The 140,141-nt window shown below is 47.9% G+C and overlaps 10 protein-coding genes across 12 annotated transcripts; 6 read left to right on the top strand and 4 right to left on the bottom strand.

Annotated features, from left to right (window-relative positions):
* The first annotated feature begins 13,951 nt into the window (after positions 1-13,951).
* On the top strand, positions 13,952-25,761 carry LOC131268904 (uncharacterized). The gene is made up of 15 exons (XM_058271201.1): positions 13,952-14,528; positions 15,700-15,772; positions 15,865-15,905; positions 16,000-16,188; positions 16,433-17,576; positions 17,677-17,888; positions 18,498-18,705; positions 18,820-19,011; positions 19,102-19,164; positions 19,386-19,540; positions 19,622-19,708; positions 19,781-20,181; positions 24,751-24,859; positions 25,046-25,384; positions 25,547-25,761. The coding sequence occupies exons 1-15, from the start codon at positions 13,952-13,954 to the stop codon at positions 25,759-25,761; spliced, it is 4,005 nt and encodes a 1,334-aa protein (XP_058127184.1).
* Positions 25,762-31,001: 5,240 nt separating this feature from the next.
* On the top strand, positions 31,002-34,563 carry LOC131268919 (SH3 domain-binding protein 5). The gene is made up of 6 exons (XM_058271216.1): positions 31,002-31,311; positions 31,596-31,658; positions 31,765-31,893; positions 31,987-32,276; positions 32,702-32,767; positions 32,904-34,563. The coding sequence occupies exons 1-6, from the start codon at positions 31,261-31,263 to the stop codon at positions 34,051-34,053; spliced, it is 1,749 nt and encodes a 582-aa protein (XP_058127199.1). The 5' UTR covers positions 31,002-31,260; the 3' UTR covers positions 34,054-34,563.
* Positions 34,564-35,099: 536 nt separating this feature from the next.
* On the top strand, positions 35,100-37,975 carry LOC131268711 (AH receptor-interacting protein). The gene is made up of 3 exons (XM_058270970.1): positions 35,100-35,457; positions 36,309-36,841; positions 36,932-37,975. Exons 1-3 carry the CDS (start codon positions 35,371-35,373, stop codon positions 37,272-37,274), a joined length of 963 nt encoding a protein of 320 aa, XP_058126953.1. The 5' UTR covers positions 35,100-35,370; the 3' UTR covers positions 37,275-37,975.
* Positions 37,976-41,952: 3,977 nt separating this feature from the next.
* On the top strand, positions 41,953-44,338 carry LOC131269134 (uncharacterized). The gene is made up of 3 exons (XM_058271460.1): positions 41,953-42,054; positions 42,400-42,667; positions 42,752-44,338. Exons 1-3 carry the CDS (start codon positions 41,953-41,955, stop codon positions 44,254-44,256), a joined length of 1,875 nt encoding a protein of 624 aa, XP_058127443.1. The 3' UTR covers positions 44,257-44,338.
* A 2,484-nt stretch (positions 44,339-46,822) lies between these two features.
* LOC131268983 (cytoplasmic dynein 1 light intermediate chain 2) lies at positions 46,823-55,059 on the bottom strand. The gene is made up of 8 exons (XM_058271292.1): positions 53,466-55,059; positions 51,144-51,334; positions 50,868-51,071; positions 50,595-50,794; positions 50,284-50,513; positions 50,100-50,211; positions 49,827-50,018; positions 46,823-48,694 (listed from the first exon to the last, which is right to left on the bottom strand). The coding sequence occupies exons 1-8, from the start codon at positions 53,555-53,557 to the stop codon at positions 48,389-48,391; spliced, it is 1,527 nt and encodes a 508-aa protein (XP_058127275.1). The 5' UTR covers positions 53,558-55,059; the 3' UTR covers positions 46,823-48,388.
* Positions 55,060-55,788: 729 nt separating this feature from the next.
* On the bottom strand, positions 55,789-58,510 carry LOC131269680 (V-type proton ATPase subunit d). The gene is made up of 3 exons (XM_058272166.1): positions 58,167-58,510; positions 57,139-57,647; positions 55,789-57,004 (listed from the first exon to the last, which is right to left on the bottom strand). The coding sequence occupies exons 1-3, from the start codon at positions 58,285-58,287 to the stop codon at positions 56,588-56,590; spliced, it is 1,047 nt and encodes a 348-aa protein (XP_058128149.1). The 5' UTR covers positions 58,288-58,510; the 3' UTR covers positions 55,789-56,587.
* A 6,607-nt stretch (positions 58,511-65,117) lies between these two features.
* On the bottom strand, positions 65,118-104,547 carry LOC131269629 (neuroglian). 3 transcript variants are annotated; one of them, XM_058272088.1, is made up of 9 exons: positions 104,176-104,547; positions 90,292-90,547; positions 90,068-90,194; positions 72,265-75,075; positions 71,855-72,186; positions 71,570-71,780; positions 68,326-68,426; positions 65,515-66,914; positions 65,118-65,256 (listed from the first exon to the last, which is right to left on the bottom strand). In XM_058272088.1, exons 2-8 carry the CDS (start codon positions 90,422-90,424, stop codon positions 66,820-66,822), a joined length of 3,810 nt encoding a protein of 1,269 aa, XP_058128071.1. In that variant the 5' UTR covers positions 90,425-90,547; positions 104,176-104,547; the 3' UTR covers positions 65,118-65,256; positions 65,515-66,819. The 3 variants fall into 3 exon arrangements, with proteins under 3 accessions (XP_058128071.1, XP_058128072.1, XP_058128073.1); XM_058272089.1 differs by having other exon boundaries at positions 65,515-66,911; XM_058272090.1 differs by lacking the exons at positions 65,118-65,256; positions 68,326-68,426 and having other exon boundaries at positions 66,777-66,914.
* Positions 104,548-109,580: 5,033 nt separating this feature from the next.
* Positions 109,581-111,853, top strand: LOC131268730 (adenosylhomocysteinase). The gene is made up of 3 exons (XM_058271001.1): positions 109,581-109,737; positions 110,097-110,287; positions 110,745-111,853. Exons 1-3 carry the CDS (start codon positions 109,713-109,715, stop codon positions 111,825-111,827), a joined length of 1,299 nt encoding a protein of 432 aa, XP_058126984.1. The 5' UTR covers positions 109,581-109,712; the 3' UTR covers positions 111,828-111,853.
* A 345-nt stretch (positions 111,854-112,198) lies between these two features.
* Positions 112,199-119,122, bottom strand: LOC131268903 (uncharacterized). Its single transcript, XM_058271200.1, has 4 exons — positions 118,865-119,122; positions 116,661-118,188; positions 116,402-116,593; positions 112,199-112,436 (listed from the first exon to the last, which is right to left on the bottom strand). The coding sequence occupies exons 1-4, from the start codon at positions 119,120-119,122 to the stop codon at positions 112,288-112,290; spliced, it is 2,127 nt and encodes a 708-aa protein (XP_058127183.1). The 3' UTR covers positions 112,199-112,287.
* Positions 112,763-133,262, top strand: LOC131269674 (uncharacterized). Its single transcript, XM_058272160.1, has 7 exons — positions 112,763-113,149; positions 125,354-125,684; positions 128,602-128,865; positions 130,103-130,373; positions 130,482-131,218; positions 131,591-132,059; positions 132,132-133,262. The coding sequence occupies exons 3-7, from the start codon at positions 128,782-128,784 to the stop codon at positions 132,470-132,472; spliced, it is 1,902 nt and encodes a 633-aa protein (XP_058128143.1). The 5' UTR covers positions 112,763-113,149; positions 125,354-125,684; positions 128,602-128,781; the 3' UTR covers positions 132,473-133,262.
* The last annotated feature ends 6,879 nt before the right edge of the window (positions 133,263-140,141 follow it).

Here is a 140,141-nt window from a genome sequence, read left to right as displayed (position 1 = left end):
GTTTTAAATTTGCTTCAAAAATAAGTCGCAGTCAAAATATATTCAGTCATTTCCAAGTACTACCACCACTATAGGAACACGATACCACAACTATACGAACCATACCACCATTAGAGGAGCAACCAACTCGGAAGAAATATACGCTTTTTTCGTGTATTTTTAATGGTTTACGGTGAAAATAGATGTTTTCCAAAAGAAAAGTCATGTTTCGACCATAATTGTAACAAATATGTAAAATATTGTGTTCTTAACACTCATTAATTATATTACTAAGTGCACCACTGTTGGTACCGTTATCCTAAATATGCAAAGGTGATCAATTTTTTTTTCAAATTTTCGGTCGGTTTCTTTTTCGCAACATTGGACTTTGACCCCATGAATCTAAGAACTGGCTTGACGCGGGGGTTCAATAGTTTGGCTAGTTCTTAGTTTAATCTTGTAGTTTCAAGCAAAAAATGGTTGGTAAACGGTATAAATACGTTAGATAGATTTCTGACCTCCATCCCGATAAATGACCATTGTGCAGTGAGGCAGCAAATGAGAAAGTCGCCTCGGGCAAGGGTTGTGTTGGTTGGTTGGTGAGTGGGGTAAATAGTTTTCCACTCTACACCACCCTCCCTCCCACCCCCTCCCCCATCAGCACCGACATGCTAACCAACAATTCGTCTTAGAATTGTTACGAGCAACCCATCCTTACGTTATTGCGCCCCCGCCACCGTCGTCGATCGCCCTCCCCCGTGCCATCCTTAACCACTCTCCGGTGGACCAATTGTCACCCGCCTAATCCTTAACCTTCCCCCCATTTTCTTCTGGTACTGCGAGCAGAAAAGATCTTGAAATAATTTGAATTGAGGATAATTTAATTATCTATTTTCAAGCTCGGGCGCATTTTGTATCATCCGGAAACCGCCCCCCACCCCCGCCACGATGATGGACTCTTGAGCTCGAGTAAGTCGGCACGTTCGCAAACAAACTCGCTCGCAGGGCACAGAAAAACACGCGGAGAGAGAGGCAAAAGAGGCAACACAAAGCCAGCGTAATAACCAAAGCGAAAGCTCACCCGTTGAAGAAAACGCTGAGCCACTTCTTCGCACAAAACCTTCGGGCAAGAAAATCCCAAGGATCGTGGGCGTGTGTGTGTGTATGGTTGTATCGGTGGGTTTGTTCCTTTCGCCTGGCTGCCTGCGTGATCCATTTCGGAGCTCCTCTTTCCTCACCGATCAAGCCCTGAACATACATTGAACCGACTTTTAAACCGAACCGAAATCGTACCGAAGGGCAACCGGAGGGCCGGGTGGGGGGATAGTTTTCCAAAGGATGTGTAAAACGTAAGTCGGGCGTCGATCTCCTCCGAGGAGGAGGGTAAAAGTAAGACAGCGAGCGAGTAAGAAGCGAGTTAGGTACAAATTACACAAAACTTATCCACGGCGGTTTGGTACGAGCGGGCCGGAGCAGTGAAACATAAATCTTTTGGGGCGTTATCTCTTGCGCTGCGCCAGCAACCCTGCCAACTACCACTAGCGAGGTTGCGAGTTTCCCCCCCGCCCCCGAAGCCGGAGGATTTTTGGCCGAGGGAAAAAGGCGCCCGGTACGGATCACGGGTTTTCCGACCCCGGCCAACCACCGATTCCCGAGTGCCGCGTAATCCGACGCCGTAGGCAAATCGTGTGCCTACCCTCCGATGTCCCTTCTCCCTCCCTTACCCCCTTGCTTGGCTGGACGGCTGGAAGGCGGTTCAGGCGGTTTTGTGCGAAGTGGTATTCGCACGACGAGAGGCGCCGGGAGGTGGCGGCGCGGGAGTGGCGTCTTTAAGATAGCGCAGCCGGCAAGCACCCGGCGGCGGCCGTGTCCATTTTAGTGCTCCGTGCGCGTCTCCGTATCTTTCGGCCGAATTTGAAATGAAAACGGGGAAAAATGGAATCCACCCTCGGGCGGCCATTTGTACGTTCCGCATTTGCCGTGGCCGAGCCGGAAACGAACCAGGATTCCCTCGCCCGCGCTGCTGCCAAACATCGGACATCGTGATTTTCCGCTTGGAGCTGGAAAGAGAAAGAGAGTTAGAGAGAGAAAACATTAGAGAGAAGGAAAAGAGTGGACAGTTGATCGATAAATGATGTACATTTTAAGGTCTGTTTCTCGAAGGACGAACTCCTTTCCCTTGCGCGTGTACGCCTTGCCTTCCGGCCCTTTTGTGTAGGAAAAATGAAAATGGTGCTTTGTCCCAGGATCGCCAAGCAATGATGCTGATGCCTTTCGATCCCTCGTCCAAGACCGGTCGGTCCGGCGTACCGTCTCCCGCTTCAAACCCGGAACACCACACGGCAAAGGGGTTGGAGGAGTGTGTGTGGGGGTGCCGCGAATTTTCCACCATCCTGAACGTTGAACTTCCGGTCGAGGAACAAACCGGTACCGGGCGCCACGCTCGAACGCCGGCGAGGATCGCGCACCGCCGTGTTTTCCACTCCGCCGGGGCTGGCAGGAATGGGAAAACTCTTTAATTAGGTGAAATTTTCCTACCCATTTTCCCCGCCATCGGGAGGGGCGGGAGCTGGGGGTGCGTTTTTTGCCAAAGGGTTGATAATCGAGTCTCATCCCGCCCAAGAGAACTATCTTCGTAACCGTCGTCGTCGTCGTCGTCGTCATCGTCGAAATCGTCCGGAAATGTTGCGTATCCTGAAGCGAAGCGTGTCTGGCGTTGGAAGCAAGAACCCTCCTACCACCACCGCGCCCCCCCCCCCCCCCCCCCCCCCCCTTCAGCCACTTCCGGTCCATGGCGGACGATTTTCCAACGCATTTGCTACCATCGATTCATTCAACACATGAATGGGTTGTAAACTATTAAGAAAACTGAAAAATAACAGTCAAAACACGCATCATCGCCGCCGAAAAACTCCCCGCACGCCTGTACTCCCATTTTCCCTTCCCTTCTTTTCCGACCCCGCGCCACTCCTACACCCCCCCTTGCGGAGATATGACGCTGGTACTTCGGTTGTCATGTGCAGCCTTGCGGCAGGGGGAGGTTTTCCGTGGTAGAGTTTTCCCGCGCCAGCAGAAGTAGGGAAAATGAACACACACACACACACGTACGGGGAAAATGCTTCCCTTTCCCTTCCTCTACACACACTTGCCGGAAGAAGAGCATACACCGGGCCGGGGTGAACCTTAATCTTAAGAGTTAGGAATATCTCCCACCGGCGCCAGAACGCGATGAAGCAGTGATGTCAAACTCAGTTGAACGCATTTCCTCCCAAAATAGGTTTGCGGGCCAAAACATAACGTGGGTTGGATCTATGAAAATAGGTTCTTATCACCGTGCTTTTCACTTAACAGTCAAACATGATTTACACTCTAAAATGTTTGGTGAATTTTTATCTCAAGTTTTAATTATCACACCGACTTTTACTTATCTTAAATCTCCACCAAGCTGGTTGAAGTGCATTCGAGGGAAAACTTTTTAGTTTTTCCTTTTGGTCATTATTTACAAACAGTGGTAAAAAGGAAACACTTTCCTCAGCGCACTAAAACACATTTATTAACGCGCACCGTACCGCGTCACCCAAAGCTTCCCAAAGAATTAGTTTTTAATATTACTATAATTCTTATGTTGAATTTTCATTTACTTATGAGACAAAAACTTTTTAGAACTAATGATAGCTGGCCATAAAAAATTATAGCTCTGATAGCCATATCATTCTTGATAGTCAGCTGTCATTAGTTCTAAAAAATTTTGCTTAGCCTTAGAAAACCTCGGGTTGTTATATAAATTTATATCAAGCAATTTAACACGTTGACTGCCATGTCACCCAAAAGTGAGTGACAGCAAAACTCAGTTCTAAAAAGTTTCTGACCCATAAACAAATGTAAGTGCAACATAAAAATTATAGTAATATTTTATATCAATTCTTTGGGAAGCTAAGTTTTTGTTTAGCCTTCAAATCGTTGGTTTTGTGAATGTTATAAACACATTTTATTAAAAAAGATTGTTGTGTAACATGTGCTAAAAACGCTTGGCATTCAACGTGTTGGAATGTGGATGGAAAATGGAATATGACGAATATAGTAATATTAAAAATAAATTCTTTAGGAAGCTAAGTTTTGGTTTCGGCTTCGAAAATCGTCGGTTTAATAAATGTTATATACAAATTTTATCATAAAAGATTGTACTAAGAAAGTGTGCTAAAAACGCTTGGCAGTCAACGTGTTAATAAAAAAAAGAGTGTACTAAAAAAGTGTACTAAAAACGCTTGGCAATCAACGTGTTTACTTGACGGTGGCTCAGTCCTCCTGCTCGTACGAAATTCACAGTTTGTTCACATCCAACATTCTTGCGGGCCGCACGTTTGACATCTCTGCGATAAAGGGATGGGGGAGAGGGGGGGGGGGGGATACATTTCCTTTTGCCGCTCCGTGTGGAGCATGCCGGTCGGCAAAAGAACATTCCCAGCAGCGCTCCGTTTCCGGGTCCGAGACGCAACCGGCGCAAGACAATTCGGTTCGGGCTCAACAATTGCGAGGCTTATTTCGGGGCCAGACTGTGCCACACATAATTAGGCCGCCGGTGCACGTACGTGCGTTGTCGTACGAGATTTTTACAACCAAACCCACCCCCCCGGGGGGGGTGGAAAAACTACCCCTTCGCTCGTTCGGCAGCGATGGCTGACTGTTGTGTTCTACCGCCGAATTATCAACATCCAACCACCACCGACACCTCAGCGGCGCAGCGCCTTTCGAGCTGGAAGCTGGCTGTACCGTGACGATCCTAACAACCCTACGCCTGCTACCCTTCCCTTTCCCCCATCCTCTACAGCACCAAGAGATTTTCAAGGATAAAGAACCGGCAAGACGAAGAATACGAAGGCTAGAAACTAGCGACGGAAGGGGGGCTGGCGGACGATTTTGTAATATATGTGTCTATATCCTGGCGGGCGTAAGTGTATGCTAAACTCTTCACACCACCAGCCCCCTCCCCACCACATCCCGCACACGTCCTTGGCCTCGGTCACTGGGGCGTCTTTCCACCGTCGAGCTCCTTCGAGCCACTTTGCACGCGAGCAATCGTTCGAATGGCATACCCTGCATTCCGTCCCCTCCCCACACCCATCGGGCCTCTTAATCCTCCACCCGAGACACACGTCCTCCACCTACGCCGGGGACTACCTGCACCCGTTTACATTTATAATTAGGTTTCTTGACATTAAAGACAAGATGCTTTCGCCGACTTTCGCACGTAATGGGCGTCGTTTTCCGCCCCTCACCCCCCCCTCCTTCCCCTCCTGGACGCCTGTGTGTGTACGATTGGGCGACGCGTCACACACGCGTGTCGGTGTTATTCACACGCGAGGGAAAAACTATCGGGATTTCCACAAGGCCACCAACGACCTGGGCGGCGGTTGGAAAATCTCGCCGTACTTTTCGTACACCAGACAGTTGCAGTGCGAACCGCGGTTGGGCAGGGAGGCACGGGGGTGTTTCGTCACTTTCCTTTGGCGTGGAGAGCGCGAATTAATGAATTGAATTATCGCACACAAATGTAATTGTGAGCGGCTTGGAACGGAGGAATTAAATCGAATTTCAAGCACCGTTTTTGTTGCGCTCAATACAACTTCTGCTCTGTTTTTCTGCTGATGGCTGACGGTGGGTTTCATCCCTGACTCCTGGTTCTTGCATTACATTGAAGGTTGTATGCAATTATAGTTACGCCGAACGATGCAACAGTAGTGTGTCTGAAAGAGTGCAGATTATTTTAGAGATTAATAAAGCCAATATTTATCAAAATAATCTAAGCCTTTTCGATCGAACTTCCCTAAAGTCACGTACGGGAATGCAAAAGGGAATATGAACTAATGTCCGCCCAAATAGAGCTCAACTTGCAGCCTCTCAACCTCAATTACTCAATCAAAGAATATATCCGGACGGACACGGAACCGTTGGCTCGGCCTCCTCCTAGCTCCCCGTAGCTTGATCCCTGGTGACCGAATGAGCGATTAGGGGGTTCGATCACTTGAAGCCAATCAAACACTCCATCAATCATATCTCCCGCACGGTGTTCCGCCTGCTCGAAGGTGCATGCAGCGATGTTATTCGTCATCGGCAGCGTAATTGTAATTAGTTTTTGATTATTCCACTCGGTGGTGTGCGTGTGTGTGTGTGTGTCTGTGTGCTTTGACTAAGCACTACCAACACCGTGGTGGAAATGGCAGGCTAATTGATTAGTACAGCGCAGGAAGGAAGGACTCTCTTCCGGGGGGTTTTTCCATCATTCTTTTCACACGGAATCAATTCTTTCTCACTCTCTCTCTTTGCCTCTTTATTTTCCGTGCATCGGCCAGCGTTTTCCCCGCACCGAAAACCGATCAGCTGTAATTGAGGTGCGGGTTTAATAATTAATTATGTTGCACCCACACCACCCGCTTTCCTTCCCTTTTTTTTTTTATTCCAACCGTCCTTCCGGCGTCCATCGACGGCGCCGAGAAGTATCGAGATTGAAGCCATCCGGACCGGAGACGGTTTGGAAATTTTACATCAAGCCTCCATCAATCCTCGCCGCATGCCCGTCGCCTGTCACGCGCCCCCTCTCCCCTCCCGGCCGCACTGCATAGGAATTAATGGCAACACCCGAAAATTCATGGTGAATAATTAAAGTAATCACTCCATTAATGGGACCGACAGAAGCTGTGGTTCGACAGTGGAAGGTGGGGAGGGGGGGGGGGGGGGGGGGAGAAACGGAAAACGGGGGCTGGCCAGGAATTTTGCAGACATATTTTCCCGGCAAACAAAACGACCAAAAGGAGAGAGATGAGGAGAGAGAGAGCTGGGGCTACTGATGAAGTCAGCCAGGAAGTTGCATTTTTGCACGCTGTTTATGACTTTTCATCCAGCGATTCGGGGGGGGGGGGGGGGGGTTATAAGCAGAAAAAAAAACAAAATCCGGTCCGAAACATGGCCGGTTAAAAATCGCCAAGACATCCCATTCAATCGCAATCACGACCGGAAGTTGGCCCCGGCTCGGGGTGGGGATCGAACGAATGGAAAAATAAAATCCGAAACATGTTTGTACCCCCCAGTGGAATCCTAAACCGAAAATCAAGAAAAAGGAGAAGATGAAGCAAACACGTAAAAAAGGGCAGCTGGAGGAAAATGAAAACTACAGCTCAGGAGGAATTTAACACACACAAACACACAACGGGGAAAAAACGTCTGCTACAGTCGAGATAGCGGGCAGAAATGATAATTAATTACAACCGTTCGACCCCTTTTTTGCCAGCCCCACACCCCGTCCGAGCCACCCGTTCCGAAGGGCAGGAAAAGTGGACTACGGAGTGTATTATTTTTGATTTTTTTCGCTGACTTCGCCTCGGATTTTTCTTTAGTGCAGCATCGGATGGTGTCTGTGATCGAAGGATAATTTTTCCCCGTACCTTAACTGAAGCGGCAAAAAAATATGCATTCCCGAGGCGTGAAGTGAGCTGCAGGATATACACGCGACGCGGGACGACACAATTCGTTCCTGGGTGTCTTTCGCAGGTCTGTTCGATCGAAACTTTTTCCACGGGAACAATGGGATGGGGAGGAAAAAGGGATGAACCTTTGCGTCCGTCCGAGTAATCAATAATATTTCGAGAACCCGGCCTTGAGGTTCCAACACCGCCTTGATTGTTGCAAAAAAAAAAAAAACGGCACCATTTGTTTCCAATTCACACGGCGAGGCATTTCGTTTTTCCACCCGATCACCCGAGCCCCTGTTCGTGGGGGGGGGGGGGGGGGGGCATCTGGCTCTGGTCTAGTGATTAAAGCAGGCAAGAGAGCGGAAAGGAAACAAATCACGACACAGCATATTAATGGCGGCAAAAACATCGGGTGCCGCTGTTCACTTGCACAGATTTGCATCGACGACAGGGAAACAGGGTATCCAATAGTTTCCACCAGTTCGCAGTCACTGGCGCCTGGCGACATGAAAACACGGGACGCTTTCTTTTCGAATACTTTTCCCGGCTTTTTGTTTTTGATTTTAAATTCATTTCAGTCTCATTGCCATTTTTCTTTTCGTTTTGCTCCCACACTCCCAGCGCTCCCCGGCAGCGTTTTTAATTACAGTAAAGGCACACAGCACGCGGATACGCGGCTTTTGTTTCGCCGGCGAATAAAAGAAAGGAGCCGCGAAAAATTAAGTACCCCTTCCACGCGAGCGTTCCGATGAGCGCGGGAAGAAATAATCAATGATTGCGCCGATGGGAGGCAAAGAAAGTGTGTGTGTGTGTGTGTGTGTGTATGGGGGTTGGAGGGGGGTAGCAGAAAGGAAAGGAGTTTTTGGCGAAGTTGTAGAAACCGACGGAACGGGTGCCGCCGGGTGTATGTTTGATTTATTTTTCATTTTGTGATTTGAGAAATAATGAAAATTGCTCCGTTTTTCGCGGCCCAACACCCACCTCCCCCCCTCCGGAGGACGTATACCATTTCTTCACACACACACACACACACATAAAACCCCCCAGTGCTCCGTGGACTCCCCATTTTGCGTCCGGAGGGAAAACTCACTTCGCACTAAATTAACTTGGCCTAGAAAGTGTGGAAAAGAAAGGGGTTGAGAGTGAGACGGAAACGAAAAATGGGTAGCACGAGCAAGCGAGGTGGAAAAAAGGCACCACCAGCCTTAGGGGGAACACTGGCGAGGGAATATATATATAAAAAAAAAAAACAAAAAACGCAAACGCGTTATGCACTGGTGAAGGGGCGAGTTTAAAAAATAATCTTTCAAACAAGCTTCAAAACTGGCTAGACGGTGAAGGGGTTAACCAAGGGTTGTGGGCAGAGACAACAAGGGCAGGAGCGTGGGGAAGGAGAGAAAGTGTTCTGCCGGCACACCAGGAGGTATGGGGCAGTGTTTTATTACTGGAGTAAGTAAACTTTTGGAGGGTAACTGTGACAAACCGAAAGTAAATGCTTTCGTTTCTGAACCGATTTCAACGCTAAAAGTAGATTATAAACGATTTAACTCGCAAAGGAAATCGAAGGATTTATTCGAATCCCATAACATGCTATCCTGTCCTATTATTTAAACATCTACCTGAAATTTCACAGTTGTCAGTGACAATGTATCAATAACAAGAGGAAATAATAATGTTCCTTCAGACCGTTCAAGGTTTTGATGAAGTTAAAATCAGTTTGAATCTTGCCCATTCAATGCTCCAAATTGTTTACAAACAAATGATTTCACTCACATCTAAGTGGTAAAACCAATGCAGGGCCTGAAGCTCGACATTTTACGGACGCCAAACCAAGCAAACCTTCTGGGGTACTGATAAGGTCTAATAAGATCTTGCATCTCAAAGCAATAGGTTTAATTTGGACATGATGTTATGTTTACTTGTCACTTTGTAGTTGTAAAGCAGCTGGAGAGAGTGGTTAGGTTAGGTTGTCAAATAACTCAAATTAAAAGGACTGAAAAGTGACGAACTACGATGGAATACCCAAGTCTCCCGGACGAGGTATCAAGAGCAGAGTTGCAATCTTTGGTGTAGAGCGCAGGACATGCATATTCTTAAACGAGCACTTGGCAAAGGAGGACTTCGGAATCTATGTAAACAGGTTTTATTCCGTTGTTATGGTAGGAGGTTCATGCAACTCTTGAGATATGAGGCAAAAAGCAACCCAACGAACCAATATTATCGTTTGCTCAAGCCTATCCCTAGCGTGAGATACTCACACGAAAAATGTTACAAAACGAAAGAGAAAACTTTAGTAGCGCATGGTGTCCCACCAAACCCACCGAAAAACAGCACATGTAACGAAGTAGGCACCACTTTCGCCATTGATTAGGACCTCTTCAGTTCCCGAACCATAAGTCAAGCACACTTCTGGAAGTACTGCAGCCGACCGAGGAATATGAACGTACCCCTATCGCCGCAATCGCACCGCAATTCCGTCGCCCAGCTCTTCCGGCGTTGGCCAAAAAACAAAACCCACTCGAACGGCGCCTTCCTCCGCCATCGAAATGCCGTCGCACACTGACCGAGCGTGGTTTTTTGCCGCGTGGCACAACCCGGGCTCCGGTTTCGGCGGCGATTCGGATGAGGCGGATCCCTCCGTGGCACGGTGTTCGACGTGCATTCCAGCACACGCAAGGTGGCAGATTCGAGCACCTTCCCCTACGTAAAGAAGAGGCGTAAATACGCCTGCGCATCGCGCGTGCCGGAGGACTTCATCGGGAGAACACGAGTACAAGGCTGCAGTAGCCTGCGGTGCTGAGGGCTACAAAACCGCCCCCTGCTGATACCGAAGCACTTGGAGCCAAGTATGGAGGTGCCCCTGGTAAGGTTTCAGCGGTGCATCAATGATCCATCGATTCCTGCCTGGAGTGGAGTTTCACCCTACTTTGTCGATGACCTGTTGTTGGCCTGTGCTGGGACTGGGAGTTTCTGGCAAGGTCCTCGTGTAATTCTGGACCAAACTTGTGCCAAGGTAGGGTCATCAGAGGCCCTAACCACCCACAAACCTACCACCCGCGGTACAGGATGCACACGACAGGTTAGAAGCCATCAGCTCACAGGGACGAACTCCATCCCTTCCCCAGCCCACGGAGCCCGGACCTGCTCCATCGTCCTGCAGCTGCTGCTGGGTGCACCGAGCCCTTGGCCCGATAAGACCTGATAGACCAATCGCCCAGCTCGGCCCGGCCGATGCAGCCAGTCAGGACCTCCCCAAAATACTTGCAACCGGGGGCCCAGCCCCTAGTATCCGCCCTTTCGCGGGGCGCGCGAACTCGGAGGGGAAGATCCGGCTCCGACGCCAGAGCGGGACGACAGGCTGTATCCTGGCTCGCATCTCGCCCGTGTCGATAGTACGGGCCCCCGGGACGGGAAGGGACGTGCGCAGCCGTGGGTGTTCGTGGATCGCTCGGCAACCCATCGACATCGTCCTCGTCATCCTTGTCGCAATCGTCGACATTGCTCTCCCAGCAGGCGCTCCAAGCACCAAGTTCGAAGTTGCAGTTGTTTTGTAGAGTCCAGTGCAAGTAGAGACTAGAGCGCTTGTCTCATTCGTTGCGTTACATCGCTCAGCCGTGGATGTGTGCACGCTACCCAGAGTTTCGCTTACCTTGGGGATCAGTGGATCTGCAGGCAGGTTATCCCAACCAACCTCACCGTGCTTCATCAGCTCCTCGAGAGATATTGCAAACCATTGCCCAAGGTTACGGATTACACACGTTTGTGAAAGTTCTGGAGTGGTTCCACTCTTGCTAACCTCTAGGTGAGTTTCCGGATGGTGAACCGTACACCGAGCACATACGTGGAACAAGTGTGCATAGTCCTTGCCGTTCCGTTCGCCGGGAAGTCCTAGAGCCACGCCGTGCAACAGTGCGTCTAGGGTGATACTAGTGCACCAATAAAGCTAGCGACCTGGCCACACCTATCAACCTAACCTAACCCAGTCCCAGTAGCCAGTACTCATCATCAAACAAACACGCAAGGTTGCCGCAAGAAAAAGGGCATGGACCTCAACTCAAACGCCACGCCGTCCACACCCCATGGTGATTCTGTGTACTAGTCTCGCGTGTGCCTCTGTTTTTGTGTATGTGTGTGCATGCGCGGATGTGTGTGTACGTGTGTCAGGTATGTGTGCGTATGTGTGTTTCCAAATCTATGCGTAGTGAATTGCGAAAGGCATGAAAATATCGTTTCCCCAAAGCGATATTGTCCAAAGTCTCCACTTGATGTTGATTAACGCCGAGTTCCGGATGTTTTCCTTCCTTTGAAAGCGCGTGACGCAAGACACCTGCCTCTCCTAGGCAGCAACTATCGACGTGAGGGGTGGGGAAACACTTGATAAGCCACGGGACCGAACTTTCCCGGCAAGTTTAATTTGCGAAATCTGCGACGCGCTGAAGCCTGCTCCGAACACGCGTTGACGTTGGATCACGTGAGTGACATGTTTTAGGGAGTCAGAAAAATTGGATCCAACTATAGGACTTGTTTTGGGACTAGGACCGGTCGGAGCCGCTTACGCACCAGGGTTGCATACGCACAACCGTAACACCTCGGCAGGTTATCTATTTCCCCAGCTGTCAGGCACGTCGGGAAGGTGCAATTTAACTTTTTAAGCCATGCTTAGGCTTGGCATAGTACTGCATTTGGATGTCTATTAGCGAGAAAGCATGGTATAATTGGAAAGCATACACATTTTTTGAAAATGTGCCCAAATGCGAAAAGATTATCGATTTAACAGCCAACATCCCTTCGCTTCTGTTCACGAAATCCGTGCCATGTATTCCTCAAACAGTTGTGCACTCTAGTCAATTTCTTATAATTAAAAGCCTGCCTCTCCTACCGCGTTCCATTCGAATGTGTATGTCAAGACGGAAACGATGGAACTATTTCCCAACATTTCATTACCCTGCACACGTTCCGCCCAAAGACGTCAAACGCACACGCGGGTTCCGCGTGTTCTAGCCGTTCGACCAACGGCAATCAGCGCAATCGGAAGTTGGTAATCGCCCAGCTCATACGCACGTGTATGCACAGGTGAGGTAGGTTTGTTGCGCAAGGACTGTTTGATTCTCCTCAGCTTCGCCCACCGGCGCCAACTCGAACGCCAACCCGCAAAGAAGTTGGGCGGCACGTGAACTACAGTATACGCTGGAAGGTTTCGCTGAGGCGAAAAGGGTTTACAATGCGGCAAATTCAACCCTGCACCCGTACCCATCACCCCAAACTGCACGCGTACGCCACGCGTACGTCAGTTGACTTGCGTGTTCCTGCAGTCTGCAGTCCGCCACGAGTGTCTACCGTTATAATTCAGAAAACCTGCCTATAAAGTTGGTCTAGCCTTTGGCGAGCGATGGCCATTAAAGGGTTCCCATTCGTCCGAGTGGATGTTGCCAACCCTCCCCGGAGGGAGAGGTTTACTTCCGGCGGTGTACGCTTGATTACGCAACGGAAAAACACCGTCTCATCGGAACCAACTTACAATGGAGGAGCCGCTTTTCTTTCGTCAAGCACAGGTTTTTCGGTTTCCAGGTCCATTTCGTCCACTTCGCCGAAAAGGGTTAGGAAAACCAGGCAAAACTACCGAGATTTTCTTCGACTTCAAAGCTGATGTGTCGATGATAAAGTGACTGCTAGAAACACCCCTGCTTACTACGAGGGTCGGATCACAACGCACACATGCTCGATTTGTGCTCTTCTCGTAATAATGCGTATAATTAATGCGTAAGGAGAATACCAGCCCGGACGTCCAAAATTTCATAACGAATCCCTATATCTCGCATTCAAAATAGGGACGTCTGCGAACCAAGGAAGGAGCGATTTTATAAAAGGGTAACGGCAGGAATTCTCCTAGGGGATGGGGCGGTGTTGAAAAGGATCGAGAGGGATGCAGTAATGGAGGATACCGGAGGACATCGCTAGAAGATGCCGTGGGCGACACGCGACGTAAAAGTTGAAAAATCCTGAACATGCATAGGGTTGCCGAGGTAGCGGCGATTCGGGTCAGATTTTGACATCCTATTCGCCAACCCTTGACCGAATGACCATCAGCTCCGGACATTGTACGTTCGGTTGTAACAACGTTAATCCACCCTCTTGAACGGCGGAATAAGTACGAATACGCAAAGGAAGCGTACAAACACCTGCTCCTTTTGGAATAGCCGTAGGGTTTTGATTTCGATTCGTAGTACATCTACCTGAAGATACTGTTTTTCTTTTTTTGTAGAACATCCCTCACCTATTTGCATCCCATCCAAAACGTTTGTGTGCCTGTGTTAAGAGCTAGGGGCTTCTTGTACCATTGCAGGTGCTCCAGGTTTAAGGCGAGCTGGTCAGGGTCCGGTGTAGTGTCCGAGGATCCCGGTACGGTGTACACAAGCACCCGGTACGGAAGGATGTAGGCCACCCATTCCACACGCATCGCACCGGGAAAAACCGGTTCCGGCACCGGTTCACGGCAGCCTACTGCTATGCGCCAGCGATCGTCGGTGTCCATCCGCGACTACTCCGGCTTCCGCTCGCGCGTCCATGACTCTATGGAGTCAGTGCTGCCACGCAATCAACTAACTAGCGCGTCCACGTCCAGCATCAGAAAGCCCAGCAGCACTCAGCAGCAGCACCCGCAGCAGCAGGAGCAGCAGCAACACGTATCACCACACACCCGGCCATCGACCGGTGTTATGAGAGATCCTTCCCGCCGCGACTGTGTATCCTCACAAAGCCGCACAGGAGCGCAGCAGTCGGTCAGCAGCAGCATCGTTAGCAGTAGCAGCAGCCACGGCAGCATCACCAACGGCACTGCTGGCAACAGACATTCTATTCCAAGTGCAGCGAAGAGTGGTGAGCGCCTGAGAAGCCGGATCAGCCCGGGACACGAGAACATCGTCAGCTCGACATCGAACCCGGGAACACCGGTGCGGTCCGTCATCGGCAGTGACATCGCACCAAGCACCAGCAGCCAGCGGGTCGCCTCGACCGACCGGTCGCACGGTTCGGATAGACTGTCCACCTACCATCGCTACAGCTCCTATACCGCCAATCTAAAAGGTAGGCCCAGTCTCTTTTTGAGCCTTTTGCAAAACCCAAATTAGAACCCCGAGAATAGCATTTGTCGCGTCATTATTGTAGCTGTTTTCGTGCAATCCTCTAATTCCCCCGACTCCCGTGCGGGAACAACAACCCGCTCACCGAGCATCAAATGGACTAATCCCCAAAAATCCTCCCGGGGATTTAGCAGCCGCTCCTGCACAAAAACCGAAGGGGACATAGCCACACATTCCACCAGTAACGGTAGCTACATTCCTGTTCAGTACGCCACATTCCCCCGTCTCCCGCTCCGGAGAAGGATTTTTTTCTCACACATTTCAAGCCAACCCCTTGACGGGCTCGTCCCACACCCGGCCTGCCCAAACTTCTTTAATAAGCTCTGACAACTTCGACAATCAGATTCCCAGAAAAACCCCACCGGGGAATCTTCCTCAACCCCAAGGTCGGGTCCGACGACGCCGTCGACCAGAGGAAAGGGAGGAAGAATGTGCATATTCCCCTTTCTTTTTCCTTTAAACTACGTGCCTAGCATTTTTGGAGAGGATTTCGCAGCGACCGTTCGAAAAGCTGGCGGCTACTTCCCTTTTGCGGTGTTCGTTCTGGTGCGGGGTCTAGTCCGTGTTCGGTGTACGTACGCTTACGCCCATATGTGCAAACCAAAGTGTGTGTAAACGAGTGTCTGTGTGTGTGTGTGAGTGTGTGTGGCCACAACAAGGGATCAAGGAGGGTGATTTTTGTTAAAAGAATGCTTACCACTTCGGATGATGTCCTTTCGTCGGTTATTTCGGAAACCGGAGCGCAAATGGCGATGATGGGATGCTAATCTACACGGCATGAGACGGATTCCGGGTAGTTCAGGCACGAAGGTAACTCCATCCATCTTCTCCACCCTCGCTGCGTCACTTGGCTGCTGCTGCCGCCCCTCATGAAGCCGTTGTATGCAGGGATGTGGGTACGGTGCGAAAAGTTCCTCGTGAACAGTTCCGGACCAAATCTTGACCGACCCGGATCGGGTCTCGGGCGCAGAATAAACTTCCAACCTACCAGATGAGACAATATTTACTTTTAGGTGTTTTTTTTTTTGAAAAAAGATTCTACAACCTTTAACCAAATCGTCGACCACGATATCTTAGCACACAACTTCTTCCTCTTCTCCGACCATTTTCCACAGAATCAAGCAAGTGTCCGACACCGGGGTGCGTTGGTCTAGGGCACGTTACCGGACTCTACTCACATCACAGAAGGTGGGTCCTCTCCACCTCTACGCACCACTGTCCAAGCCTGGTTATGCTAATCGTTTGACTCCTCTCTCTCTCTCTCTCCTCCCCGTCTCCAGCTTATCTGGATGCCCTCGGCGCGATAAGGTATCCTCAGAGTGTGAGTATTCGCCCGAGAGCAACACCTTCCGGCCTTGGGCTGCTAATGAAAAACTCTTCCTTTTGCTTTACTTACCTGAACGGTCCCGATATAGTACTAGCCCTCCACGAAACGATCCTTAAGTGCCCGACACCGGGATGCAACGGACGTGGCCACGTCAGCGCTGGTAGGAACTCGCACCGAAGTCTCTCCGGTTGCCCGAAGGCGGCCGCCAGCAAAGCAGCAGCCCGTGAGCTAAAGTACCAGAATGGTCTATTGTTTCGTCAGAAGCTGCATTCAGCAGGTCAGTATTTTGGGTTCTACAATTACAATGCCTACACATTCCTCGCCGCAGGCGTCTGCTCACCAAATGGTGTGTAGTCTCAGCTGCAGTCTGGCTGCAAATTGAATGATGTAATGCTCAATGTTGAGAAACTGATAGCGATTGGCACACTTATGGCAGATTGGGTAACTCATAGCCGTTAGCGTTTCATCGCTACTGCTTGGGGATTTCAAGCTAACTTCGACTCTCCGACTGTTTCCTCCAGTGATAAACTATCAACAGTTAAGTGAATACCGTTCGGCGCTCTCGTCGGTTTCGGCGGAGGACGGTTCGCGAAGTGTCAGCGCTACAGCCCGCTCGCATCCACTCCCACCAACTACCCCCGACGACCGACTGGTGAAGGATCTAAGCAACAAACGCAGGGAGTTAGACGAAGCACCGGACGAGGAAGACGACAGCCGGACTCCAGAGCCGGTGCCGCCAGTGATCAAAACCGAACAGCAGGAGGAACCGACCACCGGTAGAGCCGGTACTGATCCATCGCTTTCTTCCCCCGCCTCACCACCCGCCGCGTCTCCGGGTAGCCAGGTGATACGGGAGCCGGGTTCCAGGATGCTGGAAAGCACATACGGGCGCGACCAGGACCTGGTCCGCTTCGGCCAGATGGGTGACGTGCGGCAACATCAGTATACGAGCGTGCACTACGACACGAGTCAAACCATGCCGGGTGGCACGTACGATCTCGGCTCTTACGGAGCTCGCGGCTACGATTCCGGCGCCTTCGAGCGCTACGACTCGAGCAGCTACGGCATGCAGAAGGGTTCGGCCATGTACGGCACCGTGTATCCGCCGGTGCAGCCCACCCTCGACGACTACAACGTGGGTCCCGGTCCGCAGGCTACCGGCGTTGCGTCCGGTCCGCTTCAGAGCTCCACCATGCAGCATACGGGCGCGATGCTCCCGCCATCCGGAGCTCCCTTGCTGAAGATGGAGATGCCGGACGAGGGCAACACGGCAGTGGCGGCCGGTCCCATATATCCCCGGCCGGTATACCACTATGACCCGGCGTGCGGCACAACCGGTGGTTCGGCCGTCCCCCCGCCTGGCTTCTCCGCGATCAACCTCAGCGTCAAGGTAACGTCCAGCGGTGGCTCATTGCGCAGCCTCGGATCTCCCGGCCCGAATGGGGCTCCGGAGCGTCCACCGGTGATCGATCTGTCCTCGGCGAACGGAGTATCCTCCACGAACGGACCGTTGACCGGCTCGGAGATGACATCCAATGGCGACGCCGGTTCACAAAAGAGCCCCAAGCCTGGCACCAGCCCGAACCACATTACGGCCAACAGCCCGCATATGCCGAGCCCGCAGGGCCATACGCTCGATCTAAGCGTCAGCCGTTTGCCGAACAGGTAAAGCTACATCCTTCTTCTACATCTCTCACCAAATATACTATACTATAACCATAACTCGTCTTTCTCGCTCTCTCTTTCTTTATCTCTATTCCGGCAGCTCGACCAGCCCGCAGTACCATCAGGATCCGAGCTCGGGCCCACCGGCGGCCCCGAACGGTCGTTCACCACCGACCGAACCGGTAGACTTCAGTGGGCCACCAAGACAGCTCGGCTTTGGATTTATGGGCCCACCGGCGCCCGGTTATAGCCGCGAGTCCACGCCGGACAGTGCCGCCTCGCACTACCTCGATGGGTATCGAGATCACAGCGGTAAGTCCACACACACACACAAACACAGCCATCGTATGCGACATCGCTATAATTGTTTGCCTTTGATGTCGGTGTGGGATATGAAACTCGGCAACAATCGCCAAGCGGTCGAGTGCGCATCAAACAGTAGTCCACAATAATACTTTGAAAGCACTCATCGGAATACCTAGCGGTGGTGTGCATCAGCGAAATTACGCCTAATGACAAATGAACAACGAGAAACTGCTTCTAAGGATTCTTTTCACTAGAGCTGGGGAAACCTCCCTCCTGTAATCTTTCACAGGATCCACGACCGATTCGGGCTACTGTCACCCGAGTGGATGACACGACTACAGAAGTGCTCTGATAAAGGAATAGGCTCTAGTAATTACAGACGTGTAGCCTTTGGAAAGCTTAGTATATTTGTTTTTTGTTTATAGACAAGTCGTGGCCCAATAAGATTAGTTCTGTCACCCAATATCTGGGGTGACACATAACACCTAAAGTTAGTGTTACGCTATGTTGGTTTGGTTTTTAAAGTTTTTAAAGCCTCTATATAAAAGAGAAATGTGTACACTGGTCGGAATAAAAGGCTAACACAAACGTCTGCAATCCTTATCCCTCCGATAGGCTACAGTCCGCATCCCGGCTACGGCATGGTGGAGTACGCGAACGGTTACCCGGGCTATGGGTCCAACTACCAGGCCTGTCCGCCGTACGGAGCATCGCTCGGTCCGTATTCATCTGTGCCGGGCGCAGGCTACGCATCCAGCGGCTCCTGCTATGGAATGCCGCCACCGACGCACATCCCCTCGCACGACAAGCTGCTGAAGGATGGGTAGGTAACGCACGGCTGGTGCACGGGGAGCCATTATCCAAGCAAGTCGCTAACTCGCGAACGCGTGCCCACGCGCACACACACACACACACACGGTTTCTGGTTTCGTTCCAGCCTGACCGGGCTTTCCCGCACCGACAGGCAGTACCACACGAACACGCAGGAACTGAAGTGCCCGACACCCGGCTGCGACGGCTCGGGACACGCGACCGGCAACTACTCGTCCCATCGCAGCCTGTCCGGATGTCCGCGGGCCACCAAGCCGAAGAGCAAGCCGCGCGACGGCCAGGAATCGGAACCGCTGCGGTAAGGAGGCATCCAACGCCGACGTCAGCTGTCAGAACTGGACGTTTCGCTACCTATTTGTTTTCGTTTTTTTCTTTTGCAACGCTGCAGCTGCCCCATCCCGGGATGTGATGGATCCGGTCACTCGACTGGCAAATTTCTGTCCCATCGTAGGTAAGAAATAAGCCGTACCTCTCAACGCACACTTGTGTTACCTTTATGCGCCCGAAAGTATGCAGCGGTAGCGTAACGTTCGCAGAGCGTCTGGGCGATAGGTTGTTATCCGTTGGGAAATAGTAGTTTGCTTACCATATTCTGAGTATTTCGATTGTTGCACCGAGCTTACGATGCGGTTCTTGTGTCTCCCAACGCCATCTTGTGTGTTCGCCCTACAGCGCTTCCGGGTGCCCGATCGCAAACCGGAACAGGATGCGCGTGATGGACACGGGAGGACAGGAGCTGCACGGGCAGCATCCGTCGGGCAAGCTTGGCGGTCTCAAGTACGATGCCGGCCCGGCTGGACCGGGTCCGGCCTCCAACGGTGGTGACGGTGAGCAGTGGCCAAACGGCACCCCCTTGACGCACCATGCTAACGAAACGATGTACTATCACCCTTCATCGCCGGGCGCAGGGGCCTCGAACCCGTCGAGCCAGAGCATCAAGAAGTCCAAGTACGCGGACGAGCATCTCGCCAATGGTTACAGCAAACCGTACACCGGTAGGTACCTAGCTGGTGGCAGCTGAAGACCGACGACTCGCAGCGTCTACTCACACTCGTACTCGCATTCAGGCATGCCGGACATGGTGATGACACACTCGCCGGAGCACCAGGACAACCGGAACGTCAACGGTAACGGTGGTAGCTCTCCGGTTGAGGCCGCCCTCCAGATTGGGGGGCTCGGTGCGCCGTTGCAGGAGCAACCACGGAGCCAGGAGCCGGGCCCCGGACCGGACGGTGGCCGAGGTAGCGGCGCAAACGAGGTAGGAGGCGTCGGCGTTGGCATCGGCGAGGTGGTTGGTGGCGGGTCCGGTGGCGGTGGTGGTACGTCCGGTGGCGGCGGCGAGGACCTGCTGTCGCTCGAGGCAGAGATCTCCGAGCTGCAGCGGGAAAACGCCCGCGTCGAGTCGCAGATGCTGCGGCTCAAGACCGACATCACCGCGATGGAGACGCAGCTCAGCCACGCCGAACGGGTACGTAAGCGAAGGTTGGTTGAGACGGGCTTAATTCGTTAAACACGGCTGCCAATGTGAACTTGCATCGTTTGTGTTTGTACTGGTTTCTTTCCATTCTTTTGTTTACACTTCTCACCACCTGGACCGGTGGAGTCGAACCTTTTCTCTAGCTCGTCCTTCGTACTTAATGCACAGTGGGCAGTTTGAAAGAAACGTTGGCATACAATTTTGCTGATAGTTTATATATAGAGTAGTACATAGCGGCAACACATGTAGATCCCCACTCACTACATTTCTACCAAAGTTCATGCACATAAAAATGCAAATGAAATGCCTGATCTATTTTAAATAAGAGAAAGTGCACGTCCTCTTCTCATTTAAGTGATTACTAATTTTGCCATCATTGCGTCATTTTCACAAAACTATGATTTTAAAAAATACTATCACACGTATACCTAATTATACTGCGTGAGCACACTTGTTGTTCCTTGCTTTTAAACAGAATCTTCATAGGAAAACAAACATTTATCTTAGCTATCAAGGATTAACACGTTCCGTACCGCGTTACCCATACATGGGTAACGCCATTGTTCGTATTAAATGTAGATTTTTTAATGCTCCATTACTTTCTTTTTCCGTGTAAGACATGGTACTGCTACAGCTGAATTATTGGTTGCTTTTGTTACCTCGTCATTAATTCCCTTCTTCGTTTGTAAAAAAGATGCAAAATTCGTATTATTATTTTTGGTGCAGAACGTGTTAAGCATAGTTTCGAAAAAAATGACGCACATGTGTGTAATTAGCTGTGCAGTTTTGTTGGTATGATTAGTGTTAACCGCTCGATTATTTGACCGATATAGTAAGGACGGGGCCAAAGTGCGCAGTTTCGGTGAAGTGTCATTGTGAACTGTTTGCAGTTTCAGCAACACGTATATGCTTCAAACACAGTTGAAAAAATTACACAAATTTTCACTAATGTGTATAAATAAGCATATTTTGGCGGTCCAATTGCTCCTAAAGTTGGTATTGGCTACATTGTCTAACTTTGTCAGAAATTTAAATCAAGCGTATTTTTGTGCTATCAAATGCGCACTTTGGCCCTACCTTCCTATATTCATCGTTTAAACTAGATCAAAGTTGAATGTTGTACTTTCATCCCGCCAGCTGCCCAATGTGCAATGGCCCACGTTCCGCGGAAACCGTTACCGGACAGAGATACGAGTGACAATTTCGAACCGAACGAGGGCCAGCGTGGTTTTTGTTTTTCCTCCTTAGACATCCTAGCACCGAAAGTAGTCAACCCGTTTTCCTCCCCAACCCGAAACCCCTTCACCCGGTGCACCTTGCGGAATGTCGGGGCCTGTTGAGCTGTTTCCAACCACCCGCCCGGTGCACAACGCACTTCTTGCGCGGCCAAAGAGTAAAGGGGGAATGGGCGGGGCAGAGGAGAAGAGGGATAATAAAACAGCACACCCTACACCGACACAAACGGTCCCCGGACGAGCGTTAGCTCGTTTCGTAACGGCAAATCAAATTCAATAAAGTCATAAAGCAGCATAAATAACGGCACATTGATACGATCGGGTCCGTAAATTGTCTGCCAAGCGGAAGACACGCAACGACAAGCGGAGGGAAACAACAACACATCCACACATTTCCTCACCCCGGCCCCCGGCATCCTTGGAGAAAAACCTCAAGTCGCTCAAACGCCACCGCCACCAATTTCAATTGAAACCGTCTCGCCCCGAAGGACTTCCTTTTTTTTCTTGTTTTTCCACCACACGTATTCTTCATTCTTTTTCCTTCTTTTCTTGAAGAAGAAAAGTGTGGTGCGGATGGTTGGAAAAAAAAACCCACACAACCCCTCGCAAGCGTAACGTGCAGCTTGTACCATGGACCATGTGCCACCAATGATCGCACCGTGGGGAAAATGCACGGAAATGGGTGCTTCCGTTCCGTTCCAGGGGTAGCAAACTGGGCGAAGGGTAGGGCTGAAGATCCCAAGGCGCATAAAAAAACACAGACACCCGGTATAGTGTTGGGAAAGGAGCGTAAGAGCTGGCAACCTCGCTCCGCTCCTCAAGAGGAGCGAAACCATCGCTCCTCATTTGTGAGTGAACCATTTGCATCAGATTGTGTCTCGTTTGTTTGACGCTGTACGTTCACTGTAGGGTGTTTGTTTTTTATGTGTCGCTTCAAGTTAAATGATGAACTTTTATTCCCAGATATTACAGCTCGGCAAATTACACAGTGAAACTTATTTGGCGTTGCAGCTTGTTCAAAATAGCTCCAAATATCGCTAGTTTTCTCCTCCGTAGACAATTCGTTATAGCTTGAAGAAAATGTGACTTGCTATCCTGATGATCACTTGCTGTCTGTCCCCGAATATACGTCGGGTCGCATATGCAACAAGCGGTTTCAACCGATATCGGTTTTAACCGATAACAGTTGAAACGGGTAGCATTCCCGGTGGCAGAATCATCATGTTTTCTCGTTCTGTCTAATTGACAATTGTTACCAACAAAACGAGAAAGCATGATGATTTTGCACCGGGGGTGACATAAAAAACTCCGCGCATTTGCCGATTCTAACCGTGAAATGCGCGGGATCAATCAACTCATTACAGAGCGAAGGTGCGAAAAGGAGCAAAAAGGAGCGCAAAGGAGCGGAAAGGATCGAAAAAGAGCGAGAGGAGCGAATTGAGCGAAAATGTTGTGCAACATTTTTTGGAGCTAGCTAACTCGCTCCGCTCCTCTTGGTGAGCGAAATATTCCGCTCCGCTCCTCAAAAAGAGCCGATTTTTACAACACTAAGCCGGAACCTGAACCAGGGAGACCAGTGCTTCTTTGGAGTGGGCGAACGCTTGGTGCGTTGGGTGCATCATTGCACAGTGTTTCCAAACCCAAGTCCATCTTTGCGAAATGATTTTAGCGCGAGGAAACACTACACCACAGGTGTGGGATCGAATCTCGAGTCTGGCACCCTCCGGTATTACGAACGGCTGACCACCGATCTACAATATACCGTCTTTCGGTCACACAAACTCTCTTCGGTGAGAGGCCTTGTCCCACTAGGGGATGTCGTGCCATATAAAAAAAACACTTTACCTTAACTTTATTCGTAGCTATTTAGAGTCGTAAAGCTTCTTAAAATCTCAATTTGTCTGCAACTAAACCATCCACAGCAGAGTTGTGTAAATCAGATTCAGATTCATGAATCTGAATGAATCTCTGCGTTTTAGAGATTCAAAAATCTTTCTTCTAGAGATTCATGAATCCCAAAGACATACAAACTGATGCAAAGTGATCAGCCAAAAATGGTGAGAGGGACCCCCCACAGATCCTTGAAAGATTCATAAAGATTCAATAAGGTTTGAAGATTCGAATTCGCAAAGATTCATGAATCCATCTGAATTAATCTTAGGTGAAAGATTCATATGATAGAATCTCGTCAAAAGATGCATAAACCACAACACTAATCCAAAGCAATTTTGAACTCGTTTACCAACATCAGCGATTGGCGTGCGAAACACTGTACCTACGGGGTGAGCTGGTTTTCCCATCCTCTCGACGCAAACACAACAAAAGGCTTTCCCTGTCGTAGCAGGTTGGGGTTGTGTTTTCTTAGGTCCTTTCCCAGCCATCGGTGGATGGGTTTGTTGTGGCGCGTCTCGTGGCATTTGTAAAGGGGAAAAAAAGTGTAAGATACCCCGGCCTGCAGTGTAGGGTGGAAAAACGCATGAAATTATGATATTTCAACCGTCGGCGCACCATTCACCCCTTTTTCCCGGCACCGCACCGTCGGCTTTCTCCGTTTGCTATCTTGATCGTTTGACTTGCTGATTTTTTAGGGTTTATTTTTTTCCACATACACACACACACAGTAATATGAGTTGTTGTGGAAGCGAAGTGTCCACTGGAATGGCAAACCGGGTGGAGAGCGAGGTGGCGATAAATGACCATTGGGTTGTGTGAGCATGCAGGGCCCACTCCCTTTCGATGTTATCAGCGACCGGAAAGAAATTTGTTTTGCGACTTCCTTCCTCGTGGAGCCCCTTAGGTTTTTTTGACGTCTACGTTCGTGTTTTCTTTTCGCCGACCAAGGGGGGAAAACTATGGGCCCGTTCTGGTAGTGCAGACCAATAAAACGATTATGATAACTGGTTCTGGTCAGTGAAAGAGGCAAGCATGGGAACCAGAAGATCCATTTGGCTTTTCTTTTTGCTTCCCCCTTCATGTATCGCATTTTCCTCACGCTCTCCAAGGACGTCAGTCACCCGTGGAAATTGTCACGACCGTGTCACGTTTGGGATTACTTTCCATTAGGCGCGACTTTTGACGTGGGTTTTGCAAAATGGATTGTTTGCAGTTCCTTCCCTCCCTTCCGTACTCGTTTGCTTCCTTCTTCCAAGAGCTTGTGCCAGCTCAACCATTTCCACGTAACCAGATTTTCCCCGTACCACATTGCTCTTATGATTGTTGATTGTTTGAACAAATATGATTTTTACTTCACCCATGCCGAACGCACCATGATTCGGTCCAATGATTAACCGGCGGTCGTTTCTTGCTGACATTTCCGAACAAGCAGGAAAACGATACAACCGAAGACAGGAACGGCAACGTAACCGGCTACTACGAGCACCTGCGCAACAACGTCATCACGATGCTCGAGCACGTCAAAATGCCGTCCCCCGCCGGCTCGCCACAGCACAACAACATCAACAACAACAACAGCAGCAACAGCAGCAACAGCAACAACAACCACAGCAACAACAACAACAACAACAACAGCATCAACAGCAAGATCAACATCAGCAGCAACAACAACAACAACAACAACAACAACCAGATTAACAACAACAACAACAACCATCATGGCGAAGCTGATTCCCCGGCATCCGGTCGCGGATGCTGCGGACCGCTGGACAATAACAACAACAAGCGTGGATCCTCTGATAGCGACATCGATGGGCAACAGCTAGCGAAGCGATTCGCTGGCGTGGACTCGCAGCTGGGCCAAGGCAGGGACGATGTTGCTGGTGGAGGGCAAACCGACCACTTCGACAACTACCTATCGAAGCTGCAGTCGCTCTGCTCTTCTCAGCATTCGTCCGCTTCCCACACGTCGCCGACTTCATCTTCCTCATCCTCTTCCTCGTCCTCGTCTGGATCGTCTTACGTCCCTTCGTCGATGCTGTCACCGCAACAACAGCAACAGGCGCAGCACCAGCAACAACAACATAGCCAACAACAACAGCAGCAGCACCACCATCACCATCATCAACATCATCATCTTCACCACCATATCCCGCACCACATCCCAGGCTCACACGCTCACTCCGCCTCGGCGCCCCCTCCACCGCCGCCGCCTCCCCCTCCGCCAGCTCCAGTGCCAACGACGGCGGCTCCGATGGCACTACACCACTACCAGCACCAGCCGGCCCACCATCTGCACCTGTACGACGTGAATGGGCCGATCTACGCCAACCTCGGACCGTCGGCGGATCAACACCACACCCGTCCGCTCTACGACACGATGAAGCTGCCGAGTATCACCGGCGCCGACGGCTTTGGAGTGGCCCTCTCCACGCCGATCTAGGCGAGGGTCAGCAGCTCCCCGTACACTCGCGCGGAAGTTCCCTTCCGGTCTAGGAACCGAGAACTTCCCGAAGCGTAAACACCGATGCCGACTGAGAACGTACGTTACTTTCAACCCTTTTCTAGACCTCCGAATGAAACCCTTCCTACTGGAATGAATCTACACAGCCTATTACCTGGATGTGCTGGAAGAGGCAGGGCTTAGCTGGACCCACTCACCTTTGGTGATCCCTGAGAACAATTCTGGTATGGTAGCAAACGGTGCGAAACCGTAAAGCTACTTGATCGTTCGTAGTCCTTCTCCTATACACTGCTGAAACTTACGTCGATGTCTCTCTAGCAACATCACTAGGCATGAGTTCAGAATTCTGTATCCTCCAAAATATGTCTGCCAAAGATTTTTGGAGAAGATGATCAAATCTTGGCATGTGACGTAGAAAGTCCTAGTTGCCAGATTTCCTTACTTCGGTATTGACATGGGAGCTACGATTGTCGCCATATAATGAGCTTACCACCGGATCTCATCAATCGTGCCAGCTCTAGAGTTCGCCTGTAGTTCCACTCCCCGCTAGCCTATCTGTGCAACCATACAGCGAATGTGGGGTTAAACTTTCGCGTTAAACACAAAGTCCCCTCTCCCTTCCCATCGTGAATTGTTATATGATCGAACGTATTACTGTAGCCCTGAAGGCGCCAGACATGAAAACTCCCATCAAACCACACTATACTCGCACACACACACACACACACACTGACACGCACACATATCATTTGGAAGGAGCGGTCGTTGGGAAGGCAAGATCTGCAGACTGCGGAAAATCTGTACAGTTTTACATCGACACAGAAATCATTTTAAAGGAAATCGTTTCAACATGACTCAGCTGCAGCACAATATAGCGCGACGGGCATTGGCATATGTGCCACTCGCCCGCCAACACATTTACAACTCCGAAAACATTCACACACGAACAACATTGACTCTAAATTTGATGCGGAGCAGTTAACTATTAACGACAATTGATATATGATGCATGAATTACGGCAAAATTGACGTATATTTATAGAGTTAAGTAAATAAAGATAAACACTGAACGCTGAAGGAAACAACAACCAAAAGACATACCGATCTTACCGTACCGAGACACCCAACTTATACAACCTAACGCCATCAACCCCACTTCCGAGACACACCATCCGGTTTAGCGATGTAAGGAACACATTGATACGATTTTACGAGTGCCACCCTTCGTCCGGCGCTGCCCGCCGCTCGCCGGCGAAGGGGAAACGCTTCACTTTTGTAGCCGTAAGATGATTGAACTGACAGCACTTGTCACAACCGTTAGAGGATACGATTTGAAACAAACTGAATTGATAAATAAAACTGATTGTAATCGTCCTGTAGCTCCATTGCGTTTGCGAGAGCCCATTCGACAACTTTCCGTCGCGTTTGTTTTTCCGAAACCGTTCTAGGGGGGAAATTATCCCTTTTCATACTTTTCTTTTGTTTTTGGGGTTCCACTTGGCTGGAAAAGCTCAGCACTGAAAGCACTTGAAAAATTTAAAAAACGCACCAATATGCTCAAAACAGGACAATTTTCCGTTGGCCGACGTCCTGTTTCTCTCAATTCAATTTACAATTTTCCGATCAACGGTGTCTGCGCTTTTTCAAGTGAAATATTTCTTTACGCTGAAAAGACGCTACACACAAGCTGTATACAAGAATATATACAATCGATCCCATTATAAAAGCTTACATCACGAGAAAAGTTGTTGAATGCGGAACGATAGGAAATTGACCACTAAATGCTGATTGAAACAAAAACAACAGAGCCACAAATATATCATATACACAATATACAATTTGTCAACATAAACCCACTTCCCAAGAAACTCGTGTGGTTTAGAGATATATTAAAAAAAAAAACAAAAACTTATACGATTTTACCAGTGCCACCTCCGTCTGGCGTGGCTGACCGCTCGCCAGCGTAGAGGAACGCTTCACTGTTGTAGACCTAAGATGATTACTGAACTGATCATGCCCTGCTAGGGGAAAAGATTTTAAACGAAATGCATTGATAAATAAAACTGTTTGTAATTGTTGTGTAGCTGAATTGTGTGTACGAAATTCCTTAAAGAAACTTTCCATAGCTTTTCCGAAACCATCATGAACATGAAAGCATCGATGTTCGTACTCGTTCGTTCGATTGGGTTCAGTTTGGTTGGTATGCGCCGAAAGCACCACTTGAAACATTTCATGCGCAACAAACCAGTTGGAAAGGGAAAATGCTGCATTGCCTGCATAAAATCGAATTTTCTTCTCCCGTCGACTTTCCCGATCAGAAAAGTTTGCATTGTCCTGTGTTTCGTGTGAAATAGTTCGTCGACTGGTAAAGGAGCTGTCAGTTTGAATGTGCCCGGTCAGCCTCCCAGTCATTCAACTGCTTTTAGCGGACCTTAACAAATACGACTGTTTTATTCCCGTAATGTAATCTAGTATTGTGACGACATTTTGTTTTAACACAATTAAAAGGCGTTGCATTTAATATTCGACACTCACTTACTAATTTAGATAGCAACTTTGTTCATCAACAGTCTTAAAAAGACTTACAAAGCTGTTTCATCTGCTCGCAAAAGTTTCCCAAGCGTCTCATTCGAAAGGATAACATTAAAAACGAATTAATTTGCTTCCAAACACGAACGCATTGATTGTTCATTGCCTTCACTCATCAACAGGAATCAATTTGTTTGAGTTTGTGGTAGCCTTCACTTTGCCTTTCGCAATGTGCATGGGTGCATTCAGATATCACATTTGAATGCGCACACCGTCATGAACGTGTGCGTTGCAACCGGTGACCGCATGTGCGATAAGCTGGCGGACCGTCGGATCTGCTTCACTTCGAGATTCCGCTCGGCTGATTATATTGTGCCACTAGACGAGGTTTGATAACCCGCGACGGTAGGGAAGAAAGCAAATATTCAACACGTCGAGGAACGCCCGAGGAGGGAAGGTGGCGATGGGTGGCAGCACACCGTTTGACCACCACTGACGCACGCGAAAACGCACGCGTTCTCAACCCCACCGAACAAGCGACCAGTGCCAGGCGTGATGTAATTGTGCCCGTGTGAAGCCACGACGAAGGCAGATAATCTCGCGCGCATGCGATCTCGCGGGCACGCACGCACGCAAACACTCACTCGCCTTCGCGGCCCCGCTCGGATTCTGCTGGAGCCTCTCCCAATTGGGGCAGGGATTCTCAACCGCTTACTCAACCGTCGCGCAGTTTCGGCATTATTTCAAACCAGATGAAGCTGCAGATTAATTGACGAAAACGTTTTATTGAAAATAGTAGTTTGATTGTGTTGCACAATTTATACTAATTGCTAGAGCAATTCAACCTGCTACTTCAACCGATCGTTACATATTTTTTCGAAAGCGAGTGAACACTACATTAACCGTAAGTAGACATTAAGGGAAAGAAGACTTTACATTAAGTCGCCGTACGCGATTTTCTATCTCGTTATCGAAACAATGGAGTACTTAACATTACATTAATATTCATACCTCTTACATGCCTGCCAGGGTGGCCATATATTTTGTAGAGGATTTTTACATTTCTGTGTACTACAGCTGAAATTAATTTTACTCATTACTTAATACTTAGTTAATTACTCAAAATCGGATCAATATTTTGAACTCAAAGTTTCGTCGAATGGCATCAAGGGTTCCTGTGTGTTGGACGGATAAAACATGGTTAGAATGGGGATACCTTGCCTGTGGTGTAAATGAAGCCAGTTGTCTAAAAGAATGTCTAGCTGTCACGTGCTGGTTAGGTACAATTTGTCACCGATGCCGCTGTTAAGTCAACCAAACATGTGGTATCCGAGATTCGAAAGAATGACTCGGATCAGATGTATACACTGATGGAATGTTTTTCGATTGTTATTGGGAGTATCACAATTGGCCCAATCTCGCGGCAAAACCACCAACACTTGGGAAGCGCTGTCCATTTCGTGAGTTCGCCATTTCGCTCTCGCACACAGGTGACGCTATCAAGCGCCGGCCCTGTATCCAACGCGAGCCGGCACTGCGCTCTGCTGCCACTGCCCGCCCCTACCCCGAGCGCGTGTGCAAACAATAGAGGCAAACCTCGAGGTGCGTGGCCCCATCATCGCTGACCAGAGGGGGAGCGATATTGGTCGGCAATACAGCGCGGACTCGGACGCGGGTCGGATCTGTGCGCCGTTTGACGTGAACGTTTCGGGGTTTGGGAAAGTTTTCAATCTCGTCCCGGGTGTTTCGGCGAGATGCGGCCGTCCGCCTGGCACGCAAAACAAGCAGTAAAGTACGCCAATTAATCGTGCTCGCGGAAGGCCCGAAGCGCGCGTGTGTGTCAGTTTGTGAGTGGTGGTGGTGTTGTTGTTCCGTCGCGGATGTCGCGGATGTTTGCCAACCTGCCAACCTATTTGGGAGCACACACTCGCGTTCTAGTTCCCCATCACGCCCGCGTTACCTCATTCGTTTTGCCCCCCCGGGTGGGACCCTTTCCCCAGCAGCTCGTCTCTTTAAATGTGTGTTTCTTTTTTACCTTTCTTCTTCCATCGCTCCGTTGCCTTGACTCTTCGCCACTAGAGACGCGCATATCTGTTACGGCGCTTGCTGCCAATTGGCCTCCTTTCTGGGCAGGAGAGTTTGCCCAGTGCCAAAACCCGAAAAGGACGTGCCCAGTAAAGTGTCTACAGGCATGGAGCTATCGATACGCAACACGCAGCACTGCCCGAAGACGTGCTTACCCCAAAGCTTAAGGTTGCACCAATTAAAGTTGAATTAAATTGGTACAGAAAAAAAAAGATTGAAGAAAACCAGCGGTCCATTCTAGAGCAGTTAAAAAGGACGAAAAAAGACTAGCCATCCACAAGCACAAACATACACACAAAGTGAGAGGGAGAGATACACGCAGAGTTCCTAGCAACTGCATACAGCGCCACACAGGTTCACGGTGCGTGTTGGTGTGTTACAACAGGGAGTGCAGTTTGCAAGGAGGGACAAAACTATGCAACGATTCCAGCGCACCTAGCAGTTCGTCAAGGACAACCGACAGTGGGTTTGAAGGAAATCGGTTGTGAAAAGGATGCCCTAATCGTGCCCAGCCAAGCACCTGGACTCCCGAAGAACAGTAGGACGGAAAATCGATCGAGGTGGAAAATACAACAAACAAAAAAAAACACACACACACACACAAAGTGACGTTCCCCTTGACTGGTGTTTCACACTTGCTCTGGCGCGCGCAAGGCGAGGACACTTGCCGCGGTGGAACCGGAACCGGAAAGCGGGGGAACACAGCGAGCCACAATCAACCGAACGAACGTCGCCCGAAAATACGCCAAACGGAACCACCAATCAAACGATTGCTCGGGTTTGGAAGCGGATCAGTGCGGAAAAGTGCCCCCCCTTTGTTGTCCACCAGCCTCTCCCCCTTATCTCGCTACCTGCAACCACGCCATGACTTCCGTGGACAACGACAGCAACGTTCCGGTGGATCCGCGTGTACAGGTAATGGCTGTGGCGCGGGGAAAACGGTCGCAAATTGGTAGCTTCAATGGGCTGAAATCGATTGGACTTACATGTGCATACACACGCGCACACACACACACACACACATAGGCAAATGTGCGAGGAGTGCATTAATAAACAAACGTTTCAACACCGTTTTCCACAAGAGTTTTCTACGGCCGAACGTTGTGCGAAATTTCCCTCCAACAATGTCCAATGGCTAACATCCTTTCCTTCTCTCTCCATTTTACCTATTTGGACATCCTCCTCTGCGGGCCTTAAAGATTGAGCTGGAAAAGTTGAACGAGGCAACGGACAACATCAACAAGCACGAGGTAGACTTAGATGTAAGTAGTCAAACCATCTGCGAGGGAATTTGGTCACCGTCAACAAAGGCTGTAAAAATGACCACGCGTGTGTGTCGGTGTTTTCGTTTTCTTTTTCCTTGGATAGGAAGCGAAAAATGAGTTCCGCGAGCTGCTGAAGGAAAGCGCGGAGAAAATCAAAGCCGTCGCCAAGAAGGTCGGCAACTCGATCGACGCGGCCAAACCGTACTACGAGGCGCGGCTGTACGCGTCGCAGGTAAAGGAGGTCCCCCTCTGCCCCCCAACATGTTACTCCTGTTTGATTCGTTTTCCACTCACCGATTGTCCCTGTTTCGCCATCCCGGTGCAGCTCGCAAAGGAAACGCAGCAATGCGCGCTCAACTTCGACAAGGCAAAGTCGGTGCATGCGGCCGCCAAGGAGATGGTCTACCTGGCCGAGCAGGGGCTGGGCGAGAAGTCAACGCTGGACACGGCCTGCCAGGAGATGCTGACGCACGCGACGACACGCGTCAACGAGAGCCAGAACGAGTGCACCGAGATGCGTAACATCCTGAAGATCAGCGAGCTGAAGCTGGAGGTGGCCAACAATCGCGTGTGCAAGCTGCACTCGCAGCTGAAGGGCGCCATACGCGCCTCGAGGTACGTCCTTCTCTACCAGTTTCACCACTTTCCCTCACACGTCATCCTCTTACGGAGCAGCCAACATTCTTCATGAGCGAAATAATGGAGATCTATATTGCAAAATTTTCCTCCGTTATCGCTTCTCAACAACTTTTCACTTAAAGCGTCGTATTTCCGAACCGCTATCAAGCATGCGTTATGCAACTAGGCATAGTTTATCCTATCGTAGCTTATTGTTTGCTACCCAAACTCACCACTGAAAGGTACTTCTTTAAATTGAGTATTCCGACACTCGATCATATTTTCCAGCCCGGAATGGGGTTGAGTTGATAAGATCTTATTTAATGTAATATTATGCTTTCACCATTTGCTACCCTGCACCGATGTTTGTTGCCTTTTTTTCTTCCCTCTTTTCATTTCTTTTTTTCGTTTCGGTTAGCTAGTTTCGATATCCGACGCAATCTTATGATGATCAATATTATTGCTTATCAGCATCAGTTGCTTTTTCTGTAAGTATTTTTGTTTTATCGATTGTTTTATTTAACTCCTACCGTTCCGGCTGTTGCGGAGTTACGGTATCGGTGGTAGGTACTAATCGGAGAACAAATCGCTTGGTTTGTTCGTTTCGTTACCCCCCCCTTGCAGGCCATACTACGAGCTGCGAGCGAACTATAATGCGCTGCTGCTCGAGCAGAAGCAGAAGGTGGTGGAGCTGGAGGCGAAGGTGGCGGAATCGAAGCTGCGATACAACGAGGCCCTGTCGAGCCTGGAGCGCATCTCGGAGGAGATACACCGGCAGCGGAAGGCGCGGGCGAACAGCGTCGAGGACGAGGACGGCGGGTCGGCCGGCTCGTCCTGTTCTTCCACGACGGCGACGGCTCCGCGCAACCGGGGCAAGATCCTCGCGATGCACCTGCCGTTCAGCCAGTCGCCGTCGGCGGCCCGGATCGACTGCAACGACGAGTACCTGGAGTTCCCGGCCAAGCTGACCATCAAGGCGAGCCCGATCAAGCAGAAGTACCTCGACAAGCTGGACTGTCCGCACCTGCTGAAGGACTTTGCGTGTCGCAAGGCGAGCCCGAGCGCCGAAAGCGACTCGGACAACTACCAGTTCTCGCCCAATCCGACCATCGACGACATCACCAACATGTCGTCAGAGGACATCGAGCAGTGGACGGAGATCCGGCTGTCCAACTCGAACAGCAGCAGCTCGGGCTACTCGCAGCACAACTCGCTGGTGCTCGAGGACAGCGCGCCGACGCCGCAGGACGAAACGAGCGACTCGTCATCGGAGGAGACGCCGAAGGCGAAGACGCGCATAATCAAGATGGAAATGTATCATCAGGAGGGCGGCGGTGGCGGTGGTGGTGGTGGTGTCGGCGGGTTTGGTTTAACACGCCGCGCCGAGGGCGGCATCACGGGCTGGATAAGCAGCCGGACCGGGTCGGCAAGCGCCGCCACCACCACCGCCGCCACTGCCGGATCCGCCGGCGCCTCCGGCACGTCATCGACGTCGATGGCCGGCCGACGGCAGAGTTTGGACATCATCATCGACACCGGCGACCGGGTGAAGGACGTCTTCACCCAGGGCATTCAGCGCATTGGCAAGACGCTCGAGCGGCGCAACAGCGAGTCGGAGGTCGCGCGGGACGACGCCGTCGGCGGGACGGATTTTTTTCTCTTCCAGCGCTCGGATCCTGCAAAGGATGGCCTGTCGGATGAGCAGGTGGAGAACCTTCTTCTAGATCAAGACTGCTCAGACATCTTTCAGAACGTAGTGAACATATCAAAATGAACGCGCGCTTCGCCGCACTCCGACGGCGGCAAGGCGTGTGCCACAATCAGCCTAGAGTGAGAGGATGACGGCGGGCGATAGGATGATATCAATTTACCGGCCGTTACGGAGGTGGAGACCCATATTTGCCGGCGGAACCCAGTGATCTGCAAAGGTAGTTGGCCGCGTCGATCGCACTGACTGCACTGATGCGGGTTCGCGCACACCGTATGAACGGCAAGCTTTTTCTCCCGGCGAACCGGCCACATTATCTCAAACCATGCGCGATCAGCCCCTTCTCCATGGTTTGCATGCATCAGCGAAGGATGCCACACTTTTTTTTTGCCGTAGGATCATCTGTAGAAACAATACCTAGGAACGGGAGCCCGTAAAGCAATTATCTTATTACAAACCAATACAGTAAGCAAACTAAACTACCGGCCGCGAGGAAGGCACACTGTTTTAAACGTGAAAGTTGTTGATTTGTCATAGATTCTAATGCCAGCAATAAATATACGACACAAAACGTGTTTGAACACAACGTAGTAGTGACATTGAGATCACAGGACGTGTTGACTTTCCTTTCCCACTAAATTGCCACCATATAGTAATATAATACACAATCGCCATGCCATGAACATTCGATAAAATATTCGCAACAACACTGCAATTACCAGTAACGCTTATTTCATGCTTAAACCGCGCAGTATAATATTTACATGGCACTTGGTAGGTGTAGCAGTATAGCACCATTGGCCGTCACGGTGACAGTGACAGCTGTCAACAAACACCTCGCGCCATAGGTGACTAGATGCAAGGTGTGTTCTTTTTTGAGAGCTACATAAAAAGTTTCTAAAATATACACAACATAATTATTCACATTCACTGGAAATAAGTATATTTTTCGACCGATTTTCCACATGGTTAACTCATGAAAAGATGAATGAGTAAATAATCTTTTTACTGTCACTGTTCCATGAAGCTACACTACATACACCTTGATTTGACAGAGAGAATCGTCTTCACGTCTCTGCATATGGAAATTCTTCCATTTGCCTCTTGCTCGGTCTGCGGTACGGTTGGTTTTCCGAAGTGCGCCGTACGCATGTGACGTGCTTTTTAACATCTGATGGGAAATTATCCCATCAATCATTGTAAGCGCGATAGCGTGTGTTTTGTGCGTGATGCTAACTCCCGGCCCAACAATGCAGCACTAAAAACGCCAGTGTGAAAGTGTGAGGTTGTGTGCTGAGGACGCTGCGGAGCCAAAGAGCGAAGTTGGGTTTCCCACGATACCACCAGTCTTTCGAACACCGCTGGCTATCTACGAAGCGTCCGATGGATTGCAGCCTGGAGGATGCGAAAATCGTCAAAACAGTAGTGCACGCCGGAACGAAGGTTGTGCCGTTTCGCGACGGTACCAAGGTACGTTAACCCCGAACTAGGTTAGATGCGAGCAGATGAATTCATATGAAAATAAGAACCTAAACATGAATATCTATTCTACCAAGTACCACCGTGATATAGCTTTCGATATGTTAAGCGCTACGTCGGTTCCGTGAGAAGGGAATCGTCCCATCCCGTCGTCGGACAGAACCATTTTGTTTGGGGAGGACATGTTTGAACGTGCAAGTACAGCTCGCTCACCGTTCATTTTTTGCCACGGAACGCCGGCAGTTGAGAGGAGATAAATTCATATTTATTGAATCTAACCATGAAGATGGTTAAGCACTACGTCGGTTTCGTGAGGTCAATAGCGTTCTCTCCCGTTGGTCATCGTTGGGCCGACAGAGCCATTTTGTTAGCGGAAGACATGTTTTATCGTGCATGCACAGCTCCCGTAGGCCATCGTTTGGCCGACACAGCCATTTTGTTAGCGGAAGACATGTTTGATCGTGCATGCACAGGCTCGTTCAACGACAGAAAAGAAAGCAGTGCAAAATTAGCAAAACATTTAACACGTTAAGCGCTACGCGCAAATTGTACTACTTCCCGTTCTGCCAGCGATTCGTAGAAACGCCGGCCTACCCAACGGGCTCTGTCGGCCCGAGCAGACCGACGCCGGCTTACGGGGAAGAACACTGTCGGCCCCACGGGGCCGACGTAGCGCTTAACGTGTTAATGTGAAGTTCAATGTGGAGTCGAATGATTTTTAAATCAATAACGTACGCAACGATTTACAATATCCCATTAAGCATGCAAGTTAGCTAGCCTTTTTCAAATGGCACTATTTACTGGCACGCTCATCTTCTACACGTCTATTTCTCTTCCCGCAGGTGAGGTTCCACTACGAGACACGAAAATGTGACGAATCGCGCACGCTGATCGACGACAGTCGGGCCAAGGGGCAGAAGCCGATGGAGCTGGTGCTGGGCAAGAAGTTTAAGCTCGAGGTGTGGGAGACGGTCGTCCAGCAGATGGCACTGCACGAGGTAGCCCGGTTCCGTTGCGATCGGTCGGTAGTGATGCAATATCCGTTCGTGTCAAAGACGATACGGGACGCACAGAAACCGCGTGAGGAGCGCAAGCACTGCTGCGGCATGACGGTACAGAACGAGGGCATTGGCTACCGGGACCTGGACGAACTGTTCAACAACCCGCAGGACCTGGAGTTCACCATCGAGATCCTGTCGATCGAGAGCCCGGAGGAGTACGAGCGGGAGTCGTGGCAGCTTAATGACGGCGAGAAGCTGGAGCTGGTGCGGAAGATGCGCGAGCAGGGCAACGCGGCGTACGGAAAGAAAGACTATCCGGTAGCCCAGGAGGCGTACTCGCACGCGATCGGAATCGTCGAGCAGCTGATGTTAAAGTAAGCATTAGAGAGAGGACCGCAAATGCCCATCCTTGAAGTTAACTAATTTTTCGTCCTCGTTGTGTTTTAACGTTTGATCTGGTATAGGGAAAAACCGGACGAACCGGAGTGGATCGAGCTGGCCCAGGCCAAGATTCCGTTGCTGCTGAACTATTCCCAGTGTAAACTGCTGGAGCGGGACTACTATGCCGCCATCGAGCACTGTACCGAGGTGCTGAAGTACGACCGGGACTGCGTGAAGGCTCTGTTCCGGCGGGGTAAAGCCCACGCCGGCGCTTGGAACTTTGATCGGGCGCGGGCGGACTTTCAGCGATGCGAGCAGCTGGACGGCAGTCTGCACGATACCATCGCCCGGGAGCTTGCGCGCCTGCAGGAGCTGATCCGCCTAAAGGACGTCGAGGACAAGCTGAAGTTTCAAAAGCTATTCTAGACAATCACGCAACAGCCGGGCCAGAGGCGGACAACTTGTGTAACTATTACTTTTTACCCCAGATTTCAATCGATTGCCCGGATTCGATCCGTCCTAATTGAAGGTAGTCTGGTCATATTAACTAACAATATGTTACTAACCTGGATGTTGGTTGCTCACTAAATTGAGATGGCGATGCTTATCTTGAACCTTCGGCCGGTACAGCTTTCCAATTTAAAGCTTCTCTCTGGAACTGTGAGCTTACTACACTACATATAATCCCTTCGTTGAACCTACTCCCTTTTTAAAATGCTTCATAAATCTAACAACTCTGCGGAGATTTTGGAGCTGATCAATACGAATGTGACTCGCACATTCCCGCAATGATAGTTACTGACTATTTCAGATACGGCCTTTGCTGGCGCTTGCATAGAAGTTACGGGGATGGCAGATCTTTTTCCTCCTGTTGCCTTTTTAGCTTTTGCTGCGTTCCACATTTCCCTGCTGTCCTTGTTTTTACAAATGTATTTTTTTTATTTCGTTTTTTTTCGGTACGTTCCGCAATGTATACCGTCTGTAGAAGTTCTTAGGTCTACTTAATATTAAGGACGTAAGACTAGGCCATCAACCGATATCAGCAGCATCAACCGCCTTCCTTCTTGGGGCCGTTGACGTAGCTTCCATGCTCACGAATGTTTAATTCGCTTTGTAACATTTCTTCCTTTGCTTTGCTTCCAATGCTTGGCTTTGCAAATTTGATTTTTTTCTATACTTTTCAAAGACAATGTTGCTCTATTCCATAACGGATTCATGGAACCGATACCAACATCGGTTTGTTGAAAAGGTAATTTTCCTAGTATGCTTGTTTTTACAAATGTTATTATTTTCTATATTTTGTAAAGACAATTTTGATTATTTAGTAGTCACTGCTTTTCTTCTTGGGGCCCTTCACGCAGCTTCCATGCTTACGAATATTTCGTTCGCTTTGTTACCTTGCTTCCAATGCTTGGCTTTGCACATTTGATTATTTTCTGTACTTTTCAAAGACAATGTTGCTCAAAGAAAATTCCACAACGATAATTATCAAGCAATTCTGTAACGGATAGCAGCATCACTATATTTTTGTTTCCGACGAAACGTTGAGTATTGGTCCACTGGACTGGATTCACCTTTACGATCGAAAAATTAATCTATTCCATGAGTTTATCTATCGTGGGAGTTTCTCCCGCACTTCTATGTTCAACTGAGATGGTGTGGTAGGCCGAAACTAAGATGGAATGATGGTGGTAGATGATGCTTCCATAACGGATTCCTGGTACCGATACCAACATCGGTTGTTCCTCTTAAAGACAATTTGGCCATTTTCACATGGCTTTCTTGGCTTTTGCTACGCTCCGAATTTCATACGGACGTTGGACATTGGACGTTCATGTAACTTCCATGCTCACGAATGCTTTAGTTCGCTTTGTAACGTTGCTTCCAATGCTTGGCTTTGCAAATTTGTTTTTTTTGTCTATACTTTTCAAAGACAATGTTGCTCTATTCCATAACGGATTTCTGGTACCGATACCAACATCGGTTGTTCCTCCTAAAGACAATTTGGCCATTTTCACATGGCTTTCTTGGCTTTAGCTACGCTCCGAATTTCATACGGACGTTGGACATTGGACGTTCATGTAACTTCCATGCTCACGAATGCTTTAGTTCGCTTTGTGACGTTGCTTCCAATGCTTGGCTTTGCAAATTGGATTTTTTTTTCTATACTTTTCAAAGACAATGTTGCTCTATTCCATAACGGATTCCTGGTACCGATACCAACATCGGTTTGTTGAAAAGGTAATTTTCCTGGTATGCTTGTTTTTACAAATGTTATTATTTTCTATATTTTGTAAAGACAATTTGGATTATTTAGTATTCACTGCTTTCCTTCTTGGGGCCCTTCACGTAGCTTCCATGCTCACGAATATTTCGTTCGCTTTGTTACCTTGCTTCCAATGCTTGGCTTTGCACATTTGATTATTTTCTGTACTTTTCAAAGACAATGTTGCTCAAAGACAATTCCACAACGATAGTTATCCAGTAGTTCTGTAACCGACAGCAGCATCACTATATTTTTGTTTCCGACGAGTTTCTCCCGCACTTCTATGTTCAACTGGGATGGTGTGGTAGGCCAAAACGAAGGTGGAATGATGGTGCTAGATGATGCTACCGGTAAAGGAAGAGAGTGAAAACGGAATCGGTCCGGTTCGGTGTGGTTCAAGCGCAACCTAAATCCATTTTTTACATATTTTTCTCTAACCCCATTACACTAACACCCACACCCGTTCGTCCGCCTCCGCTGTCCGTGCTGTTGTGTGATCCGATAGAAAATAGCTGACGAAATCTTTAGTATCTTTAGCTAGCGAAACCGACACCACCCAAAAACGGCAAAGGGAGAGAGAAAGGGATACATGATTTATAACAAATCAGCGTTAGGGGTTTTTTTTTTGGCGGAAACAGAAGGCAGCCGCGAGGATAAAATTGTGTATTGACTGGTCATAGATTAGGATAGGCAGAGCCAGAGGTAGATGTTCTTATCAGCAGCACTTTGTATTGTATAAAAGGGCTTAGGCAAGCGTAGGGGGATGTAACATCCCGCATTACTGGCGATGACAATGTGTGAATGACGTGTTTTTGTTTATGCCAAGGTGGAAACTGTTTGTTTTTATGTTCTATTAAATGTTGTTTAAATGTATAACGCCGTAGCACAAATTGTAATTAAGCTTTATAAACACCATTGTAAACTACGTTGTAAATCAGTGCGACTCTTTATTTGTCTTTTTAGGAAATAATTACAAAAACACCGTCCGAAACAACCTTACCTATCGATAGGTCTTAACCATCTTTAATATAGGTTACATCTGAGTGTGTGGTTCCTCTGGATGGCAGAGGAGTGGCTGTTCAGAACAGGCGAATTTCCACGTACCATGAAGCGGGCGTTGGCGGAGTTCTCGCTCGAGGGCAGGTGGCTCAACAGGCGGTTCCATAAAACACTGCGTCCGTGTCGCTCGCATCCTACACGCATGATAACCGCGGTGCCGATGACACAAATTGCTGCACACCTATATATGACGATTGCTCACGGTTATCGGTAGATCAATAACCGTGCATTGGTGGAAGAGAGAGGAGGAAGGTGATTAGAGCAAAGATAACCAGGCAGAGGCAGGCTGTGAACCGAGTTGTTCTTATGTTCTTATAATGCCATCTCCGATCGGGGTGTCAACTCAGCTCGACACGTGAATGCAATTCGGTCCTCATATAAGGTGGCCAGAGAGTTCGCTTTTGCGTCGCCAACGCGCCGTGGATGTACCCGTGGCTTGACCACGACGTTGGTTGGTGTGTTTTGATAGATAGCTTCCCCTCCCCCGGTCCCGTTTAACGCTACTGGCTCTTATCTTCGGCTCGAGGAAGTCGAAAACTACCGTCGAGATGTTTGTCGCACGAAAACAGCCTTCGGCCGATAAGCGCACGCCGGAAAGGGAGGGAGGGAGAGAGGAGGAAGAGGGCAGCAGCAGCAGCCTATAGCTATCAGCAGGTGAGGCTAGGTGCAGTCCCCAGTCCCAGCAGCGGAGCGCTGATGGTCAATCCCGAGCGCGATTGGGCGCTTAGGGTTGGGACGAAAGGGCAGCAGGATTGGGTACTGGTTCCGGTGGTTGGTCGGTTGCCAAAAGGCCAACCGCTCGTGGGGGACAGGGATCGGAGGCTAAGGCTCGCGGTTGGCGATAAGATAAGCTGATAAGGGAGGGAGGGTGCGCTGTGTTTGTAAGTAAGCCTCGGATCCGAACTGGGACTGAGGCGGGTGATGGCACCATCACCTTTTCCCTGTTCCCCCGGGGTCGAGGCGGGGCGGGGCGGGGCGTTGCGTATCTGCCCGCATCTCGTTTGGCGACAGTTGACACGTACGCACGTCCTTAGCTTAGCCTCCTCTCGCCCTCGCCACCCGGTCCAGTGTTTGGGTATCCCTAGCGGAAGGGACGCAACGGCATCGAATTATCAAACAGTGGGCGGGAGGGTTGAGTGTGCGGCATCTTCGTGTGCTGCGTGTGTTGGTGAGGGATGCGGCTTGCAACCCCGATGATGGTGATATTAATCGGTATCACCAGCGGAGACAATACGTAGCAGTCAGTGCGAACGTTGACGCCCGGCCTAACCGGATCTGTTCTGAGCTGAGAGGAGAGCCGAGTACACGCACACGGTTGGGATAGCCCACCCCCCCCGTTCCCTGGTGAATCCTCCTCCACGCAAGGACCCGTTACGTTCAGATATCCTTAGGCTTTGCAGGCAAGTGACAGTGACGGACAGTGACGGTTTCCTGTGCGCTGGGTACCTCTGACACAACCCGGGTAACACTTCCGGTACCGCTCTCTCTCCCTCTCTCTATCTCTCTCACTGTCCTCGCGCGGCCGTTCTAATTAGGTGTGTTGCCCCGCCGGGTGATCCGGGTAGCCCCAAACCCTCCGCGAGCCCACATGACCCAGACGGCCCCGGTGGCGGCAGTTGCAGACGGTGCACCGGAACGATTATGTAACGTCGGCTGGACGACAGCCGTCACCAGCCAGGCACCGACGAGCGATCAACCCGGCCCGGTGGTGGGCCTCCCGCCTCCCGCGGTGCCAGCAGCTCCAACACCAGCTCCAATCCACCACTATCAAACCCAGCGATGGAGGCGTTCATCAACGAGATGGTCGAGCCGCGAGTGCTTGATCTGGTTGTCCTTATTCTGCCAAAATGGCGACTGCTGCTGTATATCTTCCTCATGAATGTAGGCATCGTTCGTCCACTGGGTCACCGCTCCGAACGACACAGCGTCGTTATCGTTATGTGTCGCAGGTGCCCGGGTTCTGTGTGTGTGGGCGCAGGTGTGGCGTGTTTTCGATATACACCACACCTAGAAGTAGCACCAGAATCCGGAGCCCATCGAGACACAATACACGTACGCTGCTGTGTTGATCGTTGCTCGGTCCCCGCCCCTCCCCAGGTTCTCCCTAAGAGACCTCTCCTACCAAACTAGAATAGTTATCGAGAAGCCCCTCTCGAACCTGCTTGCCAACCGCTTACCCTAAGAGCTCTCCCCCTGTGTTCCCTGTGCTTGATTGATGTTCCCTAGATAGTGCTCTTCACGCCGGTGTACGTGTTCGGGGTGCTGCTGATCAACGACGTCGAGCTGGTCCTCATCAGTCCGCCGGCCGTACTGTTCGGCTGCAACCTGATACACCGGGCCGTCTTCCGGTGCCGGAATCTGCACAACACCCGCTCCATCCTGCTCGGTGTCGCCATCCTCTGTCTCGGAATCTCAGCCAGCGGCTTGGTGGCGATGTACGCGTCCCCACCAACCCCGCACTGGCTCATGCTGCTGCTCTACAGCTTGCTGGGAGGTAGGACCCACCCAACCGTCGTGCCGTGCCGTGTTACCAGGGTAACGTTTCACCCTCCCCTCCTCCCGCCCCTCGTTTTTGCAGGACTCGGCTACCAGCTGGTGTTCTCCAAGATGTGGAAGGTGCTGGGTAAGATCTTCAACGCGCGCAAGGAGATGTTCGTGATCAAGTTCCTGCACTCGTGCGGCCAAGCGACCAGCTTGCTGGTGCTGCTGCTCATCTTTCACCTGCCGTGGGACGACTACGTGTACGGTGCGCTGCTGCTGGTGCTGGCCGGCGTCGTCCTGCATCTCGTGCCGATCACGCTGCTGATCGAGAGCGAGAAGAGCCGCCTGAAGCTCGATCTCGACTCGCTCGTGCGCAGCACGGAGAAGGGCAACGAGTCGTACTACGCGCACGTCACCACGCGCCCGCCGGCAGCAGCAGCAGCTGCGACCATCACCTGCTCGAGCTCGAGCTCGCCGGCCTTGGGAGAGGTCAGCGAACTGCAGCCACTGCACGCGCTGGTGGCAGAGGGTCCGGCGGTCCTGGCACAGGCGAGGCGGCGGGAAGAGGAGCCGCCGTCGCCGAAAGCACCGCCGGGAACCACCACCGGGGCCGTGACGTGGAAAAATCCGGCCAACTTCGGCTCGGGCGGTGGTGGTGGTGGTGGTGAAGCCTTCGTGGCCGTAGCTCGGCCGATGGTGGGCTACGAGTACGACTACGAGGAGGAGCTGTGCCGGCGGGAGGATGGCAAGTGCTTCAACCAGGACGGCGTGGAGATCCTCGAGATCATCCTGGAGGAGGACGAGGCGAACATGGCGGCGTACGAGGCTGCGACGGCCGGCTATCAGCAGGTCGGTACCACGGCAAGCGGCAGTATCGGGCGATCGGCTGATGGCAGCTGCTCGACGGCACCGACCGGCAAGTGGCATCTGCTGAGCAGCGTCGTGGACGGTGCGGCCCGGGCCGTGCGTGCCCTCGACTTCCGGCCCACGGTCAACCTGCGGCTGGTGGCGTCGGTGCGCGGGGCCCTGCTCGACTTTCGCTGCTACAGCTGCGTGCTGCTGAAGGCGACCGACGTGTGCATCTTCGTGCTGTTCCTCGCCATCCTGCCCCGCTTCCAGGCGTTCCACTACCACCAGCGGGCCCGGGCGCGCCACATGACGCTGCTGTCGGTGGTGGTGATCGCGTCCGCCTGGGCCGGCTTCTCCTTCCTGCTGCTCTGGTGCGACATACGCTTCCGCAAGCAGCAGGAGCGCCTGCTCATCTTCAGCATCCTCTTCCAGGCGTTCGGCTACTTCTGCGTGTACTCGATCAAGTCCAGCTTCTGGACCATCACCGGCTGCGTGCTGGTCGGCGTCGGGCATGCCATCGCCTGCGCCTACCAGGACCTCGTCATCAAGCGCAAGTTCAACCAGCGCCAGTGGGCCACCGTCAAGTCCGGCCTCTGCCTGCTGAGCGGGCTGGTCGTGCTGGCGATCGCAGGGCTCGCCAACCTGCTCTACGTGTACGGCCGCATCGACAACCTGCTGCTGGTGCTCATCCTCATCTACTGCGCGTCCAGCGGCTTCTGGCTCGCCTGCAACTATCGGATCTTCTTCAGCTGAACAACAACAATCACCACCACCCTCACCAACAACACCGGACCCGCAAAAAAAAAAAACAAAAATGCCCACTAGAATACATACGATGTGATTTTTTCCACCCTACCGAGAACCCCCTCTACTACTTTCGAATGAAAACTCGGCTTATTATTATTATTATTATTATTAAGGTTTAGTTTGAACGGTCAGGCCGTATTTGAATGCTTCTTCAGCATTCTTGCTTGTCTTGCTCGGTTGCTCAGTACCTGATACTTGGCCTGGCAACCGCCCTACCGAGAAAGTCGTATACCATTTACTACATATACTAATTACACGAGACTACGAGCAAGGATTAACATATAATAGTAGGAATGGATAGGAAATTGGAGGCTAAGGGATATAGGGGGAGGTATAGGAGAAGGTCACAAGGGTCTCTTTCAGCCGCTCGGACGGCGGCAAATAGTTCGAGTCTGGCGGCTTCAAACTCCACGCACCAGACCAGAGGAGATGGTCTATGTCGTGGAATCCGTTGCCATCAGCTAAATGTTTTACTACCAGTTATTCCTATGCGCTGTGGGTGCGCATTCAACGCATAATGGTTTGACATTAATCTCTAGACAACATGCGAATGAACGAGCGAACCACAGAAAAGGCTTTGAACCAGGGACACGCAGGGAAACCCGCGGTGAAATCGAATATAAGAACCTACCGAGATCATCCAAATCCCATAAACCCTGCCATCGAGAGAGACAGAGCTGTAGGAGATACGTAACAGATACGGAGAAACTCGTGAGGGGAAATGGGCCTCTCGAAAAACAGATCTAATAAGGCCCCCCGTTTGGCCAACTCATCCGCTTTCTCGTTGCCGGTGATGCCACAATGCCTCCCCCCGACAACTTTCGAATGAAAACACGGTTTATGGTTTAGGTTAAATCTGCATGTAAGTATTTTATTTCTGATTTGTTTTCAACTGCCCCATTCGCACTCGCGTTCGTGCGTTCATCCCCCCCCATTATGTTGTGTATTTTTCCTTCCGATGCGGCGGTTGATTGCTGCCTGCGCCCAAGTGTTAATTCTTTTCTTCTTTTCCTTCTTCAATGGGTTGATTTGTTTTTTTTTTGTTGTGTTTTTTGCTTTTTTTTCCTTTTAGTTTTGCCTTGCATTACTTAAGTTGCGTTTCCCTACCCTTTTTGTTTTTTTTCTTCCGTTTTATCCTCTCTTAGACTGATTTCCATTCGTTTGTTTGTTTTTTTTTGAGTGTTTTTCGTGTTTTTTGTGTTTTTGTTTGCGATAAATAAGAAGTTATACTGCTCCTATATGCTATCTTGTTTGTTTTATAGTTTTTCATCGGTTCATCATAAGTAAACGGATGACGCTTACGCACAAATGGCTGCTGCCGGGATCCGGGCTAATAAGGAATGGTTTCGGGGAACAATGGGATGGGAGGGAGCGAGGATCGGGAAGATTGTGGGGGGGGAGGGGGGAAAGATTATACAATGTTTTCCACGTGCGCGTTTTTTTCCTCTCGCAAAAGCATCCGACGTTTTCCCGGAAGGGTGTGGCGGGATCGGGGGAGGCAGGGGGGGGGGGGGATGTCGCCTTGTTTTCTGCGTCTCTGGCCCCAAGGGCACCGTAATTAGTTAAATTCTAGTTAATAGCATAGGTTGGAGCCGCCTCCTCTCGCCTTACTCGTTTCCGCCTCCTGTTTCGGTTTCGCTTTTTTTTTTGTCCCTAATCCGGGAGTGCAAAAACGTGAGTTGAGTCGTGTTCTGCACTGCACTTCCGACTGCACCAAGCGTGCAGAGATGGTTGGCAAACGCTTTTACACCCTTTCTCCCTTGTCCTACGCCACGTCGGCCGCTGCTGCTAGTGAACACCGTTCACACCCAAAAGGATAAGCGGACCTTTCTGCCTTATGATCCTGGTTCGTGTTTCCTGAGTCCGCTCTTCCACTAGGCTTTTACTAATTCTGGAATATAAATATATTGCTAAATAGCAGCCGCCGGAAACGAACGACGCACGCGCCGTCGTCGTCGTCTGTTTGTCCAGCACGGACCCACGGTGCAATTCTATCGTGTGCAAGGGGTAAGGGAAAGGGAAGGGAGGGAGCGGGGGGGGGAGGGGATGTGTGATTTGTGTGTGTGTGTTCGTATGTGTGATTAGTAGGTAGCATAAATTAGCATAAATATAATGCATGTCTGCGCGCTGTCTTTGTCTGTTTGTCAAACGCCGTACACTATGCAAAAAAAAAAAAAACGTTCCTCCATTTTATGTTTTCTGTGCGCAAAGAACTCACACGATTCAGTTCCGTTCCATCGGGTACTCCGATAAGAGAAAGGGGGGGCGAGAGAGAAACCCCGTAACGTCAATTAATGCCGCTCGAGGTTTGGAAAAGGGCGAAGGAAGGGAAAGTGGCGTTTCGAGCTACACCTACCTAACGCGCGCGCAACTAACGATTGCGAATATATATATTTAAAAAAAAAAAAAGAACATCCCGAGACACGCAATAAACCAGCCTGCCAAGGAAGTGGTTACTGGTAACCCGATTCTAACGCTACAGAAAGAACGCATGCATGCACCAACCGCAGTGTCTCGGAGACTGGTGGCTTTAATTCAAATTCAATTCATCCGCTTTCTTCCTACCTACGGGAGCCACACCCCGGACATACCCGGGAACGGGAAACCAAGCAAACAAACAAACAAAAAAGCAGGCGCAAACGTTCCTCTGAGGACCTCTGAGCCGCCACCAATTCTAGATGTGTTCTCTCTTTCTCTCTCTCTCTCTTTCACCGTATCCTGCCTCCGTATCTCTATCACAATGATATACCAGTTCGCAGCCGAGCCGAGGGGAGGTGTAGGAGGACGCACTGGACAACTGGTGGGTAACCATATCGGAGAGCATCGCCGGCAGGGGACGCCGCACCGGTTGTGTTGAGGATTTAAAGGGGGGCCCTCTGTCCGTCGTGTGCCGTGGAAGCGATGGACATGGAAAGACTAATACTGCGCACGGCAAAACGGCTGCTGCCGGCAAACAAACCAATTCGATTCTAGTTCTCTGAGCTCTCGGGGGTGTGTGTGTGTGTGTGTGTGTGTTTCGTATATGTTCGCCCTCCGAACGGGGCCCTTCTTCTAATCTCGGTACCATGTTTGCAAGTTTCTATTTTCCTTAATTCACCAAAGCCAGTGCCTTTGATCGTTCAGCTGGTCCCAGAGAAAAGTGGAGCAACAACCACCTGCTGCTTGCTACCTGATATCCGTTTCGGAAACTACAACACCTTGATTACCGTCAGCACGCCCTATGTATATACTTGCTTTGCCAAATAACTCTGCGAAGCGTTTGAAACGTTTCTATACGCGGCTGCAACGAACTGAGACTGTCTATAGGGACACAACAGCACGCAAGCTCACGCAAACCGTTCCAAAAGTGTCCCGAGTTGCTCTTTTCAAGTCCAGTGTTGTACTTTGCAGCACACAAAACGGCCCTACTCTGACCCTTTTGATGAAGTGTAACCTACGGCCATGCCGTCGCTAGGAATGAAATAAGGAGGAAAAACGGAACTAGTATGATTTGCACCGAAAACTTGCATCAACAAGCGATTGCAACGCCACTGTTGTAGCTGTTGTTGTTTTCCCAAAGCAAGCTCACAACAAGGCAGGGGCAGCTGCCGTACGAACGGTGGCACGGTGAATGGTTGCGCCGCTCTGGTGTATTATTATAGGGCGTATATTAAATGTAGCTAGATAAGAAATAAGGAAGCTAAAGGGAAGAAAAGTGTGTAACTCGAGTGCACGGTAGAGAAATAGATGAGTAACATGTTACACGCCGCAGGCCGCAAAGTCTTCCTACATCGTTCGGCGTTCGAGTCACGTACGAATAGTGATTCCCTTCGTTTTCCTCTGTTTTTTTTTTAACATTAAATCCTAGCCCACTTTCACTTGCGCGCATCCTTTTCTCCCCTCTCTCTCTCTCTCTTTCTTTCTCTATCTCTCTCAATCTCGCGAGATCCTGCATCCTATCCGTGGTCTCCGTACACATCCGCCAGCATCTTTCATCCACATCCCTTATTAAACACGTAAGGCAGTCGTGACTGCACGGCATCTAAATCACCTAATTGCCGAAGCGGAGGGCAAGCACACCTGCCCGCGGGCCGGCCGCTCAACAGTCGGACTGCGCCGCCGAGTAGTCGAGATCCTTCTTCACGCTCCGGGCGAGACGGTCGAGCTCGAGGGCGGCGTCGGTGCGCATGCTCATCTTGTCGCTGGCCGACACCGGTTCCGACGCCGTCACGCCGTTCAGCGAGCGGGGCGAGGAGGTGGCGAGCGGGCTGCCCGCCACCCCACCGGCGGCCGCCGCAGCCGCCGCCGACCCGGGCGATACCGACTTTTTGTGCAGCAGCGAGTTGAAGAAGTTCGCCAGCACACCCTCGCCACTCTGCGTTCCCGGGGCGAGCTTTCCGTCGACCTGCAAATAAAGGGTGGGGGGAGGGGGGCGAAAGTGTAATAACAGTTTGTTCGCGAAACCTTCGGTGAACAACATGTAAGTAATCCGTGTGGAGGGGGAGTAGCAAACAAACAACCTGCTTTGCATTAACAAACAGGTTCCACTGATTTCGTCATTTGGTAATGGACCGGAAGCGATGAAGAATAAAAAATAGCACTTTCCACGAACGAACCTTCCGTCGAAAGAGTGTCACGTTAATAGCACCGCCAGCCGTTAACAAAACATGTCACCTAAAAAGCAACAACTTACCTAAAACATACATACAAAACAACAAAATTAACCAAACCTAAACCCAATGCGAGAGTAAAACACAAGATTAGCTGCCCATACCGAAAGCTTTAAGCAAATTGAGATCAAATGAGAAGAAATACTTCCCATCGCGCACACAGTTTTGAAACAAAACACCACCAAACGAAGATGAAATGTTATTTATGTAGTATGAACGTGGTTACAGATGATTCCAAAGCGTCCCCTCCGAATCGTCCGAATACATACGTCCCGGAAGAAGTTCGTGTTACAAAAAGAATAGCATTAGGAACAGTGGTTAATACAATGTGGAAATGATATAAATGCAATTCGCCTGTTACAATGTTTTCAATTCGTTCAACCATCGTCCATTACAGAATTGAAGGTGTGAAAAGAGAAACATATCGCCAAGGAACAATGGTTAATGTTAGCATGGCCGACCAATTGACGGTGCGGTTACAATGTTTTCGTATCGTCCACCGGCGTCCGGATGGACAGGGAAAATAACGCGGTTAATGTTAGCATGGACGACGAAGAAGGTACAAATGATAAGCGCGGTTGCAATGTTTTCAATTCGTTCACCATCGCCCGTTAGAGAATTAGTATTAGGAAAAGTTAACATATCCCTGAGGGAAAAAGTGGTTAATGCACGTGGTACAAATACGTAAGGAACGGTGAGTCAAGTGTAGACTAAACAACACCATCATTGATTGATGGCAGATGGCACAAGCACATGCGTTCAAGTTTCCGTTTCATCATCACTTGACGAAAGGGTAAGTTGAAGCAGTTCGCTAGGGCAATAGTATGTTTCCGCAACAGCCGGCGGATAGTTGGTTGATGGATATACCTTCTTTGGTGAACCCTGGGCGCCGGCGGCCACCGGAGTTCGCTGGGCGCTCTTGCCGTTGCTGCCCGGCTGCGAGCGGAGCGGTGACTCGCCGCGCGTCGGCGCCTGGCCCTGCTGGAGTAGCTGCTGCTGGCGGGCAAGGAACGCCTGCTCGTCTTCCGTCTGAATCTCGATCTCACGGTTCGAAACAGTCTGCGCGAGAAAAGAGACAAAAAAGAATGGAGTCAATGGGGTGGTGGGAGAATTGGTTTTTGACGAGGCCGATTGCGGTACCTTTCTCGAAGGCGGTTGTGCAATAATATCGTTGTAGTAATCATCCGGCTTGCAGGACTGCATGTTTTCGTACAGTATGCTAATCTTCTTCATGTTGTCCCAGCCGGCCGGTCTGAAGGGGGGAGGAAAAGAAAGTAAACACGTTAGCAGGCTAAGCGAAAGGGGTAGCGGGGCGCACACTCACATAAGCACCGCGTCCTTCTCGACGACCAACGCGGGCGTTCGGAATGGTAAGCCGTAGATCCGGTGCGTGAGGTACTTGTAGAGCAGATCGCAGTTCTTGTCCTCCTTCACGCTGGTGTAGAAGAGCGATGCTCCGTACATCAGGCAGAACCGGCGGATCCACTGCTGCATGAAGTCGAAGTGCTCATCTCGGTAGTCCAGATCCTTCTCGAGCGTGGTCATATAGTCGGTCTGCAAGGGGGATGGAGGGTAATGTGTAGTAAATCGAAAACCTCCCCCCGCGAACGGGTTGTTGGGTTGAAGGATGCTTACTTTCGTTACGACCACCACCACGTCGAGGCCGAGGTTGGTCGTGAGGACGCCTTCCGGCAGCGGTAGCGCATCGAGCTCGTCGTCCACCGACGACAGCCGATTCGTCCGCTTGATCGGCGAGCCCGGGTCGAGATCGTCGATCGTTTCGCAGTAGTTCTGCCATTCGGTCGACAGCCGGGCCTGGCACTGCTGTTTTTCCTCTGCGAAGAAAAGCGAACGCTTAGAAGTAAACGCCTCCGCTCCACACCACCCGGGGTCCGGTCTTCCACCTACCTGGATCGATTTTGAGTGCCGCGACGCGATCGTCCAATATCTTCATCCAGTGCTGCAGCTGGTTCACCCAACTCCACGGTGTCGTCATCGACAGGGTCAGTATGACCAGCGTGTGTGCGTAGTTCGTCTCGTTCAGTGCGTACTTGAGCAGATTGTTGTGGCCCGGATCGCCGTCCAGGATCCACACGCCGAGCCGGGTGAGATCTACAATCGTAACAAAACCCCGTTAGAACCGTTCCCGGACCGTCCGCACACTCGGAGGAGTCGCACACCTACCATCCCGATACTCGTCCCGCACGTCTATGTAGGCGTACTCCAGGCCGGAGCCCTTCTTCGGGTCCTCGACACCCTGCAGCTTGGCGATCAGTGTCGTCTTGCCGCTCGCGTTGTCCCCCAGCACCAGCACCGACTTGTTCGACGGTAGCTTGGTGTTGCTCTGTGTTTGTACTTCGCTGAGTATGGACGACCTGGAAACGGAGAGCCCGCGTGATCAGTCAAATTGCAATATGATACGCGCCTACGATTGGAAACATAATTTATTAATTTTTGTAAATGCTCTGAACTTTAAATGGATCGCAGGATGTGCGGGGTTGGTTATTTCGGTATATCCAATTTCCACCGCACCGAGCCGGTAAAACCTTTCGCTCCTCCACTCACCACTCTGTCTCTTTCTCTTTTCGAAAGTACACATATGGAAAACCCTTGGGAGCTAAATGGTTGACAAAAGGCAAACAGCAGCAAACCCAAGAGGCAAGAAACATTCAAAATTGAAAGACAAACAGTATCTGGTGCCCGCGCGGTACACAGCAAAACAAACACAACGAGCAGAAGCAGAATATGGTTGGCTCCGATGAGCGATGGCCGTTCGCATTCGTCGCGTCCAGCGCACGTAACCCTGCCGTAAGGCCGTAACGGTATGAGGCGATGACTTCACACGGCTCAAACTTTGAAGGTTTTGATGACGTAAGATTGGTGTGTGGTTTTTTTTCTCTCGTCTTATGTTTTCTTCATTTTGGCATGTCACCAAAAAGGTGTATGCGAAGGTGGGAAAACCGTTGCTTTTGGAAACCAAACGCAAACGCTGCGACTTTTATATTTTTCTATGGTCGTACCAACCCAACGACACCCCATTGCAGGTAGGGTTGTAATTGAACGGATCTTTCGATGTTCGTACTTATGCCGCACTACAGCATGTAACATTTTTAATGTCGATGTTTGTTTTACCCAGTTTTCAACCTTGCGCCAAACATATTTTCCCCATCGCCGTTTGGAAGCATCTTCTTTTCTGCTGGATCTAGTTCCTACGTGCTACGATCAGTGGCGTGTTGGAAGGAGATAAGGGACCCAAATGAATTCAGTAGAGAAACATTCAAAGTACAATCAGCTTAAGCCGACGGAAGGAGGAAACAAAGAAGCAAATCCCTTTTACGAGCTACATAATGACGGTGAGCGCATTCTTGAGGCACCATCGAGATGATGGTTTCAGTAAACGTTTTCATGTGTGATTCGCCCACAGAATTCAGTTCCCTTCTAGGCAACATTTGGCAACAGGTGTCAGCAAAGATTCGCCCTTCTCGTAGGGCAAGGGCCATGCAAATGTTGCGCCCGTCATATTGGATCCACCTATGAGGTTGCGCTTGTGCTCAATTAGCAGTCAAACCATTCACCATCCAAACTTAACGCGGGTACATTTCCCGGCAAATTCCAAATAGCGTCGAACAATATCCGCGCACCTTTCCCAGCGTGCATCTTTTCAAATCGCTTCCGAAGCCGCAGACACCGGAGCCTGAAACGGTTATCAGGAAGATGGGACTGGCATGATTAAATTGTAAAAATAAACACCATAAATTGAGTCGCCACAGAAAATCAACTCCCGCCGACACATGGCAACACAAGCTGGACGGGGGGTGGGGGGAAGGTTTTACCGAAGGTCGCTAGCAGCAACCCGTGAGAAAGAAGGGAGAGAGGGTGCGGGCCCAAGTGTATAGCCATCGTGCGAGTGAAAGCAACACCCGCAGCCGCGGTGGAATCAGGTGAAATTGGAGCACGGTAGAAAACAATGCAAGCGCACGGAATGTTGCGTCCGCCGACGACGACGACGGATGACAGCGTAAGACAGAATGGACGATAGAAATGAAGAAAAACGGGGGGGTGCACCTCCGTAGTGCCGAAATGCATATAGAGCCGGAAATGTTGTTGGTGCCCGAAATTATATTTGGAGCACCTGAGAGTCGGATGCATCCGAGATGTTGGTGGACTAATTAAGTTAACGGGAGCGATTTTATGAACGATTGAATGCAATCACATTCGCTTCCGTGCCCATTATTTTGATCGCTCTAGTTTTTCATCGTCTGTTTTGTTCGCCGACACCTCGTACGTGTGCGATTTCTGCTTGCTCGTCAACCGGCACCTGTTCGTTCGTCACTTAGAACGGGATGAATCTTTCCATTTTCACCCCCGTCGTTCTGTTTGGCACAGCAAGACATCCGGCAGAGCGCCCAATCGATGACCAGTATGGACGCGAGATGACGCATCGCAAAACGCGAAGCAATGGCTGAATCGATTCCAAGCCCGAGCCGAGGGGCGAGGCTCGCTTACCAGAGATTTTCCTTCGCTTCCGCATCCTTCTTGCGGGCGGCCATTGTGGAGGTGTTCAGTCCGTGCACCTGTGACTGCGTCGATATGTCCATGGCTGGCAGCAGCTGGCACGAAGCAACGCACGGCGGGAAAGGTAAATCGGCGGTCGGTATGGTTGATTGGCGGGTGCGACTTCCCCGTTTCCCCGGCCCTGCACCTTTTGGGTACCGGGTTTCGAAGGGTTCGCCGGAGTTGGTTGAGTGTTACAGAACCGGAAGAGCAGGCAGAGCACTGGCCAAACGAACGGACCGCCGGGCGGAGGGGAGTGGGCGGTGAAGATATCAACACACACTCGCTCGCATGCACGCGAACGCCGCACGAATGCCGATTTGTATGACAAATCGCCGTGACGTTTGGGACGTTTGACAGCTCGCACGACCTACTCTCCCACACTCGAAACGGTGTGTGTGCGTTGTTTTGGGATGCCGTTACTATTAGCGGTGGTTGCCGATTGGTTCAAAAATGGTTGTAGGTGGTTGATTGAGGGTTGGTCCACGCCGAGAAGCTGGCCCACGGCCCGATGAGACACTATGAAAACAAATCTATGCTGTCTCGCTGCAAGCCGTGCACTTTTTCGCCACACACATGTACGCACGCACGCACGCACGCACACGGGATGTTCAATGAGGATAAGACGCAAGCGCGCCCTATACACGGGTGAGCTGCTGCTGCTGCTGGCTGCCTGTTGCCCCGTACGAGTGTTCCGTTTTTATTTTTTTGGCACACCCGCCCCGAGCACGGAATGTCCCGCGACCCAGCCGTATCCGTGTCGACAGCGGGTCGACACGTCTTTCGTCGCTTTCCCGTCACTGGAAATCCGCAGTTCTGCAACCTGTCACCCGGGTTGGACGCACGAATATGGGGCGCGCTGCTGGGATGTGGCCAACGCACGCACCGACACACGCACGCACACACACTGACAGCAATTGTGCACCCGCCGCTGTTGCTGCTGCTGAACTTCCTTTGCTAGGTTTTTGCGTGCTGACGATGATGATGGCAGGCAGCACAACAAAGAAAAGGTGGAACCACTAGATACCACCTCGACTCGGCCGCTCGAAATTACGTCGTCCCGGTCGCTGCGCTTCAGCTTCACCTCCGTCGAACGCGAATCTCCTCGGTTGCTGCTGCTGCAAGACGTTTTTCGCTGCGATTTGGTGGGCCGGATCCGTTCTGGCGTTCCTTCTTTGCCGCAGCAGGTCGTAGTAGGCTTGTTTTTTCCGTTTCTAGCTTCTCCTTTGCCTTCCCTGTAGGCTGTACTATAGCGCACACAACTCGTCGTCACTGCGGCAGGCACATACACACACGGCGCTGGCTACACACGATGCGATGGTGGCTCCGACGTACTGATGTCACCCCCCGTGTGTGTCGCTCTGTCGAAGAGTCTCGCCCCCCCGCGATCGCAACCCGCTTCCGGCGCCCGATTGCCCGCACACGGCCTGAGTCACGCACGGTCGTTTCACTTTCGCAGCCTGGCCACGGTATCGGTGCGATCTGCTTTCTCGTCTATTTTCGAGCCCTGTGTGTCCACGAAGCAGCTACTCGCGTGTCCGCAGGACCTACCCTTGACAGCGCGAACCGTCTTTGACAGCGTTGGGCTGTCAAACAAGTGCAGGGCTGATTCATCACGCCGCTGGAGAAACGATTAAACGGTTCAACGATTAACGAACTCGCCTCTTTAGCCGATCTTAGTAAGAATCTTTCCTTTTTTAATGTTTGGAGAATATAATGCTGTTTTTATCAGAATATATGGATTACTATGGGTTTGTATCGTCTGCAAATGGAATGAAAAATGAGAGTCATGACGAAACTGCTCCAATCGCCATACCAGAGCATGTCATAAACTGTAAATTTTAAAATATTTTCATTCAAAACAGTTGTTTTCCTTGGCTGGATTTTCTTTACATGAATAGTCGCTTGCCGCAAAGCGGTCGAAAGGGACTGCCAAATAATCAAATAAACCTTTCAACCTTTTTCTTTCAGATTTCTAAGATTAATCCAACCGAAATAGAGCAAATTGTAAGGTACGGCGTTAGGGAAAAGAAGGAAGGAAAGATAACAAACAACCTACTGCATCCCCCATTACTCAGCACGTCACGTGAGGGTTGGAAGATTACGTACCACGTTCATGTGGTCAGCAGATATAGCAGCTGAAAGTGAGAATAAAATATCGAAACATTCACATGTTCGCTAGAGGCTATTTAATGAACAATTAACGGCATGTGCTTGTACAGACGCTTGCCATAGCACCGACTTTTATCGATGGTTAAAACACTACGCGTTCGGGGATAACTACGGTGATTTTATTTTTACCAGCAGGATAATACAGTTGTTATTATTTATTATAGAAGTGTCGCATTTCGGCATGTTCTGATGCTCCCTAACATAACTCTTTTTTTCTCTTTTTCTCTAATCTTCTGTACAACATTTTGCGACACATCGTTTACAAACTAGCAATGCATATTTGCCTAAAGCATAAAACATTTGAACAACAAAAAAAGTACATAACGGGAAAAACAATGGAACGAAACGGGTTCTTTAGCACCAACGGGCGTCTCCAGTTAAAACTAACACAAACGGAAGAAAGTATATGACGAGTTGTCGGAGGGATCCCAAGGCATAACGGGCTGGATTTTAAACAAACTCTTATGTCGGTCGGCCTGCCGGAAAGTTACTAATCATTGCACATCAGGTTGTTGTACTACACGACAAATTTGCTCGTTGATTGATTCGGCTGGAAATTTGGCCGGTGGCGGGTTCGGGCTTGGGGAAGACCCGAACCGTTTGTCAAAGTACCGGATGGTACTCCGACCGTGCCCGGGGTTGATGGTTGGGTTGTTTTATTGCAACGAATGGGGGAGGGGATGGCGGCCTTCTGGTGTGTGATGGCTGGATCGCGAAAGTGAGTGTTGTGCTGTTCTGTTTTGCTCCTCTTCCATGGAGGCCGGTGCAACTGTCGCTTCCCTGATTTGTTCACGGAATGGGTGTATTTAGCTGTTGGTGTAACGGTTCCGCACCTGAACACGAGAGGAAAAAGGGAAGTTCTAGCAGCAACGGCACCCTGCTCCGCTACTCCAAACCGATGCTTAGAAGATGGGAATGTAATTATCAATCTTGGCCCGGTGCTTCTGGGCGACGCATTCCGCGATCCAGACGATGTTGCGGCACTCCTGCTCCTTCAGCTTGAGGTAGGAGTAGAACACGCCGAAGTGGAACTGCTGCATGAAACCGTACATGTTCAGCTTCACTTCGTGCTCGTAGAACTTGTCCTCGAGCGTCTTGTCGCCTGGGTTGTTGCCCGAGCCGTCGAAGAGCGCCGCGTACTCGGCGTAGTACTCGGCGACGGCCTTAACCTGCTCGTAGTCGTCGGCACGTGCCAGCGCGGCCAGCCCGTCCGGGTTCATGCGGCCGCAGCGCGGGTACAGCTTGGCGCGGTCGTCCTTCGACAGCTCGGTGCCGAACGAGTTGATCGTGATGATGATGGCGCGTCGATCAGCCTCGAACTGCGGCAAAGAAAAGCCAAACAGAAACAGAAACAGAAGTGTTGGTGAGTAGCTGATAAGGTAACGCGAGCAATCGCCCGAGCCCGATCCCGTGACCAGCGTGTAGAAAAAAGGGGGTGGGCCGCACTACCTACCGCCAAGATTTCGCACATCACGTCCGCGGTGGTGCCGCCGATGTTCTTGCAGAAATCGTAGAACGCCTCCAGGTACGCCTTGTACAGCGTGTTACGGATGATCTCGATGTTCATCTCATCCAGATCCTGCTCGGAAATGCAGTCGACGAAGAAGGGCGCCAGCGGCGTATCGACCAGCACGGCATTGTACAGTTCGGCCGGGGTGGCCGCGACGTGGATGGCCTCCATCTGCTCGAAGCTGCCGAGCGGGTGGCACTTCGGGATGAGCTCGGAGATCGGCCGCTGGTGCAGAGTGCCCGTGATCAGCAGAATGATGTTGTCGATCATGTAGCTGTAGGTGATGTAGTCCAGGAAGGTGGACAGCGGCTCGACGGCGTGGTTACGCATATGCTGGAACTCGATGACCAGCTTTTCGCGCAGCTTATCGTCAATCACCGAGACCGCCAGCGGGGACGGCTCGTTCGCCAGAAACTGGCCATAGTCCGTGCCCTGCAGGTGCAGCTTCAGATCTGCAAGAAACACGCAAACAAGACGTTTTTAACCGTCGAACGAAAGGGAAAAGGAAAATCCAAGCAAAGTGTATGTTTGAAACGCTTTGGAAAAATATTAAATCATTTTATTTTTCTCTCCCCTACGAGTCAGGTCATATGACCAGCCTCAGCTTCATCAGCGGTGTCTACTACGCAACCACACATACACTCGCGGGTCACAGGGTGTACTTGTTTTCGTTCCATTTCATTCCGTTCATGGGCCATTTAAAGTTTTAAAGTCAACAAATGTCCAGCTGACATCCTTTTCCCTAAATCCGAAAGGATTAAAAAACAAACTGTTCGGCACTGCATGAATAAACGTAGGGCCCTACAAATGGCCGTAGGGCTTCGCAGGTACACTACGCACACACTCGCACACACCGTAAATGGAGCTATACAAGGACGATTGAGCATATTGCGAGCTTTCGGGGGACAAATTTACGTTTCACGATGTTGGCCGGATTGCTGATAACCGCAACCCGTGCTCTGACTACATACCCTCGAGCGTTTCGCACTGGACCAGATTCAGGTAGTCCGCCTGCTTGAGGATGCCGCACTTGAAGCCACGGCACAGGCCCTCAAGGTAGCCGCCGTCGATGTTGAACATGTATCCTGGCATTTTGTAGCTGTGCGCTGTGTTGTTTCGCCGTTGATCGGTGCTGGAGGTTTTTGTCCTTCCGGAAGACCAGGTTGATGGGTGGTAACGAGCGAGCAAAGAGTCTGAGTTCTCTTCCGCGACGACGAACGAGGGCGAACACTGACTGCGAGCACACTACACGACCGTTCAGATAGCGAGCTGACTAGCTATACTCATAGCAATCTTTGATGCATTCAAAAAGTGCTAATACGCATCATATGACTCCGTTTTCGTACGCAGACGTGTCGGGGGGTTGGGCGGGGCATACAGGAGCGGGTAGCGGGCATGAAGAGTTTGGCAGCTGACTTTGCGTTTATACATCAAGCTCGGGTAGCTCAGCCCATTGTTGGCCCAAGCAAACACAACGAGTGCAGCACTAAACCAACCAGTGTAAACCGAAGTATCGAACTATCATGCAATTCAAGCAGCTTTTCGAGCAGATTTTCAAACTACAGTTGACCTTCTAAAATGTTCGGTGGAAATTTATAACAAATTTATTAAAATTCTACATCATTGCGCTACAAAATACAGCTCAACAAATATTTAGATACAATTTATCTATAAAACCAATGGATGTTTGAGGCATTCAATTGGAACGGCCGTTTGAATTGATTTTTTACAATTCCATAAAAAAAACTATCAAAAGCATTTTACTAAATCTAAACCCACATGTGTGGTTCCAGAATTTCTGCAAAATTGAAAACATGAAATACACCCTCTTTTGTATGTACAATTTTTCATAGACGATAAACATAACGAATGTAAGAAAATGTTATACCGATCTCTTTTACGTTTAAGATTTCATTTCCCTTGTACGAATAGGAATGTTCTTGCTGTTTAAGGAGTAGCTGCCGAATTTCCCGTGGGGATGGGAAAGCCTGTCGGAAAACCTGGAAGAAAAGTAAATATGTATTTTCATGTTCAATCCACTGACACGATACAAACGAACAACAGCAGTGTTAAGTTTTGTTAATTTATTTCCATTATCCATGCTGGTTGTTTTCCACCGTTATGTAGGCAACATAAGAAGTGTAATGCGTGATACGCTTGAGTTTGGTTTTGTTTCTCGATGCATACCCCAGTTTCCCAGTTTGTTTGACGACAAGGGAATTCGGTAAGATGCCTAAGTAGGGGTTTCATTACATTGTGTTTTCTGCTTCAAATTTCCATTTTTTTCCAGCGATCCCTTCGCTTGCTTCCAGCAGCTGTACATAGCTACAAAATAGTGCCATTTTTGCTTTTTGTTTCTTGTTGCTTTCCTTGTGCGAAAGTATGTTGCTCCATCATTACAATTTATCCGTTTCGGAAAGACATCGAGTGTCGAGCTGGCTGTTGGTTTGAACCAATTGCGAAGGAATTGTGAAATAAAGTGTTGTTTTAAATACTTCTTTCTTGATTCTATGGGCTTGATTAGTGTGTTTTAGTATGCATACTAGTTCTAGTAGACTGTGGCTAGTTACGTAAAAGAACAAACTTTGGCGAACTAACTGGAATGGCAGCCCGATGCACTATGCTTGCAAATCAGCATCCTGCTCGATTGTTTCAGAAATCATTAATCATCCCAGTGGATTATCTAAATTGCCAATTACTTCACATTACACATCTCTAAATAGGCGTAGGACCACCTTTATGGCAAATGATTCCAGAATAAGTGCATTGAGCCGCAATTCTGCCGGTGCCAGTTGCTCTTTTCAGCTGAAAACTGATTGAATCATAAAACAAAAAAAGTTCTACACTACTCACTAGTATCTACACTGGGTCTATTTGATTGGTTTCGTTGCGTACTAGCTATGGTTTGTTCGGGTTATCTATTTGCTTCTAATCTGCGGGTGTGTTTCTAACAGAAACCCTTTCAGTCTCTGCCCCTAGGTGCTAAGTGCGCAGGTAGGTTTTGAGGGGAACGGTATCCAAAATGATTATTAACTCGAACGTAATGTGTTTGCTTCACGTGACATCAATACTATCGAAAGTTAAACGATTTATAGTTTTCCTTCCCAGGTTAAGATGGATTGAAATATATGAATGTGTGTGGGTGTGTATTTAATTTGTTTTTTAAAGAGTCAAAATTCGTTTACTGTTTAGCAAAAATTTGTAAATACTTCTTTTCTCTTTTCTGTTACCTTCTTCACTCGCCTTCGTTTGATCCGTGTGTATTACTTTATTCATGTTTCGCGCTGGCCCGTTGTTTTGCATGGTTAACCATTTCTTTAGCTTTCGATTAGTTGGATAAAGTTGTAACGAAATTTTCCAAAGGCTGCCTTCCTCACCGTCATCTGCCACACTGTTGCCTAATTTAACCCTTCACGGATGATAAACAAAACCGAAATGGGAAAAAGAACCAAACAATTATACATCGATTATGGTACCGAAAACGGCAGCATCTTCATAGCGAAGAATCAATGGTGATGTGCAGTTATAGCGTGGTGGTTTGATAGACATAGGAGTACATCATGTACGCCGCATGTTAGTTCGAGATTGGCGAAAAAAGATGTGCCCCGTTTTAAAAGAAATCCTGATGTGATTGAATTTTAGTTTTTTCACCGTAGTGGCTTTTTAATTGTCTACGGTTTTTTCGGCAATTTTAGCTTCATTCCGTTTAGTGTTCACGTGTTCTTCTCCACCTTCCGCTGGCAATACACATCGTCCGGAAAACATCTAACATTTAATTGAGAGACACGAATCCTAGCGCCTTGTGCTTTTGCGGCCTTGCACAATAATATAGCTACTTATTATTTAACTCGTATCCTACGAGACGGCTGAGATTGAACTTTCATCTCATCGTTTTTGTAGTGCAGGCTTCGCCGCCGCATTTTACAGTGTTGATAAAACTTAGCCGGAAAGCACATTGACTTTGATTTTTTTTCAAGCTTTTAATACTAGTTTTTGGAGACAAAAATAATGAGCTTCCCCGGACCGATCGAAAACGGATGGTGGACTGAAGAAAGGAAAAGAGAACTCCGGCAAATGCGGTACCTACTATGCGAAATAATAAGCATTCACCCTTTACAGCCAACGGTCAACCATGGGACTCGGGTGGTATAATGGATTGCATTTACAATAATATATCATAAAAAAGCACTTGCGCGATATACTCTAAACATTGTATCTTCTTAGTGTTTCCTTAATTACTTCTAATATAACCCTCCCTTTTTTTTTGCAACATTCCGTGCTGGTTTGATGCCCTGTGCCTGGACTCGCTTCGCTCATATTATACGTGTATGTAAATGAATTAATATTCTTACGCCTAAACCGACGGCCACAACTAGAAAACAGAGGGGACAATAATTTCGACAATTAATAACTGCCAAAGAAAGCACACCTTTGTATTAAAAATGAGAGCAGAAAGTATCGCTAGACTCTGCGAGCGATAGCGCAACACAGCTGTAAACGGTAAAAGGCAATTTATAATAAATCTAGTTTTCTTGTATCCTTACTTATACTTGCTCTCGCCCTAACGATGTAATAGTTTGATTCCTTCCACTGACGAGCCGAGGTGTTTTACCAAAGCAACGGTATTTTACGGTATAATCATGCCGAAAGGATTCGTTCATTCACTGCTATTCATTCTCTTTCTCTCTCGCACTCTCTGTCACTCCGCATTTCCTTCCGAATGCACGGGCCTGCATCTACTTTCCAAGAAAATGGCCCCATTGTATCGAAATACCATCACATATGCCTATGACTGCCTTAAGATGGCACCTCCGTGTTATTCCGGCAGCAGCCAATAGATACGGTGGAAAAACAACCCTTCCTCCACCAGCTCCTACCCCATCCATCCTACCTAAGCCTTTTGCGAAAGGCGCTTCTAATTGCGTTTTCAGTCGTGTCGTGTTTGTCCAAAACCACTCCATTACCCAATTTTTAGCCAAACATCTACTGCACTTATTGCTACGATGCACTTTCGTTCTACATTACAAGAAATCCGTAGTCTACCTTCAGTTCCGTTCATATTAGCTGCATTATGTTTTTGTTTTGTTTTGCGCGGGATATTTAAAAAATACAGCAACAGTGATCTTTACACATTTGTTTAACATTTAGGTTCATGTTACAAAAGCATACTATTTCTTCAATTGATGTTGTTTGAAACATTAGGCTGCCTTCACAAAATGCTGGTATGTAAAGTGCACTATTGCCGTAAAAACCTAACAAGAGAAGCGGTATCGAACCAGAACTACATTGAATGAAGTGCGCCAATTTAGCTTTGCTGAGTACTGAACATAAAAAGCAATGCCTTATTAAATAGCTCCGCTTTCATCAACGGCAAATGTACACCTGTTGCCCGGCGTCATTACCGGTTCATATTTTCAAGCAAAGCGGTGTGTCGGTTGGGTTTGAACCAATCGGCCCTATTCCACTTGGAGAGATGCCCAATTCCTTTCCTTAATCTCTAAAACTAGTTCAGCTAAAATATACATACAACAATACTTTCTGGTTCCCTGGCGAAGAAGCAAACGATACGGCAGTATTGTGGCCGAATGAAAAGCATGTCAGACTCTTACAGATAATAATTAGCAATAGTATAACCGTTTTTAAATAGTAGCGACACGCAAACCGGTCGCGCCTGCCGTCAACAACCACCGGGTATTTTGCCTGATAACGCGACGACGGGGTGTTGGGATGGTAACGCCGAGACGCACGGCATCCATCCGACAGTACGCCGGTGTCCACTGCACGCCATCAGACGTTCAGAGGGTTCGCGTTATCGCGGCTTCAATACTGGTTTTGTTTAATAAATATTTGGACTAGGACCCTGTGTATTCGATTTCTGCTTCCTTTTTTTCTTCTTCGTGTTGGTTTCGTTTTTGTCAAAAGCGTGTGCGTAGCACGGTGAAATAATTTCATAAAGTAAAAGAAATGATGAAAAAGTACAACATACACAACTTATGCACGAACAAAACAAGCAAGTGAAAACAACAGAATATAATAAAAGAAAATGATAAAATATAAAGTTCTTGGTTATGCTTTATTATAAATTATTTTTAAAATAAAATAGAAGTTCTTTTGATTATTCGCAATGAACATTTCCCTGCCTTTTGCTTAGACAGGGAGTACACTCGTGATGACGGATAAAAGATCGTTCGTTAATGGTGGGAAAAAAAACTATCGAACAACGAGATAACATAACGTCGCGTTTTGCCCTTTTCCCGGTGAATTTGCTGCAACCAAACATGGCTAGCCTATTGTTGTTCTGTTTTTTTTTTTTCTATCCAACGCTTTTTTTTTGTACGCTTAACCTCTTTTCCGCCCCCTTTTCGTGTGCAACATATTTTGTGCTGGCGTAGTTCTTCAATAAGACTTCACAAAGAGAAGATTCATGTTGAGGTTCGGAGTTTTGTAAGTTGCAAAAACAAACACAAAAAACGGGAAAATTTTCCGGCGATTTTCCCTCAAGAGGATTTTTTCCATTTAGCTATTACATTTGCGTATCCTTCGATTAGCCTTTACGGGGTGGATGAGATTGCTTACGCTTTCGTTATGTTTTGTGTCCCTTATGTGGTTTGTTCTAAAACGTTGACAGCGAATCCTCGGTGTAGTTTCCAGCATTGACGGGATAGTGATGCAAGTGAAAGGGGGAAAAAAAAATCGCAAACTTAAAATAGCATGTTAACATAACAGACATACACAATATGGACGCAAAAATTTTCTTTTCTAGTTCCAACATATATATAGCCATGTAACTTATACGAGCCATCCTCGATCGAGCTCTCTTTCCTTTATCGCTTACTCTTCTAGCGCTCATTTTCCATTCGTCCCTCTTTCTTGGTTTGCTGTTCCGGTTGACAGAACGACAACGGGGCGACAACAGGCAACAGCAGCCGACAGTCAGCCCATCATGCGCGACAAAAGCTTAAAAAAGTCGACACTGGTCGAAAGTTCCGAAAAAAAAACAATTTTAGCTGCACACGGAAAATGGTATCACACGACCGTAGAGTAGTCGCCTCTTCCGTGCCAAGCTCCAGCAACGAGCTGCGCGCGGAAGAGAAATTGCGGTCGTTTTCTTCGTAGCTGTCGGCTTTCTTCCTGCCACCCACGTAACGCCTCTCTCTTCGCTTTTTCATTTGTTTTAATCGTTAATGCTGTTGTGAGATTCTGCTCCGTCTCGCCTTTTTTCAACGAGAAACATTTTTCCGAGCGACACTTTTCAACTGAGAGCAATTACAACGCTCCAATATCATAAATAGCGTACAGTATTCTGATTTATTCGTGTACCTTTTGCTACGTGAAACAGATTCACAGATTCATCGAGGAAAATGGATGCGTTTTGAGATTCCAACATTTACAATTAGAGAGGATATAAATGAATAAACAAATGAAGCGGAAAAACGTTTCGTTAACAAACAGAACTAGCAGTATTCGTAGCAGACATCCCCCTATTTCTGACGACCGTTCGCAAACTAAGCTTCCAATCTAACAATGTTATGAGAGGTGGTATCGAAACCTCACGAATTATCCTGACACCCATGACCTGCTGCCCTTTTCGAAGCACCACTAGAGCTTTCTAACGCTACCGTACTCCATTCTTGGGAGGGGGGATGTTGTGTATATTAGTTTTACTTTTGAAGTGTCGCTTACTACTTTTCTTTTCCTTCTTTATGATAGACATAATTTGACATCCCCCTGGTAGAGGTGGCGACGAGAAAGATCGAGGACACTATGAGCTCGTTTCCCGTTTCCGCAGCCATTGCTAGGATTCGCAGCAGTCTCAGCTTCCATAGTCGGATGCTGCGTCGTTATCCGCAGGTGTTGACGTGCGCAGGTGGATTGCGGGCTCAAGTGGTGGCGGGGACGCAGGCGGTTGCAAAGAGAGCAGAGAGCAGCTTTAGACGTACGTTGCCATGCCAGCATTCGCACCCTGCAGCGAAGGGTTCTGCGGAGTCGACTGCGCACTGACCGGCGGCTTCCCGGGCACGTACTGCCCAATGAAGGAGCCATCTTCCGTGAACTGTCCACCTGGAAATCCCGTCGGAGAACAGGTTTGGTGCGTTTCCATACGGAAAACCCCAGTTCAACCCCGACACGGGAGAGAGGGATGGTAGAATAGGAGAAAATCAGCATTTAGTATCAGCATCTCCGAGAACAGGAGAGGACAAATCGTTATCGTTTTACTACTTGTATGTCTACAGAGAGGCTGTTTGCAGAGAAAGGCATAACAAACAAAACAGCTAAGATAAATTTGAATAACAACACAAGAAACCGAAGATAAATTACCTATTTTCGTGCGCTACCGGGTGTTCATCGGGATCGAAAAACCAAAGAGTGTATGTTGAAGGCAAACATAAAAGGAACCGCATCCGAATATCGCAAAATCATAAATTTCGTTTCATTGCTGTCGCTTCCTCGGTCTGTTTTTTTTTCGTCGCAACGGAGGCAATGTCCTTGATACTGCTGCTGCTGCTACTGCTACTGCTGCGGACGCTGTTGGCTCTTAACCGTTTCCGCTGGTCGTTCGTTGACGATTCGTCTTGGACATAACTTGTGCGACCGGAAATGGCAATCGACTCAACACCCTCACTATTCCCGTGTCTCCTGACGCCGCCAAAGGCAGACCATAACCAAAGCAACATAACCAAGCCCTATAAACCTAGGAAAATGCATACATGTTCCGTTTCCCACCTTTTCCGTACGTACTATTCATTTCCTTTCTATGAATGGTGGTGAATTCGTATATGTTACCTAGTTTCAATTTCCGCTAACTGTCAACTGATCTCACTGCAATCCTTCGTACAAGTGCTTATACATACCTACAATCTGTGTGATCATTTTATACTCAATAGATCTGTGATGGTTCACTTTTGATATTGCTCGTGATTGAATTCTTAATTTTTTTTTGTGTGTGGTTTCTTATACCTTTTTAAACTAAACCTAAGACTTTCGAATGTTACTCTCATTTACACCTAGTTGGGTCGGCGATCGAAGAGCTGGTCGCTTCGCGTAACTAACTATCGTCGTCTCGTCGTTTGCTCTCTTTCTGTTTTAACTTCATTGAATCAAAATTCGAGGCCGGAATAGTGTAATCCTTTTTACGCTTGATCTAAGAGAGAATCGCTTATTAAAAACAAAGAAAAACTTTATCGTTGTCACCCTACTACAGAAGAGGCCATTATTGGACAAAACAAAACTGGGAAGTCAAAAAAACTTCTGAACATAAAACCTATAACATCTACCCGAACGTTCACGATTCGATGACGCAATGGTGACGAACGAATTGAGGTAAAAATAAAATTGGCTGTACCTTATCTATCGCCTACGCTGTATGTTTCGCACAACTCGCGATTCGCATGTTTTTTTTCTTCTTATCAAGCAACCTGCATTTTCTCGTCACTTTGTTTGCTAACACATCTCAACAAAAACCGCCTCGTCAATCCTTCTTCCCCCTGCACCGAACGGGAGGTATGAAGGGACGGGTACGGTCTCAACGGCGGAAGCTAAGGAGAGCGTTTGCGCCTGTTCGATTGGAGGCACCTCCTGCTAAGACACGAGTAAACCTAACTGCTATGTAGTGTAACGACTATACTAAACTAAGGTCGCGAACGCCTGCGAATTGCTGTCCGCATTTTTGCCCTTCCGGCCGTACTGTCCAATGAATGAACCGTCTTCATTCATACCTTCTGCAACATGTACGCATGTGTGTTTGAATTTGTTCGTTTGGTCCACGTGTTTGCGGTCAGTCAGTTCGGTCAATCAATCCAATTGCGGGTCCGTTCCGATGGTCGAACGTAAACCGAAACAAACCGATGAAAAATATAGAGAAAGATTTAAAGGAAAGAAGAAAAACGAAACAAATTATAAGCGGACTGAAAAGAAAACCATCCTGGGACGGCCTTACTCTAAAAATTCTATAATGTGTGATAATCATTAAAGTTCACAAGAGTGAGTGTAGAAGACAATCAAAAGAGGACGAATATATTCGTATATATATATACACAAACACGCTCATTAAAATTCATAATGCGCTGGAAAACTGTGCGAAGAGAAGCACATTCACAACAAGAAAGAAAGAAAGCATCAACAAAGCAACAATCCAACGAGGGTAAGGGGAAACAAAAAAAACAACATAAAGAAAAAACAAATCTCTTCAAACTGAAACCGACACAAAAGTTAAATGAACAAAATCGCACATATGAGCTAAAACCAAATAAAAAACATATAGGGTAAGCAATACGCGCTAAAACAAAACGGTTAAAGATGCTTGGCCAAAAGATCAAGATCGATTCATTATGGAAATTTGTGTTGTGAAAGCGTACGCTATAATTGAAACAGTGAAGCTATCGACCATGAGATGAGGACAAGTTGCTTGATGGTTGGAATAAGTAGTATGTGAATCACTGCCGACCTAATGTGTGCCGAAACATTTTTAGGACAATAACGAAGACTGGTGGCCTTGTTGAATGAATCAATTTTGGAGGATTGGGAATTACATTGGTCAACGGAGGATGGAGCGAACAAAACAACAGAAGGGAAATATGGTTCTTGTTTCGATGAGGGCAGCAAATGGGGCGCAGAGTAGGAAATTAGTAGTGTAATGAAAATCATGCGAAATATGTAAAACATCCTATCTCAGCTATGGAATAGAACAAAGTAGATATAAAAATAAAGTGAAGAGATGAAAAAAGTTGACAAGGTGAAGGAAAACTATAACAGGAACATTAAGATGTGTAGAGTAGTAAAATGAAAGAATCGGTGATTAGAACCATGTACGGAATTGTAATAATAGGAACAAATACAAGAAAATCTCCTACAGAGTTACTAGTGGCAGTAAATGATGAATTACATTGTTGATTCTTACTAACCCAAGGTACTAATAACTGATGCATGTCGCAAGAGATGAATAGAGATGATGAATAAATTATAGATGATTTAACAAAGATGGAGAAGAGAGAGAGAAAGATAAATGGTGAGTAAGTGAGTGAATGAGTAATGGAGAGCACGTGACAATGGTACGAAGGAAACGGAAATGAGGGTCAGTTCAAGTAGAAAAGAAGTAGTAAGAGCAGTGGTAGAGCATAACAACAACATTACCTGTATCACCTTCACCGTATTCCGCCATGGAATCTGTATCACTTTCCGGTCCTACTTTTTGCGAGTTCAGCGATTGTCGGCCCTGGCTTTTATTGTCCAAACTGTAATCACGTAAAACACTACACTCCATTTGGTATCAAAGCAGTGGACGGCTACCGTCCGTGGCTATTGTTTTTAGTATGTAAAAATTGGGTTACCCACCCGCCCATCCACTCCCGCGGCCGTGGGAGCGATGCTGCGAGAAGGTGGTGGAATATCTATTTTCATGTGTTTCTCTACCTTTGCAGTTTTGACGAGCAAATTAAAAACCAAAAACAGGGGGAAAAGGAAGGTTTTCGTGCACAAAATGATCGATACCGGAAGAGCAGAAAGCAGAAGCTGCTTTCCGTCTTGTGAAAGAAAAATAACAATTCTTACTTCTAGTTGCTCGTACGTGCGTCTTTTGCAGGTATATTGCGCGTTATGGGACGGAGCTTGTCATATGAGATTGCATAGATAAAGCAGAGGGTGGCACGCGTTTAGAGATGATTATATTATATACATAATATACACGTTCAATCCAACTATACGGTGGATACGTATGTACAAGAAAATGTGTGCAAATATGCTCTATTTGGGCTCATCTGGGGTTTAAATATTTTCTTTTCAAGTTTTTTAATTCACTATTTATTATTCACATCACGCTTATTGCGCAACGTAATACATCGAAATTGCAATGGATCATTCGTTACATTTAAAATGAAACAATAGTTTGGCATTTTGTCCTTCAAAACTATAGAAAAACAATAATTGTGATTGTGAATCGGACAGACCAATTAATAACACTGCAATCTAAAATCCGTCCGGCGAAAGTAATGAACATTTGAATTTCGAAATCCAAATTATCCATAGCGAAATCGTGTCTAATCAAGCACTAAACCAAAGATTCCATAGAAGCACAAGTATCCTCTGAAGACTACATATATTCATAACTGATAATTGTCTCATCGAAAACTTTCTGTAGAATGCTACAAAAATGGACTGGTGAGCAAAGACACATCAATAAATACGCGAAAACTATGATGCCATAACTAAGATGTCGGGCGATTTCCACAGACGACGCGTAAGCTTTGACATTTTGTTTTGTTTTACTGAGTGAGCTTAATTATATTTTACTATACGACGTCTGTGGACATGCCGATCGTGTGTGCTTGCGAACATTTGATGAACAGACAGCAATTACCCTTCCGATTTTAGGGACAATGAATGGGATGATGAATGTAGGGTAAACTCTAATTAGTAACAGGCAATTATACCGCATGAGATATACCGATACAGGATAGAGTAATACAATGCGTTAGAGAGCTACAGGAAAATAGATAGATCCGGCAATGGTACAGTTAAAAACAATAGCATAGGACGGAATGAAGGGATGTCTATGATACGATATGTTCTACGTATGCCACAGACATTGCGAGCCTTTTCTGACAAATGATGGAAAGTCTCCACTTTCGGAAAGGGGGCTCGGAAAGTCTGTGGCGATACTTTAGACACTAAATATAATTTAACACGAGCACAGCTCGTAACGGATGAATGGTTAGTAGGTTAGTAAGTAGCAGAGGTAATGCCAAGAGGGAGATATTAAATCGTGTGTACCAGTGACCTGAAAACGCTTACAAAGTGGTAAATTATGCTAATAGTATGGAATAATGGGTATGAGAAATGATCCTGTCAACAACGCATATAGTTTGTTGGCATTTGTTAGTAAATGTAGTCACGTGTAGTGGAAGATAAGTAAAGTGTTACCGGAAATCAGTACGTTGATTCGACAAAGATAATATGAAACAGTTAGCAACGTACTCCGCCACAAAACAGCAACGCATGATTCGGGATTTTGGGACCACATCCACGAAACAAAAGGAAAATTTGCTTTGGTTGGCTCTGCGAGCAATAAAAGGAAGTGTGTGTTAAACAAGAATCGAGATGATTTTCTAAAATATTGAGAAAGAAGTTGGTCTCTGACAGTTTACCGAGAACAGTCTTGAAGATAAGTTTGGAAAGGTAATTGGTTCATTGCTGCTCTCTGAATATCTTAACGCTACGGACCCTATGAAACACACTATTCAATTACCTTTACCCAACTGGAGAAGGAGGCACATCACCACCGGTGCAGAACGCATTTGGTGAGAAGGTTTAGTCTGTTTGCAGTTAGGTTAGAGGATGTTTGGGCAATTACAAGAGCTTATTCTTGCCCCGTGTACATGACTATACATCTATCAGGTTGAAACACAGACGCAAGCATCAAAGAAACACAGTCCGCCGAAGAAAGTGTGTGACACTTTGATGGTGTTTTGTTTGTTAAAACAGTGTGAAAGAGCTTACCCGACAACCGTAGGGGGAGACTTTGGGTGGCAGAGACCGCAATACATTAACTAAATATCTACCGGGGCGGGGGAAAGGAGGGAGGAAAGAAAGTTTCTAATACCCACTCACACGCACACATACACACACGCAAAAAAACCACACGCGCGAATGGGGTTGATCGATAGGACTTGTATGCTCTGCAGGCCACAGATAGAAAACAGAAACGGATGCGAGAAAGTGTGAGGGACGAAAAGTGTGGATGCAACAAGGACAATCCACAGTGAAGTGATGTGGTATGGGAAGGGCGGCTTTGACTGCCCACTTTGTAGAAGAGTAGTTCAAAGAATTACGCAAAGCAAGCTCGACCACAGCAGCATAAGTATGTTGGTGTGTGGAGTTATCAATCAATCCTTTCTTGACAAAAAAAAAGAGAAGACTGAAAAAGTTGTGCACCTGGCTAGCAACATGAGGCACAGAGACGTTAGCATGGAGAAGAAGGTAAAGAAACAACGGAAGTATTTACACTCGCACGCACACACACACTCGCACACATGCGGTGTCAGTATGACTAGGAACTATCTATTGAATAAAGTGAGTTGGTTAAAAAAGGATCGCAACGCGCTTGCCATAGAAAACCCGGACTGCGATCAAAGCTTGGCCGGGGGTCCGGGGGGTCAGCTGATCCGAAACCAAGAATAGAAAGAAGTGGGCATTTTCAACATAGGGGTTTAACCGCGTCTATCTCCGTCTAACGAGGCGCAAGTGAGGAAAAGTGTGTAGTGTGTTGGGCGGCGGAAGTGCTCACAGAGCTGGTGTGGTATCGAGCGGTTAGTCGATGTAGTCGCGACGTCGGATCGGGAAGGATCGAGCGAGCCTTTTGTCGTCCGTTGCTACTACTTACGGTTGCGAGTACTCCGGGAAGCCACCCTCCTCGGTGTAGTCGTTCCGTCCGTTGGCCAGCTCGCGGTCGTGTACGTCGTACTTTCCGCCACGGTTACGCTTCACGATGCAGATGATGATCAGCACCAGAATGAGGAACGCTATCGCCAGCATCATACCTATAAACCAGCCGGCGGTGGCAATATTATCTCCCGGCACCTTAACAGAGCTCTCTAAAAAAAACAAAACACAAAACGGGGTTTGAATAAGCGGAACAATCGCGGATGAGAAAGAGAAAGCTACGTACGTATTCCGTAGGTATCGACCTCCTGCGTGGCAGACTCGGTCTGATGCTCGCCATCGACCGAGACGACCCGGAACTCGTACAGATGGTTCGGGTTGATGCCGTGCACGACTAGAAAGTTCTCGTACAGCTCCGGATCGGTCGTCTGCCAGTTCGACTCGTCCTTGATGCGGTACTTGACGAAGAAGTGCGAGCCAGGCTTGCCGCCGAGGGCCGGTTGCCAGATGACCTTGATGTTGGCCAGCCCGTTCTCCGAGGGCAGGTTGGCCCAGTTGAAGTTCGGCACATCCGGTGGCATGCCAACGCCGGACGATGTCGCTCGCTCAATGTGTAAGCTGCGCGGAAAAACAGGGTTAAAGGAAAATTGGTTTGTTTAATGTGTGTACCTCGGAAATCGGCGAAATGGAACTTACTCCATGCCCTCGCCGGCCTTGGTCGTTGCCACGACGTGGATGCGATACTTCGAGTTCGGCTTGAGGCTGCCGAGCTTTGCCTCCTGCACCAGCGGATCGGTGATGTGTGGCTCGCGCTCCATGCGCGGCCCAACCGTGGTGCCCTTGACCTCCTCGTAGTAGATCTTGTAGCCGGTGAGGCGGCCGTTGGGCTGGAGCGGTGGCTGCCAGCGCAGCAGGAACGCGGCCGAGCCGAGCGGGTACGCCTCGAGCGACTGGATCGTGTTCGGCACACCCTCGGGCGTGTCGAAGGAGAGCGTGGTGCTGGCGGGTCCATTGTAGCGTCCGTTGTAGGCAAGGATGCGCGCGTAGTTGAGCGAGTCCGGCACGAAGTCGGTCACGAGCGCCTGCTTGGCGTCGTTGGTGATCAGCACCTCGCGCATGTTGGCCTCGCCACCCGACTCCGTCCACGTCTGGATCTTGTAGCCCTTGAAGTGGCCGCGGAGCGACTCCGGCGAGACCGGGTTCCAGCTGAGGTAGGCGGCGGTCGGTCCGGTCACTTGGATCAGCGTGAAGTTGGTCGGCGCGTCGGTCGGCTTGTCCTCGCCCGAGTAAACGAACTTCTCCCACGGGCCGGAGTTCGACTCGCCCCGCTCGTTGAGGGCTACCACCTTGATGTGGTAGCGGGTGAACGTAGGCAGCCCCTCGACCGTGTACGATGACTGGCGCCAGTCGTTGACGTCCGCCGACGTCCAGGAAGCGCCCGGGATGTCACGCCTCCAGTAGACGCGGTAGTGGAAGCCGGGCGCGTTGTGATCCACCTGCGCCATCGGGTTCCACTTGATGACGAGATTGTTCGGCTCGGTGCCCTCCGCCTCCAGGTTGTCCGGGTTCTTGTACGGTACGCTCGTCGGCGTCGTGCACACCTCGCTGTGGCCGGACGGCAGCGAGCGTCCGACCTTGTTGACGGCGATCACGCGGAACGTGTAGTTGTTCCACGGTGTCGTTTCGACCACGTACGCCAGATCCGTGCCGGGCACGTCGCTCGCCGAGACGCTCCAGGTGTCGGGCGTGAAGGACGTGTTGTACTCGATGATGAAGTTCAGAATCGGCGACCGGTTGTCGCCGTTCGATACCCACTCGACCTTGGCCACCTTGCCGCGGCAGTCGACGCGCGTCAGCGTCGGCGGGTTCGGCCGGTCCATCACGGTGAGTGTCGCGTTCGCCATCACCTCGTCCAGCTCCGTCTTCGCCAGGCAGGTGTAGGTGCCCGTGTCCAGCTCGATCGTCTTCGTAATCATGAGCGAGTTGTCGGAGGTGCGGATGAAGCGCGGCTGGCTTTCGAAGTCGATCAGCTCGCCCTTGGTCAGCCACTCGATCGTGAGCTCCAGCGAGGAGTCGGCGATCGCATTGCACCGGAAGGTGGCGGTCGTGCCCGCCTCCACCTCGTAGTCCTTCGGCGGATCGTTGATCTTCGTGTGCTCCTTCACGACCAGCTGGCCCGACGCCGTCTTGCTGCCGAGCTTGCTGAACGCCTGGCAGGTGTACTCGCCGGCGTCGTCAAACTTCACGTCCCGGATGAACAGATCGCCGCTCGGCATGGTTTGGTAGCGGCCACCGGTAAGCTCGCGATCATTGCGCAGCCACCGGACCTGCGGCTTCGGTGCACCGAACACGCGGCACGTCATCGTCACGTTGCGCTGGTCGACGGTCGCTTCGAGCTTCGGCGGTTCGGTAATTTCGGGCGCGAGCGCCATCACGTTCAGGTACACGTCCTTGTACACGTAGCCGAGCGAGTTGGTGGCGTTACAGCCGTAGTTGCCGGTGTCGCTCTTCTCCAGCGACGTGAACACGATCCGGTTGGTGCTGACGATGCGCCGCGGGTTGCGCTTGCTGTCGTCGATCAGCTTGCCGTTGTGGATCCAGACGATGTTCGGGCTCGGATCACCGGCCGCCTCACACCGGAACTCGACCGATTCGCCCTCCGCCGCGTTCCGCAGCTCCGGCTCGACGGTGAAGTACGGCACCGCGTTCACCGCCAGGTTGATCGAGTACGAGTCCGCATTGCCGACGCCGTTCGACACCTCGCACGTGTACGCACCGGCGTCCTCCGACGTGACGCGCCGTATCTTGAGCGACTTGCCGTAGTTGTCCTGCTGTATCTTGTCGCTCCATATGATCGGTTTCCCGTTCTTCGTCCACACCGTCTCGGGCAGCGGCGTACCGCCGTAGATGCAGAACAGCTCCACCTCCTTGCCCTTGAGCGCGACCTCGTTCTTGCGCGTCACGTACTGCCGCTGCGGCATATGGCGGTTCTGCGAGGCGGAGATGCCCGTCTGGCGTACCTGCAGTATCACCCGGTTGCCGATCTTGTACTCGCTGCGGAACACCGACGAGGCGGCGCACGCGTAGAAGAACTCGCCCGACTCGTCCTCGCGCGTTACGTTCGAGAACCACAGGTTGCCCTCCGGGTCGAGCGTCATGCGCGAGTTGTTGATGCTCCGGATGCCACCGTCGCGCGTCAGGATCATCCAGTAGACGTTCGGCTTCGGCCAGCCGTCGGGCGGTTGGCACACCAGCTTCAGCGGCTTGCCCTCGTCCGCCTGCACCGTCTGCGGCGTCGCGTCCTTGAACGAGTTCAGCTCCGCCTTGCGCACGAACACCGAGTTGGAGGTGGCGGTACCGTGCTCGTTCTCGGCGAAGCACTGATACTGGCCGAGGTCCTCGTCGCGCGGTGACGTGATGACCAGCGTACCGCGTCCCGGTTGCTGCGACATCCGGTCGTCGTACGTCTGCCATTCGAACTTCTTGCCGTTTTTAATCCAGCGATACCTGCGCGAGTCGAGGAAGACAGTCATTTTTAAAAGGGGGGTGTGATTAGTGACGGTGACCATTTTCTGTGCCGGTAAATAAGGCGCGCAGGTACCGGTGCCCTTTCCTATCAACATAGTCGCGACCCGAAAGGTACTTTGTAATTCATCGCAATCTAACTGTTTTGGCCTTTACATTAGCATAGACATAAAATCTCGGGAGCTTCCGTCCGCGCCGAACAATCGGTGGCGCGTTGTTGGAACTGAAGAAAAGGAAAAGCACAGGAAATGTGTTGCCCCATGTGGCAGACGCATTTGGGGACCAATATTGTTAAATTAGTCCCCCGCACAGTGTGTGAGATTCGTAAGGCCGGCGGGGGGGAGGGGGACTACCAAGAGAGAAAGAGCCACAACCTCGAAGTTCAAGTCGATCTATCTTTGGATAACGTAAATTGAATTCAATTGTTGCCAAAGACCCAAGCAGGCAGGCGTAGCTGGTAATAAGACGGGACACGACACACAAACAAGCTGTACTCGACAAGCTGAGGAGTTCCCGGCTGGATCATCTGGATGGCAAATTCTACCAGCTGCAAATGCTATTTTTCTTCCACTTTACATATACTTCTGGTATATTTCCCGAAAGGAATATCTCCAGCTCGAGGATCTTTGTCTCGCGTCTCACATCAAACTTACGGATACTGGTCAACCTGATTCGGTTTACTTGGTTACTTTCTTCCGTTGCGTTCCATTTGCTGCAGGATGTCAAGAGAGTGTGTGCAGCTGCAGCGACTGATGAGGAACAAGAATTAATGAAGGACGAAGGAAGCTCGTCGGGCAAACCAGGGGCCGTCTAGACCAATAAAGGACCCATATTTGTCTCGTAATTGGCAGAGGTTATGAGTCTTCCAGGTGCAGAAGTAACGCAGATACCGCCGGTCGGTGGCATACAAAGGAGCCGCCATTTGCGAAACATTGAAATTCTCAGGAGAAACGGCGCGTCAGCATCAATAAATTTAATTTTACATATTCTTCAACCCATGGAGGAGCGGGCTGGTAGGTAGCGGCGGTTTATAGTAGTAGCAGGAGGTGCGTGTGTGTGCCAGGTGGCATGTCATAACGTTTTCCACTCCTTCCGCGCACCAGAAACGTCCCGGGATCGCGTGCGTTGACCATGGCATGGCATCACCGCAGAGCGTAATGACATCACCATGACGCTTCGGGTCGGAGAATATTTCTACCAGCCGGGATGACGGCGCGCACGGCATAACGCACACAGAGGCACCCTGACGCTGTTTCTAACCAGCGAACCAGCGCCCTGGTATGGAATTTGGCCTCAAACGGAACATTGATGAGGACCGATGTTTATACTATTCGCCTAGGACATTCACAGTAGCAGGTACCCCAAGTACCCAACAAATCTTAAGGCTGCTGGCTTCTAAAGTTATTCTTAACCGAATGAATCAGCTTTACCAGAAAAACGAATTGGTATTTCATTGGCCTTCAAAATAAATCGAATATCCTAGCATACAGTTGTCATAAAATACGTAATAACGCAAGTCCTACAACATCATTTCTAGCGCTACGAGTTGATTTATGTATGCAAGATTAATCGCGACTTAGTGTCCGACTTCTGTGGCCCTGATGTCATCCCTCACCACCTTGTCGACGCTATGAGAGGGAAAGGCATGTGCGAAGGGAGCTCGCGTGTGACCTTGAAGTATGTTTTTGGATTGATGATGCGATCGGTACAGCATTTGAACCTCGTATGGTGTGATCGCAACACACATACCGTTGATTTGTCGCCCCTTCCTACAGAGCTAACGTTTAGATACCACTGCTTCTCTGCCTTGAAACTCTGTGGAGTTGGTGAAGATGTTCCCATCTGCCATACATTCGATTGTTTCTCGAGCAAGGCTGATTCTTGATCGCAAAGTGGGACCTAGAAGTTCAACGAGAGCGGGGCATACAGTGTCGAGAGACATTTGCACACACATATCAAAAGCCGCCAAGTGACTGCGTTGCATTGGGCCATCCCTCCAATAGCGAGGCGTTGTGCTGTCACATCGCCGTCATCGTCGCCGGGAGTTGGCGAAGCGAAATAAAATATTCAAATTACACACAATTACGTAATCGGTTCACCTCCACACGCCAAGCACCACACCAAACCAGGCCCGCCGGAAGGAAGGCAAACCTGCTGCTCCTCCTCCCCCGGCCCGCTCGCAGTCCAGCGCATGTCTAGTAGGGGCCGACATCCCGCGACCGAAGCGCTGTGTCTTTGCCGCGTGTTTTTTGTCCCGTTGGTTTCTGATCCGGACGAAACGATACAACAGCACGAAGAATGTTGCCTTAATTTGGCGAACTATTCGCCGAGCATGAATGCCTATCCTGGCTTTTACACCAGAGACCGAGAGAGCTTAAACCGTGGACCGGAAGTGTGGCACAGACGTAGCCGTAACTTTTGCCTGGTTTAGCGTATTCATGAGTACTTATAGGACGAGATGGTAGCATTTGCAGAGAGATCCACACGCAAGCGGTCCAAGCAAAGCCCCGAGAGGCAATGGCCAACGCGTTCATAGGCGATTCAATTATATCTCCCTCTAAGCGTATTATGAGTTCAACGGAGTTCAACACTCCATTGGTCTGTGTTTTTCAAATTATGGCATTAATTGGCAGCGAAAGATGGCGAGCAGTGGTATACCACGGCGGATCATTTTAGAACGTTGTGTTCCTGCTCCAAAATCGTTAGGGCTTTCCGAACCCGGTTTTCGAGTAGTTCGCCCAAGATTTCAAGCACCTCACATAAATTCGGGTAAAAGGGATTTATTCGCATAAAGTACAACACTGATAGCAACTGCAACCCGACAAGAACCAGTAATAATATGAGCGAATGTGTTATAGGTTGATAGGAACTTGCCTGAAGATAACCTTCAGTTGGATCGGTTCATAAGGCTTCAACAAATTTGAGTACAGCTTTTTCGCAAATAAATTTCTTCTCGTTATCAATCGTACTCAGTGCTATTTCGTATGCTTCAGCAGGGTTGATGGCACAATTTATATTTTAACTAATTTCTAAAGCGCCTCTTTCCTCCCAGTGTTACCTTATCGAACATCGCATCATTTATTTATCTTCCACACGAGTGTCCCACTCAGAGCTGTTTACAACCAAGCTTCCAAATTAACCATTCCTTGGAGCCGCTTTGATTTCACAATGTTGGGTATCAAACAACGTCCACCAAAGGTCTCCAGAAGAACAGCCAGATAGTCTGCGGCTTTGTAGGGAAAGAAATCGTCGTGGCTTGCAAAACATGGTCAATAGGTTAGCACAGCGGTCGCTCGCTTCAGCAACTAGGACATTTCATTCTCGCTCTCATTTATTGGTTGCTAATAAAACGATGTCCCCTTGCCGGTGACCCTTGCGCCATGCGGAGTTACACACGTTGGTGTATAGGTTCTACCGAAACTCCAAGAACCTTTGCCCGTCTTTGCTAGTCGCATGCGCTCGGTTAGTAGTTGTAAGGCGATGTAGCAAGCAGGTTATTTTTGATACTTTAATGGCCTTGCCACTTTGCGACGGCAGGCACTCGTTCCCGCGAGGGTACATTAAAATTCTTTTCATAGTTCCCGCATCGCGAAGGGAGGCCTCTCTTCCCAATGGCCTGAAGCGACTTGCTAGCGAACGAACAGCGGCTCGTCTTCCCGTGATAAGGGAATAAAGACAAGGTGCATATTAAAATGTGCTGAACAAATCTTCCCGGAACACACAGTTGCTGTTGTGCTGCACTTCTTGCCAACCATGATAACGCAAAACATGCTTTAATTGCATTCGTGCACATGCACTTCAGTTTCTTTACTTTTAATGCTAGGTTCCTGGAATTTCCCTCACCCGGTACTGCGCTCCAGTAGAGCGTGACCCGTGCTGGGGCGATTGGTCAAGGATTGCATCTCATTTAGATCTCTAACGGGGTGTATTTATGGAGCGGTTGTTGTCGTTTGCTATATCATTCCTATTGTATCGTAACCATTTCGAAAGGGATAAAAAGGGAGACACTGCATAAAATTAAGCTGAAGAAAAAATAAAACGCAGCAAAGCGACGTGGGGGAAAACAGCAGTTTGTAGAAGGTAAATTCGACTACCGAAAAGTCGAATCAGAAAAGTTCAACGAAAAAGCAACATGTTCAAAACGGACACAAGGAAACGCGTGCTCCAACAAAGGACCTTACCAAGCTGTCGACCACGAAATCTCACCTGGCAACATAGAAACAAAATCGATAGTTGCAGACAAAGAGTTGGCCAAAGGGAAAAAAAGAGATATATATAGAGAGAGAGAGAGAGAGAGAAAGAAACATGCGGACAAAGAATTGCTCCACGGAAGTTTCATGTCGGGCAATTTCGAGCAGAAATAACCTACCGAACAAAGGACACGGAGGGCGCCCATCAGACGGTTTCCTGCCGTGAGGTCCTTCTGATCCCTCCCCCTACGCCCATCTCCCCTCCCTTTCCACCACCGCTAAATTGTATTCCTCCCAAATTTCATTTCACTTTCATCCAACTAAACAACGCTTCCACTTTCTTGCAGTGGCGGGGGAAGAGCCGCCATTTTCGGCCGGCGTTTTTCACCATATTGTCCTACATATATGAGTGAATATCTAAGGCATTTCTCCTTCGCCTTGCGACTGAATCCGATTTGAGCCAGCATCCGGTAGACGCCCTTGCCCGCATACGCCATCGTTGCAGTGAAAATAAAAAGACCGCAGGATCCTTCCTTTTAAGGCGAGTCTACAAAGTGGCCCAAATGGGTGAAAGAAAGAACCACAACCACGACCGGTACATCGTTTGGCAGACGTGAAAGTGTAGATATTTTATTGCCCTAGTGTCGATACTTTACAAGAAAGTTAAAAGAACGCATATTGAATAAGATCGATGAGAAAACAGCATTTTCAACAGTTTATTTTTTTATACGGAGTGAGGGTCACTTTGACCTCTAAACCTTAAGCGAAAAAGCTGGTGTAACACCGTTTCGCCACATCTCCATTGGGTGCCCAACTAACACGTCACTTAATTCAATTATTTATCCTGAATAGTTCATGAAGATGCCTGTCAAAGTTTCACCCGAGCACGAAATGCTCAAAATGAGAGCCTTGGGAGGTCAAATGGAAATGGAAGCGTTACTTACAGCAACATCATATGGTGGTTCCGCAGGGTGGGAAGCCATTTTTCCGTCACCACCTTAGGGTCAAACGTGTAATGAACTCTACATGAAAAATGGGTAGGAAGCTCGAGGGCTGGGAAAAGAAAACAAAAAGAGTGCGGCGTTACACCCGTGTGACGGTTTTATGTCACCGAAGGGTTTCCTCCATCCAGCCTTCGGTGGCCGAGTTTTCCCGACACCTCACCGCGGACGGAGCCGAGAAAGAGCGAGCGCGGGGTCAACGCTGTCGAGGGCAGAGGTCAGCAGCTCGTCGTGCGGCAACAAAGAGGGCTCTCGGAATGGCTGGTTGGGACGAAAATCAGGGGGTGATATACTGGCTTCCTCCCTTTTGCGATGGTCAAAGGCATTAGTCGAGAGGTTAAACGAGACATGCACACCCTCTCCTGGTTCGGTTGGGTTCTCGGGTTGGTCGGAAAACAAACGGAAAAGCATGCATCATGACACCCGTCGGGTCCGAGGGTCCGGGTCCGGCTAGACGAATGCGGTGGCATGCGGGGTAAATAGCCGGGGCAGCAACTCGTTAGCGCGTCCCACGGTAGAACTGTTCTAATAAACTCCCTCCCTCTCTCTCTCTCTCTCTGTCTCTCTGTTTGTGTCCAATCGACAATTAGTAACGGTAATCCTACGCCACATATATAGACAGAAAAATATCTGGGTTTGGGAAAACAAAAGTTTGCGCTTCCGGTTTCGGGTAGGGGTCAGCCGAAATGACAGCCGGAGAAATGTGCCCTTTTCAAAAGGGGCAACACTTAGAACCGAAACACCCAACAGTGTTGGTTGTGCGCTGCCATATGGTGTTGTGTTTGTGTCCGTTTCCGCTTGCCCGAAGGACCCAAAAACCCCGAAACGCAAAACGAAAGGGCATCAACGCGAACGCGACGCACCTTGCCCCTTCTGCGTGAAATTTGAATTTGACAGCAAGAGGAGTGAAAGGTCGCACACATTTATCCCAAACGTAAACGCAGATGGAAACCGTCAATTAACCAGTGGCCTTAAGCCAATGAAGGAAACGGACTCTTGCCTTAAGCTGATAAAACACGAATGCAATCTTTCACTGCAATGAAATAAATTATGACACTTCTGGTGAAAGTGACAGTCATGGTAATGTTGCGAAAAATATTTTCTGCAACTATACACGGAAAAGACCATACAAAAATAAATTAACATACGGTTAAAGTAACAAGAGTAAAGTACAATGCTCGACACTTCCTAAAAGACAAATGAGGGAAAGCAAATCCGAGTCGAATGGGTTAGGTTTTTAAACTGACTGTTTTCTGTCAAACACAAATCAGCGTTAGACAAAAAGAGCTCCAAATCGAGCACAGTTGAATTGATGTATCAAACCTGTTCAATTAGAAGTGATTTCTTGTCAAAAACACATAGTCTTACTGATATTAACAATCTACCAAGTACCCCGTAATGCCCCATCCTACTCTACGCGTCGGCAAAACTCCGGTGTTCGTTGACAAACAAAACGCGGGTTCGGTGGGAATTCAACAGTGCGCAGTCCACGTGGCCCTATTTTTCCGCACAATTAGCGAACACCCCCCGCAAAGCTTTTATTGCAATTCCCAGCGCCTAATGGGCGCACAACGGACCCGGTACCCGTAATGACAATCCGTGTTTAAATGTAACTCCCGCCGACCGGTTGCTTTCCGTAAGGGATTAAAAGCCACCTTTAATTGCCCTGCGTTTTGATATGCGGTTGACCGCCATGTGACGACCAATATTACAGGAGCAAGTCGTAGGACCAGGGCCCTTTTTCCAGAGGGTGCTGGCTCATACTTCTCCATTACCGTACCCCTCCGGACGAAAGGGAACGATCGTTTCCTTTAAATCCTACCGAGCGAAAAGTGAAAAGTTTACCTAATAATGACTCTCCCGCGTGCTACAGTACTCATTTTTCCTAAGTAAGATAGACGATTATTGGTCCCGGCGGACTCGTGCAGCAACGCACGATTCGATTTTCGGCTCGGTTTGCGGTTATTGCTCACATCGATTAAGATGGCGAGAAGTTGTTGAACATTGTGTGCAATTCCGTTTTGGAATTACGTAGACGTGCTGTTTATCGGGCAAATTAATTTATTTAGGAAACAGTTTTCCACTTTGTTTTATTTTCATTGGTAAATAAGAAACTTTTAACTCTAACAGATAGAAGAACTGGTAACGAAATGAACTATTTTTACTAAACATACAATTGGCAAAAGAAGTTTTCGTTGAGATGAAAGTATTAGCAAACCGATAAAGAAGTTGGTCGAATCGTAAAACGGTTAAACAAACAAACAAACATACAATTGGCAAAAGAAGTTTTCGTTGAGATGAAAGTATTAGCAAACCGCTGAAGAAGTTGGTCAAATCGTAAAATGGTTAAACAAATTGTTGAAGTAGTTTAAGGAAATCACTTCCGAAGTTGAAGTAAGTGGTAAATGAGTTTGAATTGCAAAGGGAGCAAAAAGTAGCTACGTTAAACTTTAAATGTCGCCTGCTTTTCTTAAGACAAATTTGAGGTTAGGTAGTCGTTTCATACAGTCGAAATAAAAAGCAACAAAAGGAAACCAAGTCACGAAGAAACCGTAACCCAAGCCGGCTAGATCACGATGCGTTCGCGTTGAAGTGTTTAAACACACACACGAACACACTCAACCATGATCGAGAAATGCACCTTGCGCGTCACGGATAATGGCTTCTTGTCTTGTCCAAATGCCGCCACCGTATTCCCCGTTTGGGTAAACAACACACACGCCCTAGTAGCCGGGAAAGCGGACCCCGCTGTGCTGCTGATCGGTTTTCTTCCAGGCAACGGGGCCTAGGGTGTGTGTGTGTGTGTGTTTGTGCCCACCACCATCGTTAAATAGTGGTTCTTTATTTAGCCCTTTAGCCAGTTCTCCACCGCAGCCAGCTGCATGTCATCTGCACCCACGAGAATTTGGTGCAACACGAAGCCGCACAGTGGGACATAAGTGGGTGATCATGGAGGAAAATTAGATGTGTTTTAATGACAACAGAAACTGGCTTGGATGGCAATCGAACAGTTGAACGAACATTGAAGTTTTGATAATTTTTTTTACATGTATTTTGTTGTGATTTTTCACTCAATGCCAAAATTAGTATTATCTAATCAAAACCCCTTAATAAGCGAACAAGAATGATACGGAAGTTAGGATAAGTTCCGGTGGAAAGGAAGCAAACCTGAAGAGATCTTTCTTTAAAAAAAAAAAGTTATGCCTCCTTAGTTGCCCCCCACGCTATCCCACTGTGCACGGGCTCTGCTGATGAAACACGATGCGTGTCAGCCGGAAGAAAGGGCTTGGCGTGCGCTGCGGAGGCGGTGCGTAATTGATACATTAACCTCTTCCTCGTGCCGCCTTCGAGCAGCCTTCTTCGCTCAGCAAACCTTCGCGGGGGGGGGATGAGACAGAAAAGAAAAGTGCATCCGCACGAAGGAACGCAAGACCAGCCACGCGTCGGAGTGTAGCGAAGAAAATGGAAACTTTGGTTTACATTGCACTGCAGAGTGGTATGGAAACGACGGACGGGAACACAATTTATCTTAAACAAGGCAACATTCAGTCCCAAGGAAGGAACGGAACGGGAATGACATCCTTTGGTTTTATTACACAATGTTTGAAAGTTTTGGTCAATATTTGTTCATGTAAATATAAATTCTTTGCAGACAGTAGACATACGTTTTTAAACCGCTCCAAATCGAATGTTGGATGTCTGAAATGGAGCATTCAGCAGTATGATTGTTATGAAATTTTAATTCTTTAATATGAAATTATCCTTCCCAAAAACATGCGAAATAAACCAATTTTGACGCAAATGCCAATAAAAAAAAGAAACATCCCCATCTGAATAAACCTCGCTCGTCTCGGCGTCTTATCGGAGAATGGGAAGGTGGCCCCGGGAAACCCGGAAATGGTCTCGGGGTGAAATTGGATTTTCCTCTCTCTCTCCCTCTTGGTCTCCTCCCCCTGCCTTCTCTTATCCTTCCGCTTTTCACGACGCGTTGTTGACGCAGCAGCATGGGCCGGAAAAATCGATAGCTCGCGCCACGTACACTCTCTCTCACTCTCGTCCCTTATTTTCTCGTGTGCCGCATTTTCCTTGTGCTGGGTACAATGCCAATACAAACCATACACACAGACACACAGTACGTAAGGCTGCCAATGTTGTTTTATTGCATCCTTTTATACGTCCGCTCTCAGCTTTCCTAACCCTCCCTCTGGCAGGACAAGAATACTAAACCAACAATAACACACACACACACAATGGCAAGAGGGACGGCGCAAGGATATTCCCCTTCGCTCGCTGTCACATTTCGCACGACACACACAACGCCAATTAGCAGCTCTTCTCTGGCCTTTCTCCATTTCTCCACTCTCTCGCACACATGGAGAAAATACCAAAGTACGTGTGTTTGTGTGCAGTTTTCCATGGATTGAATTTTCCAATTTCCCCCCTTCGAAAGGGATCGGAAAATCGGACGCATGCTAGAGAGTCGATGACTAGCAAAATACGCACACAAATATCGGTGCCAATGCCGAGGAGGACCTGCACGCATACACATGCGCACGACATACAAGCAACAAGGGAGCGAAAAATGAGGAAAACGCTGCCAGCGATGGATCCTGCGTGATTGTTTTTCCACGCGCCCTTCGTGCCGTTTGTGTGTCTACTCTTCCTCTGTATTGCGCTGTCGGGTTTTTTTTTCCTATAGAAGCCTTCGTTCTGAGGTTCCGTTCGTTCGTGTTCCTTGGAATGTCCTTGGGATGGGGCGCATCGATTTCTTTTGTTTGTGTGTGCACATTGCGCCTGTCGCTGGTATGCGGTAGGAACAACAAAAAAAAAAACAAAGCGGAAAACATGAACGAGCTATTAGAAGGACAAGTTTACGGTCTATCGAAACATAGGGAAGAACAAAAATGACATCTAAAAGAGACACACAAAGCGCGAGAACCGCGGGAAAGTCTACCACTTGGCCTTGTGCAGACGGCATGGACACACACACATACATAAAGAAAAACACATTCCGGCCACCCAAGAGGCACCATATCATGGTACGGTAAGGATCTGTGTTTTAAACACCCGCCATTTGGGAGACCGACATCGATTAGTCCCCCAAACCTGCCCCGCGAAATGTCCTAGGAAAAGCTCCTTGGTGTCTTCCTCTTTCCGGCTTCGGATGTCGTTTCAGGTTCACCGACGACGTTCGATGGGGGCTCTCTTTTTTCCATCCTTTTGTCCTGCGTGTCGCAAGTGGTGTCTTGCTTCGATCGAAACCATGCTAGAATATCCGACACAGTTTTGTTTTCCTTTTTTTTCCACCACTAAACCAAGCACCATTAAACTCTTCTTCGCTCGCGTGAAACCACACCACTAGTTTTTAGCAGGTAGCCCTGGTTCCAAGTCCTTCGATTCTTCGCGGGCAGTAAAAGTTGCCGCCGGTTCGGTACGTTTGATCTATAATACCGCGCCACTGCACAGTGAGCCTTTTGCCGGCGGCAATGGTGTTTGGCCATGTTTAGATCTACTAGATTTAATGTTTGAATTTCAAAATATACCACCGAATAAGAGCTCGATCACCAATAGACCCTCAGCTTCAAAGCATATTAAGGTTAGGAACTCCGGAATCAGAATGAATCTTAAGCTGAATGACGTGTAATCAAAACTGTGAAATGTTCAACTTTATAGATCTCATAAGACACAATATACAGTTAGAAAATATTTTGAGATGTAACAATCAAGTGGGACACTTGTTAAAGTCTGACACAACAATGTTTAATATTCATTTTTTTTTTTTTTGGATAACTGCCACCTGACCATGTGTCATCGGCACTTGTTCCACTGTGCACTCTCAGCCGTTTGCCAAAGTGAGCCTGGTTTTCTTTCTTTTTTCGGTTGCTTATTGCTCAGAGTTGTGAGGTTCTTTGCCATCCACATCATGGTGGTGGTCCCCATAAACTTCCCCATGTTACCACTACCCCCCGCACCCGGTTGTTCTCCCACTCCTCGACGCCACGAAGACAGTTACGAGCTTCTGGAATTGGCTTCGAATGTGTGCCTGGTTTGCCCATTTCGTTCAGGTCCTTCTTTTTGGAGGATTTACCGGCGAACTTCAGCTGCAAAAAAAAAAAAACAAGGCTCAAAGCAGACGTCGCTGTAACTAAGGATCGGAAAACCGGTAAAGTCACCAAAGGCCACACACAAACACACGCCATAACGCGGTATGTTTCTTGCCGTCTAGGACATCCACGGTTAGCCGTTATATTCGCTGGGTTTTGTTTTTCTTCTTCTCCACCACACGGCGGATCGATTTCTGCGCCCTTTCTAACGTTACCGAGAATTGACCATCTTCTTACAGCCATTCTCCCGTCACTTTTGGAGTTAATAGTTTGATTTGTGCCCGGCTATAGAAGGTTTTATGTTCCGACTAACCCGGTATGCGGGTTTTCAGATTAAAAAAGAAACCCTTCTGATGGCTAACGTCTCCGGTGAAATATATTTTTAACAGTAGGGTGGTATTTGCCGCCTAATCTCTTTAGGTCATAAGTCATTAAATTACTGTCCATCGCAAATCTTAACGCCACGTGTGCCATGCAAAATGTTACAATTAAAATCCACCCGGAGTTGGTAACGTGCGTGAACATTTTATTAAAATTATAATTGAATACATTTTCGAAGCAAAAGGGTAGCGACCCTAGCTTCGAGCAAATTAAACGCCCATTTCTCTCAGGCACACTTTAAACAGAATCGGAATGATTGGAAGAAAACTCATTCAGCAGTAGCAGATTATTTTCTTTGACCTTATCTTCGAGGACTCGAGCATTGGCGAGCATTTTCCCTGGAATAAGACACGTGACTAACAGTGGTGCGAATAATTATAAATCATCCGTCCTCGCGCAGGCTATCAAACAACATCGAGGGTGTGGAATGTCGTCCACCTCCGGGCACATGGTCGGGGGGGTTTGCAAAAAAAAATATACTACTTCCATCAAACCAACAACCCCGCGCTTAAAAGGAATATGACTTAATGATTCACCCTGGAAGCCACTGAATCATCGGCGTACGTGTGGTTGGTGTGCTGTAGATCCACACAGCAATTACAACACCGCACAGGCAAGGTTATAGCTCCCTCGGTGTGACACAAGCTGAAGCAGTGGACCTACATCATCCACACTTTGCGCGAACCGCCGAACCGTTCTTGACCTGGCGAACGGTGCTGGAAAATAAAATTTAAAAAAAACCGCCAGAGACCACAAGTCATCGGCCAACGCTACAAATAAACAACGGACACAAATGATGTAATGCACAGGAAGTGGCTTGGGAAAATAAGCACTCCTTCGGGTGTGAGCGTTCGTTAAGATTTTATTTTCCCTGCGTAGGAAAAGTAAAAACAGTTCTCTAGGAACAGACATCCTGGTTGTTACTTTCGAAAACTTTATCTGAGGGAAGGAAAATAAACACCCAGGCAAAGAGCTTGTGAACACGAGGAATAACATAGTTCGAAAAGTTTGAATGTTGAAGTTTTTTTTTTTCGTTAGAACGCGTTTTCCATTAACACAAGCATACGAACGAAACCAACTATTGTGACGTTCAAAATATAGCCTTACAATTAAGTTGTTTGTTGTAAATTATTACAAAAATAAAGATTTCAAACAATTCAATTCCGATTATGGATTAACAACAGTTAATTCTGTTTTTGATAATGTTAAACAACGGGTTGATTTATAGGTATCATCGATCTTTATCGATCACAGGAAAGGCTGATGACGATCGATGGGTGGGAAATAACACAAATGAAGCAATTGTATCATAACTGACCGACCTACTGCCCTAGATGACATCATCGCCGCCAGTGAACGGTTCTCAGTAGCAGGTTTCCGATGCGCGTGATCTTGGCAAAGTTTTCCGCATAGTGTGTAACTAACTTGTAACTTTGTTTTTGCTTTTCCAAACGAGCATGCTCTTAATTTATCCAGACTAGCGTTGACACAGCAGCTTCTTATGCAACCTAGATTATTCCGATCCTCCGAGCGGATTAATTAAAAGATAATCGAAACCATCTGTCGTCACGTTGAACAGTTCTTGGTCCCCCATCATCACGCAAACACCAGCAAGTGACGTTTATAAAAATAGAATGAATAGCATGAAATTCCGTCAAAAAGTATTGTCGTGATAATTTTCCTATTCGAGAGCAAATTCAATACAAGCCCGTTGGAGAAGCGGACACGAACCGGAAAGCTTTCGAGGTGCAAACACGACTCTTTCGTCCCGGCGCGGTTGCTTGTTTATTTTCCATCTCGACGGATTTGCAAATTGCTCTCTGTCTTCTTCTTGACGGCACGGAATGTGTTTTTTTATCCGGAAAGCAAACGAAATATTGTCGATTTAAAATTCGATTTTGAGCCCGCGCGGAACGGGAAAGAGAAAAACGAAGTCCAGGAAGAGGAAAAACATGTTCGATGAAAATTCAACGACAATCGGATATAGTTTTTCCTTTCGTTTTCCCCTTTGCCTACCCCTAAAGCAATTATCATCACATACAAATGGTACAAAATCTCTCGACAAGCGCAAGGCAAACCTCGGGCAGGACCAGCCAGACAGACGGACGAGTCCGGAGGACGATTTGACGGACGGGGGGAGGGGTTTGGAATTGATCGATCGATTGAACTGGTCTGGTGTGTGTTTAATACTTGTGTGGCTCGTTTTTCTTCCTCGCTTTAGCACACACTCTGTATTAGATTGCTTTTGCCGCTGGAACACAACTAATCTCCATTTCGAATGACTTGTCGCAAACAAGGTTCGTTTAATTCATCTCGCCCTTCGATTGTTTGCAGGGTCACGTTAATACTTTTCCATCACCGCTCGAAAGCCCCATGCATATAGTGTGTCACAATCAGTTCCGAAATGTTTTCACCAAAGTTTAAGCCGCCATCGCATTTCGATTGCGTCGATTTAGGCACCAAACGGATCCATTTGGTTCGAAGCGAACAGGATTTAGGTAGAGAAGCGACACCACCAAAAGAAAACCCTTTCCGACACAACAAAAGGCAAGCACAGCAGAACAACAGGCAGGAAGGGGGTTGCGTTCGCGGGTCAGCATCACGTTGAAATGACAAAACGTTTATTTTTAGCCCAAAACACACATTCGATCCGATCCGATTCACAAACGCGTTGGGTGCAACGCGATCGTGTCTCGGTTGGACAATCGAGGAGAAGCAAAAATAGAAGAAGCATAACTGCCTAAGTATCTCCTCCGTAACGGAGAGACACCGTGAAGGTGAAAGAAAACCAAACAACGTTCAGGGAAGATACAAATGCATCCTCCGAAAACGCAGTGAAAACCGAAACTTACTTCGAAAACTAAATGTCCAGAGTGTAGGCATCGATATCCGAAGTTCCTCGCGGAGTGTGGAGTCACCCAACCAAAATACCACGCCTCACAAGTGTTTCCGTCTACCTCGTGCGATTCTTTCTTACAGCACGTTTAGGTTGTTGGCGAACTTTGGTGTGACGAAAATAAGCTAAGCTGATTATACAAGTCCTGCCAACGAATTGCTGTTCTTGCAACGCATTACTGTAATCCGCTTTGTGACTTTAAAGCAAGCCAATAGGATAAGGAGCCATCATGAGAGATCCTATTGGACAGAATCAACAACGCATCACGCCAATGAATTGAGGTAAACCATCGATCCGATTTGGGGAATTAGTGGCAAACTAATTCGGCACTGTTCGCGTGAAGTGATAGCGATAAGGCAGGACACGACCCAGGTTTATTGGCCAAGTATTGCGGGCACTTACTTCGGTGACGGTTCGCCTTCCGCCTCGCACTCGATCAGGAACGGCTTGTCGCTTTCGCCCTGCTGCTTCACCTGAAACAGCAGCTCATCCGGCGGCGGCTGCTTGATGATGCGGGGCGGCGAGTGGACTGCGTGGAGAAAAAGGGGGGAAAACGGAAAGGAAACCGGTGTAAATGGTTGGTAAAAGGTTGCTTAGCCGGGACTTAGGGTGGTAGTATCACTTACTCAAACTGTGCACTGTCAGTACGTTCAGCATCATCACGAGGGTGGCCGCCAGCAGGAGATGCTGATGCCGTGGGGGAAGGAGTAAGCAGCGACCGGCGGCGAGGCCGGCCGTCTGTCTGTTCGTTGGCCACATGGCGTGGCTGAGATGCTCGGCGAAATGTGTCAGTGGGTAACTTCCCGTTTCGAATTCCGCTAGCGTCTTATACTCGACTATCTCGTACTCAGTAGTTGCTCAATATTTCGTCGATCTGCTGGTCTGCAAGGGAAAAGAAGAAAGAAACCGGTTAGTTTTCCAATAAACAAGAAAGATCCATCTATTCTAGAAGTAATCAAGGTGTAGTTAAAGGTTAAAGAATTAGACAACTTGTATCAACTATCTAAGGAGGCACTATTGGAAATCAACCTTACTAGGAGTTCAACTCCTCCATCGCGAGAAGTTCCAGAGAACCGCGAGTGGGCCAACGCCCAAGCACAACAGAAGTAGTCCCCCCCCACCAGCTTTCAGAGGGCACAACATCACGCACATCAACCACGCACACCACCCAAAGGGTATAAGACACGAATGTGACGACTCTGCGGAGTTCGCGCTCGTGTGCTTCGGGCATCATGTGACGCATCCATTGTTGAAGGTGACGCGGTGGGGGGTTACTGGTGCATGTATGTAGTCACATCAACCCCCCCATGAGAGCGGAGATGACGCGACACGGACAAGATCACCCGCTAAACGATCGCTCGATCGTTGTTGTGTGCACGTCCGACTTGAAAGTTGAACATTCGGTGGGGAGAGCAGAGCGGGGTGGAAAAGAAACGATAGTGAGTGTGTGTTGACAAACTCATTTAGCTCGCTCGTAAATCGCACCCAATGGTCGCCACTACGGGCCGGTACCTGTCAACCCGAAAGGGGATAGCCGTATACAAAACTCCTGAAGAGGTGAATTCTTGGATATCCCAACATCGCACACAACTCTCGAGAATTGGATTTGGTGTCTATTATCACCATTCCAATATCGCAAGAGGATGGATGACTAACTTTTCTAGTATGTATCAATATCTGGAACAGGTAGCACTATCGAACACCTGCTGCTACTACCGACACAGATCTGACAACTGATCACAAGATCAGTTGAAGAAGTATAAAGTCTGGAGACATAGAAGGTTAATGTTTCTCCAGATTAGGAAGAAATTGATTGACAGAGATTCATACGTGTAGACTATCGCGGATAACATCTCCTCCACTCTAATGTGTAGTTCCAATTCCAGCTGCTTGTGCTTCTTTCAACAGTCCTGAAGCATCTATTTTTACAATCTCTGTTATAATATTCATTGCTACATGGAAATCTGCTTAACCTTCTAAAAGGGGAGTGGTTGGGAAGTTGAGAAAGGCAATTTGGAAAACAATTACAGACGATGCCGTCATCATGCGGTTTTGTGGTGGATGCAGACGACGTCCATTTGCTCTCCTCCTCCCTTGGGCATACAACAATAATCCAGCCACCATTTACCACAAAATGAAACATGGCTGCACTTCTTGCACCGTTTTCTGTTCCTTTCGAACTCCCGAGGACAGTGTGCGCTGCATTTCGCATATGTCCGGTTAACGATATTGCAAACCATGTCTTACGATAATTGATCTATAAAAGGAGATAAACTCGCTTGGGATGTCATAACCAACAGTTTAACATTCGGACTTTAGCTGGCGAGTGCGATGACAATTTCAATTACTTCCTAGACGGCTCTCTCGTCCGCGTGAATAAACTCTAAACGTCATGAGGTCCTCGTCAGGACTGACGATGGAATAAATAAATCAACGAGTAAATGACGTAGATGATGCGGTACACTTTTCTATGTACCTGAGGAAGCTACCTAACGCGCTGATGGCTTCAAATGACGCAATCATGACTCATGTACAGCATCAACGAACAAGGCTCCGAAGGCTCGTTCTTCTGCTACTCTCCTGGACAGCGACCCAGTAGTTCTCCTTTGGGAATTCACTTCCTTCCTCTGCCTGGAGTTTTCTGCACTTCCGGTGAATATGACGCCATGCCGAATGACACATAGCGTCACGCGGCAAGCATAATAAAATGGGTACCGGAACGCAGAAGAGGCTCGATTTATTATTTATCGCCGGGCTCGCTCTATTCCCTACCGGTGATTGCCTTTCCTTTAGCTAGGAAAAGTGTCGAGAGGCACCGGCGATCTGTTGCCTCAGCTGTCTTCAAAGCACATGGGGGAAGAGCAGATTGAATATCCAATTCAAGCCTGCAAGGGCAACGTTCTTCTAACGTACAAACAGGCCTCGGTTGTGCGACCAAATGAATCATATATCCTTGAGTGTATATTATTATGTTCAGGTAGCATGTGGGACCCAAATGGACTCTGCATACTGAAGAGGAAATGTGTATCTTCAAAATGTCCACTAACTCACACCCAAGACTCCAGCGATAAAGCCTTAACACCTCTTTGCTTGTCAAAGAATAGAACGGGGTTTGGGATATTGAACAGAGTTCAGTTAATGTCTATGGAAAAGTCTGAAGAAATAAAATTTAGCCTATATACCGGGACTAGTATTTAGGTTCGTTCATTTACAAAATTCTAGGTTGGTCTTATATTCAACACGAACCGATGGGCTCTCCAATTACACTCTCCTCCGCCATTTCTCACCTGTGTCCTGCGTATGACTCACAATCATTCTAATGTCGGCGCGTGGCGGAACGACGACGCCCAGCGTAAGTAGATTGACAGACACGGGACACGTCCCCGGAAAAAGGGGGAAAAACATAACAGTGGGTGGTGGGAAAGGTGGGGTCACACGTCAATCAATGCTGCCTAATGCTGCACGCGTGATGCCAGGTTGAAAATGGACACTTTTTACATCTCATGTAGTCCATTTCCGCGTTAAAAATATGTCACACATTTTAATGGAGGGTTAGAGAATATGGCAATATGGAATTAGAATAATATATCCGAATACGTGAGTCACCCATGCTGCACTTTTTATTAGCGTACAGTTTGGAGACGGTCCCCCCATAAGAGCCGATAAAGAACGAGGCAAAACTCCCTATATGCAGAGAATAACTTTGGGTCTACAAAGGAAACCCGCGAGGAGCTGCGGGTGCGGCATATCGCAAAAAGTGTTCTCAACCGTAACCGCCGTCCTGGCGTTCGACATCCGACCGACCACCTTGCGGAACGGAAGTAATTAAAAATGCCAACGTACCGCATGACGACAGAAGAAGTGGTTTCAAAGGCTGAGCGCCGCCGTTAGTCAAAGGAAGTCAGACGAAAGGTGGGATGCAGTCGTCTATAGGAAGGACTTTCAAGTGTCAGGAACTTAGGAGCAACTGAAAAAGGGCAAACGGGAGACGGAAAAGAATAACCAACCATTGCCAAAGTGCACAACAAACACGAGGGATCAATCATCAACCTTCCTTGAAGTCTGTAGGTTATTCCAAGCGTTACTCTGCGTCATCCACTGCTTTCGTCTATTTCGCTCTTTTTGGCGAAAATTTGGATCAATTCTAGGGGCCAGACACTCGCCCATAACTCAAGCGTTGGTGGAATGCAATCAAACCCGCAAGCGTAATAATAAATTGCCACCACTTCAGAGGCGATTTCTCCATCGCCAAAAAGCTGACCCGGGGTGAAGGAAGATCGGAGAACACTTCTCGATCGTCTTATTTCACCCTCGGAGCAGCATCGATCGTCGATGACGGCAATTTGTGAGTGCGTGTGTTTGCGGACTTTGCGTCCTTTGGTGTCGTTTATTTGTTTCCCACCCTCGGGTCCTTCTGGGGTGGCAGGAGGGCGCGGGAGGTAGTTCGCATGCTGCAACTGTGGTCTCCCATCTCGTCATCACCGAGATTATCTCAATGACAGCGCGTTCCGCCATCGGGGCAGGAATTTGGACGTGCTGATGGACGATCGTCGACGACGACGGTCCGCGCGATGACATCATCCGAGGGAGCGCTCCTCCGGGCAGATGTATCGTCTGGGGTTGGGTCATGAAGCCGAGCATTCTTGCTTTTAACGGCCGAGAAATGTCGGATTTGATCGAACGAACATGAAACATCGGTTGGTTTATTTGTTTGTTCTCTAGATTTCTCTAACGCTGACCACCGGGACCTTGTGAATTCTCTAACCCTAATATCTACGTCCAACACTCTCCCCCCGACGGTATGTCATACCGGGGAACAGTTGTCAAAATTTCTGTTCTATATCAAAGATCGATAGTTGGGTCGAAAGTAAAGTAAGTATTTTCATCAAATGCAAATAAAAACAATTCACTAAAAACTTATAATATGGATCCATTGAGGTATTCGGTTGTACCTATTATGGTTCACTTACTTTGTAATGCATAGCAATAAAAATGTTCATCTATGTCAAACTCTGTTTTAATTGGTTTATAGGATTCGGGTTTCCAAACAATGCGGATTCCCAACCTTACTTTTCATCAACTCTAGTGTTGTGCTTAATGAATCTTTTGACGAGATCCATTCATATGAATCTTTCACCTGAGATTCATTCAGATGGATTCATGAATCTTTGCGGATTCGAATCTTCAAAGCTTATTGAATCTTTATGATTCATTCTAGTGATGTGCGCTCTGAGTGAGAATGAGTGAGTGATGCGAATCTTAATATTGAATGAACGATTTAAATCCTAACAGATAGTTTTTGTGACTCCCTTTGATTTGAATCCTTAACTGGGATTCGAATTCCAAAAGAATGAACGAGTTGGTAAAAGAGTCGCTAGTCGCCATAGAGATTCGAAACATGGGCGACTAGCGTCTCTTTTACCAACTCGTTCATTCTTTTGGGTTTCGAATCCCATATAGTGATTCCCAAACTGGGATTCGAATCACAACTTGGGATTCGAAACACAACTTGGGATTCGAATCACAACTTGGGATTCGAATCACAATGGCGACTAGTGACTCTTTTACCCACTCGTTCATTCTTTTGGGATTCGAATCCCAGTTAAGATTTCAAATCACCTCGAAGGTTGATAAATCATTTTTCACGTTTTAAATCACAAAAGAGTGACTCAAAGATTCGAATCATCGTTATGATTATTCATTCTGATTCAAATCTCTAAAAAGAGTTGTTATTCTCATCACTAATTCATTAATTGGTGTGGACCATGCGACCAAAAAAAAAATAAAGGGGGTTCCTCTCTACCCATTTTTGGCGGATCACTTTTCATCATCAGTGTGTCTTTGGGATTCATTAATCTCTCCACGAAAGATTCATGAATCCCCAAAACGCAGAGAATCATTCAGATTCATGAATCTGAATCTGATTTACACAACTCTTATCGACTCCGCTCTGATGAAGCTTCGGAAAATACCGTACAGTAACGGACAAGCGCAGCCCATTTCCCCTATCTTTCCCTCTCCCTTTATCCCCTTTTCTGAAGGAGGAACATTAAAGCAAATTGTACCGATTTGTCGATTTCGGAATTTTAGATTTGAAGTATGGAAACACCAATAAATCAATCAACGGGAGCCCCCCGTCGTCGTCGTCGTCGTGAGGGTGGGTAAACATTTCGGTAGCTTTCCAACCCCACAATCTTTTCTCCATGAGATAAACATCCACACGAGTTCCACCTCTTCCCCCGCTGCCGCTTCTCCCGCGATGTGTCAACATCAATGGCCAGTGGCCAAACAATTCACACGCAGCCTCCTTCTGGCGTTTTCCCTTTATGACGCAAGGAAAACAAAGTTTTAAAAGGGAAGGAAAACACTGGTTCGTCCCATTCGCTGCGAAAAGCAGGGGGGTGGGGGGGGATAGTTCCATTTTCCGAAACAGATGTTTTCGGGTTTCGGGTGGAAAACAGAAAAAAAATACTCGCTTTGACCATTTCCACACACCCGGGGATGATGATCGGTTACGCGTGTGCGTGCGTTTGCTTCGAGGTTTTTTTTTCTCGCACTCGAGAGCGGGAAAATGCGTCGGGTGTTGGCACAGGGGAGCCAGGATCGAGACAGAGAGAGAGAGAGAGAGAGAGAGAGAGAGGGAGACGGGATGGAGTCAACGCTAATTATAGACACCCCCAAGACGATCGGTGTAGGTGGTTGCTGCAGCGTGAAGAAAATTCTCTTTCTCGTGTTGCAACGCCGGGGTCTCGATCGCACACTCCATCCATCTTCCCCGACCCCACCCCCCCTGGGAGACGGACGACGCGGCGGGGTGGCATTTATTTTCATCAAGGCCAGCCCAGAATGTGTGTGTGTGTGGATTTTGCTTGCCGCCTGTGACAGCGGCACAAGAACGGGATGCGCTCAAGCTGGGGTGGTGGTAGTGGTGGCCGGTGGGATGCTGCAGGACATCGCTGGCCACCAGGCTTGATTCCATTGACCTCCTTTTGCTGCGCCGCGTCCAGCAAATGATGTCACCCGGCGAGAAAAGTGTTTCCCTCTCGACGGGCTGCCTGTTTTTCCAATAGAAATATTTCATTTTTCGATGAATAATTACAAACCGCGCCAATTAGTGTGGGTCATTTTTCAAACCCAGCTCTTTTTGTACACGACTGCCATAAACAATTCAATCGACTATGGTTCGATTAGAAACCAAAGCCTTAACTGACGTTTAACGACTGATTTTTATCAATCCTGTGTTTCAACAACAACAAAAACTAGAGGTATGATTAATATAAACATTATCAAACCACGGCTCAACACTCGGTATGAAAGAAAAAGCAACAATCAATAAGTAATTGTTGCTTGCAGCAAACTTGACGATAAGATAACTTTCCTTATGATTTGTAAAGATAAAGGAACATTTTAATGAGTAATTTTGTGAGTTATTCACCCCCGATGGCAAAAACAATTTTTTTTTTATGTTTCTTGTAAATTCGTGTTGACTGTTTTTTTAATATACAGCAAAGGAAAGTTCTAGTATTGCAACAAATTAAACTTAAAACATTCTACTACGCTTCGAACAAAGCGCGCGAAGCAAACGTGTAACAAAAGATGTCCACTCGTTTTTATTGTTGTTGTCTAACAAAACACAAGTTTCGCTGAAAAGTTGACCATAACAATTGGACCACCCAAAAATAGCTGCATGAACCATGCCAGCCGAGGAAAACCACCCCCCTTGGCATAGAAAATAGAACCGAACGAGCAAACAAGTTGAAAGATAGAACGACCCAAACTCATCTGTGCATTTATGCACAAACGCAGCGATAGACCAACACACACACACACGGCTTCTCTGCTGCACACGGTCTGCTCTTCAGCAACAAAAGCATCGATTTGAGGATTCTTGCCACGGTTTTCCACCCCGCGTGGTTTTCCCGCGACGCACCAACACACGAACTTGAACTCTCCGTGAAGAAATGCAAAACAAAAACATCGCGCCATGTGGAAAGCGATGGTGTTGGTGTTGTTTCACTTTCTATTTATGTCGGGCAAAAGACAGGCGTTTGTCTGCTTGCAAACGCGCATTCGGATACTTAAAACCCTTTCCCTCCTGGCTTCGGGAAAACTACAGGTTTATTGATTGCCGCAACACGCTCTGCAAAGCAAGAGAACACCACGTGCGAATGCGATTTTTATTCGTGCACTCGACGCGTGGTGTTGTTAATTGAAACTCCTCCTGTGCTCCCTTTCCTTTTCTGGAAAACATTCTTCGCGCGGTCAGAAAAGACCTACTTTTAAAAATTGCCCAACCGTATGGAAATATTTGCTACCACACACACGCACACGCACACGCACACGTTGACCCGGCTGGTAATTTATCCGGCAGATGTTCCGAGAACGTGGGGCAAAAACCCTCGAAACGAAAAAGAGATCAGATATTTTTTGTTTAATCCGATTAACAACAAATCTACTAAATGTGGCCTTTTTCTGGCGAGTTTTAATGTTTTGAGTAAACCATTTGATTTATTTAAGAACATTTCAACTTGACTTGAATTTGAATGTAAACGAACGAAAATAAACAGACCGAGTTAATGGCGAGAGAAACGGCGGTTTCATCTCGTTCTTAGATGAGCAGAGTGTGTTCATGAACTGCTTCCTCGTTCGTGTGTTATTTGTCTACGTTTCCCGAAACCGGATCACTCAATCAAAAATCATTCCCCGCTCGGCGTGAGATGATCCGCTTCCTGCTTCCGAGTGAAACCCATCCTGCAAGACACCGACATGTGATGATGATATCACGCTTGACCTACTCGGACGCTCGGCCGAAGGTCGTCTTCGCTGGCCGTTCCCAATCGGAAAACAGAACCAAAAGGAATATGGCGGGGGGCCCTTCCGATTTTTGCTGGTGAAGTGAAGCATTAAGTCTGAACTGCAATCTAATTTGATTGCACTTCAATCAGTTGATTTCCTTTTGGGCAACAGGCCCCCTTATCAGCCTCTCGGAGGTATATGAAAAAGTAGACCATTGAAGTTTTCGAGTTCCCGAACGGAAGTGACTCAATCGATCACTACCGACCATTCTCTGTTGATAACACGTCCTGCCGCCGAATTGTAGTATTTGTTTTTGTTTTCAGTTTAGTTTCAACAGCTTTCATGCCTGATAGGAATTATTTTTTCTTCAGCATTTTTGCTCGTCTTGTTCGGTTACTCAGTGCATTAGCTTGGTAACCGCTCTACCGAGCAACGATGTATAGCATTTACTACTTCTACTAATAACACTAGACAACGAACAAGGGTTATCCGAGATCTTCCGCGTCGTACAAACCTTGGTATCAACATAGGCAGAGCTGTTGTCGGATACGGAGGAACTCTCAAAAAACCAAATCGGATATAGCCGAAGTCATATTTGTCCGGACTATCGATGACATTCCAAGCGATCCCATGGCCAGAGATATGTCAATTACGTACCGTTGGTGTTGATACCTTTTGGGAGAGGCAACTCCCGGAGTTGAGGATCATCAAGTTCACAAAGGTTCCTGTACAGTTATCGTTACTTGTGCATTCCCAATCTACCATATGTTTGGAGATTCTTTTCAATTTTATTTGTAAATCGTGTGGCTTCCGGAGGGATGTAAATGCTTGCAATAGCAAGTTCAAGACCTTCTAGCTTTGCTGGAGTTGGCCCTGGGATCCCAGAGGTAGACGCATTCCGATCTTCCTCCTGGAGACTCCGGACGTTCTCGCCCTCGCATTACCCTTACATCTTTATCTTTATCGCAGATGAGTAGAAACCTCACAATGCGTACTTTAGGATGTTCTCATGGGAGAAATCCAGATCCTCGATGACACCGTCAATCTCAACACTACCCGGGGATGTAAACCCGGTCAAAAGTAAAAAATATGAAATGATACTTTTCGATTTACCCAATGGTTGCAAGCTGAAACAACTGGACTCACTTGCTTGCCTGTACGAATAACGTATTGGTGCTGGAGTAAATCCGAGCGACACACGGAACTTCCACGATATACAACACTAACACCCGAGCGTTGAGCCAGTCTGGCTGAAACTTTTCTGCGCAAAGAAATTAAATACGCATCCGTTCCGTTCGGACATCGGAAGCGAACTGATAGTTTTTATTTGTTTACCTCGTGATTTTACCTCCCGAGTAAATCCCCTGATGGGATGACTCACGGCGGGAGGACTCGTCAAGATGCACTTTTTCCTTCGCCCGTAAAGCGCAACAACGGGGGAACCAGAGCAGAGATAATGCTAGGGGGACGAGCGGAGCTGTCTGCGGAGGGGGATGGTTGGTGGATTCGCGAGAAAGCCAATTCACCTCTGAACTTTGGGTCGAAAGGAAAAAAAAGGTGTCTGCCTTGGTGCCCGAAAGTGGGGATGATGCCAACTAAACTATAGGGAAACAGCAACAAACAACTTTTATAAGAGATGCAGTCAGTCGAAGCAGTTTACTTTTCTGGAAATCGATTACAAAAGTGATAAATAATCTGATAGACAGTATTCCGTTATCTGTAAATCAACAATAAACTAAGCTAAACGAAACAAGGATAGGATGAAGATGACGGTTCCAAGAATTGATAATTGTCTCAAAACATTACTACGACAACATTTCGTTTGACCTAAATTGCGAAATTTTATAAGAGATTCAGTTTGCGTTTTGTTGCAATTGATTAGAAGTGTTGAATAATCTTATAAACAGTATTCCATCGACTTAAATGAAATTAAATCATAGAAAAAGTTTTCGTAATAATGTTTATTATGTTAAAAACAGTAAAAACCTGTAGTATGAAGTAAAATAAATCAGATATAAGGTGGTTCTGAAATATATAATGCACATGATTTTCTTCACATCGTGTATGCCTTTTAGAGGCAAACGAATGAGTCGAACTACCAAAACCATTCTCCCCAAAACCACCAAAACAAACCAAACCAATTTCCCGTTTCCGTGGACGGGAAGAAGTGATTAGACACTTCGAAAGGCGCGTTGTTCCAGCTCGCGAGCCATTGACTGAAGCCATAGAGCACGAGGGCGGTAGACGGAAGCAAGACGACGACAGGGAGCGGGGCTAGGTGAAAAAAATGGCTATGAAAGTATCGGTTTACATCGAAACCTTTAACACCGAAGACAAGACACACTGGGCGGGGAATGGGTAGATTGGGCTGCAACACATAAACGCCATAATCGAAGGATTCCTCCCGCTTTTGGGTGCAGTGTTTTAGGTGTTAGACGTGGAAGAAACCAAAGAAGAACATCGGATATCCGGAGTGGGTGCAGCCGTCTTTGGAAAACGTCGTCTGCAATGTAGGGGGTGGGTTAGAGGTGGAGGAAGTGGCTCGTCTTGGTGGCGTCGAAGGAAAACCCACGTCACACAGTTTTCCACCCAAACTCCGGGGGGGGATTATCGATCAGCCACAGGCTGGGGGGGACAACGATGCGCTGAACGACCCTTGTTCCACACAGCAGATGTCTAAAATGTCGGGGATACGTTTGTTGTCTGCCTATCGAATCCATCAGAAGGGTATCGGGAATTGAACTACCACCGATTTCACCTCATTGCTTGGTGAGTGGCGCAATACACTACCGCTAGGCCATCGACGTCTACTCCGTTTTCGGGTCTAATTGGGTATAAAAAGAATATTACGTGGATGTTCATCGGTTCAAGAGTTTTGGCAACCGACATTCTAGAACAAAGAATCACGTAGCGGTCAGTTCGTGAGTTTTCAACGCTCCCTCCGTTGGTGGCCATTAATGCTGTTATGTATGGGTGTGAGCATATTTAATGTTTCCCGTGAGAGGTGATCACAGTGGGCAATGATGCATGCTCGGCTTGCACACACACGCGCACACATCGGATGGCAGACGGCTACGCTTCATGATAATAGATGGATATTTTCTTCCCCCGTGTCTCCTCTCCGTTAGAACTCTGACATGCTCCCTCCCCTCTCCCCTTTCATAGTTTTTCCAACCCACCCACACCAATTTCGTGGTGGCACGCACGTGCATGACGCCACCTATATATCTCGCGTGCCGTTAGCTGCAGCGATGACCGGCCAGGCGTCCATCATCGCCGATGTGCGTCATCGTGTGGCTGCTCCGAGCTCCGAGATTGCGTGTTTGCTGGACACACGCGCCTTTGTGTGCGAATGCACGGCTGCAGCGCGAAGATTAAACAGCATCAACGAGTGTGTAAGTATGCTTACCACGCGACCGGCTGTTCCTGTTACCTAATGGTACCAGAGCATTGGGTGTCATCGACGATTAAGGGGTTCGCTGTTTGTTGTGGCTAATACTACTTCATCCAAAACGCCCTTAACTAAGCTATATCAACGCCCCCCAAAGAAGTGATAAAGTGATGGCACTGTCCACCTTTAACGCTCCAGGTTCAAATTTCACAATTATTCACCACCACCGAACGTGATTCCTTCAGTGGAGCACGAGGAGTTTGTGGTTATTTCTTAAAAAGCCGGATGAGCCGTCGCAGGGAGACGATGAGTGACGTTTTATTTTAATTGTCGTTAATTGAATCAGACAGTCGAATTCAGAGCGACAAAGAGATAAGAGATCTTCTGCCACAATTGAAGCTGGAGACGGACTGAGATCGTGGTATCTGTTCCTCAAAATTCCTTTCTTTACTTAGTTCACTCTTCATTTGACATGTCCCATATATTTTCTGTGTCTTCAAAAAATTTCCCACAGAGTTTTGTCTGGTTGGTCAATGTTTCATGAACAAGAAGGATTACTTGGAAAATGTTATATTTCCTATCGCAAAGATATACACTGTGCCAATCGGTAAGTGGGACGGTCAAAAAAAGAACACTTGCCTGACTTTGCGATCAATTTTAGGGTACTTAGAATTGATAACAATGAATTTCGCTTATCACATCTTCTTTGTCTATCTTTCTACGAAGCATGTGCAAAAAGAGAGAGTAAAAATCGGTCACCAAGCGGCGCAATAATCGAAAAAGTGCAAAAAATCATAATTTTGCCAGCCAAACGTAAAGTTGGACACTTGCTTTTCAGGTTTAATACGTGGTTTGTTGAACTATTTCCAGAAGTTTTTGGTATTTAATGTTATTTCTGTTATAGTCTATGACTGTTTGTTGATGCTTGACAACAGTTTTTTCTAACTTTATTGGACATTTCTGCTTAAATTTCTTCCTATTGCTGTTTTGTTACCAATTTATACTATACAGTGTTTGTAACATAGGATACTGTACAATTTTACTCAAATTGGCTATTGGATTTCATACTAAAGACTCAGAACGATTCTTCTGAACTTTGAGGCTGATTTAGAGTAGTAACTTTTGTGTTATTCGTAGCTTATAGTGAGTATAGTTAACCTGGCGGAACTCTTAATCTTGGAATAGTCAAACTATATCAACAACATCTGTCATAATTTTCTTCATCATATGAACGTTGTGATGGGTACTTATCGTACTTTAATTATAAACAAGTTTATTCAGTTCATTCTGATCACATAAACACCTACAACATTAACAAATGACCTCCAAGGAATAGAAGTTAAAACAACAATTTTTTTAAAACTCGTCAGCTCCGTTTTACGTTCTAAAACTGCCTGCCTTTCTTACCAAAAGTGTATATGTTTGCTTCATATGTAAGTCATACTTACTGTGACGACAATTACCACATTAAATGAATGCATTTGAACGAGATAGGGAGAGTACCTTTCAACATAATCTAAAATCATCGTCTATATAAGGTTTTGAAAAGTAAAGGCGTTGTTTGCGGTTTCTGCGGGTATGTTCTGGAAATAGTTTGGAACTTTCTAAATGCTTTCATTGTTTTATTAAATTCTTAGACATCTATAATTGAGGAAAAGTCTTCAATTCAGTTGGTTTTTTGATGAATCTCACATCATCGTCCTTTAAGTTTATTGTAAGACGACCCATTTCAAGTTATATTTTTGACAATATGGGCTTTTTTATCGATTGTTAGTGTATCGCAAAACAGTAACTTTGGTTAAATTGATAAAACCTGATAACTTTCGGCATTTTTAATCGATTTATATGATAAAAAAGATAATATTTCATTCCTTGCAGTGGTGTAACATATTTCAACCACAAAGTGTAAATAATTTATCAAAACTCATCTTTTTTATACATATAACAATAATTTAGTATATCATAGATCATCAGAAAATGATTTTACGTGCCTAAGCTAGCTTCCATAACACTTCAGCCGCAGACATTCTTAGGAATCCTAAGTGTCCAACTTTACGTTTGGCTGACAAAATTTTGACTTTTTGCACTTTTTCGATCATTGCGCCGCTTGGTGACCGATTTTTACTCTCTCTTTTTGCACATGCTTCGTAGAAAGATAGACAAAGAAGATGTGATAAGCGAAATTCATTGTTATCAATTCTAAGTACCCTAAAATTGATCGCAAAGTCAGACAAGTGTTCTTTTTATGACCGTCCCACTTACCGATTGGCACAGTGTAAATAAACCTGAGTTGTATCAGTAACGAAGAAATTAAACTACTTACCAGCATTAGTATTGCATCGGTTTTCTTCTTCTTTACCCGCACACACCCAACAACACGTCGATTTGTTCTTCTGTTTGATTGTGCGGAAAATGGCGTTTTGTGTCCCTTTGCTGTTTCCTTCGTTGGCTCGTGTTTTTGTTTTGTTCGACAAACAAATTGCACACCTTTTTATCGTATTTTCGTACACTTCTGTTTTGTTGGCAGGTTGATTGCTGCGCGGCGCTTGGTGTTGTTGATGGTGTGTTGTTATGTTTCCTTTCTTTTTTTATAAGCTAAAAACTTAACACAACGCACTGGCGTACGAAGCGCACACACAACACATACACCGAGTACGACACTTGTTTCGTAGAAGCGTTTCTAATAACTTTTTCACCACCCTTCGGATCCGCAGAACGCTGTAAAATGTGCAAGTAAAAAAAAAAACGGGTTATGCTCGCTGGTCGGCGGCTTCCGCTCCAGAACAAATAATAACATCGTAAATAACAATCAACAAAGGCGAACCCTCCCTGAGTGGGTTTTTTCTGATTAAACCGCGAACCCGCAATATTACTTTTAAGTTGATTCATCTTCCGATGGCTATTTTCGTAATAAGCGACGAATAGTAGTTGCTGGAAGTGGACGCACACGAAGCAGAGCAGTGCGTCCCACAGTGAATATCTTGTACTGCAAAACATACTAACGGTACATTATGTTGCAATAGCGCATCTGAACGATGGCGTAATGTTGTCAAAGAACGGCATGACGTCATCAAGTCGTGGGCTGCACCACAATATGGCTCTCTCTCGGACCGGTTCGTACGGAACGCTTCCCACCGAACCGCGACCCTTTGCGAGAAAGGGAACCCGATGAGATCATCAATCGCCTTCCTGGAAGATAGATTCGAGGCAGTTGCAGCTTGCACTATATGGCCGGGGGAAAGTACAGCATAAAAATAACAGCCCAAGATTTGCTTAAAATAGATCTGCCTTTCTTGTTGAGATGATTAAGCTGAAAAAGGCATACTGTTTTGCCCCTCGCTCTTCTTCTTGACGTAACGACCACTTGGTCATGCCTGCCCCGTTAAGGGCTTACGAGACTTGTTTCCCTGTTGTACGTGGATAGTCAGTCCTCTCGTACAGGGGAGGGTCCGGTCTCGGTTGGGATTCGAACCCTGTGCCCTCGCTATGATTGTTTTTATCATGGTCAAGCCGTACTAGGACAACTCCATTGCAACAAACCAAAGAATGGCGACACCAAAATGTAAAAAAATCATTTTTTAAAAATCCACTTGGTCGTGAAAGTCGAAAAACGGATCGATCAGAGGTCAAATTCAAAAAAGCCGGTGATGGATGCCAACTTCGTTCGTTTCAAACATGCTCCACCGAGGCTCCGCGGGCACGCACACACATGCTAGGGGGCATGCGGGCACATAATCCCATGATGTTGTGGTGGCATAAGCGGTGTGGTGGGGGCACATAAAATGTTGTGTTGTTTAGGGTGCGGTGCCCAGCCCACGTGAGGTTGTTTTCGTGAGAGGTTGACGCCGCAGCCCAACCAAACAACACCACACACCACTGCATTGGCACAATTTGCTGCCTGCCGACACGCACACAGGTAGTATATGACAGGAGCTTTTGGCCAGGTGGGGTGGTGGAAAACGGGGGGATGATGGGGTGGAGAACGCGAAGCCCACGAAGATTTTTCCACCATCTCCACGCTCCTTCCGCTTCCATGATGGCGCACACGACGCGCTAAAGCCTACCAGCATGGGCGAGAGGGAATATCAGATAAACATAATCGGTGTGCCCTTTTTTCGTCCCTTCTTCCCCGCTTGACACTCGCTCGAGCACCTTTCTCGAGAGGGTCACGCAACAAGAGGGTCTCTGTGCGTGGCTAGGATTTATCCGATCTCCTTTCGCCTCCGGTTGTGCGTTTTCCGGTCCACACCATTTTGGCACCCAACCGAACCAACAGGCGAGCCAAGATGGAGGAGGGGTTGTGGACAAACAGAACCGAGGCAAACGGAGGAAGACGGACGGTTGGTCCAGATGCCTCACCGCACGGAAGTTCTACTTTCTACTCGTCGTTGGCGGAAACCAACAACCGTCGCGGTCCAGGAAGGGAGGGTGAGGGGGAAAACGCAAGGAAAAGTTTCCCTGCTGCCTGTCCGCACCTTCGCGCGCGCGCTCGATTGTGTGCGTGTGCGGGCGCATGCTATGCTATGCTGGCGAACGAAAGGGCGTTGCAGAAGGGGTTGATGATTAGTGAAATTGTCGCGTTGCTTTTCGGGGCGCCAACTGATCAAAAGCTTACGTGGTTTAAGCACATTGTGAAAATGAAAACTTATTTGATGTCGCATGAAGAAGGACTTTTAATGGTCCGGAAGTGGGAGAATGATCAAGTTTCGCTTCTCTCACCGCCTTGCTCATGCTTTCTTACACCTTTCCAATGCTTGGAGCCCAACATTTACCGTTAACCGTGTGCAAGAAGCAACAATAAACAGCTAGCCAAGAAAAGCACAGGCATCAGTAAAGCCCAAGTGACAGCTCTGTTCAGCCAACAGGGTTGTTCCGACAGCACGTCAGAAAGATCAAACGGCTAAGAATGCAAGCACCGTCTCAAGACGCTGCAACAACGAGAAGAAAAAAAAGCGCTTCAATGAATGTAGGTGAGATGAAGCTCGCGGACGTACGTGGCTTTGCGCGTGTGTTTGTACAAAAGCACCGAAGCAAGGCGCTGGCTGCTGCCGACTAGACACACCTGAGAGACTTCAACCATATAGCAGCAGCGCTTCAAAAATGGTACATTTCTTTAAGATTCAACTGCACAACTCCTCGCCAACTATTCCTTCGAACTCGTGCTGGGCCAGAGGTTTTGACCGGTCAATTTTCGGGCTCTTACTTGGAAGGTTTCCTCTGGCCGGAACTGTAAACGCCCCGAAGGCGTCACAACGCAACGAGCTGTGCAGTTGCGGGAACAGTTCGAGTCCAACAACTGGCGGTATGAAAAGGTACGGAGCTTTTGAAGGTTGTTTCATGCGTGTAAAACTTTTATAAATGTCTTCACCAGCCAGATGGTGTTGTTCTTGCCTCTATGGATATGTGAAACCCTCGCTAATTACCGGAACCATTAGCAACTTATGAATTCGCCCAGTTTCCAAGAATCCATTGGTGGAATATTCCTTTCCAGTGAGAACGACACACGAATTGTAGTGACTATACAATTTCACTTCGGCTTGTCCAAGTCGACGGTTGGTAGAAAATGCGGTTCGCCTCAGAAACCCGTTTTACCGGGGCTTCTGGAAAATGATGGGCATTTTCAAAAAGTTTTATATTTTAACGCCCTCCCTGTCCCTCTCCCACGTTCTGCTTTTCGGTCTGCGGTGGTTGTTTGTTGATTGTCCCGTTCGAAGCGGTCGCACTCGACTGAACACTGAAGCACACCGATCGGTCGGATGTGCGAATGCTGCGTGACTTTGGATCCGTGTCCGAACTTATTTACACTGATTTAACTTTGCTCGCAACTGCACACTTACGCCTCCTCGATCCCTGCAAGTACCACTGAAGGGAGGCGCTGCCTTCTGAGGGACGGGAAGGGAAAACTCGCTCGCTCCCAGGAGCTCTAGGATTATTTCCTCGCGTGCCCGGCAGAATCGTACGCCCAGCACTAACTAACGAAGCGGACTGATCGGTACGATTGCCGAACGCCGCAACGGTCCTCTTATGCTCGGCCGCTCGCCGTGTCTCACACACACACTATCGTTATTATCAAGGTTTTCATAACCTCCAGGTTGTCTCAAAGGTCCGCCATTACGGTCCAATGCGGACCGCGTGTCAATAAAGCTGTGTGTTAAAACTTTGTGTTATGCACAGAAAGTTGTTTCAATAGCATCTCAATCTTAATAGTTCCATACTTTGACGCTTTATGATACCGAGAAACGTCAATTTGACAGTCTTCTTTTCTTAAAAATTACATTTGAGGGTATTTTAATTGGGAGGACGGAAACGATAGAAACTGTCAGATTTCTCGACGCGGTCCCATACAAAAGGTAAACAACACTTTGAAAAAAGCGAAAAAATGGCTGGCCGTCTCGACGACCCAAAACGACGTGTCGAGACGATGCACGGAAACAAAACGACGTGGGTAGCCATTTTTTCGCTTTTTTCAAAGGTGTTGTTTGCCTTTTGTATGGGATCGTGTCGAGAAATGTGACAGTTTCTGTCGTTTTCGTCCTCTCAATTAAAACACCCTCAATTATTCGAAATGGTGTAGCAAATCAAAAACGAAAAGTCCGTTTTCCGATCCGAAAGGAACAATTTTGTTGGAGATTGGTTCATCTCAATCATATAGATTCTGTGAAAAATAAAATTACAAAATTTAGTCTATTTGTGTATGTGGTCCAAAATCACTTAGCTTCTCTCGGAAGAGAGTTTCTGTAACCGAAAGACGGTATATTATAGATCAGTGGTCAGCAGTTCGTAATACCGGAGGGTGCCAGAATGCCATTTATGACATACAGTTTTAGAGCGAATATTTTATTTATTTTGGTAGGGTTTTGCACTTTTCTCTCATACCATATCCGTTTTTGTATGGCTTGATGAAAATTCTTTCAAAAGAAAGAAATTATAATGCCTGCTAAACCGATGCTATAGTCCCACCTCTCACTTTATATCCACCTTGGTTTGTATCCATATACGACAGTGTACCCGTAGTAGTAATGTTGTGCGCGCGGTCGCGTAGCATGGCATAAAAATATGGCACCTACACAACCACTATGACGTCAGATGGCTCCTAAAAGGGACGAGTTCTTTTGGTTGATGCTGAATGAAAACATTTTACGATTAACTTTCTAGTGAAATTGCCTTAAGTAGCTCGTTTTGTATTTTGCAAAAATGCAGACGCAACGTGTCTGGCATTGCTTCCGGCAGTTTTACGCGGTAACATTGGGCGGGGCAGACGAGCCTTCATGGTTTGGTGTATCCAGTTGGATTATGTAGTGCTGGGCCTCAGGTATGGGGTTTCTTATAAGACTTTCAGTTTATGCTTCCAGCTGCAGGGAACAGCTGAATTTAAATGTCCTTCCGTTACAGTTGTTGCAACATTTCATCAACACTGAAGGCCATAGATTTCTTTACGTGCAATTAAATATAAATTAATTCAAATTTTTGCTAGGCAAATGCTATACGTACAATGTCTCTCGACCACCGAAATTGGTATAAACGGTTAAAGCTTCTCCGTACCTCGAGCATAAAGGCTGCCTGACACGACGCAACACAGCGTGCTGCAAGTCAACTGTCAGCACCAGCTGTCACACGCTTGACGATTCAGAGATAATCGCGAAGAAAACTCGCGCTTCTTCTGAACCGCAACTTGAGGAAAGTTTACCTCCTGCACGACATGTGGCGAGGCAGGTCACTTAGTCTACCGGCACCGTGGAGGCAACACACGTTTTCCTCCGGACACTGGAAGCAGCGACGTACTGTGGTGAAATCCTAGCGGATAGATAGTGCATCAATCAAAGCAGCATCCAGCAACATTCGATCAAACATTCCCTGGAAATGTCGAAACCACAGTACAAAGTCGGTAAGTACGATAGTGTTCAAGACTGATAACGGCTTTTTGGGAAGGGATTTGAAAATGTTAAACGATCATCTTAACAGAAGTTTGAGTTTTGTGTTAAAATCAGTAGCATATTACAATTGGAAATCGATGTGCAGATGGTATTCTTAAAATAACGCTGTTTATTGAAAGTTAAAGTTATTAAAAATATTCATTTTCTTCGAAAAGACTATGTTAAACTGATCGACTAATCGCGATCGAAATACTGTTGATAAGAGGTGTTATTGCACGGGTAATGTTTGTAACGTAATAATTCTCGCTAAATGTTCTTATTGAATTTGTTTTCTTTTTTATTCGTTTCTGTTTGTCTGCCGCTTCACCAGCCGACATCTCGCTGGCCGAGTTCGGGCGGAAGGAAATCATTCTGGCCGAAAACGAAATGCCCGGCCTGATGGCGTGCCGCGCCAAGTACGGCCCGCTGAAGATCCTGAAGGGTGCCCGAATCGCCGGCTGCCTGCATATGACCATCCAGACTGCCGTGTTGATCGAAACGCTGATAGAGCTCGGCGCGGAGGTACGTTGCCGAACAACAAACTGACCAAACGGGCACAAAACTATCTCGAAACAACGATGACCCCCTGGCTTGGCCCAGCGCGGTACGGTTAGCGAATCAATGTTGCCACCCCAAAGTAGCATGGTTTTGACGGCTCGCAACGTAACAGACGATGCGGAAGTGCTGATAACCTTTTCCCTGGGAAGCCTTGACCCGCTCGCCGGATGAGTTGAACGTTTTCCTATGGACACCTCATGGGGAGATTGGGAAATAACGAAACCAAAACAGCTTCGACCCGTGCTGCTAGTGACGCACAAAGTAACGATCAAGAATGTCGTATGTTTTTTTGTCGACATATTTTTGTATACGTTGAGTGACGAAGTGTACTCAATGAGAAACCTATCTTAGACACGTTTTGTTGCCCATCGCCCATCTGATTGCAAGCTATGAATATGCTAATCTTGCTTTTGTATTTTAGGTTCAGTGGAGCAGCTGCAATATCTTCAGCACGCAGGATCATGCGGCCGCCGCAATGGCCAAGGCGGGTGTCCCGGTGTACGCGTGGAAGGGTGAAACCGACGAGGAGTATTTGTGGTGCATCCGGCAGACGCTCATCTTCCCGGACGGCAAGCCGCTGAACATGATCCTGGACGACGGAGGCGACCTAACGAACCTGGTACACGCCGAGCACCCGGAGCTGCTTGGGGAGATTCGCGGCCTAAGCGAGGAGACCACGACCGGCGTCCACAACCTGTACAAGATGTTCCGCGAGGATCGCCTGGGCATGCCGGCGATCAACGTGAACGATTCCGTCACGAAGAGCAAGTTCGACAACCTGTACGGCTGCCGGGAGTCGCTGCTGGACGGTATCAAGCGCGCGACGGACGTGATGATTGCGGGCAAGGTGTGCGTTGTTGCCGGCTACGGCGACGTCGGTAAAGGATGCGCCCAGGCACTGCGAGGCTCCGGCGGGCGTGTGCTGGTGACCGAGATCGACCCCATCAACGCCCTGCAGGCGGCCATGGAGGGGTACGAGGTGACGACGATGGAAGAGGCGAGCCGCGAGGCACAGATCTTCGTCACCACGACCGGTTGCACGGATATCATCGTCGGCGAGCACTTCCTCAACATGAAGGACGACTCGATCGTGTGCAACATCGGGCACTTTGACTGCGAGCTGGACGTGACCTGGCTCGAGAAGAACGCACTGGAGAAGGTCAACATCAAGCCCCAGGTCGACCGGTACCGGCTGGCGAACGGCAACCACATCATCCTGCTCGCCGAAGGTCGCCTGGTGAACCTTGGCTGTGCCATGGGCCACTCCAGCTTCGTCATGTCGAACTCGTTCACCAACCAGGTGCTGGCACAGATCGAACTTTGGACAAACCGGGAGCAGTACGCCGTCGGTGTGCACGTGCTGCCGAAGACGCTGGACGAGGAGGTGGCCGCCCTCCATCTGGACAAGCTGGGCGTTAAGCTGACCAAGCTGACCAAGCACCAGTCGGACTACCTGAACCTGCCGGTGGACGGGCCGTACAAACCGGAACATTACCGTTACTAGTGACGTTTTCAGCTTGGAGCAATAAATTTCACCACTAACGTTCAATCGTGTGATTTCTGGAATTCATAGAAATGAACATACACCAGGGAATGGATAAGGAACAATGGAGTATGTCATGTCTTATAGGTTTCTTTCGCTTTCAACTCCAATGTGCTTCTTGCTCTGGTCTGGTTTTCTTCCCATTAGTAGTCAACGTAGGTATGATAATTGCAAAATGAAAAACCATTTTAAAATGATTTGATGTATATATAAGTTATATTTTACACAGCTATAAAGATGCTTAGGCTACATATATGCCGGTAGATAACTGCACTAGATATACAATTCATCGCAGCAACTAACGCTACTAGATTAGATGCTGGAGGGCTTTAGCGCCAGACAACCTTCTTAGATGCTAGATAGACCTACTTGTAGTAAATGCACCCTTGTTTTATTCACCTTCCAGCAGCGGGGAGGTCTCTCAGCTCGGCGACTTCGTCGCTGCCTGCCGCTGGCGCTGGCGGGGTGTGAAATAGTACATCTCCAGACACCAGCTGATTGCCATCGCGAACGTGGCGATATTCAGCACGTGCAGTGTGGTCGCGTAGTTGGTCGCATCTCGCACAAAGCCTGTGATGGATATGAAGCGAAGAACGTGGTCTTAGAAAACATTTATTTTAATTTTAATTTTTCCTACCATTCTGCCTTTTAAACCCAACTTGTTCTCTGTTTTTCGATTGCTATATTTTTTGCGTATTGTTTCTGTTAGTTATAATGTACATCAGGTTGAGTATTATGGCTAACAGGCAGAATTATGTTTTGGTCGTAGACATAAGGGTTAAAAATCTTTGACACAGCTGTTTCCAGATTGGCAAGGATCAACTTGCCCGGACCTAGCACAAATGAGGCACGTTCAGACAATGGCACAGCGGTGGTCGACCAGGCTTTCTCATCGTCCGTTTTGACAGTCCGTTCCCAGCGAGGCTCCGATCATGTGGACCAGGAACTTGAAGGCTCGGGCCGCAACATGGCATGGTTTTTAAGAAGAGGAGAGAAAACATATGTGTCGGCAGCATCGGTCGTGCGCGCCGGTGTGCGTGCGCAAAGATGATGCTTCATGCTCAACGAGCGGTGTGTGCGTGCGTTCGTTCTAGATATAAGCGTTCACCGTAAACGATCCGCCAGTGTGCCTTAAGCGGCGCGTGTGCGCATGTGGAAGCATTTGCAGAAGTCGGCTAAAAGTAAAAGAATGGCTCATCGGGTACGGACCGGATGGAAAACGGCCAGTGAAACCAGTGCGAAGCAAGTGTAGCGTCGAGCGTAGCAATGCCGACTGGAAAACGGTACGTACTTCCTTAATTCATGCCGCCAAATTTCTCTTCCTACAAGACGCTAGTGTTACAAGCGAAAGTGAAAAAGTAAAGCTGGTCGCAGTTAAATTCGCTTATGCGGGGAGAGGATTTAGCTGCCGAAATAAATCCCCGTTCGGTTCATTGCCCCCGCCGCGTGTGGCCATAATTGCCGACAGTTTTGCAAAGCGCCGCCATCGTCGAGCCACACACAAGCCATACGGTTCGCGGTTCATGTCCCTTGCTCGTTTGCTGGAGAAGTCCGTGGGCCCCTTCGCCTTGGCAGTATGGGTGCGTCCGTACGATTGTTTTTTCCCGCATCCTCTTTCGCTGGTGCGCGTCATGTGCACATCAGCTGTGCTGCGGTTTGGCGGAAAAGTTACTCCACGGTACGGGTTTTACACTTTCTTAGCTCGGTGCCTTTCTTCGAGACGGCAGCAGGTTTTCCCGGCGCCACCCGCGGTTCATCCTAAGAGCCGTTCTTTGTCTCCTTTGTCTTATCCGTGTGCCTTTGAACTCTCGCTTAAACTCACTTCCAGCTATCGATCCAGCGTGTGACAGTAATTTTACAATTGTTCACCGAACAGAACACCAGTTTGATCAGGCTCATCCATTTTGGTTTTGGCTCTACAGTTCGAGAACAGCGCTATTCTATGCGAGTGCAACGAACCTCACCATGCGCCACCATTTTCGCCATCATGGTCTGCTAGTTATCAACCGTGCTGATATTTTTTATTATATTTTAAAACACAATGTGCCTCATCGAGTCACGAGACTGGAGTGTGTTTGAAAGTGTGGTTCTGTCGAGCAATCGGTAGGCCAGTTTTTGGAATGGTGATTTTTAGTTGTGAAACAAACCGTCACATGTGTTTGCGTTAAATCAAGGGTTATTATCAAAAAAAAGTGTCTCCCAATATTGACTACGGCAATTGTCTCTATCTTTATGGAATTATATTTACTACAAGGTGTATCCTGAAACGATAGAGCTGGCCATTTTAGGTTCCTTTTCTAGGTGCAATATTTAGGGAGTTGCATCATGCTGATTGTATGTCTCGTTGCACCCTAGTAAAAGGCTGTTTAAACATTGCCATACAATTTTTTCCATCGTGAGGTAAAAAGAAGAGGAATAATTGCACGTGGTTATTGAAATTTTGTTAAAAAAAACTCCAAAATAATGGCTTACGCAATACAGCTTAAGGATGAAATCTTGTGACGACATTTCGTGTGTTTGTAAAGTGTGAGTTTAATCCATCTTCATCTAGGGTTCATTAGCATATTTGAAACAAAAGTATATATAACGTGTTTCGCAGAACCAATCGTAGCCCTTTAAGCTCGGCCAAAGAAATAATTATACATGTTTGCATAAAAACGGAGGAAACGCACATTCACATTCATTCACTCTGCTTGTATGTGAAATATTTAATTTTGCCCCTGATTCCCCTTTCTGCAGCATTAGGTTTAGCTTATTTTTGTTATCCTAGGTTATGTATACGGGTCAAAGTTCAAGGGTATCAAGCAAGAGCTTGCGAATGGCAAAACCGCATGCTTCAAGAACATGTGCTCGTCTCTTATGGTGATGGCCTTTGTTAGCCCTGTGGGTCTGTGTGTCGGAACGCGACTGTTTTCAGAATCGCTGCGTCCCCGCGGCGTCTCCGCGAACATCACGCACACGCCAACCGTCCCGTCAGATGATCGATCGAGTGAGCTGTCAATTTGTTTGGCTGCACTTTCGATACTTCAGTATCATCTGTTGCTCGTCTCGCGGTGCGTGTTCTTCGTAGTGTTCATAGGAAAACATAAAGACGGCGAACAAAGTATTCTTTTCCCGCGAACGAACAACGGTGGCTCACCTTAAAGGTGCAGCTGGAGGATGCTTGCAGACGTGCAGACGCCAGGCTAAGTGTTCCGAGTAAGTTGTTTACATCACACAACTGCTAATTAGTCGACGGCCTGTTCCTGCGAGCTCCACCACACAATGAATTCGGTTGTCATGGGGCCCGATGATGAGGTAGTGCTCAACTTTGCAACAAACCGGTTTTTCCACGTCCCACGCAGTAGTAGCTTCACACTGGCATTGGGACGTTCATTTCAGAGGCGAAATATTGATTTTCCAACCGGCTTCCGGAGGGACGCTCGACGGGCAGGGAGGCGCGATGGGAGGGGCAAGCGCAATAATGTAATGTGATTATCGAGGGCATGAAGACGCGCGTCGTCTCTGTTGGGGTGCAAAATGCCAAGAAATCACTGTGCGCCGTAAAGTCATTATCGATCGGCGACTCTTTTTTTGTTGCATCGACAGGGCTGTCGAACCAGAACTGGTTTGCTTAGTTTTTTTGATTAGGGAAAAGATAGTTGTGAATTCTGTAGAGAAGAGTACTTTGAATAGAAGCATTATTTCACTCCATCTACTTTACACTTAGTTTTCCCACTATACATCATCAGCCTTACTGCAGACGAAAATATGTAGGGAAAACTGAGGTAATATGCTGTTGACTATGTTTTTTCCAGCCCACATAAGAACATCCAATCCATTTTCTATCAGGTCTGATAAAGACACTTTTCTTTTAAACGGCTTTAAAATAGTATGCTGCTTACTCTATACTTCTACTATTTATTTCAAGTACTTCTGGTTCGATCACTTCAAATTTCGATCGACAAGTGACTATCTTCAAAGCACTTCCCCCACAACACGTGCGACGGCTGGGATGTGTCAGACACTTGGTGAGACACCTGCTGGTCTCGTGTCTTATATCTTTGAAAACAGAGCGAAACCAGGAACGAAACGGAGAAAGTAGGTGGAGGTTTCGTTTTCTTTTTAAAATGTCCTCCCTCTGAGGAGAGTTGCGTGTCACCTGACCTTTTAGGAGATTAGCCGTTCGTAATACCCGCTGATGGCAGGCTTGGAAGTGGATCTCACAACTTCTTCCTCAGTTCACGGTTCGTTCTTGCAAAAACACATCTTTCTCAAAACGGTTACGATGGAATCGAAGGGTAGTCACCATGGCACAAGGGTAGTCACCATGAAATTTCCGGCCATCCACACCAAAGTTGGACAGCTCTGCCACATTCGTATGTAAACAACATCCGATGGTAGCGAATGACCGCGATTTGCATTATTTAGTAACGAGAAGACCCAAGTAGCTCGTGTAGTGTGTCTAGCGCCATCGCTGACAGTTGTTGCCGGAGGAACAGTGTTGTGCAAGTTGTTGGCTGCAGGTCCTCGTGGTGGTACGGTGTGCAACTTACCGACAAGCGGTCCGACGAAGAAGTAGAATAGACCGGCGAAAAGGAGATGGATGCCGGTGGCACCGGGCAGCCGATCGAGGGATACGTGGGACGGGATGGCCAGGGCCATGAAGACCGTCCGTAGGCCCTTGTTGAACCCGATCCAGCAGGCAACGGTCAGCACTACCGGGTAGCTGTGAAAGTGGGCCAGCACTGGGTGGGCGAAAGAGGTTGAGGTTAGGCCGTGGCGAAGTGACGCGCCGGCTGCTGTACAACTTACCGATGCGCCCGAGCGCCATGTTGATAACGCCGATCAGGAAGAACGTGCGATTCTGCCAGCTGATGCGCTCGGCCAGCAGCGGTATGATGCACCGGCAGGTGATGTCCGTGACGCCGAGCACCGACATGGCCATGGCGATCTGGTCCCGCGTGCAGCCGAAGTCGGCCAGCACGAACGGCGTCAGGATGGAGAAGTTCAGCTCGGCGAAGTTCGCTAGCGTGATGCCGACCATGATGTTGAGGTAGACGAAGTCTCGCAGTAGGTCGAGGTCGAAGAAGATGGCAATGCGCTGGAGCAGCGTTAGAGGCGGCGGTTCTGCCGGCTGCTGCTGCCCATCGTCGGCCATGAGTGACTTGAGCACCTCGGAGCAGGTGCAGGTGCGCTTGGAGTCCTCGACCAGCTGGGCGAGCCGCTTGGACGCCTGCTTGAGGACATCCTTTTCGCCAGTTCCAGGCGGGTTGTCGCGTTTGCGCGGCAGTGCTGGCGGTGTATTGGAGGACGCCAGGCTGGACAGATTGGCCGCCACGGTCGAAGCCTTGGGCGGGCCGTGGTACCCGCCGCCGGTAGTGTCCAGGCCTTCCACGATCGTGGGCCGACGAAGGGGCTCATGCTCGGCCTGCACGGTCGGGCAGTCCTCCGTGTGGCACTCGTCGATGGTGACCTTGCCTACCGCCACCCCGGCCGGGCTTGCGACGTACGTCTTCACGTCGCCCAGGTTGAGCATCGAGGGTCGCAGCGAAAGGTAGCGCGGTGTGGTGAGACTGAGGCGCGATCCGTACAGTGACCGGAGCGAGCTGCGCGAGTACCAGCCATCGTTGGCGCGGGACAGCATCGGTGTGCCGGTCTCCACCACCGCGTCATACCCGAGCAGTTCCTGCCGGCTACGCTCGATCGGGAGCGTGTTGAACGGAACTCCCCGGGGGTCGTGCGCACTCTGGCAGTAGCTGCAGCGAGCGCTCGGTGCCGGCGTCGCCGGCAGGTTGGGGTCATCGCCGGTCGGGACGGGTGTCCGAGCGTGCCACTGGACCGGCTGGTACAGCAGGGCCAAGGCTACGGCGTTCATCGCGAACCCGCCGAACAACAGTACCGTGCCGTTGGTGCCGAAGTGGCGCTGTAGCAGCGTGATGAGATGGGGCGCCACAATCGGTCCCAAGCCAGTCAGGGTCCAGGCGAAGCCGGTGGCAATGCGGCGCTTCTGCTTGAAGTACGTGTTGAGGGCGAGCGAGTTCGCCGACGCGTTGATGCCGACACCGGCACCGTACAGGATGGCGAAGGTGAGCATGTAGCCGGTGAAACTGCTCGCCAGCGCGGTCAGCGTGACGGCCACACCGACGAGCAGTGCGCCGAAGAACGCCACCTGGCGGTAGGTGAACCGGCGGAACATGGGCCCGTTCGCCAGCCCGACGATCGATGTCAGCGCCGAGTGGGTGTTGATGATGGTCGTCACCTCGGACGCGTTGATCGAGAGTTCGGACATGCGCTCCTTGAACAGTAGCCCAAACTGCTGCAGCACCGGAAAGGTGCAGAGCTGCGAAGAGGGACGAGGAAAAGGAGGAGGAGATTGTTTGATAGTAGAGTTGTGTCTTGTGCGATTGTTCGAGAACTGAAATTCATTCGCGTTCGATCCAAGAGCTCGTGAATCTTAACGATCCATGACCCTCCAGATGGATGGATCTGTTGACCAAAACAAAACAAACACACCGACATCAAATTCTACAACTCCTCCAATTGACATTTTACGATTCTTTGGTAAATCTTGGAGTGTTTGACACATCAACATTCAAGTCCAGCAAATTCCTTGTGTTGTTAACCGGCGAACAGCTGTATCTCCCTTGTCCCAGAGTGGAAGATCAGAACCAGAATGTTCGATCATGACAGGAAATAAGTTCGCGTTGTTTGGCCATTAGCGCACAGCGTCGAGAACTGCTGTTCGTGTTATAAAAGATCGTCTGGTTATGGCCGTCCTTTCTGGTATTGTTGGAGATATGCCGTCTCAAAGGAGATACTTCATCTTAACTTGTACGGTCGTCAAGTATCGTCGAAGACATCTACCAGACTTAAATATTGGTTTGTAAAACGATGTATGGTCGTTTTAAAAGTTCATGAATCCGTAACATCACGACTCATCAAGAGGGCATCTGACTGTGAGCAACACAACTCTATTTGATCAAGCAGCTGTTAATTGCCCGGTTCGTTCTACTCACGTTGGAAAATCCGGCCGCCAGGACCACCATCCAGCCCCAGCCTCCGTCCGGCGCCACGAAGTCACTGCCGAGCTGGGACCGATTTTTCGGTAGTTTTGGATGCTGTCGCACTTTAGCTGTTGGCACCCGCACATCGCCATTCACCGGCTTCGGTCGCATCTTAACCGGGTACTTCCCTCGCTGCAGGTCGTCGATGCGCATGGTGGCCTGGTTGGTGTACTCCGCGTCGTCGTCCGAGCCGGACGCGTCCGGTTTCATGGCGCTTCGGTGAAAGGATTCGCTCTCTGACGCTCTCCTGCCCCGCTGTGTGTTGAGCCGTCGCGCAGTGTTGCCCGATCCCGATCCAATCAGGTCATCCGGTGGTGCGCAGATAATCGAAGCGCGAGCGAAATGCCGATGCGGTAATGCCGCCCGCCGCTACCAGGACCGGAATCTAAACTGAGCAGATTGTCGCGATTAATTACACAATTATACGTCCGTCGGGCGTGCGCTCGCGAGCTCCTCTTGCGCTGCCCGTTCGATGTGTAGGGCAGCGATTGTGCCTACAGTATCTTGCACGCCGTGGGCTAGAGTGCCTACGTCGCCCCCGGCGGGTATTGCGGGTGTGTATTCCGCCTTATCGTCCGCCCGCTCGCATTCGCTAATCACTAGAGATCACACGGCCGTAGGGTTTGACCTACGCCTGGAGCCCCACCGAATGTGCTTGGAGCCGATCATCAGCCCCACGCTGCAAGTGTGTACCCAATCTCTTGAACGGCGACTTCACCGCAGTCACCGCCTTCACGTGCGCCACCCTGCCGAGCTCTACTACAATGCACTTCTTGTTGTTTTAGGAGGCGCACACCGACACTCAGTTCGACACTCGCTGGAGCTACAAAATTGATTGCTTATTAAGCCGAGCTCCCTTGCTAGAGCGCTCTCTCTCTTTCCCTCTCTATATCTCTCTGGTGTGACCGCGTGGAAAGATAGGCCGCCCCGATACCATGCTGCGGTGACGTGCGCGGGACCTTCTGCTTTGCGTGCGAAATGTGCCCTTCCGTGGGCCCACAGTTGTCACATGATTTCATTGATTGACTTTGGCACACCGCACACGGTACACGTTGCAAGGTATACTGAGGCTTAAGCTTGGCAGGGTGCACTCGAGGCAAGGACCGAACGCTCGTGCCCTACAAAGTATAAATCGCCAACTCAACACCACATGGCCGTATGATCCCCACGATGCCGCACTTCAGAGGAAGGTCGCTGCATCGATGCCATAAACACCGTATTGGAGGCTAGGGCTTGGCACGCTCGGCAAACTTTGGACGTCCGAGAAGTTCGGTTACGAAAACCTCACGGAGCAAATAGTGTAAGCAGAAAGTAACACTTTCGATTTGTGGAAGACACTTTTAGTATTCTGGGATGTCATAACATTGCCCATACGTCCCTGGGAGATGGCATTCAGTGCTACTCCGCTGGCCGTTTGCAAAAACGATGATAAACGACATGGGCGACCTTTACCTTGCCGTTTTGAAGTCCAAGTATCCAAGTCGTAAAAGCGCTCGGGTACTCATCTCCATCCACAAAAAAAAAGGTGTCGGCCGTGCTAGCGGCAACACTTCGCCGATACGTGCCGTCTAATCCATCGCCGCCGGTTGATCATACGCCCAGAACGTGACTGCCGGTTGCTTGGTGCGGTTGTGTCGACGAACCTCGAGCCTCTAGTGTCCGGTGGCCGGGGTGCCGATTCTTTTTGGGACCTTTTTGTTTAAACGCGACGTGTGCACAGGTGTGGTGAGGAACTATCGCCTATCATAGGATGTAGCTGGTGGTGTTGGCCTACCTATGGGTGCACGCTTTTGCTGTCGTTTGGGAAGAATCTACTGCCACCGCTCATCTGAGGCTGTAGGGCAGAGAGAAAGAGCTACCAGGGAGTCCCTTCCCCGGTACTTGTTGATACAGCGGATGTTACAGCTCGGTATTTGTCTGCTGTCACACCGATGGCCTTTTTGCGGACGACTGGTAACGATGGTAATTTTGCGCGCTGTAGTCTTACCACAGCCCGGACCCGGGCTGTACCTCTTCTTCGCGTTCCGGCGTGGGGTTGTTCTGCTTTGCTACGATTACAGCATTCGAACGGATAATGGTTTGTTTTTGATAAATTAGCTCCGTCTCCCACGGTTGTTTGCATGCTATTGTGTCGCGCGTCACTCCGCCCGTTATCGATTGTCGTGTCGTGAATCCTCTTATCAGCGATTTCCAAAAAATCAAACGCTGTGTAATGCCAACAAGCGTACGCCCGTTTGTGCACAGAGCACCCCATTCCCCAGGGTGGGGGTGGGCTTTACCCTTACGCCCAATTTAAGTTGGGTGTTGCTATTATCTTCCGTGCGGGCAGGAATGGCGAAAAACTCTATATCGGGAATCGTTTCAAATTGCTAACCGGTATTTATGACCTACTTTTTTGGTGAACCTCCTCGCATCGGCACGCATGAGATTAGTTGGTCTCCATGCTGCGAACAGCTGATTTGATAGTGGGTACCCTAATTTCAAGTTAAAGTTAAAGTTAGCAGTTCCTGGGAAGCTGCTTTATCAATGGATTTTTTAAAATATCGTGAAGGTTACACTTTTGCACAAACCAGTCTTCTGACAAAGTAATTAATAAATGAAGCATCATCAAGTGAAACGTTTTTAAAATAAATTTTAAATTACCATTTAGCCAAAATAAATTAAATTTGAGCCTAGTTCTGGCCATCCATTCGTTCCACTGTGAGGCCGATAGCGCTTCGGGCCAGAAGACCCGGGTGAAAAGGGCGACCGTCTTCCATCCAGCTAGGGATGGGCATATTGAATCACTCCGGCTGCGTTGCTCACGCGTTTACAACTCAAATCTCCACGTTTACTTACACCACAGCTCGAGTTATTACGCAAACCAGAAGCTTCTTTTTGTGTTTAACATTTGAAGCTGGCGGAGAAAAAAAAATGGTGCAAAGTCTATCGAAAGCATACTTGATGCATGGGCTAAAAATTTATACATCTGTGTATTTGATAGGAGTGTTAAATAAAAAATCTTCCTTGCCTGTCAAAAGTTCATCATACCGAATAGATATTTTGAATATAGATAGTGAACACTAGGACTCTGTGTTGGATAGGAAGCAGGTATAGCTTTGTTTCACCTGATCGACCCCCTGGCTTAAAATACTTGATTTGATTCAAAAGTGTGAGAGCAAATGCTTGCGTCACTTTTACTTACGCAACACTGGTTAGTTGCCTAAGGCGAGCTGCTTCTGCATTCTCTCGGGAACGCCTTTCAGAGCTGCGGTTACATAAATGAATCCGATCCTCTAATGCAGGGGTCGGCAAAGTTTAGCCAGCCAACTGATTTTATCCGGTCTGTAAGAAAATGTCAGTGCTTCATACCAAAATTCATCCCTATTTTTATCAAGATTTATTTTCTTTTATTATTTTATTTATTCTTCTACCATATCTGCATTATTGATCGTGCTAAAAAGTCCCAGTCTTGTCCAAAATCTCGTTTACTTGGCATTCAAAACAGCTACATTCAAGGAATGAAGTTTTTATACCCATTACGATATAAGAATTGAAAAATGCTGAGTTATTTTCACTATAAGCAAGCAAAACCAAACTACTTAAGAATAATTTGAGTACAGAATTAATGTCAAGTACAATCAAAGAAATTAATTAACAGTACAACGAACCTAGTATTGATTAAAAAAAGATCAAAATTATTCGAAAATAAGTATAATAATGTTCAGAAAAGTTGATGATGGAATTTCTTATAGTTCATCTTTAATATAACTTTTCTGTTCACAAAGTTTGTACTCTATTCAAAAGGGTTAAGTGTTACTTTGAAAACATTAAATCATCATGTAAGGTATCCGGCCCGCTCTCATTTGACCCTTTTTAGGAAATGTGTGTTGACCCCTGTTCTAATCTAACGTGATCGATGTCTGAGAGTGCTGGATCTGATCTGCTCTCAACTTGTAGGAGTTTTCCCATCACCAGCAGCAGGCGTATCTAATGTTTCTTCGCTTCTTCTAACGTTCAAACGGCTCTGTGTGCTATCTTTCTATGCCGCTCTCTCTCTCTCTCCCTCTCTCTTTCCCACCTATCTGTTTCTGCATGCTATCTGCCATCTAGCGCCCCGCTCACTCCCGCTCTAACACACGCACGCTCGGCGGCGTTTCTAATCGCGCCGTTGTGTTGTCGCGCGGATGGGTTTTATCGTTCGAAGGGCGCGCGCGCGCCAGTAGTGAGTAGCGAATCGCCGGCAACAGGCAAACCCCCGTCACCGTCCCGGGGATCCGGATCCGGAACAGTCAGTCAGTCAGTGCCGTCTAGTTTTCCGCCGCGCGTGCCCGTCGTTTTTCGCGTGTCGGTTTACTGTGTCGATGAACCGTGCCGTTTCGGCTTGGAAGGCAAGGGGGTGAGTAGTCGATTCCAAGGGTCGACCGATTGTGCACTGTCAGCAGTCTCGGAGATGATCTTGGAATTTTATTTATTTCCAACCGACTGATCGATGATTCGGCCTGGAATGGAAGTGAGTGATACTTGCGTTGCGATTGTTTTCGCAATGGGGATTTAAAGGGAAAATCACTGAGGCGTACCCGCGTGGAGCAAACCCGCCACCACGAGTCAGCTGTTGGGAATCAGCCACGCAAAACGCTCCAGCATAACGTTAATGGCTTGCGCGAAGCCATCCACCATCGCAAAAGCTCGTGGTCCATCCATGCGACGCGAAGAAGAAGACGTTAACTAACGGAAACGCGTGGTCGAGCGACCACCTTCCGGTAAAAAAATTACGTTGTTCGAGTCCTGATTTGCGTTTTCGTTAGCGAAGACCAAAACGCGAACAGTTTCAGCATCCGATTCGGAATTATCGTTCGACAAAAATTGGGTCACCGAATAACAAATTCAGAGTTTTGCTTCCAAATATATTTGTCTTCACTTCTCCTCCAACTCCAGCCACCTTGTTGTCGTTAGCGTCAGGTTTGGTCGGTCACATAAAAGGCGTTAAACTGTTATGGCATTGCTTGCAAATACACTTAGCCGAAAGCTAATGCCTTTGCACGTCGGAACCACTTCCTTTTTCGCTCCGTCCTCTCTCCTCCCCCATCCCAAAAGGGCAAAACCGATTCGTCATAATCCTCTTCGGAAGCCACCATCGACTATGAGGCTAATTAGGGCTTCGGCGGTTTGGTTGTTTTGAGCTTCGAAAGTAGAACCCCACTGCTGATGCCTCCTTGCTTGCTCGGTTCTTGAACTTGATTCCATTTTCGGCTCGTCTTAACGGCTTGCCGACCACTTCTAACCAGCTTCCACACACCAGGTGTGTCGCTAGTCGTCCAACGTGCGTCTTAATCGGACGCATGCGTCGCGTTCTTAAAATTAGAAACGCCACGGAAAAAGGAAAGAAAAGAAAACCGGCACGGCGATCATAAAAGCTTAAACATTCGCGACGCCGTGGGGAGGCGAATAAAAAAACAACCGTTTGCACCGGCACACGCGCCCGGGGTTGGTGAGCATATTGGGAGGGGGAAAGGGTTGATTCATGATACTCTCTCCCCCCACAGCCTGTCGTTTTCCCGCCACGCTCTTTGAGGAAAAAACCCACGCTTCCGTTGGACTTTGTGCTCTACTTTGACGATGTTTGTCGATGTTTGTTTTAAAATAATTATACTTTTCCAAACGGACATTTTAAAGCAAGTCACATCGTCGCCGAATGGCAATCGAGACGTTTGAATAAAGATCAGTTCCTCTCAACAACGCTTGGAAAACGGTTGGGGACCAAAATGCAATCATTGGTCCAGTGGTAAACATCGTAAAGTCTCAATTTATGCCTGTACAAAACGATCGGTAAATTAATCTGCTTTTCAAAATTTTCTTTCAGACAAACAAGATGGTTGCTTCCTGACAAAAAAAAAAGGAAAACCGGGAATGTTTAAATAATAAGATGCGTTTCCTCCGCCTCGAGCTCACGAACCTAAGGCAGCAGACCTTCACCATGGGCCTTAGATGCTTAGTTTTCCGCACGGCAATTCGTGGGTCGCGCGAAAACTATTTTCGTTGACGTTCGTCGGTGGATGTCAAACCTTGACTGCAAGATCATTGGCGACAGGAAGTTCGTACGGGTCGTGCCGCGGGAAATTGCCAGAAAAAATGTCTCGTGCTCGTTCGTGTGGCAATGCTATGTTTAGTTTTGTTCTAGGTTTAGTTCAGTCCGGTTAGTTCTAGTGCATCATGTACAGAACATAAACATTCTGATGCGCTTCTTGCACCATTTCTGCCGATGTCAGCATTGCACATTGTGTTCGCAAGTGCAAAAGTGCAACAGAGGCACATCGCTCTCGTTTCCTTCAAGAATCGGTTCGGACTACGACGATAAGGCGCAGACTTTGTTTTGACTGGGTCGAATGGGGATGGAAAACCTTCGTGGCATAAGTTTATCGTGCAACTCTAACCGTTTTATTTCTCTCCTATCATCCACAGACCTGTACGGACGTGAATCAGCCATACGAGGCTAGTGTTACCGTGTGTGCACGCATTGACGAGTGAAAGCAAATGCAAAACAGGCAGTGTTGAAAACTACGAAAATGATCGGAAAATTTATCGCACCGGCTGCGTGGACCGAAAAGTAGAGAAGAACGCTAAGAAAAAAAGAAAGTGTCGAACAAAAAAAAAAGGGTCTGCAGAATCCTGCCATCGTTCAACCGCAACAATCCACATATTTTGCAGCAACATATCAACCGAGCTTTTAGGTGGAGCATAGAATTATTAGTCCTATAGTTTTAATCAGCATCGCATCGATTCGTACGAATAGGTAAGTAATGTCTTAACGGATGTACAGCTCAATCAGGATTGATCAGGAAATTTGCTTTTAGTTTGCAATCGATTCTGTTTCCAAAAGTGACAGGTCCTTGGGCGGGTAATTTTCGTCCCATTTTTGTACAGCTCATGCAAAGTGACACATTTTGGCACAATGGCGTCCAGATATCGGCCATGGGAAGTCTCTCTCTCTCTCTCTCCCTCGGTGATAACGGACTTCCCCGCAACGCAACGGGCAACGGATTGTTGATAATGGCAATCTGGCACCCCGTAGAGGTCACCCCGTGCTCGTCGCCGTTCGGGGACAGCGAGAGGTCGCCACAGGCGAGTGGTTTTATCGCAGAAGGCTATCACTGTGGCCGCCACGCACATCGATTGTTGTCCGGTCGATGAGTCGGACTGTGTCGTTCGATTTTATTGACGTTGACGAGAGTGAAGTGGTGCCCTTTTTTTTGTATTTCGAGAAATTGGCACATTGAAACCGTCCCGTTACTGCCCTAAAAGCTGAGTAAGTGTATCCTAGGGAGGAGTAACATGTTTCGGCACGTCCGCGTCCAGCTTAGGTCCTTATCAGTGCGCCTCAGTAGAGGATGCAGCGGCGGCACACAACAGGAATGCAAATAACCCATCACCTTTGGTTTGCCGCCGAACGTGTCAACCTGAAGCTGCCCTCTGTGCAAACTGACCCGCTTCCCGACCTGCACGCACATGGCCGAGGATCTCGATGTCGAGAGTGGTTGTTTGCTAGAGTTCCCTTGCGAAGTATCGGTACATACCACTGGTGGAGTACCTCTGATAAGCGTTCCGAGCGTAGAGTGAAGGGTTTGCCATGGCAGAGTAGTATTCAAAGTCCAGACAGGCAGGTTGGATTACCTTAGCACGGCTTTCGTAGTCCGTTTTAATTGTGGTGACCTTCGCAGTGATCGGCACCAGCTCTAGAAACAAAACGAGCAGCACGCGAGTCGCTCCCGGAGCCTGCTATCGTGCAGAGGGTTGTCACTGGAGCCGATGTTGGTGATCTGATCTCCTTCTGATTGATTGATCTCGATTGTTTTCTGTGAACGACACGACGGAGACATTGCATGCTGGAGGACGGGGTGTATAGCCCATTCGAACGAGACAGTTTTAAATGGGGCCAGGGGCGCCTAGAGAGATTATAGGCGGTCCATAGATACCATCTTCGATAGGCGGAGACGTTGGTATCTCGGTGACTTGTTTCACTGCGTGCGTTTTGTTACATCCCACGTGTTCCTCGTGCGCCTGCGACTCAACCAATCATTGGTCCATTATCGGAGATATTGTGGCCCCACTGGAATGGGGGAACCCTTGCACAAGGCTAGATCACTTCCTCTCGCTCGTCGCTGTTAACTGCCATCCCATCTTCCACATTAGAAAATGCCAAACTCAATTACCTAGCGCTTTCGTTTTACTTGCAGCCCTGAAATATGAAGTGTGACGTTTGTTTCACCTGGTTCGAACGAGATCGTGCGCAAAACATTGACTCATGACCCTATGTTTTCCTAACTGAAATCTTGTCTTCTCGAGTTGATCGAGTAAACGTTCCAGTAGAGTCGCTTCCCGTGCTTCTTCGTCTCCCGATTCGCTCGACTTACGCGGCGAGAAGCAATTAACCGATCATTATCAGCCGCCGCACTGCGACTCGCCCCGTAACCTTCGGCTGGCGTTGAATGATTCTTTTTTAATCTACTCATCAGCCTACTGATCCGCTACTCGACAAATTGTGACGAGTTTCCTGTCCAAGCGCACAATTTTTCAAACTATACCTTCACGAAGGGTGCTGCCAACGCAAGTGGCATTTATTGATGAATGCGGCCTTGGAATTTTATATTTATTTGCACGTGCAATTATTTGTACTTTGTGTTATTCATACGTTTCGACACTTGTTGATACTGTTCTCTGGTGGTGTAGGTTCGTTTGTGGGTAGTTGCAGAGTTGTTTTATTAAATTATATTTTAGTATCAAAGTAAAAACTACGCTCAACCGTTTATGTCTCGGCTACTAGTTTCCCCTAGCACACTCTAGATGGCGCTGACCGTCCAGGCGGCAACAACATGTCAGTGGGCATGCCAGTGCGGGACCTGTTGGAAAACCCGTTGCTGTGCCTCAATTATGGCCAATTTAGGACGTTATCGGTTTTATTCGATCGCTTGGCCCGTTTGTCCACATCATCGTAGTTTATGCTCAATTCCATCACGATAACAGCATGGCCGTCAATATTTAAAAAACTGACGCATTAGAGCGTTACTGTCGATGGAAACAAACAGGGGGAAGGGAAGATAAATTAATCGGAAAAAATAGTGAAATACCGGATCGATCTCGTTTTCGTTAAGCGGACAGCAAAGGCTGAATCAAAACGATCGACTGCGGTTGCGCTTTATTTGATCAATTATTATCACATCGATCCGCAGTTAGGAGCTCCTCACCAGTCATCGCGTGTTAGAACGAGGAGCCCCGGGTGATTGTCGCTCCGTCGTTTGCCCTCGCGTGACACTCCCACACGCCTTCTTTGCCGGCTGTTGATGATGCTGCCGAGGTTTCCTTGTGGTTTTGCGGTGGTATGCTTTACTCTCGGCTGTGTTGTCGTCATTGGATTAAGTATCACATGGGTCCGATGATAACGGAATAGAGGCAATTGATGACTTCGGTTTGCCCGCGGCAAACGATAGGGATGACATTTGTCCATCAGTCGCAACCGGGCTCGGTGGAGTCGTGCAGTTGTGGAGAGCGTTACTTTGCAGAAACAGTGCTTTTTGGTTAGTTGCCTTTTGGTAAGCGAAACGAGAATTTTGCGAAAATTTGCTAAAATGAGAACAGTGTTTTGTGTTTATGTATGTTTTACATTTGTCCCTCACGATGAATTAATATGTAATGTTTTCTTTCTGTCGTCGTAGGTTTTACAACACCGAATGATCAAAAGAAGTAAAAGGATTTACCAAGGAAACGAAACGATTGTCTCGAACGAATACGAGAGTACAAACCCATCAGTCAACTCCTAGCGGGCACAAGGAATATTACGGCCATCGGGTTAGCCGATGGGCTGATCGTCGCCTGCAAACGAACGCAGCGCAGCTATGGACACTATCAAGGCCGCGAAAAAGGTGGCCCCGGACGGAGGCTGGGGCTGGATGGCCACGTTTGGAGTTAGTTTGGTGAATGTGAGTACGGCAGAGACCAGCCAGAGACCGTACACATCTGGATGTTAGCGGTATCGTTGTGTAGCTACAGTTGAACCCATTCCCTAGACGAAACGGAAGAACCGTAACACACCCACACACGATGCTTAATATCATTTCGCATTTCGGTTGCCTGCGTGTGCTTATTAGATACAATTAACACACCTTCCGTGGTAACAATGCACTCGCATCGGCTCGGTTCTCGAGCCGGCCTAACAACATCGTCAACCACGGGCTAATCCGTTCGATCGGGAAGCGGAACACCGGACCGAGAATTCACACCCTCGCGCAAAAGGTGCGATGTTTACCGTCGAGAAGTTGAAATGGGCATAATCCCCTCGGACCAGATACGCAATCGGATTGCATCGTCGCGATCGGAATGACACTTTTGATTTTGCCTGCGCCATGCTTTCATATCGTGATCGTGCTTGTTTGGTGAAGCCCCACAAAATATCTACTAACAGCTTTGTTTCCCGATTTACATTTATAATAACCCCCGTTAGCGATACATCGCGATATACAACTATCAAACCAGTTGTTTGTTTGCGATATAGAGAATTGCAAAATACGTCTGTTTTACAAATAATCACAGTAATATTTTTGCTTGGAAATAATCAGAAACATTTGGATGTTTCATTTAACAGTTTAATGTTATTTATTTATGTTATACATCGTAAACCTGATTTATATCTATCTAGAAATGAGAATGAATATTTGTTTAGCCGCCTAAAAGTCCTCACTGAAAGCAATAGAAAAAGCGTAGCTGTTGTGAATCACGTATTTAACATGATACCACAAGAGTTAATTTCCAATCGCCCAAAGAAGAAAACAAGGTTCAATTTTTGTAGTGTTTCAATATTTATATCTGCATGTGTAGCTTTTGTAATGTTGTTATGTACAGAAATTGTGAGATGTGCTATTGGAATGTGTTATGCGCTGTATGTTTCATTGCGTAGAGTTGAGCATCGAAAAGAGTGTGTTGAACGTAGTGCGTCTATGGTTTACCTTTGTACTTGAGCTTTTCGACGATCATTTCGTTTGTTATGTGTTTTAGTTTTTAAAACTTCTTTTCGCATTTCTTTTCACTCTTTCCTTCCATTTCCGTTCCGGTGGGCTCTGGCCGATGATTTTGTTTTGTTTTGTTACACCACCACCTGCTCCACCTGCACCACTTCTACTGCCACCCCCACCCCCCGCGCTCTGCATTGCCTGCGTCCAGTTGGCCACGCGTTCGATCGAACCGTCGTTTGGGCTGCTGTTCGGTGACCTGCTGAACGATCTGCAGGTCGGCACAACCGGTGCCGCCATCATAATCAGCACGCTCGACGTGATGATGAACCTGTCCGGTTTGTTCGTCGGGCCGCTGCTGAAGGAGTTCTCCTACCGCAAGGTGGCCATCGCCGGCTCGCTACTGTGCGGGCTCGGGCTTGCCCTGACGTCGCCGGCAACGAGCATGCCGCACATACTGGCCACGTACAGTGTTATCAACGGTACATGAGGAGAAAGTGCTAGCGCCCCTGGCTGAAGAGTGCGGAGCACCACCACCACGGCCGATGGGAAACGATGCTAACGTTTTTGCTCTCGTTTTACCATTGTAGGCATCGGCGTGGGACTGGCGACGTCGGCCGCCTTCGTGGCACTCAATCACTACTTCGCGAAGAAGCGTGGTCAGGCGGTGGGCCTCTCGATGGCCGGCACAGCCCTTGGAATGCTCATCATGCCACAGCTGGTACGAATGCTGCTCGAGCTGTACGACTTCCGGGGCGCGGTGCTGGTACTGAGCGGTCTCGCCATGCACGCCACGGTCGGTGCAATGCTACTGCAGCCGATCAAGTGGCATCTGAAGGAGGAGGAGGTCGACATCGAGCTCGTCGAGACGGCGCCCCCGATGGGCATTATCCTCGAGCAGGAGGACGACGATAACGATTCGCTGCCGGAGATCCGTTCGCTTCTGTTTCCCCGGCGCGTCGGTAGCGAGCGCAAGCAGTCGGACGGTGGAACGCTCGCCGCGTCCACGAACACCCCAATCACGCCGTCGCCACTGGCCATTAGCAGTGGTGGCGCTGGTGCGACGCCAGCCAGCGGTGGCATATCGCCGAGCATTACCGGAGGGCTGCCGAAACGGCCCACCTTTCCCCGCATCACCTCGTCCGTGAGCGTCCAGAATGGGGGCAGCACGCCCGGCACGGGAATGCGCACCCGGCCGTCCTTTCCGCGCATCGCGTCAACGGCGAGCATGAGCGTGGCGTTGCGCAAGCGACGCGCTTCCGTCGTGTCGCAGCTGTCGACAATGGACTTTGCGGGTAGCGGCAGTTGCTTGCACATCCACGTGGACGTACGTATCAAATACTTATACAAATCCATCAATCAGTTCTTGGGCATACCAATAGATTTATACATCGTGGTCAAAACAAACATTAAATTGAATTGCAGGATTCAATACATTTTCTAATAACACTTGGCATACATTTAGAACAGGCTTCCGCATCGAAGAGGAAAAGATTCAGTTTGATCAACTAATATAGCGTTACGTATTGGTTTCCATTTGTTCCATCCCTTGCATAGGTTAGAGTAGCGGTACATTGTGTTTCTAAACTTCTTAAAATCATAGTGAAATACTTTTAACAGGTGTTACAATTCATTGCAAGAGGAGCGTATTATCGCCTTAAGGAACCATTTTTGATAATTTTCGTTCGATATTTTCTAGACCGGCGACACCGACGCGGAGGACGTCGATTATCAGATCATCCGGCGCGTGAACACGCACGCCGGCATGTCTGGGCTGGCGTCGGCCGCGCGCCTCCCGCCCCGCAGCCCGAAGCGCATCGACACGGTCAAGTCGGAGCTCGGACTGGAGATGGTGAAGCCGAAGGTGTCGTTCCTGCAGCGCTTCACCGCCCTGATGGACGTCGGGCTGCTGCGCGACGGCATCTACCTGAACATCCTGTTCGGCCTGTCGATATTCTACGTGGCCGAGATGAACTTCAAGATGGTGACGCCGTTCTTTATGGCCAGCCTCGGCTTCGACAAGACCGACACGGCGTTCGTACTGTCGGTGTCGGCGCTGACCGACATCGCGGCGCGCATAATCGTCCCACCGATCGGCGACCGGCTGAAGCTACGAAAGCGCTACATCTTCATGGTTTCGCTCATCTTCGTGGCGATCTCGCGTTCGAGTAAGTTTAGCGCGCCAAGCGTTCCTGGAACCGGGGAAACGGAACCTAACTAAACTTCTTTTTGTTGCACAGTTGTCGCCCACCAGCGCACGTACAGCGAGGTCATGATCTGGCTGTCGGTGACCGGCTTCTTCCGCGGCATCGCACTCGCCAACTTCACGCTGTGCGTGTCCGAATACTCTTCGCTGAAGAAGCTACCGGCCGCGTTCGGCTGGCACATGGTCGGCAAGGCGTTGTTCGTCGTCGCCTTTGGGCCGTTGATCGGCGCGATCCGCGACTGGACCGACAGCTACGCGATCTGCATCCACTCGCAGTCGTTCTGCATCTTCCTGTGCATTCTGGCGTGGTCCATCGAGCTGCTGGTGAAGCGGTGCCGCTCGCGAAAAATCGTTGCCGCAAATCCGGCAGTGTAGTGGCCGGTTTTTTTTAAGAGATTTAGAAGATGTAGTATTAGATAACGGCGTAGTTTAGCTCAGGTGTTGCTCGTATCTTAAATCACTTAAAGACTGCGATACTAGTATTTAGAGGGCGTAGCAATATTCTAACATCCGTTGCCGTACGGCGGAACATTCGCGTGTTCAAAATTTACACCGATTAGGCCAACATCTCGGGCTAACGTTAACGGTGCACACTTTGCACCTGTTTTATCTTTATTAGTATTTGTGTTTGTTTTCCCGTTTCGTGCGACACTGCACTATTCCTTGTCGAGAAGTTTTTGTTTGTTCTCTTTTAACCCCCTTTCGATATGTGCAGAACATAAAACATATCATACAATTTCCACATGCTCGTCGCAGCGGTCCCCTACAACCGAAACGCGACAGAAAGATACCAACCAAGCTGCCGTCAGCTTTCGAAACAGTATTAGTCGGCAAACGTACTAAAATCATCACGATGGTTTCCGATTTCAATTATCAAGCAACGGAAACGCTACAGTCCACACACTGTCCGCGAGGCGAAGATAGATCAAAAGATAATGTTATCGTTGAAAGTAGGTATGATTATATGGGAATTGAATCGTAATAGCCACTGTTAGCAAAATACACCCACGTAACACTAACACCGAAGCACACTTGACAGACATTACAATATACGAACGAGGATACCATATCTTTGAACAGCGACTATTGATAAAATGTAATAATAATGAGGCACTGAGCTTCCACGAACGAGTTTTCGTGGCTCGAATATAAGATGATATGAAACCAGCGGTTGTAATGATTTCAAATTACGGTGTCCGAATTCTTTCAATCGCTGAAATAATGTTACCGTGTACTTAATTATTGTTATTAAAGCATAAAATAATCGTTTTCGTATTACATGCAGTATGAATGTCCATGCCAATAAGGACGAATTGTATCAGCCGCCATGTGTCACCCGTTGCATACCTCTAGGCGCAACAGTATCGCAACCCGGTTTATGAAATAATTTATTATACGAAGCTTAGGTGATTGATAAGTGTTATCTCGGAAAGTAACGGAATAGTTGTTTTTAGTAGATGGTTCGAATGGCAGCTATATTTCACCAAATTTCAATCAAACTACATCGATAAACCTAAAAAAATAATACTATCACCACAACATCCTCTCTCAAAGTCTTGCTTGCAACTGCCCTATTTCTTTTCTAATCTTTTCCATGTCATTTTACTAAGCCTTCTTTGATTGTATTTCCTATACTTTTCTGGCAGCGCTAACAATTAGAAACAGTTAAATGTGGACGTTGAACCGTTTTGTGGACATAATACTGAACCACTTGGCATTCCATCTGTTTATAATATACAGCACAGTAACTATCATTGGAGACCGAATCAAACCGATGAGCACAGAGGATAAAAACCGATTTAATCATTGTTCCTCGCATTAAAGGTATAAAGTTCTCGTATGTTAACTAAAAGCTCGGTTAAGGGAAAGAGCACATAAAACTGAATGCGTTGAGAGGAACTTAGTGGTCCTTGTTGGATTACTATAGTAGGATTTGTCTAACGAAGACATTGAAGAAGAGCGTGGCCTCAAGCTGTTGCTTCCAGTGATGCCGTTCGATCCACTCGGGAATGCCACCCGGGAGAGAACCCGGGAGTCCGACACGTTCGGTCGTATATTTCCACCCCGCTTCCGGCTGTCCACGACCCTTTCGACAGCGTTATGTCTCCCACCGTAGGTTGACGTCCGAAAAAAAACGAAAATAAATAACAAAAACACTTTGCGAATAAAAAGTAATCCACCTCAGGAGCTGGAGCTGGCCAAACGTTGGCACCACGACACCGCTGGCGACCGATTTCGTGACTTTGCCTGTTGTCGTTCCGTTCCGGATCATTTGCTCGTGGCGATTCTTATCTGAGATTATCTGTTTCGCCAATTCTTTTTTCTTTTTGTTTTGTTTTGTGTTTTTTTTTTGCGTAGTTGTTGCTTATGTGCACCGGTCAGTTTCGAATGATACACCTGATGCACTCGCCCTCTCCCGCTTGGTGCACCGAAAATCGTTACGTTGCGATAAAATCAGCGATCGCGTCTTGTTGATAGCCGAGATAGCCTGCAAGGTACCCGCATATATGCGCCCGGAGGTCCGCTGTATTACGCTGTATTTTTTTTTTTTTGGAGGTATCAACCTCACTTTTAGGGACTGCGTGTGCGTGTGTGCGTGTGGGTCACAAGACGCCAGATTATTCCATTCGCAGGTTTGCAACAGGGGGCGTCTCAGACGTCGCAGGCTATTGATGCGCTGTCATTTGCGTTGGGCGTCTTCGTCGTCTGGTTTTTGCATTTCCGTTTGGGAAAGTTGTTAAGGAATTGTCGCAAATGAACAACTTCATTCATCGAAGTACATTGTATGCTGCTTTACTGTACTCAATCATCCATTGATAAGAACACTCGTGGGTTTACACTTTGTTTCCGATTGGAAAGTACGAGCTGGCCTAAATATCGTTTAGTTTATTTTAATCCATACTTTGTTTGTTACTTTGTAACTTATCAAAAGCGGTGCAAGCAGAGGTGGATTAAGCATTCTAGGGGCCCCAAGCAGCTATAAATTGGAAGCCCCAAAAACATGCAATACTTTCATCATTCAATACTGTATCCCAACATTTATAAAATTTCAATTTAGATTAAACCACATATTTTTGATGAGGAATCAAATTTAAATTAACGTACAATTTTCCTTAGTGGTATTTGATTGAAAAAATGTCATTGCCAAAACCCTGGTTTGCAAAGCCTCAATTGATGCGAAAACATCAATAACTTTTACAAGAGAATCTTTTTCGACGAATATCATTTTGTATGAACCAATTGGACAAGTAATTTAATTTTATTTTCTTAATGATTTCGTTGGTTAATGGTTGTTGCGATTTAAGATGGACAATTTTGAAATGTTTAAAAAAGAAAAATCACGAATAATGTTAGCCAAATTTACTATATTTGGAAATGTGCAGCAAATTTTGCTAATTCATATCTATTTATTATATTCTAAAACTATTGTAAGCATTTTCCTCTTCTTTAATCAAATTTCAATACTGATCACTTTAATTTACGCCTGTGCATCAATCTCATAGTTTAACCTAAAAAACTACGGCACCTGTTTTGCGTCAAAACACAATTCAGAAATGCTGGATCATTCTGACATTTTCATATTCTTGATTTACTTTCATTCAAAAGTAAATTCATAACCTCATCTAGCATTTGCTAAACAAGCAACATTGTTGTAAAAGAATAAAAATAATTCCAATAGTAATATAAAAATTTTATATATAAAAATATATAAAATAATTGAAAGCTCGGGACCCCAAGCAACTGCTTAGAAAAGTCGTGCTCGGCCATCCTCTTCTAAGCGGTAGGATGAGCATTTTCTTTACGGTACATTTACAATTTGCCTCCCGTTCATTTGCAGTTCGTAACTCCCAGCGACCACCGGCATCGGTGGAACCGATCACATTCGCAACTCCGGTTGCCTGCCGTCATCACCCTAAAGCAGCAACAAACCCCACAGGGGAAGTTAGAAGCAGTTTTTGTTCCGTTTCATCGTTTTCATTCAGGGGTGACGAACGCTTGTTTTAGAATTGTAAATGTTTAACAGTTGCTTGGTATTTGGTATTTGTTTGTTTGTGTTTTGAAGTTTAATATCAAAGTCTCTCTACGGTTGGGTGTTGAGGTTTTGATTTGCTATCTTCGCTTACTCTATTTCTTTTCCGTTCCTCTTTAATTTTTTGACGATAAGTTTGTCGCTTTTGAAAATATGTTTACATTAAGAAAATTACCTGCTTGGTTTGGTGTTTGTCATCCCCGAATCTGCACACGTTCTACCCACACTCCACACTCGGTTCTCCGAGCCTCCGCTTAGTTTGTGCTTTTTATGACTTAATTAGTTGATTTGATGTGATTTGCGTGTTCGGAGATATGCGATATGCATTTTCTCTTTCTTCTTTCCACATTTTCTTCCCTTCCAGGATCAAAGAAGGAAAGAACGCGCTCCCGTAATAAAAATAAATGCAACGAACTGCCGATTAGGTGCGGGACTACGGCTGGGAAAAAAAACGGAGGAGATGATCGAAAGGATTCGATTTAGAACCGCCGGCGTTTCATTCGCACACCCCGGGCAGCTTCCGTACAGTGCGCACACTGTGATACGGCGTGACGGGCGTCCACACCGAGGGGCAAAAGTCTTGCTGAGTCTCTTCCTCTTCGTACGCTCCGAGGTAGGTCCTTTTTACACACGGCCCCGGAAGGACCCCAGTCTGCGCGTGTTGGATTGGACCACACAGACAAAAATTACGGACCGCACTTTGCGCACGGCGTGTAAACGGTTCCAATTTCTTTCCTTTTCAAATCGCTATCGAAGGCAACCGCATTAAGATAGCGTTCGAGCGAAGGGGGTAATCAAACCCTGGGTGGCGTCGATCGGTAAGAATCGATTCGTGCTGGAGATTTTAGTTTTTCCCATTCGTATTGCGAGACCGAAAGCACCATCAATGCATCAATTTTATATAATTTATTTGCGTGAAAATATTCCTTCACAACAACTTTCTTTGTGTTAACCCTTTTTGCTATTGCGAATGGTTCTAGTAATGATGATTGCTCACCGTTTTATAACTCATTTCAGGACACCTTTCTTTCGAAGTGGGTTGAAGGCTGCAACGCCGCGAGGGGAAACGAGTGAGGAAGCGCTAAGGAATGCACTTCAGGACCGCTCGAAACCGTGCGGGACTCGGGAGGATCGAATCCTTTTTCCAAATCCCTTTTTAGTTTTACCGACGAACGGGTTCCGCTGGATGACGTTCCGAACACTCGGCCTCGGACCAACAAAATAAAATAGGAGATTCCGTTATCGCGGACACCAACGGTGCAGCCGTTTGCGCCACGTCATTCCGGGCGGGAAGTCCCTTTTTTTCGCTACTTACGCGCTTGGAATTCTCGGATTGGAATGTTCTATCATTTTTGTGCTCTCGAGTTTAGATGAAGATGTTTTACCGCTCGAAGGATAGACCAACCCGCATGGTAACATTTACAACTAGTTTTCGATACACTTTCTTATGGTAACTGTGTTGAAATGGGTTTCATTTCATGATGTCATACTTTTATCATTTCGTTTTTTATTTCAAAATTTTTAAACTTTCAATTTGGATCAAAGCAACCATTTTGAATAAGGGTTCAAATTTAACTTCAATTTCTCTTAATGTTATTCCATTGAAAAGTGTTCATCGCCAATTGTCTGAATTGCAAAGCTTTATTTCGTGAGAAAACACCAATAACTTACCAAGAGCATCATTTAAGTAATTTTTCTATTTTGAATGCATTTTTATATTTTTTTATTTTTTATTAATTTTTTAATTGTTATACTTGGAAATGTGTAGGAATCCATCCTTTTGCTAACCTTTTTTCAGTATCCTCAAATTATTCCGAGAATTTTCCTCTTCTTTAACAACATCTTTAAACTGATCTTTTAATTTACGTTAGTGCATCAATCATATATTTGTCTATTTGTCTTTCATATATCAAAGCTAAGTTCGGATAAGTTGGATCATTCGTACATTCAATGATCCACCTTTGGTTGTATATAAATGAGCTATGGATAAAATCAAGAGATACATCATTTCTGTTTAAATTTCTACATTTTTTTGTGTTTTCTTTCACTTTTCAATGATTTTGGTGCTTTTGTTTGTGTCTTCATTAATAATGTATGTTTTTCCAGTTTGCAGTTTAAGTATAGGTACATCAAACTTAACCAAAGTAAATTTAAAATATTTACTAACTTCCATAGTATTATAATACTGTAGTATTATAATACTGTGTGTATACTATAATAGTAACTGAGAATGTTTGTTCGTTTTTATCCTGTTTGTACGTGTGTAATTGCTTCTTAAAGACGCTGTTCGCTCCGATGCCCTCTAGTAAAACGACACTTTAATACTTTTTAATGTACAGCAGCGAATTATCGCCTTCAGCCGCAGTTAGCACCCCGCGATGAATCCGATGAAAGCTGTTACTGCGGGGCTTTATTTTATTCGTTACCGCGGAGCCCTCGCGGAAGGAAGGCAAACGGCGGCACCGCGGGGATGCTCGTCAGTTCACACCGGGCGGGGGGCCAATTTATGGACGCGTTCCGGCATTCGGAAGCGCATCGAAATGGGTTCCCGCTAGTGACGACGTTTTTGCTTTTTCCACCACGTTCGGTTCAGGTGCATTCCAGCGCATCGACTAGAAAAGCGCGGACACGGGAAACATGCTGTGCGGGGGGTTTACAAATCGCGAGATTGAATACGTTGTTCGTGCTGGGCCAAGAACGATGTCCTCCAATCGAAGGCTGGAAACCACGCGGAGCGGGTAGGAGATTGGAGGGCCAAATAAACCTGCCGAATTGAAAACTTGATTGTCGTATTGTGAAATAAATAAAGTAAGCTGAAATTATTCGTTTCGATAAACAGGTAGAGTATAAATGGTATCTTTGATGGTAGGAAAGCCGAACAGGGAATTTTCGCAGCTTCATGATGCATATTTCCTCAGCTTCCCCTTTCTTTCTCCGCCGTCTACGAAACGCGCAGGCTTTCGATATTCATTTCAGCTTGTGTGCGATGCGTTTTTCCGACTCGAATCGCCCAATTTAGCCGCAATTTGCTCCGTATCGGGCTGTGGATCTGCTTCGCGTGCTCCGGTGGTCCGATTCCTCTGTGCGTGTGCGTGTGTGTGTGTTTTGGTTTTTCTACGGACGACTCAGGCGCTCGGAACATCTTCATCGTGTCCCGGTGACCGACTAACGAGCAACCGAGCAGGCGGAAAACACACAGCGGGACACCAGCGGGGGGTTGAGGGGTGTACGTCAGATACACATTTCGGTTTCAGACGTGTCCGATCGTATCAGTCCCCCCCCCCCCTGCGTCTTCTCTCCTATCTCTGAATTATTTTAGCTAATCACCAAACGAATCTCCCTTTTTTCTGGTCTGAAGAAGTACAAAACTCACACTCAAGGGCAACTTCCGATCGATGGGGTTGGGATTTTTCGGGCCGTTGTGCTGATGTCTTCACTATCGACAGTATGTTTTATCACGTGAGTCGCGCTGGGAAGTTTGCGAGCTAGCTGAAGCTGAATTGGCGTTATCAAATGTTTTTAATTTTTACTACAGGCCATTTTTGTTTGTTTCTAATGTGTTGTTAGTTTACGGCAGGGGAAGGCAAAGTCTGGACCTTGAGGCTGATTTTATCCGGCTCGAAAGAAAGTGTTGGTCCTTAACCACAAAAACCCAGCACAATTTTTATCGGATTTGTTAAATGAAAATTTAAATGGTTGAACGACTATTATTTGCATTATTGCTCGTGTAAACATTTTCTAGTCTCATGAGTTTCGTCCAAAATCTGGGGCCAAAAACTCGTTTCCTTGGGATCCAAAACAGCCACACTCAAGGTATGTAGTTTTTATACCCAATACGATATAAAATAAGGCTCGCAATATTGAAAAATGCTTGTAGCTGAGTTATTTTCACCATTGAGAGTAAGCCAGTATAAACAAAATGCTTTGAAATAGAAGAGAGAAAAGAGAATAAATTTCAAGTACAATCAATGAAATTAATTAACAGTACAACGAACCAAAACGTAATTATTAAAA

This window comes from Anopheles coustani, chromosome X, assembly GCF_943734705.1.
Source record: "Anopheles coustani chromosome X, idAnoCousDA_361_x.2, whole genome shotgun sequence".
Lineage (NCBI taxonomy): Eukaryota > Metazoa > Arthropoda > Insecta > Diptera > Culicidae > Anopheles > Anopheles coustani.
The sequence above is the reverse complement of the archived record's forward strand: the minus strand, read 5'-3'. Positions and strand labels throughout refer to the sequence as shown.

What these genes read in the sequence shown, in the direction of transcription:
- LOC131268983 (XM_058271292.1), bottom strand. Translation starts at nt 53,557, where the DNA reads ATGGACATATCGACGCAGTCACAGGTGCACGGACTGAACACCTCCACA. An exon ending in GCGGGACGAGTATCGGGATG is followed by an intron (nt 51,072 to 51,143) that starts GTAGGTGTGCGA and finishes TTACGATTGTAG; the next exon opens with ATCTCACCCGGCTCGGCGTG. An exon ending in GAGAAGGACGCGGTGCTTAT is followed by an intron (nt 50,212 to 50,283) that starts GTGAGTGTGCGC and finishes TCCCCCCTTCAG; the next exon opens with ACCGGCCGGCTGGGACAACA.
- LOC131269674 (XM_058272160.1), top strand. Translation starts at nt 128,782, where the DNA reads ATGGACACTATCAAGGCCGCGAAAAAGGTGGCCCCGGACGGAGGCTGG. An exon ending in GCTTGCACATCCACGTGGAC is followed by an intron (nt 131,219 to 131,590) that starts GTACGTATCAAA and finishes GATATTTTCTAG; the next exon opens with ACCGGCGACACCGACGCGGA. An exon ending in CGTGGCGATCTCGCGTTCGA is followed by an intron (nt 132,060 to 132,131) that starts GTAAGTTTAGCG and finishes TTTGTTGCACAG; the next exon opens with TTGTCGCCCACCAGCGCACG.
- LOC131269680 (XM_058272166.1), bottom strand. Translation starts at nt 58,287, where the DNA reads ATGCCAGGATACATGTTCAACATCGACGGCGGCTACCTTGAGGGCCTG. An exon ending in CCAGTGCGAAACGCTCGAGG is followed by an intron (nt 57,648 to 58,166) that starts GTATGTAGTCAG and finishes TGTTTCTTGCAG; the next exon opens with ATCTGAAGCTGCACCTGCAG. An exon ending in TGATGTGCGAAATCTTGGCG is followed by an intron (nt 57,005 to 57,138) that starts GTAGGTAGTGCG and finishes TCTTTGCCGCAG; the next exon opens with TTCGAGGCTGATCGACGCGC.
- LOC131268711 (XM_058270970.1), top strand. Translation starts at nt 35,371, where the DNA reads ATGGATTGCAGCCTGGAGGATGCGAAAATCGTCAAAACAGTAGTGCAC. An exon ending in CGTTTCGCGACGGTACCAAG is followed by an intron (nt 35,458 to 36,308) that starts GTACGTTAACCC and finishes CTCTTCCCGCAG; the next exon opens with GTGAGGTTCCACTACGAGAC. An exon ending in GTCGAGCAGCTGATGTTAAA is followed by an intron (nt 36,842 to 36,931) that starts GTAAGCATTAGA and finishes GATCTGGTATAG; the next exon opens with GGAAAAACCGGACGAACCGG.
- LOC131268903 (XM_058271200.1), bottom strand. Translation starts at nt 119,122, where the DNA reads ATGAAACCGGACGCGTCCGGCTCGGACGACGACGCGGAGTACACCAAC. An exon ending in TGGCGGCCGGATTTTCCAAC is followed by an intron (nt 118,189 to 118,864) that starts GTGAGTAGAACG and finishes CCCTCTTCGCAG; the next exon opens with CTCTGCACCTTTCCGGTGCT. An exon ending in CATGGCGCTCGGGCGCATCG is followed by an intron (nt 116,594 to 116,660) that starts GTAAGTTGTACA and finishes TCGCCCACCCAG; the next exon opens with TGCTGGCCCACTTTCACAGC.
- LOC131269134 (XM_058271460.1), top strand. Translation starts at nt 41,953, where the DNA reads ATGGAGGCGTTCATCAACGAGATGGTCGAGCCGCGAGTGCTTGATCTG. An exon ending in TGTATATCTTCCTCATGAAT is followed by an intron (nt 42,055 to 42,399) that starts GTAGGCATCGTT and finishes GATGTTCCCTAG; the next exon opens with ATAGTGCTCTTCACGCCGGT. An exon ending in GCTCTACAGCTTGCTGGGAG is followed by an intron (nt 42,668 to 42,751) that starts GTAGGACCCACC and finishes TCGTTTTTGCAG; the next exon opens with GACTCGGCTACCAGCTGGTG.
- LOC131268919 (XM_058271216.1), top strand. Translation starts at nt 31,261, where the DNA reads ATGACTTCCGTGGACAACGACAGCAACGTTCCGGTGGATCCGCGTGTA. An exon ending in CGGTGGATCCGCGTGTACAG is followed by an intron (nt 31,312 to 31,595) that starts GTAATGGCTGTG and finishes CGGGCCTTAAAG; the next exon opens with ATTGAGCTGGAAAAGTTGAA. An exon ending in AGCACGAGGTAGACTTAGAT is followed by an intron (nt 31,659 to 31,764) that starts GTAAGTAGTCAA and finishes TTCCTTGGATAG; the next exon opens with GAAGCGAAAAATGAGTTCCG.
- LOC131269629 (XM_058272088.1), bottom strand. Translation starts at nt 90,424, where the DNA reads ATGTGGCCAACGAACAGACAGACGGCCGGCCTCGCCGCCGGTCGCTGC. An exon ending in AAGGCCGGCGAGGGCATGGA is followed by an intron (nt 72,187 to 72,264) that starts GTAAGTTCCATT and finishes TTTTCCGCGCAG; the next exon opens with CTTACACATTGAGCGAGCGA. An exon ending in TTCCCGGAGTACTCGCAACC is followed by an intron (nt 68,427 to 71,569) that starts GTAAGTAGTAGC and finishes ACGTGATTACAG; the next exon opens with TTTGGACAATAAAAGCCAGG.
- LOC131268730 (XM_058271001.1), top strand. Translation starts at nt 109,713, where the DNA reads ATGTCGAAACCACAGTACAAAGTCG. An exon ending in GAAACCACAGTACAAAGTCG is followed by an intron (nt 109,738 to 110,096) that starts GTAAGTACGATA and finishes CCGCTTCACCAG; the next exon opens with CCGACATCTCGCTGGCCGAG. An exon ending in TGATAGAGCTCGGCGCGGAG is followed by an intron (nt 110,288 to 110,744) that starts GTACGTTGCCGA and finishes TTTGTATTTTAG; the next exon opens with GTTCAGTGGAGCAGCTGCAA.
- LOC131268904 (XM_058271201.1), top strand. Translation starts at nt 13,952, where the DNA reads ATGCGCCAGCGATCGTCGGTGTCCATCCGCGACTACTCCGGCTTCCGC. An exon ending in AAATTTCTGTCCCATCGTAG is followed by an intron (nt 19,165 to 19,385) that starts GTAAGAAATAAG and finishes TTCGCCCTACAG; the next exon opens with CGCTTCCGGGTGCCCGATCG. An exon ending in GGCCTCCAACGGTGGTGACG is followed by an intron (nt 19,541 to 19,621) that starts GTGAGCAGTGGC and finishes CGCCGGGCGCAG; the next exon opens with GGGCCTCGAACCCGTCGAGC.